We start from the raw sequence: 109942 nt of genomic DNA, 5'->3' as shown, positions 1-109942 counted from the left end.
GACCAGGATGAGGACAGGGTTGAGGAAGATGCTGAGGCTCAGCACCACTCAGTGCTCACGGCCAGACTGGTGCCCACTGCCAGCACCAGCTGGATGTTTCGGGCTAAGTGGCTCATGGCCCTCCTGGCGGGGTGGCTTTTGCCCCAGAGAGCCTGGGGCAGCATCTGCGGGGGAAGCTGCAGGAGGAGGGCAGCCCCACACGTCACCCTTCCCTGGCCAAAGGGCAGGACGGGGCTGGGAGCACCCGCGGTCCCCATGGAGCCACCCCCGGGAACATCCTTTCTGCTGGTGTCAAAGGGCTGAAGGGTGTGAAAGGGAGGGGACAGCCGGGGCTGCAGGGAACGACGGGGACACCCAGCATATTTGCTTCCCACGTCCCCTTCAGCCTCCTCAAAGCTACCCCACCGTCACAGAAGGGTTAAAATCAGGGTGGAAAACGACTCCCCCACTGCGGGGCATGGCCCGCTGCCTGGGGGCTGTGGGTGATGCTCAGCACCCTCTGTGTGCTCCCCGCAGGCACTGGCCATGCTGCGCTGCAGGATGCTGCTCACCTTCCTGGTGGTCCTTGGGGCGCCAGTGAGAGCTTGGAAGGGGCTGAGTCACCAGCAGCTCCCACTGGCCTCCGGAGCTGGGGATGGAGCCAAGCTGACAGGGCAGGAGACCATCAGTGCTAAAGAGCTGCTGGCGGGTCTCCCCAAAATGAGGAGGGATGCGCATGGCTCTATGGAACGGGCTCATCCAGACAAAGCCAGCCCGCTGCCGCTGAAGGGGACAGCAAGACAAGCATCGCCCTGGCCGATGAGCCCAGCTGCCAAGAGACCTGCTCCCGGGAAGAGGGGCAGAAAGGTGTCCCTGTCATTGGATGTCCCCACTCATGTCCTGAACACCCTGCTCGAGCTGGCCAGAGAGAAGGAGCTGGAGGCCAAGGCAGCCGCCAACGCGGAGCTGATGGCCCAGCTCGGGCGCAGGAGGTGACCTCCCCGTGGCCAGGGATGGAGCCGGCAGCAGGGCTGTCAGAGCATGGACAGAGGGGTACCATTGGGGTACCATTGGGCTGCCATTGGGGTGCTATCGGGGTGCCATCGGTATTCCCACAGGGAGCTGCGAGCATGGCACCTTGTCCCTGCAGTCCTGGTGCCCATGGCACAAGCTACAGCCACGACAGGGCCTGATTTAATGACTGTCACCTCGGCACCACTGGAGCAGGTACAGCTGGGTTTGCCTTCGCCGGGGCCAGCGCCAAGCACAGCCAGGTCCCAGCCCCAGGCACTGCCAGGGTTCCTGTGCCTGGTCCCTGCTCACCTGGCACTGGGGTGTCTCCAAAGGGGCACATCCAGCCGGGCAGGTTCCCCAAGTGCCGCCTCTCCCTGGGTGGCTGCAGCACAAAGGAGCCTGCGTGAGCCTCGGCTGAGCCTCGGCACCAGAGTTGGTGAGTGTGCACAATTAAAGGTGGCATCAAACACAACTTGTTGTGGTTTATGGAATCACAGAATCCCAGACTGGTTTGTGTTGGAAGGGACATTAAAGCTCATCCAGTTCCATCCCCCTGGCATGGGCAGGGACACCTTCCACTAGAGCAGGTTGCTCCAAGCCCTGTCCAACCTGGCCTGCACACGCTGTTGTGCTGCCAGCATCACCATCTTCACCGGGGCCGGGAGATAAGAGCAGCGGGAGCGGCGTGCGGCCGCCCCGTGCAAAGTACAGCGAGGTGCGAGCGGGGCCGGGGACACTGCCAGGGGCTGCGGGACGTGTGGGGGCATGGCCACGCTCTTCGGGGAGTACGTGCTGCAGGGTGAGTGCAGCCCCTGCGCCTCGGAGCGGGCACCAGCTTTGGGAAGCGGGTGGGAGCAGTTGGGGTGACCCCCCATCCCATGGAGGGATGTGCTTTGGTAGCAGGTGAGGGGATGTGCCAGCCATGGGTGGGCTGGGGTGAGGTGGTGGGATGGGTGAGGGGTCCTTTGCCTTCCCGCCTGCCCCAGGGCCTGGGGGATGCCCGGGCAGCGCTGGACCCCAGGTCTGCGGGTGCGGGGGGCAGCCGGGTGCCGGTGGCAGCGGGGACACGAGGCACAGGAGGAGCTGCCAGCACCGGTGTGTCACAGCAGGGACGCTCCAAGGCACCGGTCCAGGGCACCACTGCTCGTGTCCAGGAGGGGTTCTCCCCACTGCACCCCCTTGTCCCCGGGGCACTGAGCCCCTGCCAGGATCTCCCTTCCCATGTCCCGCTCATTGCCCATCTCCCCTCGCTGAGACCCAGGTGTGCCCTCGGGCCCCAGTGTCCCTGGTGCCCTCCTTCCCTTCCCCTGCCCAGTGTCCCTCCAGGGATCCCGGTGCCTCCTCCCGGTCCCAGTGTGACGACCCTCACGCTGTGTCTCCTCCAGTGTATCCCCGGTACCGGTGTCCCCAGTACCGGTGTGCCCCGGTACCGGTGCCCCCCACCAATCCCGGCGCTCCCCCCCTAGCCCCGCCCCCGCCTCTCTGCCAATCAGACCGCGCCCTTCCCAGTCGGCCCCGCCCTCTCCTCCTATCAATGACTCCGCCGCGGCTCGCCCGGAGCCACGTCCCCCGCGGCTGCGCAGTGCGCCTCCGGTGACAGGCTGGCAGGAAGGGGCGGGCAGGAAGGGGCGGGCGGCGGCTCCGGGACCGGGAGTGCGGGTGCTCGGGTCGGGGGGGCCGCGCGGCAGCACCATGCTGAAGAAGTTCGACAAGAAGGACGAGGAGTCGGGTGAGGGGGCGCGGGGGGAGCCGGGCTGCGAGGGGTGACACCCCCTGCGGCAGTGGGGGCTGCGAGGGGAGACCCCCTCTGCGGCAATGGGGGGCTGCGAGGGGAGACCCCCCCCTGTGGCAATGAGGGGTTGCGAGGGGAGACCCCCCCTGTGGCAATGAGGGGCTGCGAGGGGAGACCCCCCCCTGTGGCAATGAGGGGCTGCGAGGGGAGACCCCCCCCTGTGGCAATGAGGGGCTGCGAGGGGAGACCCTCCCCTGTGGCAATGAGGGGCTGCTGCCACGCTCCCGCTGCTGCAGGCGGAGGCTAAGCCAGCTGCAGTGGCACAGCACGCCGAGGTTACCTGCTGTGTCCCCCAGTGTGGAGCCCGAGAATAATCGTGGAGTGTTTTAGCCCTGTTCACAGTTGCCCAACTCGCAAAGCAGGCGCTGAAGCAGAGTAGAATCCGGTTTGTATTTCTGGCACACACAACAAGGTCACTGCTGCCTTTGGTGGAGCGAAGGGCTGAGAGCAGTGGAGGAAACACAGAGTAGTTGCTTGACCTCCAGTACTTCAGGCTTGAGTAGTAAGGAGGAGGCTGATGTTTTATGGGGTGTGTAATTCAGGTGGAGTCGAGGCTGGATATGACAGTGTTTACTTTCATGGTTGTGCCTGGTGCTTTTCATCTCGCTGTGAAGCTGTCTGCACACCTTGTTCTGTGTGACAGATCAGTGCATCCTGAAGCAAACAGATTGGGTGTAAATCCTGGTGATTGTTCCGTGGGACCGTGCTTGCTTTTTATTTGAGCACTAAAGGCTTTGCTGTTGTTTCCCTTGTCCAAAGCCCTTGGTCACATCTTGATAAGTGGAGAATTTCGTGGGGCCGTTGTTGGAGGGGAATTGCTCTTGGCTTTTGTTTTGGGTGTGTTCTTCATCTGTACCTGCCACACACTTCAAGGTGCTGGTGTTGTCTGCCCAAGGCCTGCAGGAGATGCACTTCCTTGGTTTATGGTGCTGACTCTTGTTGATTTTGTTCATACCAAATGCTCACAAAGCTCTCCTTCCTTCTGCCACTGCAGCTTCTGTGCTTTAACTCGCTGTTGCATTTTGTTGAGCAACCTGCTCTAGTGGAAGGTGTCCCTGCCCAGGGCAGGGGGTTGGAGCTGGGTGAGCTTTAAGGTCCCTTCAACACAAACCAGCCTGGGATTCTATGATTTACTTCTTATCCTATTTCTTCTGTCTCAAATGAAGTTGCTTAGCATTTACTGTGCCTGCCTTTCTCCTGTGGATTGTGTATATGTCCAAAATGTATAGCCTGAGTGCTTGTCATTCTTGGTGTTAGATGGAGCACATCATCCCCTAATTTACAGGCCTTATATCCCTGTTCTTTCCACGTCAGGGTTAACAGGACAGTCTTCTTGTTGAGGTGAATGTCCGCTTAATTGGCTTCTGTGTCTTTGCTCTTTGTGTCTGGTTCATGTAGCCGTGGATGAGCTGCTTCCCCTGGCTCTCAGCAATGCTCTTGGAGATGTTATTTTGGGCATACAGTTGCCCCGAGGCCCTTGCTCGGTCAGTGGCTGTTCCTCTGCAGACCAGTGTAAGGTGTTGTTAGACACCCGGTACGAGGTGACTGAACACGGCCTCTGCTTCCCGGCGTCCTCCTCCCCTGATGGAAGAGTGCTCTGACACCGGGTGCTTGTGAGGACCGAGACCTCACGTGCTGTGTATTTCAAGCTCCTCAGTGCTGTGACAGGTGATGAGGTGATGCTCTGTTGTTCATGCCTGATTTAAGGATCACGGACGTGCTGGGCCATGGGAAATGCTGTGCTGCTGGGCAGGTTTTGGGAGCATGTTCACATGTTCGTACTAGATCTGGTTCTTGTTAGCACTAGATCCATTGGTTTTGTCCTTCCCCTTGTTGTCTTCTCTCCTGAGCACCATGTAAGTGTCTGTGCTTTGTTCAGCTCCTGGCTGCATTTGCAGACTTCTCCTGAGCCAGAGGAGGGCGGTTTATGACCTGGGAAGGAGCCAGAGTGCAGATGTGTTACATTCCAGTGTAAGCCTCACTCTTACAAAGGCTCCTGGCACCGGTGTAGGATGCTTCAGGCCCGGGTCAGGTCAGAGCTAGGCCCAGGAGCTGTGTCCTTGTTCTCCAGCAGATCAGGCTTGTTTAATGTTGGAGCAGTGCTGGAAATGGCTGTGTTTGTCCCAGGGCCAGGCGGAACACGGGTACTAATTAAAACCTGCTTATCAATAACTGGCAGCTTCTGAAGAGCTGCAGCTCACAGCTCCAGAGGCTTAGGAGCCAAGCTGATAGAGACCGTGCAGGGTGATAGTGCTTTCCCCTTTGAATATCTTGTCCTTAATTTGTGAGGGGGTTAATTATTTAATAGCATTTATTATGTTAAGTGGAACAATGGAAGTTACTCTGGGTCCAGGCTCTCTAGTCCATTGTCTTGTTCTCCTCATTAGAGATGGAGCCAAAAATACTTTACTGTTGACTTCCTGGTTGGTCTGTAAGGGAGGGCTAAAGCCCTCCTGGCTCGCCAGTCTGGCAAGTTATGCCTCTTCTTGCTGAGCTTTTGTTTCTAGGCCTGCCTTATTGATGCTCTAATATCAGCAAGCCCCAGCCCAGGGCTGCACATAGGTCTTTGGGGGTAGCAGTGGAGCAGTTACTTTGCAGCTGATCAGTCTGCCTGTCTCATGGCTAGTAGGGGATGGCAAATCAAAGAGTGTCCTGTTTGCTCTGCCTCCCGTAACTGCTGTGAAGACTTCCAATCAATAGGACTTCAAAGAGGGAGCTCTGGTTGCTTGGTGTTCATGAAGAAAGTTATCCCAAAATGCTCACTCTGTTTTTAAAGCATGGGCATGGTTAGAAAGCTGCTTTCCCATAGCGCTGTCCCTGGAAAGAGTCTTTCTCTGTTTTGTAGGTGGGGGCTCCAACCCGTTCCAGCACCTGGAGAAGAGTGCAGTGCTGCAAGAGGTAAACCTGCAGGAGATCTCCCTTGTGCACCCCTTTGTGAACGGAGTCTCTCTTGAGTCAGTCACTGGAGAGCTTCAGCAAGGGAGGGGGGTTTGTACAGTCCTGCTGAAAGAAATGGGCAGTGCTCCCATTCATTCTTGTTTATTGTTGGAGGGAAGGGAGGAGGCAGGAATGGTCTCTGTAACAAATTAGAACCTGTGAACTGTAACTCGTGATGAAATGAGTAAACTTACCTGGGAAAGCTCACCCTAAACCAGGAAGGTTGGGAAACTGGCCTTGAACGCCCCAAGTGTCTTGTAGATGACAAAGTTAACGAGTAGGGTATGAGTGGTTACTGAGAAATCTGAATCTGCTCTGAAGAAATGCCTTTGTGCTCAACAGCAGGTGAGCTTCCCAATCCCCAGACCCTGCTGTTTGTGGTGTCTGTTTGCTTGTGATGTTGTGAATGGTGCTGGCTCCTGTGCATCTTTCGCGCAGCCAGAGCTAGCACACAGGCCAGACTGGTGGGAGGGAAAGTGTGATGAGGATTTGGCCTTTAAGCCTTAATTGCACTTGGATTTGTGATTCCAGGCTGTAGGCGCAGCTGTGTAAGAGGAATTAAGGGGAATCTGATCCAAAGTCATTAAGGATCTTGCCATACCTTGTGGTGTTTGTATCAGTGGCCAAGACCAGACAGGAAGGACGGTGTTTGCAAGGGGCGCTGGTGCCAACAGCTTTGTCTGTGCTTTGTTTCCAGGCACGAGTGTTTAATGAGACTCCCATAAACCCACGAAAATGTGCTCATATCCTCACCAAGATCCTGTATCTCATAAACCAGGTAAAGGAGAGAGAATCCACACCTATAGAATCTACACCTATAGAGACACATGCAGCAGGCCCAAAGCTGGTTATGATAACTGGGATTTCCTTCCTTTCTTCCAAACTTCTTCTAGGGGGAGCACCTTGGTGTCATGGAAGCTACCGAATCCTTCTTTGCTATGACCAAGCTGTTTCAGTCCAATGATGTAAGTCTGCTTTTTGTTTTCTGCTGTATTTGCCTGGTGGGACAAGCTGTCAACAGTGTCTTTTTCAGCCTAGAGATGTGTGTTTTTATACAATCAGCATTTCCATCCTGCCTGGAGCTACCTGATCTGAGTGGGAAGAGTAGGATGAGGAAGAGGTGTTTGTTAATCAATACAGGGTTTGTACATGTTTTACACACAGGCGCTGCGGCTCTCTGAAGGTATTAGGTTCTTGATCTTCACAATAAAATCATGGAAGCAGGGAAAACTGAGATCCCTTACTATCTGGGATCCTCTCAGCTGATGTCTGTTTTCCTTCTTTCCTTGTCAGCCAACTCTTCGCAGGATGTGTTACTTGACTATCAAAGAGATGTCTTCGATTGCAGAAGATGTGATCATTGTTACCAGCAGGTCAGTCACTTCACTTTTCTTACTGTTGTATTCACGTGTCCTCCGGTAGTGCCTGTCCAACCTCTTGCAGGTAACTTGTCCCTAAGCAGGGTGAGGACAGGGAATGCCCTTGGTGGGGAAAAAAATTTCTTTCAAAAGAGGCCATTAAAATACAGACACTGAGCTCCTAGTGATGCACGTGAGATGTGCTGTGTCCCCACATCCCATGCCCACACGTGTTTGGATTGTCTCTTTTGGTTACATGATACAGCAGCACTGATGTTTTGTCCCCTTTGCCAAAGGCTGTTTCATTAACTCTGACTTCTCTGTCTGAATGCCTTGAAGCTTTGTGAAGATTTCTGGCAGAAATCCCAAGGCTTTCCGCAGGTAGACAAGGGTTTACTGCTCCTCGAGCAGCACAGGATGCAGCTTCACCAGGGAGCAAAATTCCCTGTGAGTTGTTCCTGAATTGCTGATAATCCCACGGAAAGGCTGGTGTGGGGAGACAGGAGCCCGAGGGTGTGAGCCAAGTGCTGTGATGTGATGAACTCCCATCCCCTCACACATGGTCTCACACTGACCAGGACCCTGGGGAAAGGGCAGGAATGAGCCTTCAGTAAGGAAGGCAAATGCCTCGTGGGTATGTGTATGTGCTCTGGCCTTGCTTGGAGCTCAGGAGCCCACAAGCCTGCTGCTGGGCTTGGAACCCGAGTGCTGATCTTTCCTCCTTCCCGAGCTGCCTGCTTGGCACTGAGCTGTGGTGCTGGCTGCCTGCTGCTCCGTGTGCGCTGTGCGAGCCCTGCGAGCTGCTGGCTCGGGAGTGCAGCTCTGAGAGCTTCCTGTTTCCAACCAGCTTGACCAAAGACATGACTGGGAAGGATGACAACTACCGAGGCCCTGCTGTGAGAGCGCTCTGTCAGATCACTGATGTAAGTGCTGCTGTTCCCTTGGGGCAGACCTGGGCCCTTCACTTTCCCTACTTCCCCCATCCCACCCCCACTCTGCTTTTCATGCCTTTGCATCTCCCCTTTCACGCTCCCAATGGCTTTTCTCTCTCAGCTGTGGTTTCCCTTCTCCCTGCAGAGCACCATGTTGCAGGCCATTGAGCGCTACATGAAGCAGGCCATCGTGGACAAAGTGCCAAGCGTATCCAGCTCTGCTCTGGTGTCCTCCCTGGTATGTACTCCCTGCAGGGCGGGCCGCAGGGGCACCCAAGCTGGGAAGTGGTCGGCTGTGTTGGGACTGGGGATGTTGGGAGTTTCAGGGTGTCATTGTTGCTGCTCCTCTCTTTGTGAACCGAGGGACTGGTGCTGGCTTTGTGGGAGATCATGAGCCTCTTGAGGCCACAGCCATAATGGCCAGGTCTCTGCATGCTGATCCCTCACTCTTCTATAAGGTGCTGCCAGCAGCACCCTCATGGGGGAAGGCCCATTGCTTCTTGCTGTGAGCTGTGATTCCCAACTCTTCCTCTGTCCTTTTCCCATGGGTTGTCTGTGGCTTTGTCTCCCCCCAGCACCTGCTGAAGACCAGTTACGATGTGGTGAAACGCTGGGTGAATGAGGCTCAGGAGGCAGCTTCCAGTGACAACATCATGGTGCAGGTAGGAGACCCTCCACCCACGCAGGGAATGCAAGCATCGGTGGGGAGTGGAGGCAAACTGTAGAGCTCAGCAGGCACCTCTGCGTAGCAGAGAGGATGAAGGGGCAGAGCACGCCGTGGGGTTGTGACAGTCTCTTTCCCTGTGCAGTACCACGCTCTGGGCTTGCTGTACCACGTGCGCAAGAACGACCGCCTGGCCGTCAACAAGATGCTCAGCAAGTTCACGCGCCACGGCCTCAAGTCACCCTTCGCCTACTGCATGATGATTCGAGTAGCCAGCAAGCTGCGGAGGAGGAGGCCGGCAGGTGAGGGGCCTCCTTTGCCCTGCTGGGGAATTCCCTCGGTCCTGCTTCCATCTCCTCTTGCGGGCTCACTTGGCCATCTCATGAGGGCAATTAGTTATGTCTTTCTAAAGGATGCGGCTTCTACTCTATTATTATTATACGGATGCCTTCATGGTTGTTATGAGATGGCTTCTGTGAGTCTTGTCTGTGTGCTTGCACATCAAAACACTTTCTCGTCTCTTTGGGACTGTTTTGTGTAGCTGTTCTTAGTGAGATATTCTGTCTCATTTTCTTCTGTCTTCTGTAATTATTTGGCTGCCATGTAAGCAGCGTGGCTTCCTGGAGGATAAGACTTGTGTGTGCAAACAGTCAGCTCTCGTGTGTGAGGCATGAGGGAGATCCCCTGAGCCTGTAAGGCAGAGGGTACTTTTCCAAAGGCAGCCTGACTTCCAGCCCCAGCATGATGCAAGTGTGTCTATAACGACAGTGCAAAATCCAGGGATAGTGGATTTGTGGCTGCTTTTACCACAGGCTCCGGGACCTGGGTGTTGCTGCTGGGGTCCTTTGTTAGCACCTTTGGTTTAACTCATTCTTGTGGGGCTTTTGTCCCCTAGCGTGACAGCCCCTGTTTGATTTCATCGAGAGCTGCCTGAGGAACAAGCACCGAGATGGTGGGTCTATGAAGCTGCATCGGCCATCGTGAACCTGCCCAACTGCACGGCCAAAGAGCTGGCTCCCGGCTGTCTTCGGGTAATGCGGTGCTCAGGGTGAGGGGCTGTGGGTCTGCAGTGGTGACACCTCCAGATGGCCTCAAAAAACAAGGACCTTGTGCAGTTTCAGGCTTGTAATGCTGCCAACCCTTTGTTGCTTTATGCTGCTGCTGAGAGCCTGTGGTGTGTGTGAATAGCTTTGCTCCTGTGTGCTTGCAAAAAGGTATTTGCCTGGTGTGTTCAAGTGTGGGTTACTGGAGGGGTCTTGAAACGGGGCTGAATTCTAACCGATAAATCAGTAACTGTGCAAGAAACCAAGGTCTTAGGGTCCTGCCTTCCCTGCTCAGTGCAGTCCAGAGGTTCTCCTGAGCTGGGACTGTTGGCAGGGAGGAGGCTGTGTGTCACCTCTCTGCACCAGGAGGGTGCCCTTCATGGGCCAGCCCTGGAGAGGGTTTGCGTGGGAATGGAGGTTCAAACTGATCAAAGATGACAAGGTGATGGAATTGTCTATCCTGCAAAGGACAGCAGCACTGGGAACAGAGGGAGGTGTGTAAGAGTGAGTTGTCGGCAGGGATTTGTGGCAAAGGGGACAATGGGAAGGAAGCTGGTGAATTCCCAATTGCTTCTTAAGCGTGCTTCTAGTTGTCTCGTGCTTGCAGCTGTCTCTTTGTTGAAGCTCTTGCTTTAGGTATGAGGCACTTGTCAGTACTAGATTGCCTAAATGTCTGTCTTTGTTGGTTTTCCCACCTTGCAGTTCTGCAGCTGTTCTGCAGCTCCCCCAAAGCAGCACTGAGGTACGCGGCCGTCCGAACCCTCAACAAGGTAGGAGCTGTGACAGGTTCCCATGTGCAGGGAGGTGCAGAACTCGAGGAGAAAGGGGGGCAGATTCTGAGATGATTTTGTGGAAGCTGCAGCCGTACATGTCATTGCTTTTTGAGTGGAATAAAGCCTCAAAGAACACTTTACAGAAGGAGATGGGGAGGAAAAGGCAATCACTGTCACCGGGCTCTCTGAGTGTGTCACTGGTCTTACGTGTTACTGCTTTCCCTTCTGAGCTTCCCGTGGTGAAGGAGCTCCTTGTAAAACAGGGATCAAGCCTTGATGCTGCTTCTTGCGGGCTCTGTGGCAATCTTTGCTGCAGCTTTTCCTTTGACCCCATAAGCTCTAAAGAAGAAATAGACAGACTGTCAGTGTCTGTAACTGCTGTGCTTCCGCCCACTGAGCTGTTCTGCACAGCGAGGCTCGCTCAGTTTTTGTGGGAAGTTCAGAGCTTTCTTTTCGTAATATGTAGAGGAGAACAAGTTAAAAATAGTAAAAGGTTGTTTATTACTATTGCTTCTCTTGCAGAAGAGATGCAGTTCTGCAGGAAGAAATAGCGGGTTACTTTTAACCTCAGATTAGTTGTTGTTTGTCTGAGACGATCCTCGCGTACAGTCTGTAGCATTTATTTTCCAGCAAGGAGTGAAAGCCTGTAGACACTTGGTGGGTTTTGCCAGCTGGGCCTTTTGCATCTATTGAGTGATTTCCACTCTTCCTTCTCCGCTCTAGGTTGCCATGAAGCACCCATCCGCTGTGACTGCCTGTAACCTGGACCTGGAGAACCTTGTGACGGACTCCAACCGCAGCATTGCCACCCTGGCCATCACCACGCTCCTGAAGACTGGCAGCGAGAGCAGCATTGACCGGCTCATGAAGCAGATCTCCTCTTTCATGTCAGAGATCTCAGATGAATTCAAGGTAAGGCAGGAGGAGGGACTCGCAGATTCCTGAAGAAGCCCCTTAGTCCTTGTCCATGTTTGTGCACACTGGAACGTGCATGGAGCTGCTGCCAGGAGCTGCAGAGTGTTTGCAGGGAAGAGAAGGAATGTGAGGCTGTCGGCCTAAGCCGTGCCTCGGTCACACAGCGTCCAGCTCCAGAGTCACATGCTCTTTTCTGGGGAAAACCCTTTGAGAATTAAATCTCTTTTTCTTCTTTCCTGTGGGTGTGGGCTTTTGCTAGGGGCTGCCCTGTGCATACAGGTCAATCTCTTCCAGTCCCTAGGATTTTACCCCCTGGGATTGCATTTGTTGCATAAGACAAGGCAAAGCCATCATTTCCAGGCTGGGGACGAGCACAAAACTGACACAATTCAACTGTGTTTTCCTGCCTGGCGAGACAGAATCCCTGTTCCCTTGCCCCCCTTTGCTGCAGGTGGTAGTGGTGCAGGCCATCAACGCGCTGTGCCAGAAGTACCCTCGCAAGCACGCCGTCCTCATGAACTTCCTCTTCACTATGCTTCGGGAAGAGGTACGTGTGCAGGACAACTGCTTTGTGCTCCTGGTTTGTGTGTGTGAACTGCAGGAGTGCACAGGGGCGCTCTGAGAGCCCAGCTTTTACGGCACAGCACTCAACAAGAGCCTCTCTAAAGGCTTGCAGCTAACTGGCAGCAGTGGCCAGCTGTGCACCATGGTCCTGTGCACAGGCATAGCTGTACTATGGGTTTCATTCTTTGATTTTTCTGGGGGTTATTAACTCTCAAAGCAAATGCAGGCAGCAGCAGATCTGTTGGCAGCCCGTGTCTGTTCCACATCTGAACCAGCTTTCTTTTATACTTTGACAGCAAATTCCAAGAAGTTTTGTCTTGTGCACAAAGATCTGAAAGCAACCTATTTATTGATGACATGGGAGCACTTCTGTTCTCTGTGCTGTGGCTGTGGAGGGATCACGAGGACCTACAACCATTCTCTGCATTCAGTCAGACATAAATGGCAGAAAGGCAGCTTTGCAGAGGTTTGCTGAGGCTGTCTCTACCCCAGCTAACGTGCCTGGAGCACAGCTGGCACCACTGCCTGCTCTGACATCACTTCTGCCAATTACAGCCTCTTGTTTGGGAGCAAACCGGAGCATCTCGTTTGCTCCTGTGAAAAATGCACCATTCTCCTTTCCCAGATTTTCTGTGGGTGGATGGTATCATTCTGAACGTGGCTCCTCAGTTCAAACCATTCTGTTTTAAAGCTTTTTTAAATCCAAAATAGCTCCAGAAAGATCCCCCAATGCCCAGCACTGTGATTGGCAGAGGACAGTGTGCAGTTTAATCCCCTGGTGTGTGTTGAAGACACTGGTAAACACTGTCTGAAGATAACTGAGCATTAACACACGCTGGGGTAGGGTTGTGCCTGGGAGGGATTGCTTGCCTGTCTTCCCACACTGCTGGGGCTGTTTGCTGGGTCCTGCAGTGGCAGGTATGATCCTTAATATATTTCTCTCGTGATTCATCCTCAGATGTCTGGTGGTTTTTTCTCCTCCCATATGGCTGTTTTTATGCACTGATTGTAGCAGCAGAGGATTTTGAAGGAGGTATCGGGTGGATGGTTTCTTTTACCCTGATTAGGACTTGTTTTTCTTCACTGCAGCTATTCTGACAGGAGCTGGCAGGAGAGCTTGAATATTAGCTGAATGCACCTCTGGGTGTAAATGGGGTCAGAAGTGGGGCAACATTACTTCTGTCAAACACAGATTAGCAGCACTGAGCGTGAGGCACCTATTGAAGGAAATGCTTTCCTGGCTGCCTAGTTCAGTCTTTCAAATACTTCTGAGATTTCCAGCTGAGCAGTTCCCTCTTGCTCCTTAGGGTGGCTTTGAGTACAAGCGAGCCATCGTGGACTGCATCATCAGCATCATTGAGGAGAACTCGGAGAGCAAGGAGACAGGCCTGTCTCACCTCTGCGAGTTCATCGAGGACTGCGAGTTCACGGTGCTGGCCACACGTATCCTGCACCTCCTGGGGCAGGAAGGGCCCAAAACCAACAACCCCTCCAAATACATCCGCTTCATCTACAACAGGGTTGTCCTGGAGCATGAGGAAGTGCGGGCAGGTGAGAGGCAGACGGGAAAGCTGTCAGCCCAGTGATGGGCCTTAGGGAAATGCAGTATGTGAATCCTCTGATTTGAGGACTGTGATTTGCTCTAGTCCTGAGCAGATCTTTTTACACAGCAGTGGTGATGGAAGAGGTGGCCTGCAGCTGAGTGGGGAGGGAGATGCAGTGACTCTGAAACCAGACAGGGAGGTTTGCAGGCACTTTGCTGTCATACACCTGCCTCTTCCTAGTCACAGTAATGCGTTACCAGTGCTAGTACCTCTGACATGACATTTGATCAAGGCCAGGAAACTCCAGCTGATTTCTTTGCTTTCTTAAACCTGTTTTCATGACTTGTGCTGCAGGTGCTGTAAGTGCCCTGGCCAAGTTTGGAGCCCAGAATGAGGAGATGTTACCCAGTATCTTGGTTTTACTGAAACGGTGAGTTGTACCTCAGAGTTTCTCAACATCCTGGGTAAAAACCCTTGTTCATTTGAGAGCTTGTTAGCATCCCCATGCATGTCTAGTCTCTTCCAGCTGTGGATCTGAGAAGGTGCAGTGGGTACCTGGGATGGGATCACTGCTGCATTCAGCACAGCAAAGTGAAATGAAGCCACGTGTGGCAAATGATTGCTGTTCTAGTAGATTGATGGTTGTTTCCTGTGGCATGTTCTCTCTGGCCCTGTAAAGTGACTTAGTCACCTGGATTCATTCATGTGGGCTCTGCTGCCTTGCATTGAAGGAAGTTTTCTACTTTCCCCTCAGGTGTGTGATGGATGATGACAACGAAGTGAGAGACAGAGCCACCTTCTACCTGAATGTTCTGGAGCAGAAGCAGAAAGCCCTCAATGCTGGCTACATCCTGAATGGTAATGCAGGAACTCCTCAAAACAGGGCTGCACCTCTTCCCTGGTGTAAGAGGTGACACAGCTGGCAGTGTCTGTGGTTTTGGTGACCTGTGGGTTCTGTCTGCAGGGTTGATGGTGTCCATCCCTGGCCTGGAGAGGGCTCTGCACCAGTACACCCTGGAGCCCTCCGAGAAACCCTTTGACTTGAAATCCGTTCCTTTGGCAACAGCTCCTGTCATCGAGCAAAGGGCAGGTGAGGAGCAGTCCCTGAATGCTGGTACAGCCTGCTAGTAACTCCCTTGCACTCCAGCCCTCAGACAACAGACTGCATTGGGCTCGCTAGGAACTGCTGAGCTCCATCCTGTTTGAATGTTGTGGGATTACATCTTCTGTAAAGACTGAGGCCAGCAAATGTGGTTGCTCCCACATTAGTGTTTCAGTTTAGTCCAACTGCTAATAATAGTAATAGTTGGTAATCCTCACTGGAGCTGCTGCAGTTCTAAAGGGGTTTAGGAAGTGAAATGTGGGTGTCTAGTCCCTAGCAAGATGAGAGATGGGCTCTCTTCCTTTCCTCAGCCAAATCCATCTCCAGACATTGGTCTGTTTCCTGATTCAGTTGCTTCTTAGTCTTCACCTGCAAATCTTCTGGGGTTGTTTGTTTATTATAGATAAATGTGTTCTTTTTCAGAAAATGCCCCTGTTGCTGTGGTCAAACAGCCAGAGAAGGTGGCAGCAACACGGCAAGAAATATTCCAAGGTAAACTGATGCAAGGCCTCTCCTATGCCTCAGCCCCCTCGTGCTGAGCCTGCCTCAGCCCCTCTGCCTCCTTCCCAGCTCCTTTCAGAGTGACTTAAAGTCCCCACTGTAAGTCAACTGTTCACTCCTGGAGGCGGGGGTGCCTGCAGTCGTGTTCTTTGTCTTGCAATAGATGTGGGCAAGGGATGATTCTGCCTTATTTTAAGTCCCTGGTGAAGGTTTATGGATGTCTGATGGATAGTTCCTTGCTGCAGCAGCTTCTGGCAGCTTAAACACAGGCTTTGAAGCTGCTGAGACCCTCCTGTGGGTTGGGGAAGGCAATGGTTTCCATGTTCTCTCTTTCAGAGCAACTGGGGGCAATCCCAGAGTTCCGGGGCCTGGGCCCACTCTTCAAGTCCTCCCCAGAGCCTGTTGCCCTGACAGAGCTGGAGACGGAGTACGTGGTTCGCTGCACCAAGCACACCTTTGTCAGCCACATGGTGTTCCAGGTGGGTGGCTCTGGCGTGCGGTGCCGCAAGATGCTTGAAACCAAGCCCCTGCCTGGCTAAAAGCTCCACTGGGAAGAAGCAGCTCAGGGATATCTGTGTTCAAAGCCTGTCACTACGATGGGGAGTCCTTAGTTTCTCATCCAGGGTGCTGAGCCCTAGAAAAAATGAACCGAGGAGTGTGTGTGGCTGGATGGTGCTTACAGGTACTGTCAGATCAAGCACTAGATGGGGCTGTTCTCACTGAGCAGTGGACAAGGGGAGCTGTGTTTTTTCCTCACGGTCCCCACGCATGTGTTTTGGGCATAAGAATGAAGCTTTCTGTACCCGAGAGGCTGGAAAGGGCACCCAAGAAAGGGACGTGGAGGGGGAGAGCTCTTCATCCCTATGTTTTGGTTTAGCCTGTGTAGTGCTGGTGCTTCTTGGCCCTGTCTGTATGTCCCTGCTGCTACATGTGAGACGTTAGGAGTGATGTGCCAGCATCTTTGCCTGGGCCTTGGGGAGATGGAGGCACAGTGAGTCCTGCACAGCTGTGAGCAGCAGAGTCTTGTCCTTAGCCAGCTCCTTCCTCAGGAGCTCAGAACTGCTTACACAGTCCTTGCAGGGGCTGATCTTTGTTTCTGTTGTCCATCCACCAGATGCAGTTGCATGAGGTTAAGTGGCGTGTCACTGCAGCCAGAACAAAGTCTAATCAGCAAGTTTAAACTTGCTGAAACTGCCCCTGGTTTGAGCTGTGCAAAGGATCATCTGCTGTGGGGCACTGTGTCCCTGTAGCATCAAGTGAGAAGATATAGGCAGCACAGCACCCATTGCCATACAGCAAAGAGTTAACCTGGGAATTACCCTCCAGGGAGAAAGGACAAAGTACACTTAGAGGATAAAGCTCCAGCCAGCTGGTGAACGGAAACAGGCAGAAGCTGACACCTCCCTGCCCTCACTGAATCCGTGCTCCTGCCTGGGTTGCAGAGAGCAGCACTGCATAGTTTGTTGGATCAGCTCACCCTGTGTTGCTTCCTTTAGAAAGTTTGCTGGAGCACTGGAGTCCCCTGCGTGGTTTTAGTTTCTCCCCTAAAGCATTTAAAGGAGCAGTTGTCAGTCAGTTGCTCTGTGGCTAAGCCGGCCCAGGAGCCCTGTGTGCTGATGTGGGGTGTGCTGCTCAGACAGAGAGCTGGGGTTCAGGAGCTGGCACCATGCTCCCACTGCCTGAAGTGAGTGTCAGAACCGCAGCAAGCTGTGCTGCTCTCCCCTTCCCTCTTCAGTTTGACTGCACCAACACCCTGAACGACCAGATCCTGGAGAATGTCACTGTGCAGATGGAGCCGACGGAGGGCTATGAGGTCATTGGCTACGTCCCTGCCAAAACCCTGGTGTACAACCAGCCGGGGACCTGCTACACGCTGGTGGCTCTGTCTGAGGAGGATCCAACAGCAGGTGAGCAGTTTGCCCTCTCTGCTCGCCTGACATCCCCGAATCAAGCGTACCCTATTGCTCACCCCCACATGCTCTACCTTGCATCTGAGCCAGATATTTATAGCCTGTGTGTGGGTGCAGCCCTGAGTGATGTTGAGCATGACTTCTCCTTGCTGCCAGGGGCTGTCAGGCCTTCCTTCTCCTCTCCTGCTTCCCTTGTGCTGCAGTGCTATCAAGTCAGGCTGTGGGAGATGGCAGATGAGTGTTCAGCTCTCTGCTGAGTTATCTCCTGTGCATCCTGGCACATCTTTTAGCTTGTCTGTTATTTGTGTTAGTGTGTGGGGAGCCTGGTACTTGTAGAGTGCTGCAGGTGCCCAGAGGCTCTGAGTAGCAAAGGGGTATTTCAGACAAACTGCTGGAATTCCAGGGATGTCTGTTCACACTGAACATCCCCTCATTTGTCACTGGCCAGAACATGAACCAGGCCTTGCCAGTGCTTTGGTCTCCCTGGTTTGTGTCCTGGGACTGCTCACCTCTGTGTTGCTGCTGGTCACTCAGCAGTGCCCATCTCTGGGGGCACGAGTCATGGCTTCCTCTTCTCTGCTGCTCATCAGCTGCTGTGTGCAGTGCAAGCTGCTTTCATGTCAGAGGTGCAGCAGCCATCCCTGGATAAGGATCTTGCCTCTCCAGGAGGCACTGGTGGGACATGTTTAGTATTCCCAACACAACTTTAGGTTCATCAGTAGCAGCACTTGATCTGAGTCTTGAACAGCCATCATTGAGCCTGGTTTTGTCACAGTTTGCTGGCCTTAATATTACAAATAAATACCTTGTCCTGGAGAGCCAGAAACCATTGGAGAGCCCTCTGGGTCACTGGCTAAGCCTGTGCTGCTGATAGTGATGGGGAGAACCCAGCTCCCCAAATCTCCCAGCCCCGCTGTGCCGCAGGGGAGCACGGGTCTGGTGATAACTGAGCTTTGCCTTTGTCTCCCCACCTCCAGTGGCCTGTACCTTCAGCTGCATGATGAAGTTCACTGTCAAGGACTGTGATCCAAACACGGGTGAGACCGACGACGAGGGCTACGAGGATGAGTATGTGGTAAGGAGCTGGGCATGAACCTGGTCATCAAAACTACTGCCACTGTCAGGGGCTGTGTGATCCCTGCAAGCAGTGATGTGGGCAGCATCGCATGAAGAGGTTCTTGCTGCCTCCATAATGTCTGTCCCAGGGTGCAGATGTGGGTTTGCTCATTTGGAGTATCCTGACTGTGCGGGATGCCTGTTTTGGGAGGCCGTGGTGTGTCCTCCGGGTTGGGCTGACTCTGCCCTGGGGGATCTAGCAGTTGCACAGTCAGGTTTGTGGAGGAAAAGGGCTGTTGGACATCTTTACTTCTGAGTTGCTCTCCTGGTGGCACAGTTGACTCCTAGTGGCTTGCCTGATACTAGGAGATTGTCATCCTTGTTCTTGCTCTGGGGCAGATGGGGCTTTCTCTCCACCTCCCCCCCCGCCACCCCGATGCTGCCGAAACACCTCTCCTCCAGGCTTTGCCATTTCCAGGTGGGCTGGTTTACTACAAAGGAAGAAGCTGAACTTGTGCTTGGTCAGAAACTGGGACTGACTCACAGAGGGTGGTGCTCACCCTTGGGAAAGGGAGGAATGTTGTGGCACAACCTCAGCTTGCCTGTTAGCTCCAGGGGCTGTTTTCTGTGTGTTTCCTGCTGCAGTGTGATCAGAGGCACTGCTGTGCAGTGAGTCACAGCGCGGGGAGGGTTTTCCCAATGGAACGTGCAGAGTTAACCCCTCTCTGCTTCCCGCCAGTCACTAGGGTGTTCGAGTGGTACTTAAACACAGTCTTCCACGTGTTTCAGCTCGAGCCAGGAGGAGGTTCTCCCTCCCCTGCAGTGGCTGCTGGGATGAATGCGGGGGGTGCCTGGCGCGCTCTGCACCGAGAGCCCCTCGGTACGTGCTCTGGAGGGAGCAGCCTGGCGCTGCCCGGCGCAGCTGCAGTCACAGCAGCCAGCCCAGCACGCAGTGTCAGAGCAGGGCAGGCATCTCCCACTGCCTCACTGTACTTCAGCCTACAAAACAATAAGCCAGGAAAGCAATTTATAAGCTTAATGCATTCCAGGGAAACAAACGCTGTGTCTGTGTGAGCACAAGCAGCTGTTTCTTAGCTTTTGGGGTTTTTAACTCTGTTTTGGGCTTTTCTCTGTACTTTGATCTGTGTCAGGCCAAGGCCTCTGCTCAGCACGGGGACTGGCTTTGTAAACCTGGGAAATCCCGGGCCAAGCAGGGTTTGCTCAAGCCAGGCAGAAGGACAGGGCTTGCTCTGACATGTCTGTGTGTGGAGCCTGTCTCCTACATCCACCCAGTCTCGGGGAGTCTGGTCTAAAGTTCACTCTGGAGAGAGCAGGGTTAAGAACAACCATGTTTCACTTGAACCCCTTCCACCACCAGCTTGAAGACCTGGAGGTCACGGTGGCTGATCACATCCAACGAGTTCTGAAGCCAAACTTTGGAGCAGCCTGGGATGAAGTGGGAGATGAGTATGAAAAGGAAGAGACTTTTACTTTGTCTGCTATTAAAACCCTGGAAGGTAAGGGGGTGAGCCCAGCACAGCTCTTAATGTTCCTCACGTCTCTCACAGGAAGGCTGCTGGGGTAAATCCCTTCACAAGCTGTTCAATGCAGAGCTGCAGTTACTGTGATAATGAGTTAGTTCAGGCCTCAAAAACCCAAAAGGGTATTCTGGGGCCTGTGGGGACCAGGCTGGATTGTGGGAGGCAAGAGAGCATCTTGCACTCTGCCGTCCCAGGCAGACAGACCTTCCCTGAGGCCTTTCCAATCCCTCCTGAAGACCTGTGTCTCCTGCAAGATGTCTCATTCCTTCTGCATCCACCGTAGAGAAGCAAGCGTGCTGTGCAGGAAGGTGCACCCAGCTGCATTCTGCTTCCTCCTGGTCTGACTCATTCACCACTTTGTTCTGTTGCACTTTTGCTGCATCAGATACAGAACTGCTGTGTGGTGGTGGTGGGGTTAGTGCTGCCTTTGCCTCCAAAAACACGGTACTGGCCAGCGCTAGATGTCCTTCAGGACAAGGAACGTGAACCCAGATGTGTAGGGAGGGTTCGGGTCACCCCTAGGTGCTCTCTAAGATAAGATACTCTCTCTCAAAGATACCTGTGACGTGGAGCCTGTTTTCTTCACAGAGGCCGTTAGCAACATCGTGAAGTTCCTGGGGATGCAGCCCTGCGAGCGCTCGGACAAAGTGCCGGATAACAAGAACTCCCACACGCTGTACCTGGCAGGTACCTGTGGGCTGGGGAGCAGTGCGCAGGGGGGGTCACACTGCTCCAGGCACACAGAGCTGCCTGGAGTGAGTCAGGGCGGGAGCTTCTGAGGGAGCCCACCGGCTCCGGGTGGGAGTTGGAGTCTTGTCCTGCTGTGGTTTCTGCCTCTGGAAGCATAGAGCAGGGGTTGGGATCAGGGAGGGTGTTGGGATCAGCCCCAGCCAGGTGGAATATGCTGTCTTTATGATCTGTGGCATCCTGGTTTGGAGTGAGCCTGGGCCAGGGAGCACAGCACCCTGCCCAGCAGCATGGAGGGTACTGGAGCTCTGGGATGAGTGACTGTTGGTCACGGGGGAGTGCCTGGGTCTCTTATCAGCTGGAGTTAGTTCATTTCATACTTTGCTTTGAGTTTCACAGCAGGAGGAGTCCCAGGTCCACTATAATGAGAGAGGGAAGCGCTGCTCAGGGGTCTCCCCTGCTGGGATTAGTCGGGCTGCCTGGGGGAAGCAGCAGTGTTCATGTTCAGGCTCCCAGGGCCCCTCCTGCTCACCCTCTCCCTCCCGCTGTCCCTCCCAGGTGTGTTCCGGGGGGGCCATGACCTCCTGGTCCGGTCCCGGCTTGTCCTGACGGACACGGTGACGATGCAGGTCACTGCCCGCAGCGCAGAGGAGCTCCCGGTGGACGTGATCATGGCCTCGGTCGGATAAAGCTGCTCTTCCAGGACTGTCCTGACACTGAACCCCCACAGGCATCGATTCTATCTCTGGCAGCAGCACAGGGATCACAGTCCCTGCAGCAGCTCTTGTGTTCGAGGCAGCGCGGCTGCATCGAGGCTCTCTATAAAATAACGGTGTTTTTAAAGCTCTGGCTTTATGGTGTGCTTTGTCCTGGCACGGGAGGGTCTCACAAAGCCTGGGAGGAGAGGCAACACGGGGCTGTCACAGCCGCCTCCCGGCCATTTGATGTCATTAAATAAATGCATCTCACAGAATCCCAGACTGGTTTGGGTTGAAGGGACCTTAAAGCTCATCCAGTTCCAACCCCTGCCACGGGCAGGGACACCTTCCACTAGAGCAGGTTGCTCCAAGCCCCTGTGTCCAACCTGGCTTTGAACACTGCCAGAGATGGGGCAGCCACAGCTTCTCTGGGCACCCTGTGCCAGCGCCTCAGCACCCTCACAGGGAAGAGCTTCTGCCTCAGAGCTCATCTCAATCTCCCCTCTGGCAGGTTAAAGCCATTCCCCTTGGCCTGTCCCTACAGGCCCTTGTCCAAAGCCCCTCTCCAGGTTTCCTGGAGCCCCTTTACGCACTGGAGCTGCTCTAAGGTCTCCCCTTCAGGAGCCTTCTCTTCTCCAGGCTGCCCCAGCCCAGCTCTCTCGGCCTGGCTCCAGGGCAGAGCTGCTCCAGCCCGGGCTGTGTCGCAGCTCCCGGCCTGTCTCCGGGAGGCGGAGCCGCTCCCAGCCCTCCCGCAGCCACCTCCCCGCGGGGCGGAGCCCGGCCGCGGCCCTATTGAGCCGCTGCGCCCGGTTCCGCTCCGTTCCGGCGGGATGTGCGGCCGCACCGCCTGCTCCCTGGGCGCCGACAACCTCCGCCGGGCCTGCGCCTATCGCGACCGGCGGGGCAGGCGGCGGGAGCCCGAGTGGATCCGCGCGGAGCGGTACCAGCCCTCGTACAACAAGGGCCCGCAGTCCAGCGGCCCGGTGCTGCTGTCCCGCCGGCACCTCCAGCAGGTACAGCCCTTCCTCCCCTCCTTCCAAACCGAGACAAGGCGCCGCGGCCGCTGCGCATCCTGCGGGATAGCGCGAGGTTGGCCGGGCTGGGGCGGGGCGGGGGGTACCCGCGGTGAACTGCGGCCATAGAACCGTGGAGTGGTTTGGGCTGAAGGGACCTTAAAGCTCATCCAGTCCCAACCCCCTGCCACGGGCAGGGACACCTTCCACTAGAGCAGGTTGCTCCAAGCCCCTGTGTCCAACCTGGCCTTGAACACTGCCAGGGATGGGGCAGCCACAGCTTCTCTGGGCACCCTGTGCCAGCGCCTCAGCACCCTCACAGGGGAGAATTCCCAGACTGTAGATAAGGTATATGTTACTTCTGTAAAGAATTATTGGCTTGTTTGGCTTCTCTTTGCTCAGTGTATGTGGCTTGTGTTGAACTTTCTGATTGCAAAGGTATCTCTTCTTGGTATCTACGTGCTCCTAAGGTGGGGGGCAGGGGGCCGGAATTGGTACCACACTTCCAGCAGTGTTCTGTTTTCTCCAAAATTCATATATAAGTGATTAACTGTGGCAGAATTTCCCCCAGTGTCTGTAAGTGCTCGGCTGGGTTTACTCTGCGTTTCTAGGGCTTTTTCATTTCACAGCACTGCCGAGTGTGTGCGGGTCACAGGTGGGGGAGAGCAGAGACAAACCCCCTCAGCTCAGCTCTGTAAATAGCAGTACTGGGCTGGTGACCGTGTCCCAACTAATTTCAGCCTCTCCAGACCCTCCCCAGCCGCTATGGCTCTCCTGGGTTCAGCTCTAACAGTTGTTTTTCTCCTTCTTAGTAGCTGGTGCAGTTCTGTGTTTTTGGCTTTAGCCCGAGAACAACGCTGATAACACAGCGATGTTTTAGTTGTTGCTAAGTAATGTTTACTCCGATCAAGGACTTTTCAGTCTCATGCTCTGCCAGGGAGGAGGGGCACAGGAAGATGGTAGGAAGCAGAGACAGGACACCTGACCCAAACTGGCCAAAGGGGTATTCCATACCATGGCACGTCATGCCCGGGATAGAAACTGGGGGGAGTTAACCCGGAAGGCCCAGATCACTGCTCGGGTCGGGCTGGGTATCGGTCGGCGGGTGGTGAGCAATTGTATCCTCTCCCCTTGTTATTTCCCTTATCATTATTATTATCGGTGGTAGCAGTAGTGGTTTTGTATTATACCTTAGTTACGGGACTGTTCTTGTCTCAACTCGTGGGGTTTACATTCCTTCCATTCTCCTCCCCGTGAGTGAGCAGCTGCGTGGTTCTGAGTTACCGGCTGGGCTTAAACCACGACAACGGCTGTTGGTGCATCTCGCTTGGTTTCCACATGAGAGGGTGCCCGGTGAGCTGCAGCTCTTCCGTGCTCAGTGGGGCAAAGCTGGGTGCGCTGAATCGAACCCCCCTGATCCAGGCATCCCTCCTGCCCTGCTTTGGGGTCCCCCATCCCTGGCAGTGTTCAAGGCCAGGTTGGACACAGGGGCTTGGAGCAACCTGCTCTAGTGGAAGGTGTCCCTGCCTGTGGCAGGTGGTGCAACTGGATGAGCTTTAAGGTCCCTTCAGCCCAAACCATTCGGTGATGATTCTATGATCTCCCTTAAGCAGACAACAAGCTCCTGGAGCAGAGGAACGTGGGGCTGGGAGTGTGACACCGGTCACCAGCAGAGACCCGCTTGCCTCTGACCATGTTGAAGGATGCAGGCACAGTGTGAGGTGCCCCTTTTTCCACTCCTGAGCTGTGGGAGGCTCTGGAAGCCTCCACAAGACATACCTGTCCCTATACACATGCACCTATAGTATATAGTGTGTATATGTGTTTATCTGCATCCGTTCTTTGGGCCTTGCTCCCCAGCCATGCGCTGCGGGCAGAAAGCAAGAGCGATCTGGGGGGAAGTGAAAGCCGCAACCATTGTCTGAGGGCAGGTGATGTGCAAAGCACAGGGGTGACAGGGACCCAGGCCAGCAGAAATCACGTTATTCAAATGAAGGTGAGGTTTGCACCCCTGGGATGCTCACTGTGAAGAGGGGAGCGCTGAGGACCCTAATGCCAGCCCCACACGGCCGTTTGCGTGTCCAGAAGGCAAACCACATTCATGCCTCCAGGGAGCGGTGGGGCGAGCCTCACCGAGGCACTTGGCTGTTATTTATCCCTGTTGTGCTTTCTGCTGAGCATTAATTCTTACAGGAAAGCCATTAACAATATGCAAAGGGTTCTAACAAGTGGCTATTTCTGCACAGGGGGGGAGAAGCTGCTTCCACAGGGCTCCATGAAGCCCCTCTCGGGCTGTGGGGATGCTCGTGGTCCCCGTGACGTGGCTCTGACCCAGGGTATTCCTCTGTCTCCTTCACAAGGATGCCGACTCCTCCGAGCGGGTCCTCATGGACATGCGCTGGGGCCTGGTTCCCTCCTGGTTCAAAAAGGACGACCCCTCCAAAATGCCGTTTAACACCTCCAACTGCCGCAGCGACACCATGCTGAACAAGGCCTCCTACAAGGTGAGCTGCTGCTGGCTTTGTGTCCAGCTTGGAGAGATCTTGTAGTCAGCAAAACCAGAGCTGGAGCATCTTCCTGGCGAGTACCAGTCACCGACTGCCATCTGCGCAGGGGGTGAGTCCCTGTACTGGGATCGTATTGAAATAGAAGAACTGAAGCTGCTGGTGAAACATCTTTGATCACAGCGCTGGAGGAGGTGTTTGGGGGAGCCCATGAGGCAGCGGCTGGGCTGGGACCCCGTCCTCCCTCCCAGCCTGCCCAGTGCCACTGCTCACCCTTGTGCTTTGCCCCCAGGGTGCTCTGCTCAAGGGCAAGCGCTGCGTGGTCCTGGCAGACGGCTTCTACGAGTGGCAACAGCAGAGCGGGGGGAAGCAGCCGTATTTCATCCACTTCCCCCAGACCAAGGACACTGTGGTACGGAATCCCCCGCCACATCCGCACGCTCGCACCCAGCTCTGAGCCCTGCTCCCTCCTGCTGCCCCGGGAAAAGCCCCTTCCCTCCGCCGGGCCCATCCGTGGGTGTCTCTGCTGGGGCTCGGTGGTGTCCCTGTGCGGGCAGTGGTCCCGGGCTGGGAGAGGAGCTGCAGCAGCACCACCGTCACGCTCAGTGCACCCCACTGCTGTGATTTGCATGGGGGGGTGACGTGTGTCTCAGGGGACCGGGCTGGGAGTTTCGCTACCTCTTTGTTTGCGGAGCTGGCAGACGGGTGTTCGGAAGTACAGGAGGAGCCGGTTCTCCTGTGGGGCAATAAGGCTCCTGGTTCCTCTCCTGGAGTTACCTCGAATCAGTAGAAGGGCTCCTGGAAGCCCTCAAATGAGCTCAGTTCATCACTTAGGTCTGTTGACCTGCCACAGCACTGGCCGGTCTGTGGTGCTTTGGCTTCCCATGCGTTGGCACTGATGGGTGATGGGACCTCGTTCCTGCAGGCTCAGGAGAAGGAGGGAGACGAGGAATGGAGAGGGTGGAGGTTGCTCACCATGGCCGGGATCTTTGACTGCTGGGAGCCGCCAGCGGGAGGAGAAGCACTGTACACCTACACCATCATCACCGTGGATGCCTCCAAGGACCTGAGCTTCATCCACCACAGGCAAGTGAGAGGGGGCAAGAGGGGCTGCAGGGCAGGGGAGGAGGCTGTGCCTAACACCGGTCCGGCAGCAGGCAGGGAGCCCTGCCTCCTCCTGATGTCCTGGGAGAAAAATACAACCTCACCAGCTCCTTTGGGATCACCAGCTGATGCCCTTTCCATATGTCCTGGCTTCAGCTGTAGCAGTTATTTTTCTCCTCCTCAGTAGCTGGTGCAGGGCTGTGTTTTTGACTTTAGCCTGAGAACAACGCTGATGGCACACTGATGTTTTAGTTGTTGCTCAGTAATGCTTACCCTGACCAAGGGCTGGCCAGTCCCAGTGGTTGCAGTTGCATCACTCTGGAGCTGGATCTCTCTCCAACTGACCGGGGCCTGGCAGTCAACCCTCTGCCTCTCCCAGCAATGCAGTTACCTGGGTGAAGCCAATGTGTGCTCTGCCTTGTGGAAGAGCATGCTGCTGCTTTGGTTTTCCCTGTCTCCCCTGAGCTGCCGGCTCCTTCCTAGCTTACAAGCCTGGCTTTTGCCACCCTGCTCTGCCATATTTGACTGTCTCATCCCCTAGGATGCCAGCCATCCTGGACGGGGACGAAGCTATCAGGAAATGGCTCGACTTTGCTGAAGTGCCAACCCAAGAAGCGGTTAAACTCATCCAGCCCATCGAGAACATCGTTTTCCACCCGGTGTCCACCTTTGTCAACAGCATCCGCAACAACGCGCCTGAGTGTTTGGCACCCATCGAGCTGGCAGCCAAGAAGGTGGGTGGTGGCAGGGGACAGCTTGGCCATGGTGACGTCCCTGAGCAGGCGTGTGCAGGGCTTGCCTGTGCTCCATGCTGGAGTGTAGAGCCCTGGATAGATTCGCTTCCCTCCTTTCCAGAAATAAACTGTCACCCCGTGCCAGGGTTTCTTTGCCAAATGAGGCAAATTCCATGTGAAATGGGGCTTGCAACAAGACTGTTCCCAGCAGCCGGGGAACCTCCTGCAGATGTGGCTGATGGCAGCAGGGCCGACGCTCCAGCCTCCACATCCCACCCTGGACCAGCTCCTGCCGTGTTTCTGACATCTCTCCCACTGCCTTTTATCTCTCCAGGAGGCCAAAGCCGCCCCCAGCAGCCAAGTGATGCTGGGCTGGTTGAAGAACTCCCAGGAGGGCTCTTCCCAGAGGAAAGAAAACGATTTGCCCAAGGGGACAAGTCAGTTCAGCCCTTCGCCCAAGAAGACCAGCGCAGGAATCCTGCAGCAGTGGCTGGGGAAGGAGGGGGAGCCGCCTGTCAAGAAGCACAAGGCTTAGGCCCAGCTGGACCCAGACATCCTTCCTCCTCCCGATCTCCTGAAGCACAAGGAATGGTATTTTTGGAAGGCTTTGTGGATGGTGTTGAGATCGTCGGAGCCTCTCAGGTGTTGATCCAGTGCTCTAGGTTGTTGTCTCTGTTCTTGGTGTTATGTTAAAGGCCAGTGTTTGTCTTTAAAGGTTTTGGCTTTGTCTTGTGCTGATGGGAGAGGATGTAACTTGCTGGCCTCCCTCCAGCCACTCACTTGTGCCAAGCACAGATAAAGCCCTGAGAAGCATCTCAGCCTGCCAGGGAGGAGTCACTGCTGCCTCCTGACAGTGCTCATAGTTCATGTCTCCTCTTTTCTTTTCCCTTTCACTTTGGTATCAAACTGGTACCTCTTTTCCATTTAATTCCATATTGGTTCTGTACAAACTCCTTTCTAAAGCTCTCGCCCTCAGCTGTCTGTGGTACTGAGGAGCACGCAGTAAGCACCAGGAGGAAACCCCGGAGTCATCCTGTGCTGCACCACGTGCACCCCGGGCTCCGAACCCGGGAGCTGTGTGAGGGGAGCCCGGGGGGAGCTGGGCTTTGCCTGGGCTTCGCTGCGGCCCCCGGCCCGGGGCAGTGCGTCTGGGTCACGTTGTTTGTACAATCATTTGTTAATGGGATTTGAGGGCTCGGAGCGGATTTTCCTGGTCTGTGGAGGGATGATGCTCTGGCTCACACAGGGCACGCAGTAAAGCCCAGCTCACCAAAGTGCTGCTGCAGAACAGTGCCAGGCGCTTGGTTTTGAGGTCAGGGATTTTGTACACAGCCAGATGTTACAGACCAAAAGCCTTACACGGTGGGACCCTTGGTGGAAAGCACCAATTCACTCTTGTTGGAAGCAATAAAATGAAATTCACTGGTTCACTGCACAAAACCCTTGTCCGTGTGTGTGTGTCCCTTGCCCACCCCAGCCCTGTTCTGCAGGCAGAGCTCATCTCTCCTCCCCATCTGCTGAAGGGGAGGCCAGGTACCCACTGCTGAGCTCTCAGGGTACCAGCAGGGCCCTGTTGCTGGAGCCTTTCCATTTGCCGGTGGAAAATATTCCCTGGGGATTTATTCTGGGGCTCCTCTTGCACGATCTGTCCCTGGGGAGCTGCAGGGGTGGCTGTAGCTGGGGCTCATCCTTGGGGAGGGACAGCAGAGTGGGGCAGAGCTGCAGGACGGGGACCCAGGGAGCCTCGAGTGCTCTTGGAGCCAAATCTGTCCCTGAATCCCTTGTGAGCCCAGAAGGTCTCCTGGTTTATGGGAAACTGGGGTGGGATTAGGATTTGCAGCCAGAAAGCCTGTTGCTGGCTGGCTCCTCAGCACTCCCACCGTGACTTGAGGCAAGAGAGTCGCTGCATTAGCAGCTCCTGGCACAGTAAAGAGGTTTTCAGGTGCTTGGGGCTGTCACCTCCGTGCCTGGCCTTGCAGCAGCCCCAGGGCAGATTTCTCTCCCTGCCCTGCCATCGCTCCTGCGGGATGAGCAGTTTAGCTGCCCGGCCTGGTTGGTGGTAGCTGCAGTTCAGGCTTTTCCGAAGGTCATTGGCTCATCTCAAATTCATTCCAGGTCTCCAGTTGCTGTGGAGGGAGCGAAGATGCTGAGCATGAGTGGGGGACACTCACCTTATCCACTCCGGGGAACATAATCCTTCCCTTGGGGAGGCAGAGGCAATGCAGAGGCGCAGGGTACAGATTATCTCCCTCCAGGCTCTGAGCACCAGCAGCAGCATCACCAAAAAAAACCCCTACGCTGAGAGTTTAATGAGGAGGTGTTATTGCTGAGCTACAGCACCTTTAAACGGGAGCCTGGCTGCTCACCCAACGCTGTTTGCAGCGGTTGTTCCTACCTGCTGAGGAGATGACAGCAGCAGCCCGGCATGACCTGGCACCAAAACTGGCTGGGAGCAGCTTTTGCCTTTGATGGATGATGCTCTGGCAGGGAGGGCATCGCTCACTGCCGGCGGGGGGGATGCTCCGGGGGGGGGTTCCCCTGGTGCCCTGGCACCATCCCAGGAGCGGCATCCCACCGGCTGGGGAGGGAACTATGTGCTTGGGCAAGGCAAAAGGGGCAGCCGGCGGGGTTGCGCTGCCGGGACACCAACCGGGGCTCCGGCCAAACTCCCTCCGCGGCCCTGACGCAGCTACCGGGGTGTGGGGAACGCTGGTGCGGCCGGTTGGGAGCCGGGACCGCCCCGGTCAGGGGCCGAGTCCCGGCGCTCCCCGCCGGGCGCTGCCCTGGGCGCCGGCCCCGCGGCAGAACCGGGGCGCTGCGAGCCCTATGCAAATCAGGGATCGGCGCAGCGACCAATCAGCGCCTCGCAGGCCGCGGCGCCGACCAATGGGAAGGGCGGGCGGCGGGGCGGGCAGCGATATCCGCGGCGCGGCGGCGGTAGCGCTGTCAGTGCGGCGGCGGGCGGCGCGCAGGGCGGAGCGGCGGCGGCTGCGGGTAAGCGCGGCGCGGCGGCGGGCGGGGACGGCGGGGCCCGGCGCGGCCCGGCGCGGTGTAACGGCGTTTGTCTCCCTGCAGGCGCCGAGACTGTCTGTGCGCGGCGCTTCTTGCGAGGCGGCGGCGAGGGGCCGCTGCCTGCGGCCATGTCGGGCCGGGGCAAGTCCGGCGGCAAGGCGCGGGCCAAGGCCAAGTCCCGCTCGTCGCGGGCCGGGCTGCAGTTCCCCGTGGGCCGGGTGCACCGGCTGCTGCGCAAGGGCAACTACGCGGAGCGGGTGGGCGCTGGGGCGCCGGTGTACCTGGCGGCCGTGCTGGAGTACCTCTCGGCTGAGATCCTGGAGCTGGCGGGCAACGCGGCCCGCGACAACAAGAAGACGCGCATCATCCCGCGGCACCTGCAGCTCGCCATCCGCAACGACGAGGAGCTCAACAAGCTGCTGGGCGGCGTGACCATCGCCCAGGGCGGCGTCCTGCCCAACATCCAGGCCGTGCTGCTGCCCAAGAAGACGCAGAGCTCCAAGAAGTGAGCGCTGCCGCCTCAGCCCCCCCGCCCCGGCCTCCTTCTCACCGTTGCCCAACTTCCCCTCCCCATGGGGTTGGGGTTCCCCTTCCTGCCCCCGACCCGGGCTGGGTGCTGAGTCCCGGCAGCACCCTGCCAGACCCCCACTGGCCCCCAGCCCCGGCTGCGACAGGGTGCTGGGGGAGCATGGGGGAGGCCAGGCCCTGCGTGTGCCCCCATCCTGCCCCTCTTCCCTCTGGAAGCCTGGAGGAGGCGGCTGGATCGCAGCTTTCAGCAGCGGCAGCATCCCGAGCTGTATGGTTGGGGCACAGCACAGAGCTGCTGGGAGCTGCTGTAGGTAGTTGTGGCTGGCAGGGGGTGGCCACAGGCACCCCCGGCTGCCTCCCCTCTGCCAGTCCCGGAGCAGTGCAGGGTCCCCCCCAGCTCTCCCTGCTCACCCTGGTGTGAGGCTGGGACTCGCTGCTGCTGCTGCCCCCTCCCGCCCCCCAGCGATGACCCCCCCCGCCGCACTGCAGCCAGGAGGGCAGGGGCTGGGGAATGTGAAAAGGAGGAAAAGTTTCTCCACTGGCAAGAAGTGACTGTTAGTTCTGTTCCTGGTAAAGGTCGTGAATTGCCCACTGTCAAGAAGCTCTGCTCCTATTTATTTTACTGTCCTTTATTTCGGGTACCTCCCTGCAAAGTCACCTTCCCAGCACCCCCAGGCGGGAGCTGCGGGGTCCCATGCGTCGTGGGTCCCACTGGGGTGGGGTGGAGGCTGCAGTGACAAATCCCCTCGGAGAGCGTCGCAAGGTCAGGCAGGAGCGGGAGCTGCCATCTTCTGCCGTGGCTCCATCGCTTCATCCCTCCCTCCCTCCGGCTGCAGCAGCCCTTTGCCTCGCCCGGAGCTCCCCCGAGCCCTGGTTCCACTCCTGGAGATGACATTCCTGTGTCTTTCCGTTTTGTTGGTTGGTTGTTCAGCACTATTCCTGGTTCTGGGAAATAAAGCGACGATGATCTCCATTAACTGTAACCCTTCATGGATTAATGGGCTTTAACCCCCCCGGAGTCTGTACTGAGCCTGTTCCTGGCTGGTGCCGTGTTTGTTTCCTGGTTGTGTGGGTTCAGGGTGAGCGTGGGGCCGGCTTCCTGCCTGTGGCACCCAGGATGGCTGGTGCAGAGGCATCATCCCCCCACTTGCGTGGGGGCCGATCCCCGTGTGCATGCGGCAGTGTCGGGTGATCGGACCCTCACAACGTGGGTTTTAAGTAAAAACAGCAAAAATGAGCATCCTCTTGATGTGCTGTAAGTAGCATGTGTTCAACCTCTGAATCTGCTGTTAAATCCTGTGATGAAGTAACTTGCCCTGGCTCTGAGTTTGTTGTTGTTATTACAGAGGAGTTGAATGTGGTGCTTGTCAGTGGGTCTGTGAAGGGTTTTTCACTCCAGTGTGGAACATGTCGTGCTGATGGGGGTTCAGATGTGTCCCACTGGGGTGTCCTGACCTTGGTGGGGTGGGGGGTGGCCAGCGTGGACCCCAGGATCCCTCCTCTTCCTCCTGAAAGTGACTGCTGCTGTTGGTGAGATGGGGCGAGGGGTTTCCTGGCGCGGAGGCCAATGTGTCTGTATCCCAATGTCTTGTTCTCTCCCTCTCGTTCCCCCCAGGCCCATGTTCTGTACAACCCGAGTGCTTTGTATCTCTTAGAGCAAATGCAGACTTGTGATACTGGAAAGAACGGTGCAACCCCCGTATCTGATTAAACTGGTTCCCTGTTGAACGCTCTCCAATCGCTGTGTCTTGTCACCTCCCCGTGCCCGGGCTGCAGGAGCAGGCTCTGGTGCAGCTTCCCCCAAGGACTGCTGTTAGCACCAGATGTGGTCTGGCAGAGGTCCTGCTTACCCTTCACTCAGTGTCATCCTGCCCCGCGAGCAGGTTAAACCCTTCTCTGGCTCTTCTCCCTGCTGTGGGAATGTCGCATTGCCTGGTTGCTCCCTGACCAGCACAAGGAAGCTTGAGCTGCCCCTGAGGAGTGAGTTTGGACCCAGGAGCTTCCCCCACCCGATGGGCTCCTCAGCACCCTCTGGGTGACCTGCAGGCAAGTAGGCAGAGATGAGAAAAGCTGGTCCTGAAGGGGTGGGGGGAAGTCTGGAGATATGGGGCTGTGTGTTACTCCCTTCGTTGGGGATCTCCTGGTTTGCTGGTCTGGGGATGGCTCTGTGAGGCAGAGCTGCTCCCTGCTTGGGTTGTGGGGAGGAAGGGTTGTGGGAATCTGTCCAAGCTTCCAGCATGGTCAGTTGGGTGCTGGTGAAGGCTCTGTGGGGCTATGGAAGGTGTGGGTCAGGACTGGAGCTGCTGGGCTGGTCTCTGACACATTCTGCCCTGCCCCAGTGCTGTCCACTGCAAAAGGCAGAAACAGGCATTAAACTGGGGTGCCTTGGGGCAGGGATGGGGATGTGTTGGGGTGCTGCACTGCACCCCCAGGGCTGAGGAGCAATGTAGCTGCCCCAGCCATGGCATGGCTCTGTCTGTGCTCGTGGGGTGATGCCCACAGCTGTGACTGGGAGCTGGTGCCACGCATGGTGCCCTTGGTGCTGAGCTGCCTCCACCAGCCACGTGATGGATGCGCTGGGCTGTCGCAAGGCAGCCCAAAGGAAATCCTGTCTGTCACACTGAGCGCTGCTGAGGGGCTTGACCAGCAGCACCTCCCGAACCCCACATCTGAGCACCAGCATCACCGGGAGAGTGGAACTCTTGGTCTTCAGTAGAAATCTGGAGTGGACTTTGCCTTCAAGCCTGCAGCTCCACAGAGGGGTTTTGTGGAGCAGTGTTGCTGGTCCTGGTTCCTCTGAATGCCTCACAGGAGCAGAGCAGTTGAGTTGATGGAATGTGAAGGACTCTGCTGAGTAGAGCCTCCCCAGTGGTCCTGGGATCCTGGAAGGGTGTCTGTGGGTTTTTGCTTCCCTGGGAACATGTGCTCTTCCCCTGCCTCCTCCTGGGCACCTGGGGTGAGATCACGGCGCTGGCAGAAGAGCTGTGTCTGTGCACGTGCAGCAGCCTCCACACAGCTCTGGGACTGGCTGTGGCTGAGGGTGAGACTGGAGTCACCGGTCCCAAGAGGTCCTCGGGCTTGGGTTTCTCTCCAGAGCCTGGTCCTTGTGGCTGGCAGCACCCATGGGAGCTCACTGGGGATGCTCCAGCAGCACAGCCCCTGGCAGCCGCCTCCTCTGAGGTAAGACATTGACCCAGAGGTGTGTCACCCGCTGCCTTCCCTCTGCCCTCACCTGCCCCATTCCTGCCTACAGGAATGCCTCTGGTCTTTGACCTTGGCGGTGGTGTTCCTCACCAGTGGAGCAATTTGCCTTGCAGGTGCCATTGGTCTGACCCCCCAGTCCTGGGGAGGGGACACCCCTCTGCCTGCAGCCCTGCGAGCTTGAGGCTCAAGTGAAGCACTGGAGTGGAACCGGCTGGACCTTGGCAGGAGCAGCCCCTAAACCCCCTGAAACCTGCAGTGTCTGTTGACCAAAGAGACAACCCCAGGTGGGTGTGGGGAATGTGGCAGCTCTCATGGTGCTGGAGATCGTGGGCAGGGGCTCAGGCTTGGGGTGGGACCCATGTGGGCAGCCCCGGAGGGAGGCTGCAGCCTCCCAGCAGCAGAACCTCATTGGGTTCTTAGGGAGCAGTCCTGGCTTCCCTTGCTGAATGTGTTGATGGACCTTTCTTCAGGGATTAAAACTCATTTCCCCTCTCCCTGCCGGTGCTCAACGGGCAAAAGGATAAAGCAGCTGCACAGGGTCTGGGGCTGTGGCTGTCCCCAAGCACTGGCTGGTTGCTGCCTCTCTCTCCCCTGCTCACGGGGTCCTATGCCTGATCTGTGCTGTGCTCCCCAGGCATGGATGCACCTCGGGGGGGCTGACAGCAGCCCGGGGGGGGGGGTGTGCTCCTGCTTGATGCTCCCCTTTGTCACTGATGGAGGCGTCAGAGCCTGTGGTGCAAGGCTGTTCCTGACCCCTTCCCTTGGCAGCCAGCCTGGCCTGGCCCGGGCCTGACTCCGGCCCCCCTGCGAGGTGCGGAGCTGCCGCAGCACCTCTGCCTGCTCCCTGCCCTGCTGCAGAGCGCACAGCTCAGGGTTTCCCCCCCTCCCGCAGCGCCGCTGTCGGCCGAGGGTCCCCGCGCTGGTGCGGGGCTCCGGGCAGGCGCCACACGCTGGCCCAGATCCCCAGCAGGGCTTTATGCAACCTCGGCGGCGGGAGCTATAAATAGGCGGGGGTTGGGTGTGCGGCGGGGCTCTGCCTTCCCGCGCTGCCGCTCGCACCCGCACAGCGCAGCCCCGCTCCGGGAAGGGGGGCGAGGGGGGGGTCCCCTCCATGACCGGGGAACCGCAGCCGCCGGGGTTGCCCCCGCCCCGCCTGGCCGCAGGGAGCACACGGGAGCGGCGTTTTGTACCAATTTATTTGAAACGACGAGAAATGGAAAAAAAAAAAAAAAAAAAAAAAAAAAAGTCACCCCCGGCCCCCCCTCCCCCACACGTAAAAATAACGGAAATCAACCCAAAACCGGCTAAAAACAGAAGTAAAGGCCATTGGCGATGCGCCCTGAGCCCGCGCCCCGCGGCCGGCCTCTTTAAGAGCGCCCGACGCCGCGGCAGCCAATTGGCGCGCAACGGGCCGTTGCCATGGCAGCGGGGGCCGGGAGCCAATAGGGGGCGCCGCGGCTGCCGGAGGCGGCGGGGCGCGGCGCGGGCCCTGGCGGCGGGAGCCGGCCCACGTGGCGCGGGGGCGCCGCCGCGCAATGGTTGCCATGGAAACCGGGCGGGAAAAATCCCCGGGAAGCACCGGGGAGGAACGGGAGGGGACGGGATGGAGGGGGGGGACACGGGACGGGAACCGTCTACACTCGGGGAGGGGCACGGCCGAAAACAAAAGGGCGCGATCGGAGAGAAGCCACGGGATGGGGGAAGCGAGGGGGTGGAGAAAATAAGGCGGCGGGGAAGGGGGGGCTGGGACAGCCGCAGCCCCGCTCACCGCGTACGGCGGCGGCTGCGGAGCCGAGTCAGCAACACAAAGACAAAGCGGGTCCCCTGGGGTCCGTCCGCGGAGCAGTCCGTGCCGCGGGGCTCACAGTCCGCGGGGCGGCGGGAGGCTCCCTGCGCCCCGCTCTCATGCCTTCCTGCTCTTGAGTGCCTTGGGCTTTGCCGACTTCTTCACCTTCTTGCCCCCAGGAGACGCGGCTCCCTTCTTGGTGGCCTTCTTGGCTTTGCCCTTGTCTTTCTTCGTCGCCGCGCCGCCGCCTCCCTTCTTATGGGATTTCTTCTCGGGCTTCTTGCTCTTGGCCGCCGGCTTCTTCTCCGCCCGCCGGGACGCGGAGGCCGTCGCCTTCTTGTGGGACTTGTGGGCGCTGCTGCCCGCGCCCCCCTCGCCGCCGCCTTCCAGCTTTTTCCTATTGAGCTTGAAAGAGCCATTGGCGCCGGTGCCCTTGACCTGGAGCAGCGTGTCGTTCTGCACCAGCGCCTTGATGGAGTACTTTAGGTAGGTCCTGCCGTTCTGCTGGTCGAACCAGGCCACTTTCTTGGCCTCGTTGTAGATCTTGGCCAGCGAGGAGCCATTGCGCTCGCCCAGCTTGCGGATCGTTTCCACCACCAGCTGGCTGTATTTGCCCGGCTGGTTCTTCTTCTTGTTGTTCTTTTTCTTCTTCGACGGCGACAACGAGGAGCCGCCGCCTTTCGCCTTCTTGGCGGCCGCTTTCTTCTCTGGGGCGAGCGGCACCTCCTCCGCCTCGGTCAGGGGGAGATCGGCTTCTTCCAGCTCCACCGACATGGTGCCGCGGGGTCGCGGGACGGAGGCGGGAGCGGGCGGGGGCACCGCGGCGTGGCGGGGGTCCGGCGGGCGCGCGCGCTGCTCTCTGTCTCCACTCGGCTCCGCGCCGCCGCCGCCGCGCTCTGAAGGGGCGGGCGCCGCCGCCCGCCCTTTATATGGGCGCTGGGCGGACCACGTTGAGAACAACAACAGCCTGGTCCGCCGCCAGCTCCAACTTGTGCTTCTTGGGGCCCTTTCGCGGGGCTCCCGCGCCGCCGCCGGGCCCCCCCGCGCCGCGCCGCCCGCGCCCCCCGCCGCGCCCCGCCGCCCCCCGGCCCGCCGCCGCCCCACCGCCCCCCGCCGCGCGCCGCCCAACGCCCCCCGCCGCGATTTCGGGGGCGCGCCCGGCGCGGCGGAGGCAGCGAGGAGGGGGGCGCCCCGCGCGGAGGCGGCTGGGGCTCTGCCGCGACCCCCCCCCCGCGCCACCGCCGCCGCCGCCCGCCGCCCAAGAGGGGCCGCCGCGGGGGGGGAGGCGGCGGGCGGCCGGGGGCGGTGGCGGCCGCGCTGCCCCCGGGTTCTCCGGAGGGAACTAACACAGGCGACGCCCTCCCGCGGCCGCCGGCAGCAGCGCGGAGGCGAAGAGCCGAGGCCGGGGGTCCCCGCCCCAGCGGCGGGGGCCGCCCCCCTATCGACCCCACACCCGCGGCCGCCCAGCCCGGGCCCCCGAGGGGGGAGCCCTGCGTGTCCGGTGGTGTGTTCCCCCCCCCCGGCGGGCATCGCCCCGCAGCGGAGGATGCGGGAAGCACGGCGGGTCCGGATGGGCTGGCGAGGAGTAACTGGGGGACCCCGGCTCGGTACAGCGCGGGGGGGGCGGTTCCTACCCCCGCTGCATCTCGTAATTGTGCATGGGCTGGGGGGGGCAGCAGCGGTGCTGTGACCCTCAACTACACCACCCTCAAATCCCACCAGGGAACGAGGCTTCCCGGGAGGGGGGTGTGTGCAAAAGGTCCCCCCCTCGCAGAGCTCCGGGCCCGGCCCGGCTGGTCCCCTCTGCCCCCGTACGCGGAGGGGGGGATCCGTGTGCCCCCGCCCGGGGTGTCCGGACACACGCACGGGGGTGTGCACACGCACACGTAGACTCCGCACACACTCTCGCACCCGCCCCCTGCTCACGCACGCCGCGCTGAGCCCGCACAGCCCCGCCGCCTCCCCCCGCCCCCCCCTCCCCATCCCCACGCTGCTCTCCGCCATTTCCCTCGCCCGGGCCCCCCGCACCGGAGGGGACGAGCCCCCGCTGCCGCTGGGGGGGGGGGTCCCTAGGGCCTCCCGCCGGTTCTCCCCTTGCCCGGGCCGGGTCCTGCCCGGTCGTGTCCCACGTCCCCTCCCTGCAGCGAGGTGCCCGGAACCACCACCCCGACCCCCGGGGAGAGGCCCCCCCATAACAGCAGGGTGTCCCTCCCATCAGCAGTGTCCCAGCATCCCTGTGATGAGTTGCGTCTGGCCTCGGGAGCTGAAGGTGCTGGGCTGGGTCCCCCCCCCCCGGGACCCCCATACCATGTGTGTCTGTTAGGCTGTGTAATGTATAGATCTCTGTGTGTGCATGTGTGGAACATGCGTGTGTCTCTGTGCAGATCTCATGCTGTAACCAAATGGAAACTTCCTGCTGCACTGCCTGTTTATCATGGCTATATGGGGGGGGGGTCATGTGTGTTATAGATCTGGAATATGTCATCTGTATAATAAGTTATTAGTTACTGCAATAGCTGTGAATGAAAGAGAGGTGTAAGTGCATGCACCCACACAAACACCGGGGTGTATATATGTGAGATATTGACATAAACATGTCAATATTGCAATCAAAGCTCTCCAGTGGGGGAGGGTGGGGTGTCAAGGCTGTGCACTGGTGGTCTGTGATGGCCTCTTGTGTGTTGGTAGCGTGTAGCGAGTGGGGATGGACCCGCATCCCCCCTGTGCACCCAGGGGTGAAGCAGAGCACATGTGTAATTACATGAAGATATGAATGTTTGAATAAGAGCCCTGGGGGAGGCTGAGTGTGTGTGTGTATGTGTGTGTATGTGTGTGTATATGTGTGTGTGTGTATGTGTGTGTATATGTGTATGTGTGTGTGTATGTGTGTGTATATGTGTGTGTGTGTGTATGTGTGTGTATGTGTGTGTATATGTGTGTGTGTGTGTGTATGTGTGTGTATATGTGTATGTGTGTGTGTATGTGTGTGTGTATGTGTGTGTATGTGTGTATATGTGTATGTGTGTGTATATGTGCACGTGTGTGTATATGTCTTTGTATGTGTGTGTATATGTGTATGTGTATGTGTGTATGTATGTATGTATGTGTGTGTGTACCTGTGCTTCTTGGAGAGATAGAAAGGGGGAGAACAGCCCTAACATACACGTGAGCTGTCCCTGTATGTACACACGTGCTTATAGAGATACAGTGGCGAGTCTTGGTCACATACATTTGTCTCTCTGTCATATACATATATACATACATATCTACTAGCTGTTCACACATACATACATGCTTCTCTCTCGTGTTCTGTATATGTGCTTACATACACACACTAAGGGAGCTGTTCTCACATGATTACTCTTGCTATCTACATCTGTATATGCATACATATTTTTGAACATATCTAGAGACACACTTCACACACACTGCTGTGTTGAGGTTTCTATCACTGTGCCAGGGAAGGACCTCCAGACGGACATTGTCAGAATTTCTCTTGCTGTAGCTGGGCTGTTGTGCGTAGTGTTCCTGCTACCTTCATGCATGTGCTTCAGTATCTGGCAGAAAAAGAATCTCCATCCTGTCTTCAAGAAAAGTAAGAGAAATGCTCTTCAGTTTTTATACTGTGGAAATGAGAAATCAGGAATCCGGGTTTTTAAATGTTTTCAAAGATAGTTTCTTTTTCTGGTTTTTGTATTTATTGCCAGGTTGGGCAGAGCCTTGGGCGACATGGTTTAGTGCGAGGTGTCCCTGCCTATGGCAGGGGTTGGAACTAGAAGATCTTAAGGTCCTTCCCAGCCCAAACCATTCTATGATTCTATGATTCTATGTGTATGTACATATTTACAGAGAGTGTGTGAGAGGAGGGGGGAGAGAGCATGTGCTGTTCAAACACACACCATAGTCCCCCTGCACACACATACATGTATGCATGCACAGTGTACACACACAGACTGACACGGGAGTGAGAAGCCTGCTCTCGCACTGCTCTCTCTCAACACCTCTTTGTATGCACATCTATATATACATATATATACATACACACTGCGAGAGTGAGTGATTTCACACACAGACCCCCCAATATATAGCACTGCAGATACACATCCGTACTTGTCCATGCACATACACAGTATTCTCTCTTGCTGTATGCATCTATATGTACATAGATCCATACGCTGAGAGCTGTTCATGCCTGTTGCTCTCCCCTGCTGTCTCTCTATAGAGATACACATACAGACCTGAGCGTAGGAGTCAGAGCTGTTCCCACACACACATTTTCTATCATTCTCTCTCTCTCCCCACTCCATACACATGTGCAACCTCTGGGTTCCATAAATATACACATATATATGTGTGTATGTGTATATTCTCTCTACATATGGATATATGTAGAGTTTTCTCACACACACACGTACACTTACACAGACACTGAGAGACCATTCACGCATAATTGTCTCTGTATGCATCTGTACATATATCACTAGAGAGCTGCTTACATGAACACACTATTCTCTCTCCATATCTATGCATATATAGATATATGCACACACAATACTCCTCTTGCTGTATGTAAACTTATATATTCTATATACAGTTGTTCACAAACACACAGTTCCTTTGTTACACACACACACATACATGTGTGTATACGGGGGGGGGGAGTGCTGTTCACGCACAAGTTCTCCTGTGCTATGTATGTGTATATACACACGTGTGGGTATATACAGAGAGAACTGCCCTCTCTCACACCCCCATATACATATATACACATATAAATACATACATATATACACACACGCACACGCATGTATACTGTCCGTATGTGTATATATACAGGAGAGCTGTGCTCAAACACAACAGTCACTACATGCGTATACATACATGTGTACTTAGGGAGAGAGCTGTTCACACCTTCTCTTTTGTTATATATAAATATACATATACACACACATATATACACATATACATGCATATATATACACATGTATACACACGCATACATATACACATACACATACATATATATACACACACGCGCACACACACACACATATTGAGATGAGCTCTGAGGCAGAAGCTCTTCCCTGTGAGGGTGCTGAGGCGCTGGCACAGGGTGCCCAGAGAAGCTGTGGCTGCCCCATCCCTGGCAGTGTTCAAGGCCAGGTTGGACACAGGGGCTTGGAGCAACCTGCTCTAGTGGAAGGTGTCCCTGCCCGTGGCAGGGGCTTGGAGATGGGGGAGCTTTAAGGTCCCTTCCAACACAAACCATTCTGGGATTCTATGCTGTATATAGGCATATATACTTATAAACACACACACACAACTGTTCACACACACGTAATTCACTATATAAAAATATGCATATATACATATATAATGAAAGACAAACCTCTCACACACATTTATCTCTTGAGCGAGCTGCATATACATACATATGCGCATATATCCATGAATACAGAGAGGGAATGTGAGAGGTGCACACAGAGTTCTTTGTCACTGCACACACACACATATATAAACACTGGTACAGAGGGTGGGGAGAGCAGGTCAAGCACAGACGACAGTCATGCTGCACACACATGTGCATATACACATGTATGGGGGGGGTGGGGAGAGATCTGCTCTGACAGACCTCCCGGCCTTCTCTCTTTATGTCTCTCTGTGCGCATACGTGTGTATGTATATACACACCCAGAGAACGCAGACTTTTTACACACAGAGACACCCTTTACAGCCTCCATAGAAAACCGTATCCACAGCTCAGAGCGAGCTGCTCACACACAGATACATGGACCGTGTCCTTTGGCTGTGCACATGCACATACAGAGCTGCTCACATGCATTCCATCCCTTGCTGTAGCTATATATTGACACATATATATATACGTAACAAAATGAGCAAGAGCAATTTACACACACACATTTTCCATCACTCTCTCCCCCCCTACATGTCTAATCCCTGGAGTGCATAAAAATATATGCATATATCACAAGCTATTCTCTCTGTATGTGTGTGCATAAGTAGAGATAGCAAGAGCCCTTCTCAACACACAATACTCTCTTGCTATATATATATATGAATATATAGATGCATATATACATAGACACAGATTGGTCACACATATCTCACTCATATATATATACATATATACGCGTACACATACACATACATGGCGCAGAGCTGCTGCAGACATGTACATATACACATACACATACAAATACATATACATATACATCTCACTCATATAGACACATATACACATAGATACATAGACATATACACAGACACTTATGCATATAGAAACATAGACACCTGTACACATATATGCCTATAATTCAAAAGAGCACGTGCTGTTCACACAAACCCGCCCTATTCTCTCCCTGTGCACACCTGCATTATGTGTACCTATAGAGTGAGCTGTTTTCACACCCGCCACTCCTCTCTCTCTATGTATACACGGATGGCTGTACGTATAGACGTGCTTTCTATATAGCCTGCTGTTCTCACACACACTTCTCTCACTACGTATAGAGAGTATACAGAGAGCTGTCGACACAACGATCTTCCTATATATAGACCCGTATATTTATATACATGCATGTAGACAGAGAGTTGCTCGCTCACAGTTACACAGGTCTCTCTTACTATATACACACACATATATAGATACATGTATATACTTAGATGTTGGGGGGCGGGGCGCAGGCGTAACACTCTCTCCCCCTGACCCCAGCCCATATATACATGTATACTGAGACAGCTGTTCAGAGATTGGGTGTCACACACACACGACTTTCTTTATATACATATATATGTATGTATTTATAAATATTTTATAATATATTAAATGACACTTTATAATATTAATGTATTGTTAGTAAATTATAATTATTACATCATATAAACATTATTAAGTAACAATATTAATAATATAATTAATTAAATGTTAATAACAATAATTAAGTATTAATATATTTAAATATTGTCATTTTAATATGTAAATATGCAATGATTAATTAATTTTTAATATAATGACTGGTGATATGACTAATTAATATATGACTAATTAATATATCAAAAATATATTATATTGTTAATATGAAATTTTAATCTGATTAAAGTATAATTTATACTATATATATTTATAACATAAATATAAATCTATATTTATAATATAGATATATAAATAAGTTCTTTCTTGTTATATACATGCGCATCTATAGATACATGTATATACTTAGACACTGGGGAGGGGACAGGGGGCAGAGATAACAGTCTCTTCCTCTGACCCCAGCCCATATATACATGTATTCTGAGAGAGCTGTTCAGAGAACGGGTGTCACACACACGACTTCCTTTTCATAGATATATGTATGTATGTATATGTGCGCATATATATAAAATGTATATTGTAAATACACACACACACACATACACGTACAGGCACATAAACTTGGAGAGCCCTGTTCCCCCCTTCTCTCTCAACCCCCGTCTATGTGCATGTACATACACAGATGTCACACACACACGATCTATCATCCCTGCCCTGTATAGTCTCTGGGGTGCATAAATATATACAGCTACATGTTTATAGCTTGATATATACTCTCTTTATGTGTGTGCGTGTGTAGAGAGGGAGCGATAGCTGTGCTCACACACACAGTGCTCTGGCTTGTTACAGCTATGCCTATATAGATGCATATATATATATACTTCTGTATACACAGAGACACATCACACGTAATCCTCTTTCTACATGCATACGTAGTTAAAGTGCTGGTTAGACACACCTATATACAGAGCACACGTGAGCTGTTCACATGCATTCCCTCCCTTGCTGTAGCTTTATATTGACACATATACACATATACGTAACAAAACGGGCAATTTACACACACACATTTTCCATCACTTTTCCCTGCTACACGTCTAATCCCTGGGGTGCATAAAGATATATGCATATATCACAAGCTGTTCTCTCTGTACGTGTGTGCATAAGTAGAGATAACAGGAGCCCTTCTCACACACACTACTTTCTTGATACATATATATGAATATATGGATGCATATGTATGTACATAGACAGAGATTGGTCACACACATGCTTCTCACACTTATATATACATATTTACACATACGCTTATGTGTACGTGTATGCATATACATATAAGTATACATCTTATATAGACATGTATACACATAGATTGACATATAGAGACACTAATACATGTAGAAACAGACACCTGTACATATATACATCTACAATTCAGAAGAGCACGTGCTGTTCACACAAACCCGCCCTATTCTCTCCCTGTGCACACCTGCGTTATGTGTACCTGTAGAGTGAGCTGTTTTCACACCCGCCACTCCTCTCTCTCTCTATGTATACACGGATGGCTGTACGTATAGACGTGCTTTCTATATAGCCTGCTGTTCTCACACACGCTTCTCTCACTACGTATAGAGAGCATACAGAGAGCTGTCGACACGACGATCTTCCTATATGTAGACCTCTATATATTTAAATACATACATATAGACAGTTTCTCCCTCAGTTACACAGGTCTCTCTTGCTGTGTACACACATATACAGATAGATGTATATACTTAGATATTGGGGGGGCAGAGATAGGGGCAAAAGTAACACCCCTCCTCTGCCCCGACCCATCCCATATATACATATATACCGAGAGAGCTGTTCAGAGAACTGGTCTCACACACAAGACTTTCTTTATATATATATGTACATAAAAAAAAAGTATTTATAAATGTTTAAAATATATTATTTTATAATTCATTATATTAATATATTATTAATATTATTAGTAATTAATAACTGCATAACAATAATTAAGAATTAATTACAAATAAAATATTAATATGAATATAACTAAATAATATTGTAATTAATATATGTCTGAGGTGATTAATTAAATATTAATATAATAACTGATATGAATAATTACTCTATTAATAACATGATATTGATATAATTGTTAAATTATACTTTATTCTCAAATATATAAATTTAAATATATATTTACAAGGATAAATATATATATACATTTATTATATAAATATAAATTAATATTTATTATATAATATTATATATTAATATTATATAATTAATATTATTATATATAAATAAGTTCTCTCTTGCTATATAAACACACATATATAGATACATGTATATACATAGCGATTGGATGGGGGCAGAGGTAACACTCTCTCCCCCTCACCCCAGCCCATCTATACGTATGATCTGAGAGAGCTGTTCAGAAAACGGGTGCCACACACAAGACTTTGTTTTTTTATATATATGTATGTATGAATGCACAGTATATAGTATATTGTGTATATATGCACACACACATACACGTACAGGCATATAATCTATTCTCTTTGTATATGTGTGCATAAGTAGAGATAACAAGAGCCCTTCTCACACACACTTTTCTCTTTACATATACACATATATATGAATATACAGATGCATATATACGAACCTAGACATAGATTGGTCACACGTTTCTCACTCATATAGACATATTTACACATATGCGTATGTGAACGTGTACACATATACATATACGCATACGTATACATATACACATACATATGCATATACGTATATACATATACATCTCATATAGACACATGTACACATAGATACATAGACACAGGTAAACAAAGACACTTATGCATATGGAAACATAGACACCTGTACATATATATGCCTATAATTCAAAAGAGCACGTAGTGTTCACACAAACCCACCCTATTCTCTATGTATACATGGATGGCTATACGTATAGATGTGCTTTCTATATAGCCTGCTGTTCTTACACACGCTTCTCTCACTACGTATAGAGAGTATACAGAGAGCAGTCGACACAATGATCTTCCTATATATAGACCCCTATATATTTAAATAAATACATATAGACAGACAGTTTCTCCCTCAGTTACACAGGTCTCTCTTGCTGTGTACACACATATATAGATACGCATGTATATACTTAGATATTGAGGTGGAGGGGAAAGGTAATACTCTCACCCCACTCTGACCCAGCCCATATACGTATATACTGAGAGAGCTGTTCAGAGAACTGGTCTCACACACAAGACTTTCTTTATATACGTACATATATATTTATAAATACTTTAAAATACATTAAACTATAACTTACAATGTTAATATATCATTAATACTATACATTAATAATATTATTAACATATAATATCACATAATATAATACAATTATTAATATAATCAATAGTTATATTAATAATATAATTAATTAAATATCATTTAAATGTTTTATTAATATAATTATTAATAATGTTAATACTTAATATATTATTCTACCATAATAATATTATAGTGATAATATTGTATTATCATATAATTATTGAATTAGAATACATAACATAAATCACAAATATTTAAAAGATAATTTTTACATCTAAGTATATAAATATATAAGATATATTAGCAATATAAACATATAAATAAGTTCTCTCTTGCTATATACACACACAAATATAGATACATGTATATACATAGATATTGGGGGGGGAAGAGGTAACACTCTCTTCCTCTGACCCCAGCCCATATATACATGTATTCTAGGAGAGCTGTTCAGAGAACGGGTGTCACACACACGACTTCCTTTTTATAGATATATGTATGTATGTATATGTGCGCATATATATAAAATGTATATTGTAAATACACACACACACACATACACGTACAGGCATACAAACTTGGAGAGCCCTGTTCCCCCCTTCTCTCTCAACCCCCGTCTATGTGCATGTACATACACAGATGTCACACACACACGATCTATCATCCCTGCCCTGTATAGTCTCTGGGGTGCATAAATATATACAGCTACATGTTTATAGCTTGATATATACTCTCTTTATGTGTATCCGGGTGTAGAGCGTGAGTGATAGCTGTGCTCACACACACAGTGCTCTGGCTTGTTACAGCTATGCCTATATAGATGCATATATATATACTTCTGTATACACAGAGACACATCACACGTAATCCTCTTTCTCCATGCATACGTAGTTAAAGTGCTGGTTAGACACACCTATATACAGAGCACACGTGAGCTGTTCACATGCATTCCCTCTCTTGCTGTAGCTTTATATTGACACATATACACATATACGTAACAAAACGGGCAATTTACACACACACATTTTCTAATCCCTGGGGTACATAAAGATATATGCATATATCACAAGCTGTTCTCTCTGTACGTGTGTGCATAAGTAGAGATAGCAAGAGCCCTTCTCACACACACTATTGTCTTTTTTTATACATATATATACACACATATATATGAATATATCGATGCATATATACGTACATGGACATAGACTGGTCATACACATGTTTCTCACTCTTATCTATACATATTTACACATATGCATGTGTGAATGTGCATGCATATACGTTCTATATATACCTATACGTATACTATATATACGTATACTATATATACGTATACGTATACACATGCATATACACATATACATATACATCTCACTCATATAGACACATATACACATAGATACATAGACATATATACACATATACACACAAAGATACTAATGCATATAGAAACATAGACACCTGTACATATATACATCTACAATTCAGAAGGGCACGTGCTGTTCACACAAACCCGCCCTATTCTCTCCCTGTGCACACCTGCATTATGTGTACCTGTAGAGTGAGCTGTTTTCACACCCGCCACTCCTCTCTCTCTATGTATACATGGATGGCTATACGTATAGACGTGCTTTCTATATAGCCTGCTGTTCTCACACACGCTTCTTTCACTACGTATAGAGAGCATACAGAGAGCTGTCGACACAACGATCTTCCTATATATAGACCCCTATATATTTAAATAAATACATATAGACAGACAGTTTCTCCCTCAGTTACACAGGTCTCTCTTGCTGTGTACACACATATATAGATACGCATGTATATACTTAGATATTGAGGTGGAGGGGAAAGCTAATACTCTCACCCCACTCTGACCCAGCCCATATACGTATATACTGAGAGAGCTGTTCAGAGAACTGGTCTCACACACAAGACTTTCTTTAAATACATACATATATATTTATAAATATTTTAAAACATACTAAAATATTAATATATCATTAATATTAAATATTAATGATATTATTAATATAATCAAGAATAGGTTATATAAATAAATATTATTAATTAAATATTTTAATTTAAATGTAGTTTTAATTAATATAGTTATTGATACTGTTAATACTTAATATACTGCAATAATAATATTATAGTGATAATATTGTATTATCACATAATTATTGAATTCTAATTCATAACGTAAATCACAAATATTTAAAAGATAATTTTTATATATAAATATAAGTATATATATAATATATATTTGTAATATAAATATATAAATAAGTTCTCTCTTGCTATATACACACTCACATACAGATACATGTATATACATAGATATTGGGGGGGGAAGAGGTAACACTCTCTTCCTCTGACCCCAGCCCATATATACATGTATTCTAGGAGAGCTGTTCAGAGAACGGGTGTCACACACACGACTTCCTTTTTATAGATATATGTATGTATGTATATGTGCGCATATATATAAAATGTATATTGTAAATACACACACACACACATACACGTACAGGCACATAAACTTGGAGAGCCCTGTTCCCCCCTTCTCTCTCAACCCCCGTCTATGTGCATGTACATACACAGATGTCACACACACACGATCTATCATCCCTGCCCTGTATAATCTCTGGGGTGCATAAATATATACAGCTACATGTTTATAGCTTGATATATACTCTCTTTATGTGTGTGCGTGTGTAGAGAGGGAGCGATAGCTGTGCTCACACACACAGTGCTCTGGCTTGTTACAGCTATGCCTATATAGATGCATATATATATACTTCTGTATACACAGAGACACATCACACGTAATCCTCTTTCTCCATGCATACGTAGTTAAAGTGCTGGTTAGACACACCTATATACAGAGCACACGTGAGCTGTTCACATGCATTCCCTCCCTTGCTGTAGCTTTATATTGACACATATACACATATACGTAACAAAACGGGCAATTTACACACACACATTTTCTAATCCCTGGGGTGCATAAAGGTATATGCATATATCACAAGCTGTTCTCTCTGTATGTGTGTGCATAAGTAGAGATAGCAAGAGCCCTTCTCACATACACTATTCGCATTTTATATATATATATAAATATATAGATGCATATATCCATACATAGACACAGATTGGTCACACACCTACTTTTCGCTCTTATATAATCATATATATATATATACTCATACACATACATATACATAACATGTATGGCTGCACATATAGATGTGCTTTCTATATAGCCTGCTGTTCTCACACACGCTTCTCTCGCTATGTATACAGAGTATACAGAGAGCTGTTGACACAACTATCTTCCTATATATACACCCCTATACGTTTATATACATACATTTAGACAGACAGCTGCTTACTCGCACAGTTTCACAGGTCTCTCTTGCTATATACACACACATATATAGATACACGTATATACTTAGATATTGGGGGTGGGCAGAGGTAACAGTCTCTTCCGCCTTTCCCCCTGTCCGTATATACATATATACTGACAGAGCTGTTCGGAGAACTGGTCTTACACACAAGACTTTCTTTATATATATGTGTGTGTGTGTGTATGTATATATATACACACACACATACAGGCATATAAACTTCAAGAGCCTTGTTCCCCCCGCTTCCCTCTTAACCCCTGTCTATGTGCATATACATAGACAGATGTTCACACACATCCCTCCCCTGTATAGTCTCTGGGGTGCATAAATATATACTCACACAGTATGTGCTTATGTGTATATGTGCATGGAGAGGGAGCGATAGCTGTGCTCACACACACAGTGCTCTGGCTTGTTACAGCTATGCCTGTAGAGATGCTGCGGTATACACAGAGACACTTCACACATGTAATCCTCTTTATATATACATACATAGTTGGAGAAAGTGCTGTTTAGAGACACATATATACAGAGCACATTGAGCTGTTCACACACATGCAGCATTCTTTCACCACGTATATATATCTGTATGTTTAGAAAGGGAACTTCACGCACAAGTTCTCCTGAGATACATATACATGCACATATATACAGAGAGTGAGCTGTTCACACACACATATATATGTGCATATGGAGGGGGAGGGACCCATTCACTCACCTCTCTCTGCATATATACGTATGCATATATACATATATACATATACATGCACCAAGAGAGCATGGAGGTGACACAAACACACAATACACTCTATATTAATATGTATATCTTAATAGAGATTTAGGTATATATATTAATATATACTTTCATATATTATAACATATATAATTATATATGTTCACACACGCGGTATCCCCCATCTATACATATATACTTGGAGACACACACTCTCTCCATTTATATACATAGATACTTAGTGAGAGCTGCTCACACACATACTCTTGCTCTACACACATGTGCATATGTACATACATGAGCGTGCACATGCACTAGTCATACACACGCAGAGTATCCCCGTACCCCCTCCCACAGAGACTTTATTTACTTATATACATAACTAACTCTGTGTGTGCCTATTTTCCATCATTCCCTGTCTTCTCCTGAGAGAGAGAACAAGAACTACAGAGAGAGGGGCAAAATGCCCCCCCGCACACACCTGCACCCCTAAAAATGTGCGTATCTCCTCTCCTCCACCCCATATGTAACATCTGGGTGGCATCTACATGTACGTGTGTGTTGATCTCGGTTTGTATTCTGTGTATGTGTGTAGGGATAACAGGTCATTCCCCCCCAGCTCACACGCAGACATCCCACCTCCACCTCCACAGCCAGTTTATTGACATATTTATTTATGTGTCTGTATCTTCTTGCATTTCCTCTCCCCACCTCCCTCCATCCCCCTCTCTTGCTCAAAGAAAGATGAAGATAACTAAACCACACACACACACGCATCCGCATGTATATGGGCTGTTTATGTATACACAAAATACAGAGAAATATAGAAACAATATATATATTTTTATATATATCACACACACGTGTATATTAAAATATATGGGGGGTATTTGTTGGTGTAGACAAAGAGATGCACACACACAAATAGAAGCCTTGAAGTGTGATATAATTTAAAGTGTGTCTGAGTGTGTATGATCATCTCTGCCTCTCCATGCATGGGGCGAGATGTAATATCTATACATACACACACATTTCTATGCATGTATATCTATTTCTATATCTGTACCTATATCTTCTCTGTACTTCTAATCTTATCTGTATCTATATCTACATCTATATAAATTCATATTCAAATGTTTAATAGCTATATATGAATGTATTTATATATTTATATTTAATGTAAATTAAATATCTGAGGGTAGCCATATCTATGTGTGAGCTCATTTTGTCTCTTTCTCTGATTGTATCTGTGTATGAACAAATAAATACTGTCTATTGCATGGGTGAGCCTGCAACACGTGTGTCTCACACGTAGAAGCCCATGGCCACCTCACGTGTGCTCCCTGAGCCCTGGGATACGTGTCTGTGTAAGGGTGCTGCAGCAACACACACACGCTCCATGCTCTTGTTGGTGTTTGTGCAGCAGCAGGCGCTGGGCTGCAGGAGGGTTGTGCTGTGGGTCCAGCACAGGCTGCAGTGCAGGATATGGCCAGCCCCAAAACCCAGCCAGGTGCTACAGCCAAGGCACACTCCCGCCTTTCCCACCTCCACGTCTCTGTGCTGCTTCCCATGCACCAGGTTTTGACGCTATCACCCAGCCATGCAGCACAGACGTGGTTGTGATCCCGCTGTTCAGGGCACTGGTGGGAGCTGTTGCCCTTGGTGTGGGCTGAGGAACCAGCCCCTGCCCTTGCAGCAGCAGCTCCATCCTCACATCGCTCCCTCTTGCTTGGTCAGGACATGGGCAAAGAGCGGAACCAGCCCTGGCGCTGGCGCAGCCTGGGGAGAGCCCAGGGCCAGGCCTCCTCTGCGCTGTGCCCAGCAGCACATCACCCTGTGTACACACACCATGGCACAGAGGCCAGCACTGAAGTAAAAGCCATGAGGGCCCATTACTGCTGGGAGTGGTTTTAAGCATGGTGCAGGGACGAGCAGCCCCCCAGCTTCTCCAGCCAAAGCAGCAGGAGGTAGGTGCAGAGCTAAGACCATCCCCTTCCCCAAGAACATCAGTTATTCCTCCCCCCGCTCAGCATGCTCCGGGACAGGACTGTATCTACAGCAAACACTTTAGCTGGAGAGGGGCAGAAGGTCTGAGCCTTTCAAACTGATGCAGAGGAATGCAATAGCACCAGCACGCATTGATATGGCAGAGCAGTGATTTGAAATTGATGTGAACAGCAAAGGCCCAGTCAAGTGAGAGAAGTGTGTGGGACAAAGCCATAAAATAGGATATAGAGCACAAAGACTGTGAGCAGGCTCTTGAAATAACTGGCCTCATTTCTGTTTTCCATCTTCCTGCAGGCACAGGAGTAGTGAGCTCAGCCTTGTGAGTGCCAACAGCAGGTCATGCCCAGCACCTAGAAATTAAAGGCTTAACCCTGACTAGGCTGGACCAAGGAAAGGTCCTTACCTGGCTCTAAGGTAGGCCAAGGCCTCACTTCCTTAACTGGTGAGGCCAGGAAGGGCCCAGCCTGCTCCTCACAACCCCTCCGAGAGGAAGGGAGCAAGAATCACATCTGGAAGACAGAGACTCAATAGCAAGGAGGAAGCAAAAACATCCTTCCATGAGCAGGCACTGAGATGCTGAAATGGTGACGAGACAGAGGAAAGAGACATGTTAGTGGAGGGAAAAAAAAGAGAGTCAGAAACAGGAGTAAACAAGAAGGTTTGTTCTTGTTAAGTTTATTGGCATCATGTTTGTCTCTTTACATAAGAGCTCAGCCTACGTACTAGAATGTAGACCTCTGGAAAACAGGTAGAAGGGCTCCATTTAAGCAAGCTACAAACGCAAGAACAAATACCAGGAAGAAAGGAAGAGGAAAGGGACTAGATTGCCAAGTTTTTCCATACCAAAAATCCAGATTAGCAGTCAGTAAGAAGAAAGGGAAGATTCAGTGTCCAGGTCGTTCATCAAGAAACAGCTACCACAGCCCCGGTGGGAGAGGTGCTTCACCCAGAGCACCCAGAGCCCCCGGGACACCTCAGCTCTGGCTCCTTCTCACACTCGCTCCAGGATGTTAGCAGTTAAGCAGTAGGGGAGGTGAACAAATGAGGTCATTTCATAGCTGTATTTAATTTTAAATCCAATAATCCAGTGTGCATATCAACGCTGTGCTGCAAATCTGAGAATTTAGATACAAGGAAGCCAGACAGATTTTCCAGAAGACGAAGCCTTCCCGGCCTCAGGACAAGGAGGCTTTCCCTAGCTCAGCTCTGCTGTACAGAATACTGCCTCTCTGGACTGTGCCACTACCACACTGCATTTCACAAGTGTCCTCCTCACTTTCTACACAATCTGTGTTTCAGTACTTGAACATGTAAATTCAGGAATTTTACACTAATTTATACATTTTTAATTGGTTGCATATATTAACATGTACTATAAGATTTTTCCTAAAGAAGCATTACATAATACATGGATACTGTAAAAAGATCTGATTAGTTAAAAGTAACAAGCATTAACAGAGATACATACAAAACTCAACCTAGTTGGACTGAGTGCTGAGCTTGCGATGAACTACAGGTAACCAGCCTTTCCAGTTGCAGCCTTCACAGGGGAAAACACCAGACAGTTAAAAATGTATGAACTTGTTACACAGATTACCTGTAAACAGTTTCTCTCCCTTGGACACCTGGAATTCAATTCAGTTCCAAACATACATAAGAGTTTCCATTTTAAACTAAGAGAAAGGTCTGTTACCGTGAAGTGTGATGGGATGTGTGGGGGGTGAGCTCTGGGGTGCGGGGCTCACAGATGCTCATGGGAGATGGGGGGGTTTTGGCAGCTGGAGATGGAGATATCTTTAATTTCGTTTTAAACACAGGAGAGGGGCTGTGTGTTTGAAGGCCTAAGTGTGATATTCGTTTGTGAAGGACTGTGCTCAACCCCTGCCTCTCCCCTCAGCAGCTGCAGCTCTCCGCAGAAGCCTTCACTCGGTCGTTCTTGTCTAGTTTGATGGGTTCAGGGAATTCGTTGTAAAGCTCCACTTCGGTTTCCTAAGGGGAGAGAAGGGAGGAGTTGGTGCCACGGCTCTGCAGGCAGCTCCTGGCATGCACGGAGCCGTCCTCAGCTGGGGAAGCTGCTGGAAAGCAGCAGAGCTCAGTGGGCAGGACCGGCACAGGGCCCCCACCAGCCCCCTCCATACCTGTTTAAGTGCGTTTCGTGCAATCGTCTGGAAAGCCTGTTCCACATTGATGGCCTCCTTGGCACTGGTTTCAAAGTAGGGGATGTTGTTTTTACTGTAGCACCAGGCTTGTGCCCGTTTTGTGGTGACCTGGGTGGACAGAGAGCAGCATCACCACCCTCAGCTATGCAGGAAAGGGGGTTTATTCCCAGGGCAAGGCCAGAGCCCCCTCAAACCCAACCCCTCCAAGGCAGCAGTTCTGGCCTCATCAGGACTACAGCCTTGATACAGAGCACAGGAGGCCGCTGCCCACCACCAGACACACTCAGCCCCATGATAAGGAGCATCACACCTGAGGAAGGCCACAGCGGCACAGGCTGCTCAGGCATGCCCAGAGCAGGGACTTGCTCCCATAGGGGTTTCTCAGCCCTTCTGGAGGAGGAGAATCAGCTCCTGTCCTGGCATCTCCCCGCGAAGCTGCTGCAATCCTTCCACCAGTGGGCAGGAGCATGCTGCGTGCAGGGTTTGACCTATCCAGGCAGGAGAGACCTCCCTGGTGGCACCGAGCAGCCGAGCCACGCTCAGGCACCTCCCACCCCCTTTCTCAGATAACCCCCAGCGCTCCTGCCAGGTCTCCGGCTCCAGCACCTTCCTCAGAGGAGGCCCCTCAGTCCCAGCACTCACTTGTCTGTTTTCTAGGTCAATCTTGTTTCCCAGCACAACAAAAGGAAAGTTCTCGGGATCCCTCGGGCTGGCCTGGATGAGGAACTCGTCCCTCCAGCTGTCGAGGGTTTTGAACGTGTTGGGGGCCGTGACATCGAACACCAGCACGCAGCAGTCTGCTCCCCTGTAGAAGGCAACTCCCAGAGACTGAAATCGTTCTTGTCCTGCTGTATCCCAGATCTGGAGCGAAAGACAGGGCAGATAAGCCAGCTCTGCTCTGACACAGCCAGTCCACAGTTGGGGCAGTCATTGCGAAACTCCCCACCAGGCACCTATAGCCCCCAGCTAGCCAGAGACAGGCTCCTGAAGGCCTGGGAATTTCTGGAGGCACTAAGAATCAAGAGCCACAAGCCCTATTCTAAAGATAGGTGTTTAACACCCTTTTTGTGTCCAGCCTCAGCAAGGTAAATAACCCTGCTCTGGGCAAGCAGGATGGAGGTATTAGGGTTAGTAGTGACCTGCCTGCAGTGCTTGGGTGCACTTGGGCACCAGCACAGCCCAAACACTCCTCTGGTGGCTGCAACAGGGCTCCTGCTGCCTTGCAGTCAGTCTCACCACAGAGAGGTGAAAGCTTCACACACCAGAGACATGAGTGGACTGGCAGGTTGACACTATACCCACAGGACTCAGGGCAGCATGAGCAGTTGCCCTAAGGAGTCCTTTCCCAGCCCTTTCCACCAGGGAAGTGAATTTCTCTGACAAGATCTAGTTTACTGACAGCACCAAATGCTGCTTTTTTAAACTGGGCCTGGCAAAGCTGCTCTCAGCTGAGCCCAAACTGATCTTTGCCCTCCCTTGTTCAGCCCATGCACAGACCTGTAGAGCCCAGAGGAGTTCAGTGCAAACAGGATTCACACCGTGTGCACTGCCCGGGGCTGCACTGGGGCAGTTGTCTGTGCAGGCAGGCAGCCCCTGCAGCAGGGAGCAGGGTCTCTCCTTTCCTTACCTGCATTGTCACTAGCCTGTCATCCACCATCACCTCTTTTGTGAGGAAATCTGCACCTATCGTGGCCTTGTACTGGTTACTGAATTTCTTGTTCACATACTGGTTCATGAGTGATGTCTTTCCCACCCTGTACAGAAAAACAAAAGAGACCATGTAGGCTGTTTCTACAACAGTGCCCGAATTAACCACCCCAAACAGAACATCCCCATGCCCTTTGCTTTCCACCACAGCCTCCTGGCCCTTCAGACAGGGGAAACACACCCAAGAAGGGGCTTTTATAGCAATAGATGCTGAGGCTACACGCTGAGCAAGAGCATCAGCTACCTGAGGACAAAAAGGATTACCATCTTGAGAAACCTTGTTTGCCCATCAGCAACGTGACCCTTGGTAAGGAGCACGCATCACATCATGATCACGGGGCAGTTTTGGAAGAACATGAAGTGCCCCAGAGAAACCCACCAGAAACAGCCACCTTCAGCCTCTGCAGGAGGAGGTGGAGGAACAGAACCTCAGCTGGGAACAGCTCAATACACATCTGCCAGGCAGCCAGAGCTGGAGGTCCCCCCAGAGAGCCAGCTTTGGGGCTCACCTCCCCTCTCTGGCTGGGGAGCACTCCCTGATGAACAGCCTGCCAGGCACGGAGGTATAAATACGCCTCATGCCACAGAGTCAGGTTGCAGCCTGCACAGCCTGTAACCCACAACAGGGAGCAGCCTCCCTGCTCACAGCACACAGCAAAGCTGCTCGCTCCAAGGGGCCAGGTCCCACAGGAGCCGAGCAGATGGCTCCATACAAACTATGTTTGACAGAGGCAGGGTTTGGAGACTGCTGATAGCAGTTTGGGTTTGTTTTAAGTGAAATGCCCCTTTCAACCCCACACATGCTCCCTGCAGAAAGGCCATCCTCTCTGCTTTCCAGTTCTGCTGCTGGAGAGGTCTGCCCGCTGCATCTCCCTGCTCAATACTGTGGCAGGACTTCAAGCTATCAAACTGCAGGGACACATTCAGGACAGAGGGCAGTGATGAGTTCTTAAAGCTGTAAGGCAGCACGGCTACTTGGGGCCGTACGATCTCTCCCCTGGGCAATGCTGGTCTCTCACAGCACGTTCGTCCAGGCTCCCCCTTGTCAAGAGCCAGATGCAGATTGGCAGGTTAAAGGCTCCTCCACTTACCCGGAGTCCCCAAGGATGATGACTTTCAGTAACACTTTCTTCCTAGAAGTCATCTTTTACACTGGAAAGGAAGAGGAACAGTCCCATCACACACCATGAGCATGTCATTCCTCCAGGCAGAGAGCACCAGGTTTGGAGCCTGAGAAACCCAACTCCCAGCCAGGAACCAGCAGCTCCTGAAACCAGACTCATCAATTCAAGGCTACACTTGGGCACTAACCATGTGTTTGCCCATTTCATAGGCAGGGCCATGTCCAACCAGCAGCAGCAACTGAGTACCAACAGGTAAATGAGCCAAGCACTTGTCCTTTACAGCACCAAGTGTATTTGGGCCCCTATTTCCAGGCTGTTGTGTGGGTTTACCAGCCTAAGCCACCTCCCTTAGCTTTGCTGGAGGTAGAGCAGTAAGTAACACACACCAGCTCCCAACACAGGCTAGTTCTTACACAGGCTACTAAGTGAGACGTAAGCAGAGACGTGTCTAATACCACACTTAAGCTTTTTTGTGCTGTTCAGTAGTTTCCTACTAGAAATAGAGGGGAAAAAAAGGGGCTTCCCCCACCTTCCAGGTTCAGCTGAGAAGCAGCAGCTTCCTGTGGCAGCTGTGCTTTGTGAAAGCCTTGAGGCCCAAGGATGCATTCTGGTTGAAGTGGCTACACAACCACACAGACCCACTCGAACACCTGAACTACAAGTGCTGCCAGACACTGAGGCTTTGCTGAGAGCATGTGAACTAGTGCCACCTCACCCCTCGGGGAGGACAAGCCAGGCTGCAGTGACAAACCCCACAACAGTCCATCTATTGCTGTCAGACCATGAGGAGTTGCTCACACTGTCCCTCAGGGGGTGTTAGCAGACACCAGAGAGCCTGCGCAGGACAGCTTCTGCAGGCAGGAACAGCTCTCCTTCCCAAGGCTCAGCAATCCCCCTGCTCCAGGGGTCCCCTCGGACCAGGCCTGGACCTGGCCAAGGTACAGCCAGCTCAGAGTGGTCACAGCCCCGATAAACACCCCATTTAATCTGCTTCTGCTCTTGCCAAGACCCCCACACTACAGCTTGTCTCCTCTATGGCCATGGGGAGAACAGCCCATGTCAGCTCCTTCCAGCAGACTGCACCTCCTGCGTTTTCAAAGCACGTAGCACAAGTGCCACTTGTGACAGCCAAGCCACAGACTTCTGCAGCACAATCAGCTCAGATGGAGCAAGCAGCAAGTGAGCAGAGCTTTGAAACAGCTTAAAGACAGCTGTGTGCACTGAATTGTGATGAACACATCTGTACAGGCTCAGGTCCAGTGTGAGGGTCCCCTGTTTTCCTCAGGACAGAGGAAAACGACTCACCCTGAAGAGACTGTCCCAGAACCCAGCACATGCTGCTTCTATTTTCTCCCTGTGTTTACAGTATCACTTGCCACTGGCTGCTGCAGCTCACTGGTTCCTGGTATCCCAAGCAGCTTTGGACATGCTGGCATCAGTTCTCATGCTCAGGGAGGGATTTGCAGAGCCCTGAATTACAACACTAAATCACACTGGATGGTTAGCACCAAAGTTCAACACAGCCTCAAGTCCCTCTGTGAAGGGAGGAGAAACTGCTGTGTCAAGTCTCATTGCGTGGGAAGCAGCTGAGGTGAGCAGAGACCTGCAGACAGGGAGGAAGCAGAGTCAGAGCTGACACTGCCTCTTGTCATCACTGACCCACCCCACGGGCATGACGGGCTATTACCCCCTCATCAACACTGCTCAGGTGAGACACTGAGCTTCCACCCCAGTGATGCGACGGATATGAGCCATGGCACAGGAGGAGCTGCCCCAGCCTGGCATTTGGTTTGGGCCATGAGACATGAGGAACTCCAGTCCTGCAGGGGCCAGCAGTGAACACTGCCCAGAGGTTCCCAGCCCTGATCTACTAGGCGTGACCAATGCTGCTTTGAAGCCCAAGGAGGACACAGCTTTAGCTCACAGGGCAAGTTTGAACACCTGGAGGACAGTTAGTTCACATGGGGAGCCTCTCCAGTCACACCTGCAAGAAGCACTACTGAGCTACGCTGAGCTGCAGGATGTGCAGGGTTCCCCCGTGCTAAGAGTAAGCTCCGCTTGAGCCGAGATGAAAACTGTGATAGTGCTGAGTCAGTGCATCCAGGACTACTTTGCGCTCTACATACAGCTTGTCTTGCTGTATCCTTGGGATGATTCCTCCAGAGCAGCATCCTGCAAGAGCCCCACAAGCCCTTAAGATGGCAGTGTGCTCACTCAGGGCCCACAGCCAGGCCCACAGCAGTGCTGAGCAGACACTTCCTCCTGCAGAGGTACCACGAAGAAAAACCTGTTTGTTAAGATGGGATCCAAGACATCAGTCCTGGTTTACACTGTGCGAAGTCTCCTGGAGCGAGGTCACCTGCATGGCTGCTCAGACACAGCCCACCCTGCTCCGGAGCCAGCAGAACCTTCCCATCACCCAGGACACTGGCCACCATCATTCCTCCTCCTGGCTTAACTGGTGCCAAAGCAATGACACAGCTGCCTCTGACAGGAGACCTTCTACTCAATGTTTAATGCCCATCCCTCTCAGCAAGCCAGTAACACCATGTTGACTCTCATAAGATTAAACCTGGGACAGCATGCTCAATCCCACCTTGGAGCAGCACGGAGAACCCCTAACATCAGACCCTCAAGTGTTACCGGATTACTGATCCAAAAGCAAGAGCCAAACTGTCCCATGAAGCTCCACATTGCTACAGCTCCTCAGAAGAAGAGGAAATAAAGCCTATGCCAGATCTCATTAGGCTTCTCCCTTGTTGCTTCAGAGCACACTTCAACCACCCTTTCACTTGCTGTATTAGGTCAGCTGCTTTAACTCCAAGCAGAAACGGATGGGAAGGGATTCCTTAGGGATGTGCACGTGTGCCAGGTCACAATGCAAACATTCTAATATTAATTACATTGGTCGAAGCAAAGAGCAGGAGCGGGCACTGATGGCCCACCAGGTCTCTCAGATGAGCTATCCTGGGAACACCCTGTAAGTTGCTCATGGAGCGATTTAGCATGAGAGCAGGCAGCCTTGGGGGGAATCCCACCTCCATGGAAGCCAACAGCTCCCCAGGCAGCAGCACCCCCAGGCCAGCCCGGAACCTGCTGGCACACTGCTGGGGCAGTCCCTGCTCTTGCAGCTTTGCAACTGAACAGTTCAGGTCACAATCCCAACCAAGGACCAAAGCGTGTTTATGCAGAGGCTTAAAGAACTGGGACATTGACCAGGACTCCTCTGCTCCTGCATCTACCAGATGCCATCTGCGCCCTGTGCTAGACACCGGCTGAGCACGGCTGCTGGCCTGCCCCTCGCGTGCTCTGCGGGGTGCTAACAGCAGGCTGACAGGGCACAGAGCAGCGGGTAAGCAAGCGCCAGGCAGAGCTGAGCTCAGGGTGGCACACAGAGCCCCAGCAGGCAGCACCACGGTAAGGAGCTTCCCACAAAAGGGCACATGTGGATGTGAAGCACTGCAGGTCTGCTCTGGGTGCTGTGGAGAAGCAGGACATTCACTTCACTACATTACAGGAGCTTTTAGCAACCCTCAGCCATGAGAAAGCCAACGTGGACAGAGCAATACCCCGGCAGGGGACACCAGGCACTGCAGTGGGCTCAGCAGTGCAAAGACAGAGCAAAGACAGCCACGCTTGAACACGGGGAGAACTTTCTGTCCCAAAATACAGCTCTGTGTGTTTCTGACAGAGAAACACCACATCTGCTCACTGTTCTCTCGCATGGGGGAAGCTGCAAAACACTCAGTCTCTGTACTACACCAAAGCGCTATTTTTATCCTCCCCCCTCCAATGGTTCTGCATTTCTTCAAGGAAACTGAAGCTGGAAGAATGATTCAGACCCAGCTCAGTCCAATTAAACCAGTTCCTTCCCCAAAGCAGCAAGTTCCCCGGCACGTTTGGCACCTCAGGGGGTTGTGTCTGCTTAGATCTGCAGCCACTGAAGTGAGAGGCCACTGGCCATTTACCCTGTTACAGCATCACCAACAGAGAGGCACATCTCACTTGCCACATGGCCACGATTCAGCAAGCCATGCTTAGCTGAGGCTTTGAGCAGACGCATGAATTTGCCCCAGTCCAGCTTCCCTGAAAACGCCTCATCCCGAGGAAGCGCAGTCTGTGATCACCATGAGCTGACCAGGACCACAGTCCCCGCTTGCCGTGCCCAAGTGCCCAGCACCCTGTGTTGAAGCCTCAACCTCCAACCGCAGCAGGAGCTCGAGGTGGAGCGGGACACATTCTGCCCACACAATTTGACAGCAGCAGCGTGGTTACTGGTCACACAGCCATTGCTACCAGGGTGTCTGCCAACACACAGCTCCAAGTGACAGCCTGAGCGATTCAACAGGAATGCCCACCTGAGACCAGCGTGTATCGACCAGAAACATCCCCCACTGGCATCCTCCTGTGAGTGACAACAGCCCACAAGCAGAGCCGAGCCCTGTCCTTTCAGGTGGGAAAGAGCTGAGCACCAGCCAGAGGACCATCAGCAGGGCTGGTACTTTCACATGGCTTAAGAGGAGCCAGGCTGCCTTTAAGGAAGAAGCCAGAAATAAACCTGCCTTTGATTATTTTTGACTCCTTACCAAACCGGAGTGCTGCACAAGCAGAACAAGCACACAGCACCCTCACACTGACTGCTCCAGACACACACGGTTTTAGCAGCAGGTGCCCTGCGCTGACAGGGCTGCACCAGCAGGATAGTGCCCTCCACTTGCCTGGCAGCTCCAGCAGCAGCTCAGCTTTCCCAGCTGGCTGGAAGATCCCAGCTAGGGAAGCCTCACACTCACTGGGGACATGTGCTGGCTTTGGGCCTAACAAGCAGATCAGCAGCATCCTGCCATTTGGGTTGACAACTTGCAAGAACTGCTCTCTGTAAGTGAGCTGCTTTTCAGGGCAGTGGGCTCCTCCAGCCCCTGCAGCCAGAGGAGGGTCAGAGGCACCTCCAGGCCCCACTGCAGCACCACAGAGCAGAGTCAAAGCAAACCCACACCAGAAGCAGCTGGCAAGAGGCTCTGTGACAGCTCCGTAGAAGGGTGTGCTGGAGCTGCTGCTCTATCAGCAGCATCTCAAACTGCTTTCCACCTCCTTCCTCCCCACACATTTACATTGCTGTTCTAACCAACATATTCCCTCCTGCTGGTGCCCAGCCAAGAGCCTGAGCGGGGCTCATCCTTCCCTCCTCAGGAGGAGCAGCGAGCTGCTGCCTGCAGCCTCACCACCACTCGGTGCCCTCCCCAGCCAGCCCCCTGAGGCAGGAACCACCACAGCTCTGAGTTAATTTGTGATACCCTGTGTAAAACCCGATACTGCGAGTTGTCGGGTGTAGGTACGTCCAGCGCCTCCCACCCCAGAGCCCTCAGCCAAAAGCTTTACCTTCTTGAAGAACAGCCTAGAGCTTTAGATGCTCACTCGCACACTGACATGGCTCAGATCAAAATAGAAGCTTAAAGCATGTTTCAGTATCCCAGAGGAATTGGCTTTTTAGACTACAGCTGTCTGCAGTAGGCTTCCACCTCCTTGTGAGGGTGGAGTCGCAGCCTCCAGTGCCAGAGGAGCTGCTCTAGGACCAAATGAAGCTCAGGAACCAGGCAGCAGCTTCAGCTCAGCCACATGCTGCCACTGAGTTCAGTGGCTGCTCCAACGCGAGCACCAGACCCAGAGTGGTGTGACAGGGTGCCAGCAGGCAGCTGACGTGGTCGGTGTGCTAGCTACCGGGTGGAGATGACACCAGGCCCACCACACACACTCTGCTGCATCCTGCTCCTGGACAACGTGCTCTCGAGACAGTGCAGTGCTAAAAGGAGAATGATGAGGCAGCATGAAGGAAAACCAGCTGGAAAGCAAAAGCTTTGGAACAGTTGTGAGCAGAACAGGCTCTCAGTGTGATCAAGGAAGCTGCAGAGCCAGTGCTGGGGAAGATGCTCCTTTGAGTGGCAACAAGGTTTTAGCTTACCTCACTCATACCCTCAGTCCCCTGCTGGAGGCTCTAGGATGCATCCCTGCTCTGGGAAAGGGCTCCAGGAGCTCCCTGGAAGAAGATATGCCAATGGCCAGTGTGCCAGAGGGAAGGCAGAGGCAATGCCGCTGGCAGGAGCCACGGCTGCAGTGGAACCACAGGACGTGCATGTGAGCAGGGGGCTCCCTGCCCGAGGTCCCAGCTCAGCTCCAAGAGCTCAGACGAGGGGCGCTGCATTCCTGAGAGGCACTGACAGGAGGGATTAGGCAGGCTCACAGCCAGGTTCCCAAGGCGAGTTCTCCAGTCCCAGCCTCACGGATGCACAGCCCTGTTGCACCTCCCAGCCCTCCTCCAGACCAGAGCTGGCTGAATTGTGACTCTGCCCTGGAGAAGGTTAAACTGGGCAGGGCCAGTCCCCACCCCGATGTCCACGAAGGTGTAAAGCTCAGAACCTGATCTCTCCCGGCTCAGATATCAGAGCAGCCACCTTCTCTTTAGGAGGTATCATGTTGATCTGACTACATGGTGTGAAAGTGGGAGCAAAACAAGCACAGAAATGCATCTGCTCACAGGAGCAGGGCAGATGCACCTCTGCGCGGTTAGTCAGACCACCAGGATGTTTAGAGCAGTGGGAAAGGTCTGGAGGTCATTTTTTCTGGCTACAGGAACACTGCTTTGCCCTGACTGCTGCTCAGCCCAAGACTGCAACGGCACATGTAGGTTCTTGAGGTGACAAACACCCTGAGCCAAAGGGAGGGAAGGGCACGAGGTGTCCCCTGTGATGTGGGACCACCATCCTGGATGGATCACTTTGCTCCTCATCAGCCTGAGGAGGATCACCATCACCTCCACAGCAGGTACTTGGAGACCGCAGCTGTGTGCAGGACAGGAGGGCAGGAAGGCCCTCAGAGCTGATGCCACACGTAAGAGCAGGATTCCCAGGCAAAGCCAGGGCTGCTGAAGGGGAAGCCTTCAGGTGATAGGGAGGCAGCTCTGTGGGAAAGCCATACCCAGAAGCTCCACGGAAAGCTGGATGTTTCCAGCCATGGAGCTTAAGTCCACCAGTCCCTCCCGCAGCTGAAGCCCCTGATACCACAGGGTACCTTTCTCCCAGGAACGGGCAGACACACACAGAGCCCCAAGAGGCTGACAGCAAGTGTCTGGAGAGCTTCAGCTACTCTTCTTTTGGAGGCTCATGCTGTCATTGAAGACTCAGTCCTGCTGTGCTCCTGCCTCCCAGGAGGGAGCAGTTCCTTTGTAAATCCCTACAGGATTTCAGGTAGTTCCCAGCTGATTTTCCCCAAGGATGAAGCTGCTACAAGCACGGGCATGCTTGCTTTAACACCCCTCCCCCTTTATCAGAGCAAGCTCAACTTCCCCTATTCTGCCCTGGGGGAGACAATCTCAGGATGTGGGAGGAGAGTTGAGCACATTGCTGGCTGCTGGGAGACTCCAGGCAACAAGCCATGTGTCTTGACTAAGGGCCTTGCCTACGCAAAGCGCTTCGGCTCTACCAGGATAGCTTCCATGTTGCCATGCCTCTGATACCCAATTAATAACACTGATTTTAATGGGTAGTGTCTGTATAGGATGTGCAAAGAGGGGAATAGCAAAACACTTGTGGAAGTAATCAGGGAAATAGCTGATTACTTCCAAAGTGGGGAACTGATACCGAATTGAACAAGTATTTCATTGTGTATAGAGACAGTCATGGACAAGGCTACAAGGACTCTCAAGATAAGGAAGGCTGCAACAAGAGGGCCAGATGTGTTCTCTCAAATCAACATGGGCCTTCCTCCTGTTGATAAGGTCTGAGAAATAGGTAAAGAGCTGCAAAGGAAACAGCCAGAGGAGCTTCTCTGGTCCTAAATCAGCCCAAACAAGAACATGTAGTTAAGTGGTGAGACTAAACACACATCCCAATGTCCTTAACTAACAGATTGCCATAGGAGGGTAAAATGAGTGGGGGGATTTCTCCCTAAACCACCACCACGACCCCAGAGACCACTCCTCACATTCACAGTGCCTGTGCTGCGGCCTTATCTGCCCAAATGACCATATGCCATGAGGAATGGGAATTGGGTGGGCACTTCATGGCATGATGATGGACATGTATATAATAAAGGTGCATCTCCTCAAATGAAGCAAGTTACACTGGCTGGACACGCACAGTGCCCACAGAGCCGGGTTTACAGAGCCGTGTGCCAGCGCCCTGGCACCCGGCAGCGCAGCAGCCCCCACCCAGCCCCCCCACTGCCCACCCCTGCCTACAAACCAAGCACAGTGCCAGGAGCGGGTGGGTTGCAATCTGTGTGTCCAGAATTCAAGGCTGGCCAGTTCCAAACATCACAAGTTAGCCGGGCCCCAAAGAAACAGGGAAGTTGTCAGATCTTTACCACATCTGACTCTGTTTTTCAAGTACTTGGACATTAATTTCTAGTTTTGTCTCCAGCTTCCTAAGGTTTCACACATTCCTGTCATGCTTTCAGTTTCAGAAGCACGAATAGGAGGAGTTAGATAACCTTTGCTGTGGTAAGCAAAGCACCGATCTTACACCTTGTTTATCTGCAAGCCTTGTTTATCTGCTCCTGGCTGCTACCTTCCCAGAGGCTGGGCAGGAAACAAGGGACCGAAGGGAGACTTTGACCAAGGTTCAGGCCTTCAAGTCAAGCAATAGCCCCCAGGAGCCCTGCCAGACCCTGTACCTCACACCCGAGACTCAAATGAGAGTGAGTATTGTCTCTCCTTCAACACCAGGAGCTTGATATAAGAGGTAGAACAAATACTGATGGGAGATCTACCATCAGACAAGTAGACCTGGAGAAGAAGGACAAGACTAACACTAATGGCAAACACCTTAGTCCCGTACATCCCTTCCAGGAGGTCCTGTTCTCAGGAATGAGTCTTTAGAAAGGAGGCTTCCTCTAGGGACAGGCTGCAATCTAAGAACTAAGCCTTGCTCTGCGAGCACGACTCCTGATCCCACACACTCAATCCCTCTTACTATGCTAATCAGTCTGCAGAGCAGGAAGGACGAGTATTTCAGTCCCAGGATGGGAACGGAACAGGTAGCTTGCCATGACAGCTGAGTCAGTGTCTAACAAGGAATTCCTACTGTGGATACTCAGTTTCAGACTCATGCTTCGTGCCCTCATACCTCTTGCACAGATCCTGCACCAGTACTTTACCAGCTCAGCTGTCCTCTTGATGAAGCTCCACAAGGAGAGGGCTGAGCTTCAGAGAGTGGTGAACTGCATCTTCTTGGTGAGGGGGGAAGGAATCAGGCCTGGGCACGCCTCAGTTACAACCAGCTCACTGCTCCAGCTCCAGACACGGTACCACTGCGCCAGGATGGACGTCAGATACCATGGTCCATGTCTGGGAGCCGAGAGGAAGAGCAGGCTACAGAGCCAATGACCCAGCCCACGCGAGGGAGACAAGCACCAAGCAGGATACTCTCAGGAGGATGCTGCTTCCCAGCTGGAGAGAGATCAAGGGTCCAGACAAACTGACAGCCCCAGGTACTCCAGGCCAGCAGCCTCGAAGGCAGCTCCTGCTGCCTGCCTCTGCTTTGCTGCACCACTTCACCAGCCCAGCCTGCCTGCCGAGCAACCAGAGTTACAGTGCGCAGCCACGCAGGACAGACCCCAGAGAAACGCTGTCTTCTTAATTGACAATATAAAGACCTAGTGGATTTAAGAATTTCTGCTTGAAGCTCATGCAAGTGCAGTTAGATAGTTAGTCACCTTAGGTTGGCATTTAAGCAGCTATAGAGAGGCAAAAGCAAATCACTCAAGTGCCTTTCAATGATACAAAATCCAAATCTGTGCCACAAGTTGACACTTCGGGAGGGGTGTGCTGCCTTTGAACTGGGAGGGAGGGCTCTCTGCCCTGTGAAACGGGCTGGGGAGCAGGTTCCCCAGCGAAGTCAAGGCCGTTCGGGAGCAGCAGTAAATCAACACACTCCAGTGGCCTTGAGGAGCTCGCTCCCCCGCCGCTGGCCGTGAGGCAGCAGCGGTGTTGACACCGCGGCCGAGGGCTCGCTGCCGGCACGGAGGAGGAGGAGCAGCAGGCTCGGAACAGCAACAATGACATCACCCACCAGGGCGCATCTCCCGGCGCGGCGGAGGCAGCCGCAGCTCTCGGGGGCTCCGCGCTGCGCCCCACGACCCCAGCACGGCAGCGCTGAGCGCGGCGGGACCCGCCGGTGCTGCTCCCGTGCGGAGCCCTGCCCTTGGGCTCGGCCGGGAGCTACAGCCGAGGGCATTGAAAGGGAAAGACGCTCTTGAGCAGAGCCCCGGGCTGCAGAACGGGGGTGCTGCACTAACTACCCACACCAACCCACCGCAGCTGCACAGCGCGCCCCTGCGCTGCACTGCAGGACGGACCCTCACGGCCACACCTGAAGCACGGCCGAGGGCAGACTGCTACGCACCAGCTACAGGGGCTCATTCTGGGAAGCTGCAGGGGGAAACCAACTGAGCTGCGACGCACCGGGCAATTAACCCGCAATTATCAAAGCAGCGCTGTGCAGGGATGAAGCACTCCAGCATCTGGAGGGTGCGGAGCTGCTGTCAGACGACAGCTACAAGGTGCTAGTGCTCAGCCACGTTCAGCACTCAGGGAAGGTGTCATCCATACTCCCTCCCACCAAGGCAGCAAGCTTTAAATCACTGCACGTCTGCAGAGGCATCTTTGTCCCTCAGGCTCTAGCAACAAAGGCTTCAGAGCAGCTCGGGGCACAGCTGAGGGAAGGCCAGCAGCCATGAGGGAGCACCGGCAGCAGGCAAGCCGAGGGGTCTGCGCTCTCAAATGCTCAGTTTGCCTCTGATACTGAAGAAATTGCTGTATTACAGCAGCAGGGACAGCTACCAGTACGTATCTGTGAGCCCACACATCCACCAGTTCTAGGGAACGCAAACATCCAAGCACCCTGCTCCATAGCCCATATTCCCAACCCGGGGCTCGCCAGACACCATCTCACAGCGCAGCATTTAAAACACACCCTAATCAAGCACAAGCAATTTTGTTTTCAGCCAAATGTTAGATTCTGCATAAACTAGTCTCATTTTCAGAGAGAAGTCAGACCAAAATCCCATACATGTTAGAGACAAAGCTATTTATAGTTTAGCACAGATGGTTTGATTGTAATTGTCATGTTTCCTCAAGGACAAGCTTTGCCAGAGATTTGCTCCGACAGGTAACTCGCACGACCTTCCGACAGGAGAGTCTGAGAACTGGGGCTTGAAGAAGGTGCTGCAGAAATTGAAGCTGGAGCAGCTCTGCTCTGGAGCCAGGCTGAGAGAGCTGGGCTGGGGCAGCCTGGAGAAGAGAAGGCTCCTTAAGGGGAGACCTTAGAGCAGCTCCAGTGCCTAAAGGGGCTACAAGAAACCTGGAGAGAGGCTTTGGACAAGGGCCTGTAGGGACAGGACAAGGGGAATGGCTTTAACCTGCCAGAGGGGAGACTGAGATGAGCTCTGAGGCAGAAGCTCTTCCCTGTGAGGGTGCTGAGGCGCTGGCACAGGGTGCCCAGAGAAGCTGTGGCTGCCCCATCCCTGGCAGTGTTCAAGGCCAGGTTGGACACAGGGGCTTGGAGCAACCTGCTCTAGTGGAAGGTGTCCCTGCCCGTGGCAGGGGTTGGAGCTGGTGAGCTTTAAGCTCCCTTCAACACAAACCACTCTATGATTAGTAAGGTATTTGAGACCATGGACCACTGTGTGACACCACAGGGAAGAGGAAAGTTTAATGCAGCTACTGCCTTGCATCTTACCAGTTATACTTCTCACTGTATGCTAAGAGAGCAAGAAGCCACTATTGGATTCAAAAGTTTCCCTTTCTGAGGGGTCAGATTAACCCCATCTTAGGGCTTTCCTACACCAGGAATGGAGGATTAACATAACAGCACCAAAGGAAAAAAAAAGCAACAGGAAGAAAGGCAGCACTGACAGGAGCAGCATTAGAGCTGCTTTGGATTGCGAGGGCTCAGGCCAGGCATGGTGGGTTCTACTCATTAGCCCATGGAGGGCAAGTCATGTGTTGGGTCAGCTGTCGGGAGTCACAAGGGGAAGGGGGGGAAGAGACAAGCACACTCGTTCTTCCTGACTAAACGCACCAAGGAGGCTCCGCGTATTTAACAAGGAATATTCAAATGACTCCACCCACTTTAACCTCAACCACAGCTACCGAGCGCAGGGAACAGGGAACACGCTCCCGCAGCCCGGCGGGGCTGCAGCTCCCAGCACCGCTGCCCCCGCAGCCTGCAGCCACCCAACACAGCTGGTTACGGACCAGCCTCCTAACGAGAGCTCCCCGCTTCCCCACCCCAATCCCGCCGGGACACACAGCGTGCGAGGCACTGGCCACTGGCAAGGACTCGAAGCTTTCAAGCTTCCACACTGGCACTTGTCAAACAAAGAACAGCTTGCCTCCAGTTGGAGGCCTTCCTTCTGCCATGTGTTCTCAGTTTACACATAAAGCCCCTCTTACGTCCGTATCACAACAGCTCTGCCTGTCCGCTGGGGGGTTAGTTTTCAGGGAGATAATGCTGAGAATTCCAGCTCCAACTCACAGGCTTTGGGGTTGCCAGGTAAGACATACTCATTCGGAGGCTGAGGTTATGTCTCTGTAGAGTAAGGGAGCCTTTTTACAGCTGTTCTACTACTAAAATAACCCCTCTATTTACAGAGAAAACACTGCAGTTTTCTTAAATACAACAATTATGTATTTCCATATTTATTAGTCTATATATACCTGCAGAGTAATAACATATCTATCACTTAATTTACCTCATTATACACTCACAACCCAAAGCACTTCCAACATCCACTCCAACACTCCTCAGACCTGACTCAGGTTTTACACACGCTGAGAGTGACTTTCGCAATAACTGCCGGGCTCTCCAGCGCCTGTTTGTCACATTCATCGCACCCAGCGCCGCCGGCTCCTCCTAACGACACCCCCCGACCCCCCCCCCCGCCAGCAGCACCGCACCCCCAGCCCGCCGCTCGGGCCGCCTTCGGGCACCGGCTGCCCCGCAGCCCCTCCACACGCCGGAGGAGGCCGCAGCGGCCCCGCAGGTCGCAGCCAAGGCGCTCTCCCCGCGGGAGACACCGCTCCGAGCCGGCGCCGAGGCTCCCACAAAGGCCTCACGAAACGCGCAGCCGGGGAAGGGCCCGCGGGCCGCGCAGCGCGGAGGAGCCTTTCCCCGGGGAGACCCCCGCGGCCCGCTGCATTGTTCCGGGGAGGCTGCGCGCCGGGGCAGGGCGGGCTCGGCTCCGCGGGGCTCGGCACCGGCACGGGCACAGGGCGGCGCCGCGGCCCGGCGGGCAAGCCCCGGCCGCACGGAGCCAGCGCCCCCCCACCCCCGCCCCGCGGAGGGTCCCGGCAGCCGCCGCCCCCACCCCCCCCGGCCGCAGGGAGGGGCCCGAGCGGCGCCCGGCGGCTGAGCCGCTTCCCACCCCCCGCGCCCCGAGCCCCCGGCGGTGCAGCGCGGCCCCGGCGCCCCGCAGGCCTCACCCGGTGCGTGTGCCGCGGCGCCCGCGCAGACCCGCCGCCCGCTCGCCTCCGTCCGCTTTAATGGGCCCCGCCGCCTCCCCGCTTTCACTTCCGCCTCCCCCCCCGACAACTTCCGGTCACGGGGCACGCCCGCTGCCCATGACGTCAGCACGCCGCCCGGCAGCCAGCGGACGAGGCGGAGGGTCATGTGACCGCCCGCTCGTCGCCGCCATCTTGTGCGGCCGAGGCCGCGCCCGGCGCTGGCTCCGCGGGTCGGGCCCGGCTCAGCCCGCGCGGAGCGGCCCGGGCCTGCGGGTGCCCCGGGGAGCAGCTGCACCCCGCCACGGGCGCGGCGCTGGGGCAGCCTGGAGAAGAGAAGGCTCCTGAAGGGGAGGCCTCAGAGCAGCTCCAGTGCCTAAAGGGGCTCCAGGAAACCTGGAGAGGGGCTTTGGACAAGGGATGTAGGGACAGGCCAAGGGGAATGGCTTTAACCTGCCAGAGGGGAGACTGAGATGAGCTCTGAGGCAGAAGCTCTTCCCTGTGAGGGTGCTGAGGCGCTGGCACAGACTTTTCCCAGAGAAGCTGTGGCTGCCCCATCCCTGGCAGTGTTCAAGGCCAGGTTGGACACAGGGGCTTGGAGCAACCTGCTCTAGTGGAAGGTGTCCCTGCCCGTGGCAGGGGGTTGGAGCTGGAGGAGCTTTAAAGTCCCTTCAGCACAAACCAGTCTGTGGTTCTGTGAGATAGAGCACGGGGACACAAGGACACAAACCTGTTCCATGGCATCTTTTTATTTGCAGCTTTGATCTGCAGTGAGGTGACAGCAACAGCATTGGGCAGGGAAAAAAAATCCAACAGTTAAAGGTATGAGTTGGTTAATTGGGCAATTACCTGTCCCAGGATCAATGCACAGGCAGGTAAAATGGGGTTGTATAAACTCTCTGGCACTTCAATCCATGGGATAACAACCACTGAGGTGCAAGAGAACCCATGTTTTCTGCTCAGCATCCTGGCAGCAGGTTCATTTTATCATCCAGCAGTTACTTGAACATTCTCCTGCGTTGAGCCCAGTCAGTGAGTTGTGGCTTTAGTGAGCTCAGGAAAGCAACCAAGGGAAAAAGTATTTTTAGAGCTAATTAGAGAGAAAAGCACCAAAGCTTCGTACAGCTACACTGGAAACAAATCCCTGGCGAGCAGCACCCAGCGCCCTGCCGCAGCTCGGGACTGGTTTGCAGTCAGCCCTGTGCTCTCCCCTCCTGCGCAGGGTGACAGGTCCCTGCGTGTCACCGGGGAACGGGGCTGCGGGCCTGGATTCATTGGTGCTCACAGAGCAGCTGGAGATCAGCGTGACCAGGGTGTGCTGGTGAAGCCATCGCTGCGTGCCCAGCCGGGAGCCAGGGCTGCTGAGCTCTCCCGTGACACCAGCAAGGTCATGGCCACTTCGGTACCTTCATTTCCCCCCTGCAGGACTGTGTCACTTCTCGATCCGCCCCATAGCAGAGGGGAGCCTGCGACACCTCGTTCATTAGTGCTGTTAAGGCGCCCCGTTAGGTGTGAAGAGCTGCAGATGAACCTGGTCCCAGCTAAAACATGGGCTGGACAAAATAGGAAAAGCTTTGGTTAGCGAAACGATGGAGAAAACTCTCCCAAACACACGATTCCTTTGGATGGGGAGGGAAGTATCAGCCCTGTGGGCACACCAGCAGCGGTGGGCAGAGCACAGCCCATTTCCTTTCACGGGAGAGCCCAGTGCTGGGCTGTTGTGAGCAGACAGGAACGGTGAATCACAGAGCGTTCTCAGCACGCTCGGCCTAAAACGTTTCCTTTCTTCTTTCTTCCTGCGCAATATGAAAAGCAATAAAAGCTGTGGGTGAAATTCCCCCTTCCCTCCCGCAGAGCCATCCCACAGCATCCCTTCCACACCTCCACAGAGGGTAAGCTCACAGCCGGTACCTCTCGTGCCATGACCGGCAGCTGTGCCAGGCAGTGGCTGTTCAGCCCCTCGGTGGGGTGAGCCTTGCCCCAGACGGAGCCCTGGAGCCCTGGCACTCGGGAGGAGCGGTGTCCGCAGGGGCCCTTGCCCTCCAGCCGGGTCCTGCCTCCTGGCACACACGGAGCTACATCCGCTGTGGCAGGACGGAAGGAGCAAGACAGTGGTGAGAAGGTGGCACAGGGAAGGACCGAGCTGTGGCTCTTGTGCTCTGCCCGGCCCCTGCACACAAACACCTCCCCACCAGAGCAAACACGTGCTGCTGGTGCAGCGGGTGGCCCAGCGCCGAGCGTCAGGAGCTTGTGAGGAAACGGGGTTCCCCATCTGACCACTCTTTGATGATACCAAAATCCATAAAAATGGATCAGTTTGAAACCCAATGCACGTCATTCCCAATCCCTAACATTGCTCTAAAGAAATCCATTCTCTATCCTTGAGGGACCTTCGCATGGTGAGCAGATCTCCAAGGTTATAGTGACAGGTCTAATGACATTCAGCAGTGCAGAGAACAAACCTATTTCATGCACTCATCCCTCTGAACCAGGAAGTAAGGATGTCTCCTGCTTTGCTTTTCTTCCCTGGCGACATCTAATCTCTATTTGCTGACCTCCCCGATCGAACTGGAGACAATAAAACATGACGTCTTACACAACCTCTTTGCTGTTGTCCTTGGACCAGAAGGGACCCTCCCTTTCTCTTAGTCCATTCAGTGGCAGAGTGAACGGGATACGGGAACACCTGCTGGTCCCTGGTTTGGGAATGGTCACCACTTAGCACATCTGTAGTGCCTTGAGCTGTGGACGCCTGACATTCCCCACAGCGCCCAATGCATCCCCACAGCTACCCCACCTCCAGCTGCCGGTGCCACCGAAGCCTGGGAAGAGCCTGCTCATCCTCTGACACTTGCCCAGCACATTTCAGCTCTCTGGAGTCCTGCAGCTCCTCGTCCTCGCTGCTGGCACAGCCCTGGGACCCTTCTCTGTGCTCAGGCAGGTGCAGCCGCAGCCCCCCGCGCTGTACAGCTCTGGAGATCCCTGTGTAAAGCTCTCCTCCCTCCGCCAGCGATGCCGCGCTTCCCTCGTCACCTCTGGCTTTCCAGACCAGCTTCCTCAAAGTGTCATTATAATGCTCTAACTTACTGAAGTAAAGGGGAACTGGAGTGCAGTAAACACACACGGTCTTGCTTTGGTACTCCAAGCTTTGTCCTCCTTTGATTTATCTTGTCCAGAGCAGACTGACCCTGCTCCCGCTGGCATTCTGCTCACGAGAGATGTTCTGCTGTTGGACCACGTCTGCATCCCCACTGGCAGGAGCACAGCCGTGGTCTTTTGCCTGCCCTCTCCCCTAACCCCTGCCTGCGGCACAAACACCACCCCGGTAATCCACTAATGCTTTCACCTTGGCAATCCTCAGCTGATTTCAAAGTCACACAGCACCAACACATGAAAGCAAAAAGCCACACAAGAGTTGATCACCAGATACCAGCCATAGGAAGCAACTGCAATCACATTATCTCATGGCAGATCTCCAGCCCGAGCTGTGCTGAGGTGCAGAGGATGTTGCACATAGTGTGAGGCATTCCCAGCGCCTGCACTCGCTGATAAATGCAGCTGCTGGAGGTGAACATAAAACAACTGATAAAGGGTCTAAATGCAGGCAGTGGAGCCCGAGCCCCACGCCAGGGCTGCAAAGCTCAGGGCTCTTCTGAGAGCTTCCCCTGCTCAACAGCCACAAGCCCACGGCCGAGCTGTGAGCCCCTTGGCACGGGAGGTGGCAATGCTGGTGCCAGCTCACTGCCCGAGATGGGAAGATCCAAATCTCTCCTTTGCTCTGCTTTGAGTCACTGTCCTGCAGCAGGGGCCATCCCACGGCCCTGACCAGGCAGGCAGGGACAACCAAGGGCACGCTGCTGGCCGTGGGGCGAGATGCACCACACACCTTTGTGCTCACCCACTTGGCACCACCCGTTACCTGTAGGCTGGGCTGGTGGCAACCAAAGCCCATCAAACACCCCTTTGCCCCGTGACACTTGAACTTGCCATGGCCCTGGGGCTCGGGGGCGCCCGTACCCTACTGATGAGCGCAATCCCAAGGGCTGTCACACAAGCGGTGACCCCCAGCTGGGCTCCCCCGCTGCAGAGCACCCCCAGCACCCCCACTTTCACAGCCCGTGCTCCACAGCAGCAAGGGTTTCTGTGCAGCTGCGCCGGGGTCTGCCGGGCACATCCATGATCCTTCCAGCACTCAAGTGGAGAGAATGACCCAGGGAGTGAAGTAACTGCCCTGAGGGCAGAGTGAGTCAGTCACTGTGTCAGACCTGGGGCCCTCTGAACACCGACATTTCTGAAAGGCTTTTAAACTGTAGGAATGGTATAAAAATAGGTACAGAGAGAGCTGCCCAGCGCCAGCAGAGCTGCCCAGCGCCGGCACAGAGCTGCCCAGCCTTGGCAGACCCGGCCCTTCCTCAGGACTCAAGGCTCTGTTACAGCAGTGTGCCACCACAGCACCGGGGCCTGCGCACTGTTACTTACCAAGCTCTGAAGCCTTCACAGCAAAGGTCTGGTGTGCCCAAGGCCTCTCAGCTCATGACACCAGTGGCTTTGAAGCGCTGGGGACAGGCGGATGCAGCGCTCTGCAGGTCGTGTGCCACCACTCCTCTGTGCATGGAGCCTGTGCCATGGGTGGACCAGCCACGTGAGCTCTGCACCGGGAGTTCTGTGGCCGAGGTGGCCGGGTCATGTTGTTGTACCCGGGATGTGTCATGGGACAGGAGCCTGGTGCCAAGCGGCTGCTGTGAGTGGGACACTTTATGGGACAGGTGACTCGCACGTCGCCTCTTCCTCTGCAGTGAGTCAGTGCTGAAAGGTGTCCCGAAGCTCCACGGGTAGAACCAAAGGGGCTCCATGTGTGCTCTCCAGGCTCCGGGGATGCAAAGGACATGGGGTTGTCTGCAGAGGCCCCGAGAGCTGTTCCGAGACCTTCCCTGGGAGGGACACAGGACACGGACATGCCCTGCAGTGATTCCCTGCCCAAACACCAGCCACCTCTGCACAGACATTAGCTCCGGATCCATCTGCCTCAACTCTCCCAAGTCACAGCTTTTCACAATCCCCTCTTGTCTGCTCTAAAAGCAGCAAATCCCGTATCAATGGCAACCACAAGAAGCCTGTATAATTCTGAGTGTGTGTTTTTGAAGACGGTGACAAAGATATTCAGCCTTGAAGGATAAGGGTGTGTGGGCAGCGAGGTTTGCTTTGCTCTTATCTTGGACAACACTTCTCAGTGCTGGTGCCTCAGCAGCTGCATTTTTGATCCCAGGGAGTTATGACTCACTGTTTGCAATCCCTGAGCCACCGAAGTGAAGGTATGCCCTGCAACGCACAGTCAGCTGGAACTGAAATGGCTTTAGGCGGGTGCTAAAGCTTCAGTTCTTCTGTGCGAGCACTCAGGGCTGGCTCCAGACCCCTGCCCGCATTTCTGGCAAACAGAAAACAGCACCTACAGTTTGTTTAAATGAGGAGGACCTCGCTGGGTTTGTCTCATTCCCTGCTGCAGACCAGTGCTGTTCACAGGGGGTTCATGCTCCCTCTTTTCGGGTCACACCTCCAGCAACCTGCGGTGGGAAGGAACCAGGGCTCGGTGGGGCTGTCCCTGGGGAAGGGGTCACTGCCCACCCCCCGTACACACACACACAAGGCCCATGAACAGCCAGGCTCGGGCAGAGGCTTTGATTCAGCCACAGGGGCTGCTTGTGCCGGAGACACGTAAATCCCTGCTGGCACCTCACAGAGCATCACCCAGGGAAGTCCCTGCCGGCAGACTCCAGGGTTCAGTAACCTGGTGGGAAGTCTGCTCAGACACGGGCCCAGGGGAAGCAGCAGGCACAGCAGGAGCTGCCAACCTGCAGATGACCCCCTCTTGCTGCTGTTAGTGGGATCCTCAACTTCCTCCTGTCTGGAGAGATCCTGCAAAACTGAGGCTTTAAAATCCAGGTTTAAACTCTCTGTGAACAACGGAGTTCTGAAGAAAATTCACCCGCAAGTGCTTCCCTTTCCAAAAGCAGAGGAAGAGGAGTTGCTCCGTGCAGAGATGGAAACCGAAGTTATTGTACTGAGCATGGCTGGTGATGATTCCTTGCTGGGCTTCACCAGCACCGAGGGCAGGATGGTGGCCCTGGGACTGTGCGGGTCTGAGGTGGGTCCTGGCACCAACTGGCGGGACCTGAAAGGGTCAGAAGGAGAAATGTATTATCAGAGGGAGCGGGCAGTGAATGACAGCGCTGTGGCGATGCAGAGCCCTTCTCTAGTGCCACCCCGGGGACAAACACCATGTCCTGCAGCACCCCGGGCGACGCACCGACCACCCTGGGCCTGGCAGATCAGTGGGATGGCGACAGCAGCGGGAGCATGGAATGGTTTGGGTTGAAGGGACCTTAAAGCTCACCCAGTTCCAACCCCTGCCCCGGGCAGGGACACCTTCCGCTAGAGCAGGTTGCTCCAAGCCCCTGTGTCCAACCTGCCCTTGAGCACTGCCAGGCTGTCCTGATGCGGTGACCCCACCGCGGGTCCCGGCGGTGTTACCCGTCACCCCGCGGGTCTGGGTGGCTCTGACCCATCTGACAGCGAGCGGTGCAGCCTCCCGGGGAGCCGCGGGACGGGAACCGGGCCCGTTCCCCCGCTGCTGCCACTGCGGCTGCGGGGCCCGGGAGCCGCCGGGTCCGCCCCGCCGAGCGGCGACGCTAACGCTGCCGGCACCGCCCCATGGCGCGCCCCGGGCGCCCCCCGGCGGCGCCGGTCTGTGGCTGTTTCGGTTCCGTTCCCGTAAGGTTTAACAATTAAAAGCGCTTTTTACAGCGAAGGGGCCGCCTCGGTGCGTTGTTGCCTCCCTGCTGCAGCACAGAGCGGGCTCACCTCCTCGCAGCACTCGCAAGACACTCTCCCGTTCTGGCACATCTTCCCTGTGTGCTGCCCGATGCTCCGCACCATTGCTGTGCACCCACGGTGCTCTCCAGCAGTTCCTTTGGGCCTCATGGGCTAACGTGGGAAGGAAAACAGCTTGGTTTTAAAGCCAGAAAGAAATAATTGCCAAGAAAGGCGGACACTGAGGGGGGAGACTCCCGCGGGGACCGAAGAGCCCCCGAGCAGGCAGTGCCCCGTCAGCAGCACCTCCGTGTGAAGGCAGGACTCACGTCCCGGGCAGCACAACACAGCGCGGGAGCAGAGCCCCAGCATCCCCTGGCCCAAGGCGATCAGAGGCGAGTGAAGCCCGGCAGGACTCGCGGCGTGTTGCGTGGCAGAGGCTCGGTGTGAGCGGTGCTGCCGAGCTGAGAAATGGGGTTGTAAAAATCCTGAATCTGGAAGAGCTTTTCCCCCCAGCTGCTCTTTGAGGGTCCTGGCGAGGCCACATCAACCCTGGCAGCACCCAGCCAGGTCCTACCTGTGCTCCCATGCCCAGGAACTGCAGAACCTGGCTCTGGATTGAACACAGAGAGAGAAGTGGCCTCAGCCTCCCGCTGCCAGCCAGGAGGCTGCCTTGGTTTTACACAGAGAGGATTAAACAGGGAAACACCAATAAAACCTGAAGCAGGGAGCTTATCCTCACTCATCACAACAGCCACGTGCCCGTGGCTTTCTGCAGGATGCCTGTTAAGATTTGGATTAAAATCTGCAAGCTAACGTGGTGCCAGGATGAGTTCTGCTACTCCTGCACAGCCCTGCGTAACATCTCCTGGATCACACCAGGATAAATCCCATTCCCTGCTGCTCCTGTGGTCACAGCCAACCCGTTCCTTCAGGAAAACAACTTCTCCTCCTTTCCTGCTTGGGAACAAATTGCTCTGACAGATGACACAGCTCTGAGCTTGGCATCAGCCCTGTGAAAACAGCAGTGTCGAGGCTGTCCTGGGGCGCAGCTCTGCCCATGGCTTACCCTGCCAGGGACGTTTATTAGACCTCCCTCATCCCTCAGCCTGGCTGGGCTGGCACCGGCTCCATCACGGCTGATCCCCCCCCACGGCTGTGTCCCTGAGGATGACATCCTCACCCCGCAGTCACCAGGAGCCGGGACGCTGTGCTCTGCCCTCCATTTCAGTTGTCTCTCCCTGAACCTGCCCACCCAGCCCTGGGCCCCCAGAGCCCGGCTCTGGAGAACAGGGCCAAGACAAACCCGGTTTTCCTGGAGAGCGGAGGCACCTGGAACAGTTCCCTGCTGGAAACACGGGGCTGAGGAGGTGGATGCCCACCCTGCCGTCGCTTGTCACCCAAACCACGGTGACAGAACCACACACGCTGGGATGCGCCGTTAGGGCCAGACACTGAATTCACAGGTCTGGTACCTAAATAAATCCAAGGGAAATGGAAGTAAGTTGCCAAGCAAATTTCCATGGTAGGAACTGGGGAGGGCAGCGAGAGAATAAAGACCAGTGAAGAAGTGATGCTGTTTTGAACACAGCACACGAGAACACATCCCATTTTATCTCTCCTTGCCAAGGGGCGATTTCACTCCAGCTCCAAACTCACAACGTTGAGGAAACCCCCTTCCGACACTTGGCGATCTAATTCAGAGAATTCTCTCTGTGGCTCATACTGGGATCCCAAAGGAAGGTCGGGGCCTGGATCACGCTATGCAAACATGCAAAGCGCTGCCGCACAGGGCTCGGCGGCCAAGCCCCGCCCCGGCCACCACTGCAGGCACCCTCCGCTCCTCCTCCGGCGCTCCCCACCCGCGGCGGGCCGCTGGGCGCCGCCATCGTGAGCCTCCTCCCTCTCTGGGCGCCGCCATCTTGTGCCCTCCCCGTACAGCGCGGGCGCCGCCATCTTGTGCCCTCCCCGTGCTGAGTCGGCCATGGCGGGGCTGCTGTGCCGCCTGCTCCTGTGCCTGGCGGCCGGGGCCGCCGCCGACCTGCTGCTGGAGGAGGCGCGGCGCTCCGTGGACCTCAGCACGCACCTCGCCAAGGTCTCTGCCGAGCTCAGCCTCGCCAATGCGGCGGGCACGGCCGCCTCCGCCTTCCTGCTGGCGCTGGAGCCCGGCCTGGAGCCCCGCCTGGCCTACCTGGGCGTGCAGGTGAGCAGCGGCGGCGGCGGCCCCGCCTCGGGGGGCACCGGCCCGGCCCCGGGCGCTGCGCGGGCCCCGCCGCCCGCAGGGACACGGCGGCGCCGCGCTCCCGGCTCTCGCGCTTCCGCCGCCGTGGCGGCCGCGGACGGGCTCCCCCGTCCGGCGCTGCCCCGCGGCTGCCCCCTGCGCGGAGAACCGGGCCCGGGCGCCGGTGGGGAGGCGGGACGGGCGCTGATAACGCCGTTCCTGCGGTAACGGGGCGGCCGCAGCCCCGCGGAGCAGCGGCGCTGGCATCCACCTACTGCAGCCCCGGGGTGCACGGTGCAGGGAGGTCCTTCCGCGCCCCGCAGGGTGAGCGCTGAGCCCGTGGCCGCTCGCTCTCCGCTATGGAAAACACACGAGAAACCACAAAAGCAACTGCCCGGGAGTGGCACTCGCACGGTTGCAGTGGCTGTGCTGGTTTGGGAACCCGAGAGGGTCATCAGGAGGCTCCAGCGTCTGTTCTTGCACAGTGACCATGCTGCAGTGTGTGCTAATGAAAACGTTATAAAAGGGTTTGGTAATAGCTTTCTATCAGCTTGTACTTCCTGGAGTCATGCCCCTAAAGAGTGGATAGGAACTGTATGGAGTTTACCCTGGACATGTTAGGTCCAGGCAGCACACTGATCAGTCTGTTGTTTTGGAACAGGTGAAGGGTGAGGAGGAGGAGGAGAACACCTTGGAAGTGAGAGAGACTAAAGTTAAGGGCAAAAGGTGAGTCAATACCTCGTGTTGTGCATGGAGGTTCCACCATCATCCTCATAGTGAAGCAGAAATACAACAGTCCTACATACCTGGAGATCCCAGAGTCTTCTGGTCCCCAAAAGATCCACTGTGTACTCGGGCTGCATGCTGGGTGCTGCAGAGCCAGAGCACACGAGCAGCCAGACCCAATCCCTGCAGCCCAGGAGGCCTCAGGAGAACTCAGTCCCTTCCCTCAGATGCTCTTTCCTTGGGAGATGGCACATGTGGGTTCAGATCTCTGCACTGAGCCCAGCACCAGCAGCACATACCTGCCCTTCACAGCCACCCACAGCTGACAGTGAGGGGACAGTCTTGTAAGAGAGAGAATTTCTCTCTTAAATGCAGCTCAGGTGCCCTCAGGGGGCTCAGCTGTGCTTAGTCTTGTACTCAGTGCCCTGAGTAATGCCCTGTCCCTGCATTAAGGGACATCAGGTAAGAGAAGCATTTAGCTGTGATCATGCTCTTACCTGTTGCTCCCTTTTGAGGCCTCAAATGCCTGGCAGTGGCGATTCCAGAGAGATCCTGAGTGCTCTTGGGCACCAGTGTTCCTGGGAAGCAGAGACTGTAACTGTGCCTGGACACAGTTCACCCTGTGCCTCCTCCTGTGCTGCCTCCCCAGACAGGAGTGAGCACACCCTCTGCGTGGGGCAGGACGTCTGTGCACCTTGGAGGGGCAAATAAAACACTGGCCCCAGTCACACGTGGGGTTGGAACTGGAGGAGCTTTAAGTCCCTCCCAACCCAAACCATCTGTGATTCTGTGATCTCTGGGCTCCATCCACGGGGGATGTTGTGGAGGTTGGATCCGAACATGCTCTCAGGCAGATCTCTCATGACTGACCTGTTCTTCTCCCTTCCAGTGGGAAGTTCTTCTCAGTGAAGCTGCCGTCTCCTTTGGCACCGGGAGCCAAGGTGCGCGTGTCTGTAGAGATGGTTTTCACACACGTCCTGCAGCCCTACCCCACCCACATCACCCAGAGCGAGAAGCAGTTTGTGGTCTTTGAAGGGAATCACTATTTCTACTCCCCGTACTTCACCAAGACCCAGACAACCCGGGTCAAACTGGCCTCCAGGAACGTGGAGAGTTACACCAAGCTGGGCAACCCCTCCCGCACCGAAGACACGATCGAATATGGCCCCTTCAAGGACATTCCTCCCTACAGCCAGGTAAGTGTCTGCGCAGGGAGGTGGTGGCTCTGCACAGAGCATCCTGCTAAGGTGGCACCTGCGTATCAGAGGCTGAGGAGTGGGAAGTGGAGGCTTTTGTGTACGAATCACAGGTGAAGCCTGAGTTAGCTTGCATGGAGGTGGGAACACGTGCTGCAGCAAGGTGCTCCGCATGCAGGTGTGATTGCTGACCTCTGCTTGGTCATGGTTCTGGCAGGGGGCTGTTTGCGGTGGGGAAGACTGCACATCTAGATCCCTCACTGTTCCGACTCAGCCAGATGTGTGGGTACAGCCCAGGTACCCAGCGCCCCGTGTGGCCTGGGCTGGGCTGGCTCAAACCTGCCCGTGCACTCAGCTTCACCCCCGCGTCTGCCAGCGAGGTTCCTCTGGGGGGCATGGACATAATTGTACGGGGAAGCTGCTCCTTACTTCAGGTCTTACAGGTTACCTTTTCCCTTGCTAGGACACTCTGAAGGTGCACTACGAAAACAACAGCCCGTTCCTGACCATCACCAGCATGACCCGGGTCATCGAGGTGTCTCACTGGGGGAACATCGCCGTTGAGGAGACGGTTGATTTGAAGCACACAGGAGCAGTGCTCAAAGGGCCTTTCTCCAGATACGACTACCAGCGCCAGCCAGACAGCGGCATCTCCTCTGTCAAGTCTTTTAAGGTTCACATTTCGCATAATTACTTAAATTTGACTTTTTTTCCTGTGGCTTCCCCCTTTCTTGCATCCCCAGAGAGAAAAAAAGTAGAGTTGTCCTTTGCCTTTTCTTTTGTACCATACCCAAGTAATGAGGGAATATTAAAGCTCTGATCTGTTTTCAGAGCGGGCTCATGCTAGACAGGAATAGCTTTTGGAGGTAGAATTAGGAGGTTACATGCTTCATCACATCTGTCAGGCAAACAAACTGCATATACCTGGGCAGGGAGGGTTCCTGCACACTCCCTCCCAGTCTCAGGGACCCTCTAAACCCCGTAATCCCTGTGCTGACAGTTCTGCTTTCCATTTCCCACTGTTCAAGGGCCATTCATTCTGTCCCCACCCTCTTATTTTCAGAGCTGCCCTCCCTGTCATATCCTCATCATGTTGAACAGCATTAATGGGAAGCTCACCCATTCATTCCTTGCTCACAAAGCACTCGGAGAGTTAAAGCTGTGGCTCTGCTGCCCAGATGTGAGAAGTGGTTTGTGTTTTCATCCGAACCAAACCCTTTCTCACTGCTGGAAGCCTCCAGGGTTGGTTGCTGTCATTCTCTAAGGTGCTGTAGCCACAGAGAAATCTCATGTTGCTGAGGATGAAGGCAGCAGCGAGGTCCGTGGGGCAGCGGGCTGGAGTGGAGAGGGAATTGCTGTCCTGGTGGGCAGGATGGGCTCCCCTGCTGTCCTGGATATTTGAAGCTGGGCTGGAGGAAGCACATCCATTTAGAGGCCAAGCGATGTTAGTGCTGGCAGCCACTTGTGTGCCTCATTGCTCATAATAGCACAATCTTCCCACCCACTGCAGCTGAATGGCCCATTTTGCATCTCCCACATGGAAGCAGGGTTTCCCGATCCTCCACAGCCATCGCTGCTTTCCCCACTTCCACGGGGAATCACTCCCAGCAGCTGAAGCCCTGGCTGCTGCTTCTCTCCACACAGACCATTCTCCCCGCCGCTGCTCAGGACGTCTACTACCGCGATGAAATCGGAAACATCTCCACCAGCCACCTCCTTGTCCTGGATGACTCCGTGGAGATGGAGATCCGGCCCCGCTTCCCGCTCTTTGGGGGATGGAAAACCCATTACATCATTGGCTACAACCTGCCGAGCTATGAGTACCTCTACAATCTCGGTGGGTGGCACCGGGCAAGGGAGTGAGCAGCGTTCTCTGTGTTTAAAGGTGGTGGTTGCCCAGTAAAGGAGTGAAAGCTGTGCCATGCTGCAACAGGAGTTGCTGGCTCATCTTTCTGGAATGTGCAAATCCACCTTCTCTGTGCTGCCTGCAGGCTTGTGCACTCCTCTGCTTGAAATGGACTCGAGGGAGCTGGTGGCCCTGCTGCACCGTGCACCCTCGCTCCTGTGAGGAGCTGAGCTGCAGGGTTGCCCCTTGTTCTCTGAGCAGCTGTAACCCTCTGCTCTGCCCTCCCTTAGGTGATCAGTATGCCCTGAAAATGAGGTTTGTGGACCACGTGTTTGATGAGCAAGTCACAGACTCCCTGACTGTCAAGATCGTCCTGCCAGAAGGTGCCAAGTAAGTGTCATTGCTCCTGGCTGGTTACTGCAGATGCTGCTGTGTTGGTGGCACTTCTCCAGCTTACTCGAATGGCCTGAGGACAGTGAAACAAAACCATGACTGTGCATGTGGAAGAGAGCGTGGAACACAGCTTTGCTTCCTTTTAGAGTGTTGTTTAAACTGCATAATTGGCCTTGTGCTAGAGGCCACGGTTGGCCAGCCAAGTCTTAGGTTACATCATCTCAAACACGATACAGTCATACGGGACTGTGGATTTATCCACAGGAATATCCATGTGGACAGCCCCTACGAAATCAATCGTGCTTCAGACGAGCTCCACTACACGTATCTGGACACCTTTGGACGTCCAGTTATTGTGGCACACAAGAGCAACCTGGTGGAGCAGCACATCCAAGACATCGTGGTGAGTGTGGCCTCTGCGTGTGGTTTGCCTGAGCAGTTGTGTGTCCGGCCAAAACACCCCCGTTGGGTTCCAGAAGCAAACACTTGCTGGGCTGTGTGGTCAGCCCTGCTGCTGCCCGGGGAGATGAGTTCTCTCCCGTAGTGACGTGGGTCACTGCCTTCACTCAGTGCTTCAAACTTCTCTTCTAGGTTCATTACACCTTCAACAAGATCCTGATGCTGCAGGAGCCTCTCTTGGTGGTTGGAGCCTTTTACATCTTGTTCTTCACCGTGATTGTCTACGTGAGGCTGGATTTCTCCATCACCAAGGTGCTGTATGATGGAGAGCCCTGTGGGAGCACTGGTGGCTCACTCAGCTGAGGGAGGGATGGAGACCTTTCACACCAGTAATTCCCACTGAATATTCCTGCTGATCAGATATTGTACTAGATGCTTCACTGGAGCCCTGTTTTCAGGCTGCCTGAGCACTGATGCTCCTGCAGGGTTTGAACTGGTGTGCTCAGGATAACCAGAGTTTTGCCTTCTGGATAAGAAGGAGTTCCCCCTGGGATGCAGGGATGTCCACAGTTGTGCTTCTGCAGTATTTTCACTTTTGGGCTAGGCTGAGTGCTGGAAGGTGCTGTCCCAGTCGGTACTTGCGCCATTCACCTGGTTACTGTCACTGACTTAATTGCAAAGGGAGCAGGTTCTGCAAGAGCCCTGTGCCAGCCCGCAGTCGTGGCTTGATGCAGGTCAAAGATAGGACTGCTGTGATCTTCCCTTGCGTCCTGTTGCAGGATCCAGCTGCTGAAGCCAGGATGAAGGTTGCCTGTATCACAGAGCAGGTGCTCACTCTGGTGAACAAGAGGCTCGGGCTGTACCGCCACTTCGATGAGGCAGTGAATAAGTACAAGCAGTCACGGGACATCTCCACCCTCAACAGTGGCAAGAAGTCTCTGGAGACAGAGCACAAGGCTCTGACAAACGAAATAGCCTCTCTGCAGTCCAAACTGAAGACAGAAGGCTCTGACTTATGTGATAAAGTAAGAAATTGTAATGAATTTTTGTTAAGCTCCCGTATTCTACTCTGTCACCTATTCTAGGTGAGTTTTAATTTGGGGGTTAGTTTCTGCAGCCTGTATTGTAGGTTTTTTTCCTCTGGAAATGGCTTGATCCTTGGCAGGCTGTGAAGATCAGGTTTGTGTTTGCAGTATTGGTTATGCAGCTCTGGAAGTGCAGCAGCTAAACAGCTGCATGTGCTGTTCCTTAAACAGCCCATGAACCAGCTGCAGGATCTGTTCACGTTAATGCTTCTGTAACACAATCCTGATGCTTCTCATGGAGCTTGTGACAGTGACAGGCAAAAAAAGGAAGCTATCAACACGTTATCAGTCCTGACTTCACTGCTGACACCAGCCAGACCAAAATCTGCTCCCTCATCTTGCACGTGTGAATTCGGTGCTGACAGAAGGTTGGTAACGTGATGCTCCTCACTGTGCCACGTTGAAAGCCACAGCACAGTGAGCACACACTTACCTGGAACAGCCACGCAACCTGAAGTGAGGGACACCTCAGTCTCTAAGGTCCACCTTGCTTAATCTGGTACTGGCTCAAAGAGTAGCTCTGTCATTGCAGACCCGCTTCTCGCACAGCATCAGCTGGAGGGATGCAGCTTCCTGCTGTCGTGGCTGTGATTTAGCTGGAAGCCTTTAGAGTCTGTCTCTAACAATCAGTGCTCCTGTATCTTGCCAGTGTGGCTCCTGGTTCCTTGGAGTCCCTTTATCTGTGCTGCTTAATTACCCATTCATGAGGTACTCATAATGTGGGGGCAGAGAGAGGCGATGGCTGAGGAGGCAACAGTCAGGGATTGGAGAGGTTTTCATTTAGCAGTGGCTTCATCTTTTGCTCCAGCTTGACCACTTCTTCTGTTCCAGCTTCACTGCAGGGATATTTTGTTGTCTCCTCTAACGCTGCCTCTGTTTGTCCCCATCAGGTAAGTGAGATTCAGAAGCTGGATGGGCAGGTGAAGGAGCTCGTTCTGAAGTCCTCGGTGGAGGCCGAGCGGCTGGTGGCCGGCAAGCTCAAGAAGGACACGTACATCGAGAACGAGAAGATGCATTCCAGCAAGCGCCAGGACCTGGTCACCAGGATCGACAACATCCTCGATGCGCTGTAACTGCTGCAGTGAGCACGGGGAGGGGAGAGGAGCCTGGCAGCAGCTACACCTTGAGCCAAACCTCCCTCCCAGCAACATTAGGGCAAAAGTTGTTGTGAAATGTCTGAAAGTACATTTTGGGTTTAGATTTTCCTACAGAGCCTGCGTGCTCAGCAGCGTGCTGTGCAAGGGGCCACACCATCGTGCTGTTTGGCTGGGTGACAGGGTTCTTCACCAGATGCGGGACTTGGCCACGTTCTAAGTCTCCCACTCGGGGTTCTCCCTGTGTAGCTGTGCCCTGACTGAACGCACACAAGCAGCCAGCGTGAGCACAGACACGCTCGTGGCAAATCTGAATGTTACAGCACCTCCAGGCAGAATAAAACCTTTGTTCTACTTTGAAATAAACCCACCGCTGCCTCGCCTCGTGTTGTACCGGGCTGGGGAGGCAGAGGGGCTGCTGCAGGGGCTGGGTGGCCCCATCCTGCCCAGGGCTGGGCAGTGCAGTGCCCTGGGGAGCAAGGTCAGCCCTGACACCTTCTGGTTCCTACGTTCCTTGAACGTAGAGCTGTGCCACCCTGCAAGGTCCTGATCCCCAAGGGGAGAAAGCCAAGCCATGTTCCCTAGGGATGTGCATGCACCTACACCCTTAGGGGGAGATAAAACACACAACATAGCCCCTCCTGCTACCTCCCACTGTGTGCCACAGGCTTTCCTGCTGCTTGTGACAACAGTCCCTGCATCCCTGAATCCCTGTCCCAGATCTCTGCCTTGCTGCTCCCCATGGAGGTGCTGTTGGGAGCCCTGAGGCCACAAGTCCTGCCTGACCAGGGTAGGGTCACAGCTAAAATCGATCAATCATCATGAACCCACTGAGCCAAAACACACACACAGTACTCGGGGAGGTACCGGGGGCACCCACAGCCAAACAGGGCTGTGTGTCTGGGGCAACATGGGTAGGTCCGGGGGAGGAGAAGAGGGATCAACCAGAGACACCCTTAACCTTCCACTCCCCCTGGCAGAGGCAAGGCAGTGCCACCCTTCCCTCTCCACATTCCCAGCTTCCGCCTGGCTTCGCAGGCAGCCCAGACCCCCAAGAGGACAGTGGAGCTTGTGCCTGTTACAAAGCCTGGGGAGGCTGATGGTGTTTCCATGTCTTTCCCTCCCTATCCCAAGGGCTCTGCTGGATCACACACCTCAGTCCTCCTGCTCCTGGGCAGCTTCAGATCTCGCGTGTTAATGGGAACCATGGCTGCACAGACAGCAGCTATAAATAGGCAGGATGAATGCAGCTAAAAAAGCCTCCGGTCCCTGGGGAAAGCTGCCCCAATTCCAGAGGCCAGGAATAAAACAGTGGCTGCAAGGACCTGCTTTGCTCCTCTCCCTTGTGCTGCCCTCCTGGGCGGGTGCAGCCTCCTGCACTCTGAGCCCACTCTGCCCCCGGTGCTGCTCCCTCGGGCCAGCTCACACACAGGGCAAGGGCAATGGGGTGAGCGGTCCAGGGATGTCCCCGCTCTGGGGCTCAGTGTGGGTCCAAGGCTCACCTCCTATGCACTGTCCAACTGGGGTATGCAATGGAGACACATGTGCTGTGACACTGCCCAGGCTGAGCTCCATCCCCCAGCAAGCCTCTGTGCCAGCAACCCCCAGAACTGTGGAGACCACCACGAGGAGACACCCCAGACCCCAAGGCACACAGACTCCTCACTGAGCACCACAACAGGGGCAGCTGGGCTTCCGCAGCCTGCACAACAGCTCATACACCAGGGAACCCCTTCAGCAAACACAGCAGCAGAGTGACCTACAAACCAGAGCGGCTTCGGTACTGAGAATAAACTGGAAAAGGAGGAGGAAACACCCAGCACCTACCAGGAGCTGCAGGAGAGCCAGAGCAACAGCACCTGGTGGTAGGAAATGGCTCAATTAGGGCTGTAGCTGTTTGCCGAATTTAAAGCGAGCAGCCTCCAATCCATAGGGTGGAGGGAGGCTCTGCTGGGGCAGTTGTGGAGCAGCAGAAGCAAAGGAAGGCTCAGGTACAGGAGCACCTGGGACCCTGCAGCAGATTGACACCTCATGGGTGATTAAAGCTGAGCCCCACTGGGACCCCATGGTTGGTTCTGCTCCTGTGCGGAGTTTGGAACCGAAAGGTTGGAAGGGCTGAAATTTGCCTCTGCAGGAACGGGAACGAAATGAAGAGAGAGGGGAGGAAAAGGAGTCTGTGTAGAAGAAGGAAAAGGAAACCACACAAAGGCAAGATTTGCCGGCAAAAGCGAGCAGCCATGATTTCAGGTCCCCAGCTCAGTGCAGCCACTGGCCCCGCTTGGGTGGCTCCCCACAGGTCCCCACTGCTCCCCACAGCCCCCTGCAGCTCCCCACTGCACCCCTCTCCCCAGGGTGCTGCCCCCCTCCTGCAGCTCCCGGGCAGCCAGGGAACAACTTCTCCCTCTTGACTCCTCACTTACGCTGCTCCAAGGGAAACCACAGGACCAAAGACCTGCTCGGGAAGGTCCAACCCGTCCTCCAGCGGATGCTCGAACTCGGGGGCTGGAGAGAAAGACAGGTTTTATAGTCATGTGTGTTGTAACTCGCACCCACAGCCCCGGCCCCAGCCAGCCCCATCCATCTCCACGGGTGGGCACAGCCCGGTGCTATTTCTGCCCCATGGACGCTGCCTCCCCTCCCCGTGACACCCCCCTCTGCTCCGCAGGGACCAGCCACCACACATCATCACTGGGCTGGACTCGGGGCAGATCCCGCAGGTCTGTGGCCAGCCCTGGGAGGTGCCACGTGTCTGTGCGTCCAAAACCCACCTGGTTTAACAATGCCTCTTCCAGCTGCGCTGATTGCACTTCACAGGGAGGCAGAGCCAGGGCACATGGTGAGCTCCATGCGAGCAGGCGAGCTTTGGTGCTACTGAGTTAGAGCCTTGGGCAGTGTTCACCCCCCACACACGCTGCACCAGTGCAGGGGCTTTGGTGAGTTCCCAGGTTCAGCAGCATCCATGGTCTGTCCCATCATCTCTCCATGGAGCATCCCCGGCAGTGGGGCACAGCTCCTGGGGTACCCCAGCCCCATGGCAGCCACCCCTGCACAGCGCTGCAGACAGACAGACCTCCCCATGTGCTATTTCATCATTTCCCACCCTCCATCCCCACAGCGCTGCCCGGCTCCCAGTCTGCCCAGTCTGGGGGGTGCTCACACTGCCCATTGGTTGCAGACCAGTGGTGCAGGGGGCCCCCAGCTGGGTTGGGGTCACCCTGGGCTGTTGCTCCTGAGCGGTGTTGGGGTGTCTCATGCTCCCGCTCTCAGCACAGGGTGAGCCATGTCCCAGAGCAGGACCATGTCCCTCCAGGCACCAGCGCCAGGAAGAGGACCCCGAGCCCATGGGCAGCTGTGCCAGGAGGGACGGGAGAGGGTCCCCACGGCGCTGGTGAGGTCCATGGCACCTCCATGGCACCTCCCCACTTCCACCACCACTAGAGGCCGACACCGGCCCAGAGGCCGCAACACCACGGTGGCCACCACGACCTGCCCCGGCCGCCGCCGGCCCCACGGCTTGGGGCACCCATTGCCCTGGCAGCAGGGATGGCCATGGGCATCTCCTTGTTCTTCTTTCTGTTGGTTTAAATTTATCATGTTTCTTTCCCCCTCTCTCGCTCCTCCTCGTCCAATTTGTCTTCGGGGCTGACACGAGAGAAAACCCCAAGTGACAGCTCCTGCCCGGTGCAGTTTTACCACAGTATCCTGAAAAAGGCATCTGGCGAGCTGATAGTGCAGGGGGGCTCCGGCGGGAACCCGGCCGGAAGCGCAGCGCTGGCGGCGGTTGAAGGGCCGATGCTTCAGCGCGGGCAGCAAACAGGAAACGTCCCCTGGGCCCAGGAGCTGCTCCGGGGCCACCCCAGGGTCTGCAGGCACGGCCCAGGCTGCCCACCCCACTGCGGCCATGGCGGGACCCCCGGGACCCCCGTCCTCCCCAGCGCCATCCCGCACCGGTGCCTGTATGCAGCTCTGAGCTGCCTCCTCCTCCCGTGCACAGCAGAGCTGGAGAAATACCACGGTGTTGGCACAGGCCTCATCTGCTGTGGTGGCTGAGACCCGTGTTTGACAGCTTTGGCTTCAAGGGACGTCCCCCATAGGTGCCACCAGCACTGCATGGTGCCCATGGAGAGAAACACCACCCCAGCCTGAAGCCGGTGCTGCACCGGGGCTCCACGGGCGGTGGGGAGCATCCTCCTGCATGGGGACACGAGGGCTGCACGTGGCAGTGGGACACGTGGCAGAGTGGCGGGATGCAGAGCAGCGCTTGGCCAGCAGGGATGCGGCTGCAGCAGCAACCCCGCAGCTGCAGGATGCAGAAAGCCGACCCAAGAGCATCCCACACCTCCTGAGTGTCCCACGCTGTGCCCAACTCAAAGAGAGGATCCCTGTCCCAGAGCCTCCAGGAGCACAGGGGCAGGGAGCAGGGCAGAGCGAGCTCACGGCTAAAGCAGGAGCTGCACCGCACATCATGCTGGGTCTCTCCTCGCTAAGAGATGTTAATCCGGGCACACGGGCTCTGCCGGCTGCCTCCGTGTCATTGTGCCTCAAGGGGGACTCACCCCATCCCCTGTACCTCTGTTCCCTGCATTCCAGTAAGGACTGGGACAAACCAGGAACCACCTCTGCTCCCTGCCCTGTGCTGCCGCTGCCAGGGGGTCCCAGGCAGCCGAGACCCCACTTCCCTCCAGGGCTGATGGTTGTGGCAACACACTTTCATTGCAGCCTTTGGCTCCAGGAGAGATTGAACAAGCTGGAGGCATTCAGAGGGGACTGAGGAGGAGGATTCGGAGGAGGTGATGCTGAAAGCGCAAACCCACATGGTGGGATCAGTAGCAGTTGGCAGGGACAAGGTGTGAGCTCAGGTATAGAGGATCAGGTGGGTACCACCGCAGGGGAAGTGAATTACTTGGGTGCTAAAGCTAAAAAAGGAGTAATAGAACCAGAGCTTTGGGGTGAGCACCCCAACAGAGCTCCCTGTCCTGGAGAAACTGGTCTCTGACAGTAGGGGCTGCTGTTCAGGATACACAAAACCTGGCTTGGTTGGAAAGGAGCTGGTGGGACAGAGCTGCAGGAGGACTCAGCACTGGCCCCCTGCAGACCTGCGAGGAGGGAAACCAAGCGAGAAAGGGGCTGAAATGGAAAATGCTTCTCCCTGACTCCTCCCCAGCCCAGGATGGGGAAAAGGCTTTGGGTCCCCTCCTGGCGGCAGCAAAGGAGCTGCAGCTCTCGGGGGTGCTGTAGATAGAGCGAGCTTCCGCGCTCCCCAGGGCCGCACCGCAGGTTGCAGTGTGGGATTCCCGCTGTGGGATTCCCGGTTCCCCGCTCACGGGTCCCGTCCCACGGCGGTCCCGGTGCCGCAGGCAGCCAGCAGGGGTCGCTGCAGCCCGCGCGGGGAGCCGCGGGGCCGCGTCCCGCAGGAGGAACCTGGACCCGGCCCGGCCAGTGCGGGACAAACCCGGGCCCCGCGGGCGGGGGTGCGGGGGGGACGCGGCAGATACAGAACGAATGCGTGAGGGACACAGCGGGGATGCGGGGAAGATGCAGGAGAGAAGCAGGAGAGAAACAGGAGGGATGCAGGGGAGGTGGCTGCAGGAGGGATGCGGGAGGGACGTGGCATGAAGGCGTGAACAGGGCAGGCACGGCTCCACTGGAGCCCAGCTCTGTGGCCACTTAGTTAAGCCCTGGTTGGCTTAACCTGGTGAGACTTGTGTTTGGGATGGGCCCACGGGCAGGTTTTGAGAGGCTGGGTACTGTCTTGTGAGAGATGCACAAAGAGCCCAGGGCGCAGCAGGGACCAGGGAGGGAAGGTGATGCAGTGGAGGCTGGGTAGGGGCATGGATTGCCTCATTCAGGTAAGAAAGAGTGTGTGACCCATCAGACATGAGCATTGCCTGACAGAGCAAAGGAGGGACAAAGAGAAAACCACCACCAGGGCCACCAAAGGTGATGGAGCAAAGGAGGCCTCTGAGAGGCTCTTGTACCTGCATGGCTGGAAGCTGTGGCATCCCGGAGAAGTCACGGTGCTACCAAAGGACCAGGCAGTGCAGGACACACTGAACAACCAGGATTCTCTGGCAAGGCCGCAGCAGCTGATAGCAGCAATGAGGGGAGCTTTGGTCCTGCGGGCAGCCATGGTGAAGCTCCTTCTTTAGTCAAAAGTCTTCCCATTACAGTCAAAGCTTCTCACCAACAAACCCGGCCTGGACATGGGCACACAGGAAATGTGCAGCAACATCCCAGGCAGCAAGTGCTCTGATGTCAGTGTTCAGGCTGGTGCAAGGGACAGGCCCCCACCCGCAGAGGTGTGAGGATTTGAGGGCAGTGTTGGCAAGGGTGATGCATGTGCTTGAGAGAAACCCTCCATCCCTTCCTCTCTGCTGCAAGGCTGTAGGGGGGGATGCAGGTCTGCAGATGCAGCAATGCCGGGAAAAGCAGCACCTACCCCCGTGCCCCCCCACATGCTCCAGTGTCTGTTTGAGTGTGTCCGCCCGAGTTTCCTCCCCTCGCACAATCTGACATTAATCTCCCCCGCGCCGGGTCCTGCTCACGTTCATTTTTATCACAGTTCCGTTGGTGCCAGGCTGAGCTTTCCGGGCGCCAGCGGGGCCCTGCGCCTGGGCCTGGTGCTGCCGAGCCCCCGCCGTCCCGCTGCCGCCAGCCTCCCCCTCGCCGGTGGGAGCCGCTCACCACATCAGGATACAGAGCCCTGCACCAATTCCGGCCGGGCTTATTTCAGCGCTCTGGTCAACCGCAAGCGCGGCGGTTTCACAAACAGGGCACGCCAGCCCCGTGCAGCCTAACGGATGCTCTGGCTGCTCCCCGAGACCACACCGGTACCGATGGGCTCCCCAGAGTGAGCCCAGCCTGGGGCTGGTGCCTCTGCTCCAGGGCAGCCGCTCCGGGGCCATGGGGGTTTGGAGCCTGAGGTGTGTTGAGCCTCCTCGTTTCTCAGCATTGCAGTGCCTCAGATCACACGTGGCAGGCCCTGAGCGAGGCACAGGCTCTGCAGGGGCCATCTGCCTTCTCCTGGCAGCCCGAGTGCATCCATGGCACAGCACAGACCTGCCTCCACCGGGCATGGCTGTGTGAGCCGGGCCGTTGAGGAGCAGGACGGTGCTGAGACCTGTGCTGGAGGAGCTGGGCCAGGCACACACTCAAGTTCCCATCACTTAATGGGTTATCAGAGCTAATAAGTTATCACAGACGAAACAAAAGCTGCAGGGCTGTGGTTTCAGCAGGGAGCCGGGCAATCACTGCGGCTCACTGCTGGAGCAGCTCCTCACACCCCGGCACTGCGCTGCCGGCCTCGGCTGCACGTTTCTGCCCACTCTAATCTGTTTCCTGGTGACTGCAACTTCAGCAAAATCTGGTAAGAAGGAACCTGACTGAGCTGGCACAGAGCAGAGAGCAGCTCCGGGAAACCCACATGGGGATCCACAGGCTCCCCCCTGCCCAGGGCCTGCTCTGGGCATCACCTCGCACCCTGCGGGTGACACCCTCCTCCAGCCCTGCATGCGGGGACACATCCCGCCCAACCTCAGCCCTGCAGGAGGCCTGGGCACAGAGCAGCCCCTGTGGTGCTGGTGTGGGTCTCTGGGCAGGAGAGCCCTGGGAAACAGCAACCCAGCAAGGCAGGGGTTTGTTGCTCTCCCAGTTTTAGCTTCTAATTGCTCCTAATTGTAAATGATGTATAAATAAATAAATTTCTAAATAACCCTTATTTATTGCCTGTCTACCTGCATGTCCTGCCTGCTCCCAGGCTTTGCTGGTGCCTCCACACATCCCAATTCCACCATCCCAGGGATCTCCAGAGCTTCCCAATGCCCTTGTGTGGCACAGAGATGCCCTGGGGGAAAGCTGCCTGCTGCAGGGGATGCTCCGTGCTACCCTGGGCTCCCCCTGCCCCACGGTACTGCCAGAGCCCCCACATTCAACAGTGCATTTAGCTCCTCTTGAGCCAAGTACCACTTTCAAACCAAATAACTGGCAAGGCAAATACCTGTCCAACGGGCAGCTCCTCACTCTGTGAGCAGACACTGCGCCCCGTTTGCCCACCCGCAGGACCAGTGGTGCCAGGGGGTCCCTGGCAGAGGCAGAAGCACGAAGCAGCAGCACCTGCCCCAGTGCACCCCTGCTGCTGAGAGATGCTCCCTCGCCTGTCATCACTGCAGCTTCTTCTCTTCAAGGTCTTATTGTGCCCCTTTGAGCTCATGGGGAAGCTTTGCCAGACTAATCCTGCCAGGTATCCACCTCCTCTGGACCTGGGAAAACAATGCCAGCCCTTAGCCTCCTAATCCCGGCAGCAGCCACGCTTTGCTTTGAAGGCAGCCCAGCCTCAGCCCATCTGTGGGGCAGGGCTGGGAGCCTCCGTCCTCCTGCTGTCCCCTGACAGCTCCAGGAGGCATCTCTCAGCACCAGCCTAGGGCGAGAGACGGTGCCATTGGAGGGGGCTCCGGGAGCCCACCGCCTCCCCCTTCATCTGCCACAGCAAAACCCAGCTGGAGGAGAAAGGCTCCTGCAAGCCTTGGAATGGGATCTGCCCATTGCCTCCCCCATAGCCCCAAGGGCTGGTGGCTTGGGAGGCTTGCAGAGAGCTCTGGAGCTGCTCAGACCTCTGCCTGGATACTCCTCCATCCCCTCCCCAAGCACCGAACAGAGCCCACCCCAGGCTGCCCGTCCCACCAGGCTCCTCTCAGGGTCACCCCATCCCTTCATGCCCCTTCCCTGCCCACTCTGATCCCCTGAACCTAAAGACAAGGGTCTGTCGCCACCCTTTGAGTGCTGGCAGGGATGCAGATGGGGTGCAGGGACCCCACAGCCCAGCAGCATCCCAGCCATCCCCCGGCTGCTGTACGGAGGTAGGAGTCCAGCAGATGGGAGCAGCCAGGGAAAAGCAGAGGCCAGAGGAGGGAAAACATCCCGACAGAGAAATTAAAAGCACTGAAGAGGCACCCAAAGTCCCCGGGCCAGAGCCTGGTCCAACAAGCAGGAGGGTCCGCGGTGCTCGGGACGGAGGCAGCCCGGCCCCGGGGCCGCAGGAGGGCACCATCCGCCCGCTCCTGCCCGCTCCAGGGCTCGGCCCCGGCCCCGCTGTCCCGGAGCAGCGGGGACGTCCCGCTGTGCAAAGGCTTCCCGGCTGGAGCTTCTTAAACCCACAACCTGCTCCCTACCCTGCCCCAGCATCTCTAACCCGCACACGCACAGGGGAGGTGTGGGGTGGGCACAGATGACCTCACACCGGTGACAACAGGCAGGAGGGAGCAGGACCCAGGGAGATGTGACCCTGGCATCACAACGGGAGCAGGCGATGCCACAGCATGGGTGCCCCCAGCTCCTGAGTGCTCCTGGTCCTCCTGGGCAGGAAGAGAAGCCTCAGCACTGGGCTATATCCCTCCCAGTGGAGGCAACATTGGCCCTTTGAGGTTAAAGTAGTGCAGTTTGGTGCACACTGTAAGGAAAGGGCTGGGCAGCCCATGCTGGACCCCAGCCCCTGCCAAGGCCTGACTGCCCAAGACAAGATACAGAAAGCCAAGGGAACAGCAGAACCGTGGATCCAAACACAGTTACACCTGACCAGTAGGAAAAGTAGCTGGAAACCACAGCGGTTCCTGATTTTGGACTTCAGCAAACCTTGGATGAGCTGGTTCTGCTGTGAATTTTCAAGAAGGTGGAGATGGGGGAACCTTTTCCAGGAGCCTCCCCAACCCTTCACCCAAGCTCTGGGTCCAGCCCCTGCTCACACAGAAAACTTATGTCTACCACGGTGGTAGAAAACAGCCTGGCCAGGATACATCCCAGCAAACACCAAGGTGCTGCCTGGGCTAGAGCATTGCAGAGACAGGGGAGGAGAAGCAACTGCCCAACCTCCCCCTGACCCCTCCGCAGGGTCCCCAGCCCGTGCCCACAGCAGCCACCCTCCCCGGTGCAGTCAAGCTGAGGCAGGTCTCCTGTCACTGCACCACTTGCCCTTACCCAAAGCACCGTGTCACCATCTGCCAGCGCCGTGCCCCTCTCAGTGGCGTTATTGCCCGTCAGCCCCGCAGGTGTGAAGACAGGACGGCCCTTTGTGTCCCAGCCTCCCCCAGCCCTGGCGCTGGGCTCTCTCCAGCCCTGGCACGTCTCCCCATGGCTTTTCATCACCTCTCCTCTCGCCCGCACAAAGGGCAGCCCTGTCCTGCCTGGGAACGGGAGCCACGGTGGGACAGTGCGCGCTGAGCATTGCCCAGAGGTTGCTCTCCCTGAGGCCAGGCTCCAGCAGTGCAAGGGGAGGAGGGAGCCAGAAGGATCTCCTGGGAGGACAGGACAGCCCTGGAGAGCAGGCTCACGGGGAGCCCCGTGCAGCTCCCAGCCATGGGACACCTCCACGTGCAGCCAGGACAGGAGTGATATAGGTGTGCTCCATCACCCTGTGCAGGGAGCAGCTGTGCCCCTTGGGTACAGCCCTCCATGGTGCCTCGCACTGCCAAATGCTCTTACCACCATGTAGGAGCAACTTGGACCTCCTCCTCCTGTCCTCCAGTTTCTTCTCTTTGCAGTTTCTAGCTCATTTCATTGGAATTAAAATCATTAAACGAATGGCTTTAACCTGCCAGAGGGGAGACTGAGATGAGCTCTGAGGCAGAAGCTCTTCCCTGTGAGGGTGCTGAGGCGCTGGCACAGGGTGCCCAGAGAAGCTGTGGCTGCCCCATCCCTGGCAGTGTTCAAGGCCAGGTTGGACACAGGGGCTTGGAGCAACCTGCTCTAGTGGAAGGTGTCCCTGCCCGTGGCAGAGGTTGGAACTGAATGAGCTTTAAGCTCCCTTCAACACAAACCAGTCTGGGATTCTATGATGTTACCAGGGAGGACAGGGAGGCAATTGCCATTATGCCCGATGGGGTGTTTGCCTGCAAGAGACTGGGGATGGTTTGCCAAACAGAGAGAGAAAACAGGTTTCATCTAAAGTATTTGCAGCTCTTCCTGAAACAGCAACAAATCTACTGTCAGCCCCTGACCTGGCACAGCCCACGGGTTTGTTTAGTGGCCTTGTAAATACACCTGACCATCGGGATGGCCAGAGAGACCTTCAGTCTCTGCTCCAGGGCAGGGATTTCTGCAGGCTCAGGATATCCTGCTCCTTCTGCCCAAGTACAGCAGGTCCTGCCCAGTATCAGCAACCCCCTCGCTCCTGCCTGCACCCACGTCCTCCAGCCCCCAGACAACACACAATGGGAAGGGTCAGCTCCTCTGTGCTGGGGCTGCTGACCTTGGGCACGCCGCAAAGCAGATTTCCCCTCCCCTACTCCAAGTCTGCAGCGCTTGGAGGGACCATTAAATCCCTGGGATTTAGAAGGTCGTTCTGCAGCTCAGTCCCCTGCGCTGAGCAGAGCTGACAGCCAAAACCCCACCGGCTGCAGGGGCAGCTTGCAGGCAGGGTTCCTGCCCATGGGATGGCTGGTGCTGCCTGGGTGTACCAGGAGTCTCAGCACAGCCCTGTGCTGCTGCTGCTGCTGCTCAGCAAAACCCCAGAGCAGCTCCTCCACCCAGGGGCTTCACCCCAGCCGGGTGTGCCAGCGCAAGAGGGATGTGAAGAGAAGATGCCAATGTCCTGCATCCACAGAGCATCAGGACACATCCAGCCCTTCCAGCTTCTGCTGCAGAGCGTTGCCCTGCCCCATTTCCTCACACTCAGCAAAGCAAACACTGGCCAAGAGGCAGCAGGACGAGGGGCACGGGGTCAGCCTGGGGAAGGTTTTTCCCCTTTGTGCCTCCCCCCTCTCCAAACCGAACCCGGGCAGCTCCCTGGCTGCACTCTCCACTTTGCACAGCCCTTGCCAGGCATCCCCTGAGCCCCCTCCTGCACAGCCCCTGCAAGCCCTTCCTGCCCCGTCCCATCCCACACATCATTACCCAGCTCCATGCTTTTTATTTTTTTTCTCCTTCCCTTCTGACTGTTTCAGCCCCCTGGAATCAAAGAGGCATTTCAGTGACTCAGGCGTTTCCCATTGCCCTATTCCAGCATCCTCTACTCTTAACGCTGAGAGCTTTTCACGTCCTATTTGGAACTGATAGGAAGCCCTTTCATTGTTTCACTACATGGATATTAACACTGATGAAGGAAATGCTCCATCTGATAACAGAACCGTTGAAAAGAGCACCATTTCCAAACGGGGACTCGAGACAGTGCATTCCTGCAGCTCACACCAGCTCAGCACACTTGCTCAGGCAGCCCCAGCATGGCTGGGACCAGCTGCCCACTCACATCCCTGCAGGTTGGGATCTCCCATCAAGACCGCCAGAAAACAGGCTCTTGCACATGCCATTGCCCAGGTTTACCCTTGAGATCAACCTGGCACCTTACAGGCTGTAAGGAAAAGCTGTAAGGAAAAGCTGTAATTGCTCTGAGATCCTCTGAATTGAGCAGCCTGATGGCCCACAGTGAGGTCAGCCCCTGGCTGGAGGGAGCACATCTTGCTCAAGAAGTCAAGGAAGAAAATCATCCCACCTAGAAGGACATCAGCTGGCATTTAAGGTGTTCTCTGAGCTGGTATCAGTTCTACTTAGCAGCTTCTAATGAATTAATCCTAAGAGCCCCTCCTGGGGACAAAGCCTCTAATAGGAGCTCAGAAGAGATAGACAGACCCTTGTGGGACGGCTACAGAGGAGAGCCAAAGGCTCCATCGCATGTCCCAGTACAGAGTACAGCCATCAGCACTTCATGGGGCTTCCCAGCCCACCAATGGCTCTGCCCTATTGAGGCGCCCACAGACAGCACAGGCAGGTACCAGCCTCTCTTTGGGCCATACCCAGTCAGGCACCACCCCAGCAAAATGCCTCTTCCCAAAGCTTTGTTTTGGGACTCTGCTCCCCCGACCCCCTCCAGAGCTGCCCGGGCACAGGCACCGCAGCTTCTGTCGCTCCTCATTTCCTCCTGCTGCGCTGCCCCCATCCATATGTGACCTACAAACAGCCTCCTGATTGCAGTGACCTCGGGAGCATCGGCACCAGCTTCCTCCTCTACCTGGGGAGCGAGCGGGCTTTTCCAGAGCATGAGGGCGGGCGGGAGCTCCCTCTGCTCCTCTTTAATGCTTCCCACCACCGGTGACTTTCCGCTCTCTGCCCGTCCCCTCCCACCGCTGTGCAATGGGACCAGCAGCTTTCAGCAGTTTGATGTTCTGGTAACACATGGACCAGCACAGGAAGGTCCCTCCCAGGAGCGCTGCTCCAAACCCCTGCCTGAGCTCCCTTTGGAAGGGTGGTCATTCCTCAACAGCCCATCCCATCCACTCTTGAGACAATGAGGGTTGGTGCAACCATCCCAGAGGATGTTCCAGCTCCCAGAAACGATGCTCATCATGATCCCAGCTGACAGCAGACCTCCAAATTCACTAGACAGGCCAAAAAGAGAGTCATGAAGCTTTGGAAGGTCCACAGAACATAGGGCAGTCTGCAGCCGAAACCCAGCCTGGGAGCACTTACCTGGGATGAGCCTCTTCCCACAGGGGTATCATTCCCTGTATCACAGGGAGGACAGCAACATGTGCCTACCGCTTCATGCTTACTGCTGCAGGAGACTACTGTTGGCTGTCTCTTTCTTCCCCTGTCCAGGCAAAACCAACTAAATCTTATGTTAACAACCAATCCAGGGTCATCTCTCAGAATATATAAATATTATTTATACTTTTTAAACACCTCATCCCTGGCTCTTGCCTGGCTGTGCAGCTGGGCTGCCCCACAGAGGCTGCCCCACAGCAGCAGCCGTCTGAGCAGCCGAGACACTCAGCAGTTAAAAGATTTCTCCTTGTGTCTGGCCTCCAAAGGGCTGCCTCTGGCACCACCGGAGGAAGTCACCCAGTGTTCTGTTCTTGTAAACCGCCCCTTTGATCAGCTGTGGCTTCAGTGGATCAAACAGCTCCGAGGACATAACCGCAGCTCCCGGGGCTCTGACGGGCAGGGAAGTGGCGTCTCCAGCAGGAGTTGGCAAAACCTTGGCCATCAGAGCCGGGAAACAGCCCCCCCTGCCCCATCCCAGCCCAAACCCCTGGTGGGCACCTCCGAGTTGCTGTGAGAGCTGCAGGCAATGGTTTGGCTGGAGCAAAACTCCAGGGATGCAGCTCGATAGCGCTGGTCCTGCCCTGGCAATGCACTGGACCACAGCAGGGCTGTGCTGCTGAACCAGGCACACGGGTTTCCTGCACCACCTGAGCCAGTGCCAACTGCTCCACGGCTTCTTTTACCCTGCTCCTTCCCCACATTTGGGCCCCCCAGACCTGCTGCCTGGGGCAATTCCCATCCTGGAGCAGTGGAGCAGCCTACTTACAGGTATCCAAGCCCACCATGGATGGGGACACCGGGTGAAAGCCAGCCACAAGCCTCAGCAAACCATCCATACTCATCCTCCTGGGCACAGAGAGGAGGGCTTGGGTGGAAAATGAGACCCTCTGGAGATCAGGCTGTACCTGAACATTGAGAGTTTGACATGTTTTTCCACATATAAAAAGCAAGGAGCAGGAGCTGAGCACACCTGGAGAGACCCAAGTGGTCCCTACGTCTGGTCTCCCAGTAAAATACTTGAATATACACCAACCCACCATGGTCCTTGGATCTTAAAAGCACGTTGGTCTGGAGGCTGCTGCCCTACAAAGCCAGCTTTCAAACCGCTTTGTGCCAAGAGGTTGAGTGCATGATGCTCTCTTTCCCTCCATGCTAGCACTAACAGGACCTTTTCTCTACCAGGTCAGCTTTTTGCACACACACTTTCAGGGGCTTTGGAAATCCCAGGAAATCAGTGGGACTGGCACAACCTGAGCTTCCATGACTGATGTGCACAGAAAAGCGTGTGCAAGACAGTCAGGTTGATTGTGCCCAAAAGAAAAGGGAGCAGAAGGGCTGCTGCAAGTCTGGATGAGACCAGCCGGCGTGGGGACAGAGCACAGTCCCCCTCCATTCAGCCACCATCCCCTCCACCAGAGGGACACCAGCCTCCACAACCTGCTCAGCACACACATCCCTGGGTACCCGGGTTCCCAGGCTGACCGATGCCCACATTGGTGAGCTGATCTGGGGGGTGGGGTGATGCTTTTCTTGCATCCCAGCTGGATTTGGTTGTGATTTATATTTTTTCCCTAAAACCAAGAGTATTTTAGCTGTTGGGATTACAGAAACACACCTCTCTGGCTCTGAAGAGCAGCAGGCAGATGAAAACACCACCCAAAGCGTTTATTTTTGTCAAATTTGAACCCAAAGTGTTCAAATTTTGTCGAATCATTTCTGATCATTCACACCAACCACACAGAGCTGGGACAGGCTAAACCCCCACTGGTGGATGCTTGGGTTGGGCAGGGAAACAGGACACTGCCCTTGGGTCAAACGCTACACAAGATAAAGGCATACAATGTACCAGGGACAGTGCTGGAGCAGGCTGGGTGGAGGTGGAGGACATGATGGCTCCATCAGGGGGTTGGCTATGGGGAAGGGTGGCTGTGGCTGCCACAGGGATGCTGCACACACGGGGCTGCCACCGGCCAGGGCCGAGCCTCAGCATGGACCAGCCTGGAGCCTGTTTCCACACAGCTGGAGGGAAACCCCAGCTGCAGCCCTGAAAAACAACACACAGCACAAGCGGCTGTGGGGCGGGCAGGAAACATTCCCAGTAGCAGCTGCTTCCTGAGCGCGACATTTATTTGATCCCCTGGCACCATCTGGGCCATGCCCCGCTCTTTGTTTGCATTAAGAGTTTAGAAAAACAATTCAGCTTTGACTAATTGCTCTTTAAGGTCCCAGGCTCACCCCTTCTCCTCCATCCCCCCCACTTCCTCTCCCAATCCCTCACCCTCCATCCGTGCCCTCCATCCCACACTGGGCTCCCCCCTTCCACCCATGCCATGTAACCCCTGTTGTCCCTGTGTTTCCAGAGGTACCTGGTGTGACACATCTTCAGGTGCTGCCCCCCATGAGCATCCTGCACAGGCAGCACGGGTACAAACACAGCAACACATGCCCCAACGTGCCAGGTAAGCCCCGAAGTGTCATAGAATTGTAGAACCACAGAATAGTTTGGATTGGAAAGGACCTTAAGATCATCTAGTTCCAAGCCCCTGCCATGGGCAGGGATGCCTCACACTAAGCCATGTCGCCCAAGACTCCGTCCAACCTGGCCTTGGACACTGCCAGGGATGAAGCATTCACAACTTCCCTGGGCAGCCTATGCCAGCGCCTCACCGCCCTCACAGGGAAGAACTCCTTCCTTATATCTAACCTCAACTTCCCCTGTTTTAGTTTGGACCCATCACCCCTTGTCCTATCGCTACAGTCCCTGATGAAGAGTCCCTCTCCAGCTGGGCCAGAGCCAGGCACCCCTCGGCAAGGAGGACGAGGCAGAGCACTGGCAGGTCACCAGCACCATCCAGCACCGTGGTGCTGTGCCAAACCCTGCTGGTGCCCTGCCCAGACCCCTCACCATCCTCTTTCCACCTCCACCTCGAGTGTGCTGACCTGGGGGAAGCCGCCCTGTGACCCAGCCTGTTTTGTTGAACGTGTATTTTCCACCCTGGAATAATCAGAGAGAAAAACCGTCCATCCCTGATGTGAAATCCTTGCCACGCCAGGAGGGGGGTTGTTATTGCACAGGACTTGTGAGCTCCCCCGTCACCTCGTGTCCTCACCTGATGGCTTTAGCAGGATTCGTGCTAGGGGAGGACGAGGAACGGGAGGAATTTCGGCCCCTTAATTACACTTGCTGGGAGGAATTTGCGCGGTCCCTGCTGAGTTAACCCACAGCCGCCGAGACCGGCCCTTCTTAGTTAATCAGCGGCTCCAGCGCGAAGCGCCCCTCGCAGCACGCACCCGCCGGCTCCGCTCCTCGAGCCGCGCCGGGGTTTGCTCCTTCTCCCCTCGCCCTTTGCCCTCTGCAATCCTCTGCGAGAGCTCAAAGCACTTTTACACCTTCCTACTCCCACGTTCCGGTCCTAAAAAGTGTGCTTGGGCCGAGGCAGCGGCTCCGCTTCCTCGCTCCTTCCTAACGAGCGCTTCCTGCTCCTCGCTGCCCGCGGTGCTGTGAGCTCGTGGAGCGCTGGGATTTCCTCCCCTCGCAGCGCTGCGCGCCTGGGGCTGCGGAACTCATTACTGCAGCCCCGCAATCTCGGCTGGGAAAGCAGCCGCGGGAAACCGCAGCCACCGGCCGCGGAGCCGCTCCCCACGGCGGCGGGTTGGCAGCGGGATGACCCCTCCGGAGCGGGGTCGCCCGGGGAAGGATGCCCAGGGGAGGTTTGGGGGGGATTAGCAAGTGGGGCTCGCTGCCGGGCTGAGGTGGCAGGGACTCGGAGACCGCACACATACCCGCTAGCTGCAGTTGATCTGCTTTGCACCCCTAAGCCACGCTGGCATAGAATCATCAACTAGGTTGGAAAAGACCTTTAAGATCCTCAAGTTCCAGCATGTGTCAGCTCACACATGAACACCAGGACCCTCTTTCTAGCCAAAATGTTGCCCATTGGGATTTTTCTCACTGCCTGTGCCCATTGGCTTCTCCTCTTTTCCCGCTCTGCCAGCCTGGCTCCAAGGCAGGGGCTCCTGCAGCCAGCCCCCCAGGTTTGCACTGGATGGGCTCTATGGTGTGAGAGTAAACTTGGACATGAGCATCCTGCAAAGGATTGAACTCACCTCGTGGGCTGTCAGAGAACAAAGCTGGCAACTTCCTGGAGACATGCTGTTATGCCAGCACAGAGCACAGGCTTGTTTCATCAGCACGTTAATGGAACCATCTGTGGGCATAAGCAAAGGGGGATTACAGAGATCTAGGAGAGAAGCAAAAAGAATCCCAGACTGGTTTGGGTGGGAAGGGGCATTAAAGCTCATCCAGTTCCAATCCTCTGCCATGGGCAGAGACACCTTCCACTAGACCAGGTTGCTCCAAGCCCCATTCAGCCTGGCCTTGAACACTGCCAGGGATGGGGTATATACCACCTCTGGATTGCAGGCAGCAGGATAGGCAGCAGGGAACTGGGGAAACCCCAGCTGGAGGAGGCATGATAACCAGCCTCGCTCTTGGCCATGGTCCTGCTGTGTAGGAGAGGAAATAATGCCACCCCTTAGGGACAGGTCTGTTGCCAACACATGGCAGTTTGGGTTTCTCTGGACCCAAATCCCAAGAGGTGCAGAGCAAAAACAGGACTCCTGTGAGCAGTGTGGGAGTATGGCATGAGACATGCTGGGATGAGCCTGTGGTGGCAGAAGACCAATGGGACACTGCCATGGGGCTCCATCTGGGACTCATTGCCATGGGGCACTGCTCATTTTTACACCAAGGTCATCCTAAACACACATGTGCTGTCATCTCACCTCAGCATAACCATGGGATCATTACTAGAGGTACTGCAGCATGGGCCTGTCCCTGGAGCAATCCCAGGGCAACCGCTGGGCTGCATCCCATGCTGAGAACAGGAGCCGCTGAGCACTGCTTTGCTCCCGTCCCCGAGAGCAGGGTCCTGAGCCCCAGGGCCGCATCCAGCCGGGCAGGCGCTGCTCGGGGTGGAGGCGCTCCCGGCACGCCGCAGGAAGCATGATTCGGGTTTCCAGCATGCAGGAATGCCGCGGCGTGGCGGCCAGCTTCCTGCTGCCTGCTGCACGCTTCCTGCCCCAGCCCTGCCCCTGCCACGGCCTTACTGGAAACCCGGAGTGCTGCCCAGCGCCACCAGACTGGCCAAGTGCACCCGGTGCAGAGATACTCATGGGGCACCCCAGCAGCGTCTGCAGCACTTCTGCCGTGTGGAGACCAGCGACTACATCCGTCATCACCCACCTTTCTCCACCACACACTTTACACCGATGGTGTTTGACATGGCCCCGTGACTGAGCACTGTGCTTGAAGGTGCTGCACACAGCGTCACACTCATCTTTACCTGTTCCTTCTTGCCATCAGCAGGATGAGAATGCAGCAGCAGGCCAGCTCCCCAGAGGGGCGAGGAGGCCCATCCTTGGAGGTTTGCAGGACTTGACTGAGCAAAGCCAGAGCTTGTAGTGCCAGCAACAGTCCTACTCTCTCAGCCTGGAGTCCTCCATGAGCTGCTTCCAGCCAACATCTCCAAGACTAACACTCCTCTGCTGTGGCCATGCCAGCTGAAGCGATGTCTGCTCTGGAGCTGCAGGCAGAGCTGCTCATGTCCATGACGCATGGGACCCCAGTGTCACATTGGTGAAGCTCTCCAGGCTTTTTTATTGCAGGACCTGCAATAAAATGAGTTAAGCCACCCCAAATAGCCTTGGCTGGGGAGGTGGAACACCAACCCACCAGCACAGAGGCGGGCAGGCAGCACCCAGGCAGGGCGGCAGCAGCAGCAGCCGTATGTCCACGCTGGCCCCCGCACACGCTTCAGGGCTGCCCTGCACCCATACAGCCCTTGCTGCAGCATCAGCCTGTGACAGCTCCACAGCGCCAGCACCCATCACTGCTGCTGCACCTCATGGGATTTGTGTCTGCAGATACCATTAACTAAAGAAACACCAGCACCAACGAAATCCCATAACAAATAAAGTATTTGACATGAGGGTGGAGGAGGTGGCATTTCTGGCTGGAGGACTTAAATACCTTCCCTTTATAGCGCTGCCAACCCACAGCACAAACATGTCAGTGCATGAAAACCGTCCTGCAGGCTCATTAGCCAAAAGCATTAAGGGTGAAAATTGACCAAAACACCCTGGAAAGGAAATCACATCCAAAATAAGAAAAAGTCCTGGGTAGACACAAGTGTGACAGTGGAATCCCAGGGGGAAACAGAACCACCCCAGCACTGGGACAGGGTCCTCCCAAGCAGCTCTGTCACCATGAGCTTGGCTCAACCTCAGGGCTGGACTCAGCACACACCATGACTGTGGTATGGCTAAATGAAGGTTTAATTAGCACTTCAGCTAGCAGAGAAAGCATCACCACCTCATCGTGGAGCAACAGGTACTTGAAACCAGCCTTTTTTGATCCTCCGAGCCATAGGGAAATTACGAACCAGACACTTGATGATCAGAGGAAAATTAAAAGTCCAACTTCAGTGACAACAAAAATAACCCAAAGTCATGATGTGCAATAAACAGCACAGGGACTAGAAGGCTCTTCAGGCAGGTTTTTAATCTCCTCTCCCCTCTGCTCATAATATTGCCTTTATTATTTGCTGATACGGAGCCTGATTCTCCCAAGTGTGGCGGATGTTGACAGCGGGGTAATGGAGCAGCAGCAATTTCTGCTGGGCAGACCTCAGGGATTTAATATGCCTGCACAGAGCGAGATGGGCACGAGGCAGCTCGGGAGGAGAGGCTGAGCTGGGCCAGGAGGGGCTGTGCAATACGGTGCAATAAAGCTGTGGTGATAAAGAGCTGCCATGCTGAGCAGGGCTCATCAGTGGTGGGTGCTCACACCAGCACCACGTTCCTTCCCTGTGCTCTTTGGTGTCTGCCACAGGCATTGGGGTTGTTGGGGAAGGTGCTCCAAGGATAAAGGTGGATCAGGGTGGTGAGACCCGTGTCCTGTGGCCCTTTGCCCAAGCCTGCCCCTGGTTGAAGGTTGCTGGTCCATCCTCATAGCCCTTGTTGTTCTTGCTAACCCAAGAGACCCGGGTTGTTGTACAAGTGCCCTCTTGCAAGCCAAAGCCCCACTCGTTGGGATGGTGATTAGGAAGAGCCCCGAGGACAACGATGCAGGATGGGAGGGCGATGCCCCATCACTAGCCCAGCTGTTGCCTCCAGGAGCCTCTCTGCACACGGGCAGGTACAGTCCTGCTCCCCATTTGGTGTTGCTCACCCAAATGGCTCCCTTTTAGTTGAAAAAAGCCAGCCAGCTGCATAGGAACAGCCCTTGTTCCTGCAGACACCTGCAATCCCCTTCTCTTCTCTGCCTTCAAGTCCCTACAGCGTCCTCTGACCTGCACAACATCTTTCTCCTACAAGGGAAATACCTGGGTTCTCTGGCTGCCACAGCTCCTTCTCACACGTGGTTGCTGGTGTCAGAGGTGGTGGCACAGGCTGTCCCACACTAGGATGGTCTGAGCACACTGCACTGATGGTCCCGGGGCCAGCCTGGGCCCTGGAGCCTGTGGGAAAGTCTCTGCTGCGTTAAGAAGGAAATGTGTTGAGATCTGAACAGTGGCTTTCATGCTCCCATTCCATCTCTGGCTACTCAGAGCTACTCTAACCATCATCTCTGGCATGTTTCCCCATGGAGCTTTGCAAGGCTGTTCACAGCCACCCAGATTTCGAGCACTGGTGTGAAACCAGCAGCACTGACAGACATCCAAGAGGAACATTTAATGGTAGAACATAAGTGGCAACGCGACAGATTTGGTCTGAAAGGCAAAGTGTGCCGGAAGAGAGGTCATATCGCATCCGGCCCCGCACAAGAACACCCAGTGCAAGGGAAAGCTCTGGTGGTTCCTCCAGCCCCGGTGCTGCCTGTGCCCTTCTGCCTGACAGTGGGACACATGACTGCGGCTGGAGTGATGGATGGGGCCGGAGTCTCTCTTTAATAGTATCTCACAGTGGTTTCCGTAAGTTGATGGAGATTGCACAACACTACCAACTGCCATGCCGGATATATTTTGCAACCAGGGCTTCTATGCCACATCTGTAGGATGATGTGCCAGAGCCTCCCGAGGAGCTCGGGGGGAGTCTGAGCACAGGAAGGAAAAAAAGGAAAGAAAAAGAAAAAGAAAAGAAAAAAGTCAACAAAGCCCTGTCCATGGCAGCAATTGTGGTACAGCACCAGGGGCGAGGGGAGCTGGCGCCAGCCGCACCACAGCACAACTCTGCCCACCCCCAGCAGCTGGGAGAAGGTCCCTCTCCCATGGCAGGCGGCAGAGCACCATGAAACACCCAGATGGGAGCTGCAGGCACAACCTGTGCTCATGGAGCAGGGCTTGAGGTGGCACCAGCCCCCTGGGGAAGCCGCGCTGCTGAGCATGAGAGGTGTTTGCCCGCTGCCAAGCATGGCTCTGGGCTGCCCCCACTGAGAGCCCTTCGAGCTCCATCCCTGTGACCCATGTCCAGTGGCTCATGACAGGATGGAAGCTCCCATTGCCTGAGCTCCTGCCATCTCCCATCTCATTGGCCTCTTTCTAGAAGAGGGAAGGGGACTTCAGGATACGTGGACTGGGCTGGAAGATGTTGAAAATGCTCAAAGAGGCACCAGCTCAGCTGGTAGCTCACATGTCCTGGACACCAGCTCCACAGCCCCATGGCAGAAGCCCACAGCAGTGACTCAAAGAAACTCTGACTCTGGACATCAACCTGCACATTAGTATCACATCTCACAACCCTCAACCATCTCAAAACACACAGCACAATCCCGAACACAAACTACCACAAGCAGCGGCATTCCCACAAAATTACCTTCTATAGAAAAATTTGGGCCCAGCAAAAGCAGCAGCATGTTGACTCCATCAGATTAAAGAGGCCAAGAGGAGAGGACCCCAGGATCACCCTGTTCCTTAACTCAGACATGCAACCATCAGCTCCTGATTTAGGAGGAAAGAGATAATCTCTGACACAGGGAACCTAAAGGACTCTATAGACCAAAACAGGCCACAGGGAAAGGAGCACCTTGCTGGAGCAGGACACCAAAGAGGTGGGCTGGAATCCCTGTGCAACAGCCACTCGTCAGTGAGGAGGTGCGGGTGCAGAGGGAAGCACAGAGCCAAGGCTTCAAAAATGCTTAGGGCTTAAGTGGCTGAAAATTAAAGTGCTGGGACACTTCTTCAGCCTGCACTTGACAGTGGGATGAGATAGTGTCAGAAATCCCGAGCAGAGCATCTCTTGCAGAAGATTGATTATGCCACCAAGGAACAAAGCCAAAACCATCACATCAGCCTCCATCCCCTTGGAGCTGAGCTCTGCCGTGTGTTAGATCCCTGCATGCTGACCAGTGTGAGTCCAGTCACGGACTCCCCATCACTGATGGGCCAGACCCAGTGCTGCTCATGTCACCTCCTGCCCTGTGCTGGATCTCCTGCTCCCACCCCAGCACTGCCCCAGCCAGGGAACAAGCAGCTCCGTTGACCACAGCTCTAATGGGGTGAAGTCCCTTCATGTACCAGCTACGTCTCTTGTTCTCTGTGGGTGTTAAGGAAACCTTTTAAAACCACGGTAAGACACAGCTCAGTGGTTCATCTACTAAGGACTCCTCAGGTCCTTTGCAGCTCTTCCATTTCCCCCAGCTCTGCCAACACATCTCAGACCTACACAGGCTCAGACCTCACAATGACCTGAGTGATTCCATCCCGTTCAGAGGAGCAGATAACCCAAACCTTGCTCACTGGTTGCTCATGCTCCCCCTCGTGCTCTCTTCATGGTGCCATCAGCAATACCCACCAAGGTGGTGGTTGTTGTTACTGCTGCTGCTCGGTGCCCTCTGCGCAGGTGAAACAGCCACAATCCTCCTGGGGCTGGGCTGTGTGCGCCCAGAGCACAGGCATCCACATCCACTGGGGAATGGGGACCACAGACAGGACCCATGACACTGGGAGTGAGAACATCAGAGGAATAACATGGAAAACACCAGCTTCAAATTTCCATACACACCCTCACTCCTGGGGAAAAGAAAGGGAAACAGGGAAGGGGAAAAAGTATCCTTTTCAAAGCAAGGATGTGGTAAGGCCCAAACAGCCTCCGCTGACACATGAGCCAGGATGCAGAGATGCTGTTTTTTCCAGGAGGAAAGGAAGGATTTTGCTGTCTCCTCCACTTAATGAGGAATTCACCTCTCTGCAGGCAAGGGTGGCTCAGCACTGCCAGCACCACAGCTACACATCCAGCCTCCACCCTGTGCCTCAGTTTCCCCAGCAGTGAACCAGGTTGATGCTCTCCTCTGGCAGAACCACTCTGCGAGGCTTAACCTGTAACTATAAGCCCTCAGAGGCTTCACACCTTCCACAATCCATCATCTTCTAGAGCACAGACATGTGGGTTTGCAGCACAAAGAGCGGGTCCCAGGCAGGGAGAGGCTCTGCCCTTCAGGGCTCAGACCCTCTCCCCTCCTGCAGCAAAAGGCTCCTTCCCCTCCTCTCCTTCCTGCACAAGAGCCAAGCTAATAATTCAGATAACAGAATTAAACTGATCCTGATTAGAAAAAGCCTTTACCCTGAAGAGAGCAAGTTCTGGCTCGGTGCTGCCTGTAATCCAATAGTCTCCCACGGCCGCCCAGCAAACCCGAAACCTGCCTCCAGGCAAAGACACTTTGTCTTGAAACAAGGGAAGTTAAATGTGTCTTAATGGGAATTCTGACACGTTTTACTTTGATTTTGCTAATGTTACAAAAGTAGCTGTTAGAAAATATTCCAGCCCCGTCATGAGGGGCCGGGGCTGTGTGTGTGTATGGGCACGATGCCCAGTGGGCTCTTTGGAAAGGGATTGTGGCTGTGGGGAGATGAGGTCTATGTGCTGAATCTCTCCACACTTCCCTGGATGCAAGTCTCATTACAGGTCCATCAGGGAGGCAGGAACCCT

The 109942-nt window shown here is 54.6% G+C and overlaps 6 protein-coding genes and 2 long non-coding RNA genes across 8 annotated transcripts; 4 read left to right on the top strand and 4 right to left on the bottom strand.

The window, feature by feature from the left end:
• Positions 1-2604: 2604 nt before the first annotated feature.
• COPG1 (COPI coat complex subunit gamma 1) lies at positions 2605-21155 on the top strand. Its single transcript, XM_030501963.1, is given in 26 exon segments — positions 2605-2722; positions 5631-5683; positions 6420-6500; positions 6616-6687; positions 7016-7095; positions 7928-8003; positions 8158-8250; positions 8588-8674; positions 8822-8978; positions 9572-9621; positions 9624-9699; positions 10225-10230; positions 10422-10489; positions 11216-11404; positions 11859-11954; positions 13279-13522; positions 13870-13945; positions 14270-14373; positions 14480-14605; positions 15041-15109; positions 15455-15597; positions 16854-17025; positions 18006-18103; positions 19463-19601; positions 20214-20312; positions 20871-21155. Coding segments are annotated over 26 exon segments (2622 nt in total). The 5' UTR covers positions 2605-2685; the 3' UTR covers positions 21002-21155.
• LOC115614724 lies at positions 18184-25383 on the bottom strand. Its single transcript, XR_003993825.1, has 3 exons — positions 25372-25383; positions 23433-23436; positions 18184-18493 (listed from the first exon to the last, which is right to left on the bottom strand). It is a non-coding gene; the product is annotated as an uncharacterized LOC115614724 (long non-coding RNA).
• Positions 21789-27805, top strand: HMCES (5-hydroxymethylcytosine binding, ES cell specific). The gene is made up of 6 exons (XM_030501960.2): positions 21789-22023; positions 24384-24527; positions 24820-24939; positions 25453-25613; positions 26173-26365; positions 26700-27805. Exons 1-6 carry the CDS (start codon positions 21841-21843, stop codon positions 26898-26900), a joined length of 1002 nt encoding a protein of 333 aa, XP_030357820.1. The 5' UTR covers positions 21789-21840; the 3' UTR covers positions 26901-27805.
• Positions 27806-29275: 1470 nt separating this feature from the next.
• On the top strand, positions 29276-31638 carry LOC115614722 (histone H2A type 2-B). The gene is made up of 2 exons (XM_030501962.2): positions 29276-29359; positions 29441-31638. Exon 2 carries the CDS (start codon positions 29506-29508, stop codon positions 29884-29886), a length of 381 nt encoding a protein of 126 aa, XP_030357822.1. The 5' UTR covers positions 29276-29359; positions 29441-29505; the 3' UTR covers positions 29887-31638.
• A 2649-nt stretch (positions 31639-34287) lies between these two features.
• LOC115614721 (histone H1x) lies at positions 34288-35810 on the bottom strand. The gene has a single exon (XM_030501961.1). The coding sequence runs from the start codon at positions 35667-35669 to the stop codon at positions 35013-35015; it is 657 nt and encodes a 218-aa protein (XP_030357821.1). The 5' UTR covers positions 35670-35810; the 3' UTR covers positions 34288-35012.
• Positions 35811-51887: 16077 nt separating this feature from the next.
• Positions 51888-69824, bottom strand: RAB7A (RAB7A, member RAS oncogene family). The gene is made up of 6 exons (XM_030501062.1): positions 69705-69824; positions 56198-56258; positions 55027-55153; positions 54042-54260; positions 53379-53507; positions 51888-53229 (listed from the first exon to the last, which is right to left on the bottom strand). The coding sequence occupies exons 2-6, from the start codon at positions 56248-56250 to the stop codon at positions 53134-53136; spliced, it is 624 nt and encodes a 207-aa protein (XP_030356922.1). The 5' UTR covers positions 56251-56258; positions 69705-69824; the 3' UTR covers positions 51888-53133.
• A 627-nt stretch (positions 69825-70451) lies between these two features.
• Positions 70452-78351, bottom strand: LOC115614348. Its single transcript, XR_003993688.1, has 3 exons — positions 76581-78351; positions 74202-75891; positions 70452-71275 (listed from the first exon to the last, which is right to left on the bottom strand). It is a non-coding gene; the product is annotated as an uncharacterized LOC115614348 (long non-coding RNA).
• Positions 78352-78477: 126 nt separating this feature from the next.
• On the top strand, positions 78478-85858 carry RPN1 (ribophorin I). The gene is made up of 10 exons (XM_030501076.1): positions 78478-78732; positions 79412-79476; positions 80366-80672; positions 81136-81345; positions 82317-82509; positions 82809-82908; positions 83176-83314; positions 83503-83622; positions 84090-84335; positions 85286-85858. Exons 1-10 carry the CDS (start codon positions 78514-78516, stop codon positions 85466-85468), a joined length of 1782 nt encoding a protein of 593 aa, XP_030356936.1. The 5' UTR covers positions 78478-78513; the 3' UTR covers positions 85469-85858.
• The last annotated feature ends 24084 nt before the right edge of the window (positions 85859-109942 follow it).

This window comes from Strigops habroptila, chromosome 11 (assembly GCF_004027225.2).
Source record: "Strigops habroptila isolate Jane chromosome 11, bStrHab1.2.pri, whole genome shotgun sequence".
NCBI lineage: Eukaryota > Metazoa > Chordata > Aves > Psittaciformes > Psittacidae > Strigops > Strigops habroptila.
This window is presented reverse-complemented; position numbering and strand designations above follow the sequence as displayed.

Excerpts from the sequence above, each read along its gene's own strand:
- LOC115614722 (XM_030501962.2), top strand. The coding sequence starts at position 29,506 with ATGTCGGGCCGGGGCAAGTCCGGCGGCAAGGCGCGGGCCAAGGCCAAG.
- RPN1 (XM_030501076.1), top strand. The coding sequence starts at position 78,514 with ATGGCGGGGCTGCTGTGCCGCCTGCTCCTGTGCCTGGCGGCCGGGGCC. Across the intron at positions 83,315-83,502 it reads AGCACATCCAAGACATCGTG|GTTCATTACACCTTCAACAA; the intron begins GTGAGTGTGGCC and ends CTTCTCTTCTAG. Across the intron at positions 83,623-84,089 it reads TGGATTTCTCCATCACCAAG|GATCCAGCTGCTGAAGCCAG; the intron begins GTGCTGTATGAT and ends GTCCTGTTGCAG.
- RAB7A (XM_030501062.1), bottom strand. The coding sequence starts at position 56,250 with ATGACTTCTAGGAAGAAAGTGTTACTGAAAGTCATCATCCTTGGGGAC. Across the intron at positions 55,154-56,197 it reads ATCATCCTTGGGGACTCCGG|GGTGGGAAAGACATCACTCA; the intron begins GTAAGTGGAGGA and ends TTTTCTGTACAG. Across the intron at positions 53,508-54,041 it reads TTGACCTAGAAAACAGACAA|GTCACCACAAAACGGGCACA; the intron begins GTGAGTGCTGGG and ends CTGTCCACCCAG.
- LOC115614721 (XM_030501961.1), bottom strand. The coding sequence starts at position 35,669 with ATGTCGGTGGAGCTGGAAGAAGCCGATCTCCCCCTGACCGAGGCGGAG.
- HMCES (XM_030501960.2), top strand. The coding sequence starts at position 21,841 with ATGTGCGGCCGCACCGCCTGCTCCCTGGGCGCCGACAACCTCCGCCGG. Across the intron at positions 25,614-26,172 it reads CTGAGCTTCATCCACCACAG|GATGCCAGCCATCCTGGACG; the intron begins GCAAGTGAGAGG and ends CTCATCCCCTAG. Across the intron at positions 26,366-26,699 it reads TCGAGCTGGCAGCCAAGAAG|GAGGCCAAAGCCGCCCCCAG; the intron begins GTGGGTGGTGGC and ends TTATCTCTCCAG.